General features: G+C 45.1%; 1 protein-coding gene across 1 annotated transcript; it reads left to right on the plus strand.

Annotated features, from left to right (window-relative positions):
- Nucleotides 1-26824: 26824 nt before the first annotated feature.
- KCNQ2 (potassium voltage-gated channel subfamily Q member 2) lies at nt 26825-101185 on the plus strand. Its single transcript, XM_026652751.2, has 18 exons — nt 26825-26874; nt 35766-35856; nt 37953-38079; nt 41743-41918; nt 44074-44199; nt 49991-50101; nt 52244-52339; nt 54912-55006; nt 61864-61893; nt 68180-68248; nt 71130-71159; nt 76727-76780; nt 84796-85019; nt 85895-86003; nt 88438-88569; nt 91736-91843; nt 99091-99214; nt 100105-101185. The coding sequence occupies exons 1-18, from the start codon at nt 26825-26827 to the stop codon at nt 100840-100842; spliced, it is 2490 nt and encodes an 829-aa protein (XP_026508536.1). The 3' UTR covers nt 100843-101185.
- The last annotated feature ends 18407 nt before the right edge of the window (nt 101186-119592 follow it).

A 119592-nucleotide genomic window follows, 5' to 3' on the forward strand; every position in this document is an offset into this window, starting at 1 on the left:
CGCATCCCGATATTTGACCTGGGTGATCTGATCACCCTATCTGCTGGTGCCTCTCTCTGTATTCTTTGTGAGTGGCTTAGAGAACATTCATGCAATTTCGCTGGTGTGAGACTCCACATGCTCATGGCTGTGATTGTACCTCCTGTGGGGGAGGGATAGCTCAGTGGTTTGAGCATTGGCCTACTAAACCCACGGTTGTGAGTTCAATCCTTGAGAGGACCGTTTAGGGCGCTGGGGTAAAAAAAATAGTTGGGGATTGGTCCTGTTTTGAGCGGGCTGTTAGACTCAATGACTTCCTGAGGTCCCTTCTAACCCTGATATTCGATGATCCTATGGAGGGCATTGGTTGCTTGTCACTGGCATAGCTTTGTGAGAGACAGCCCAGGCTGGAGAGTTAAGGGGGCAGAGTAGTTCCAGGTTTTACCCCAGGGATTCCATCACAGTTAATTTCTCCAAACTGTATATCTCTTGGGCAATGTGACCACTTCCTGGAAGAAATTAATATTATTTTTGATGATTTGTTAGGCCAATGACCTTGTGGTGCCCTATGACAGATATGTCACATGCCAGTTTTCTTTTCTGTAATCAGGTACGTGTCTGTGATAAATGAGTGCACCAAATTTTGAGGTTCCAGCTCTAAAGGGCACTTACTATATGAGAGTAGCTCAACAGGGTAGGTTGCACAATTGAGATCAAATAGCTCTTGAAAAATCTGGCCAAAAGTTCTAGCCTGCACAAACCCTATGCTGTTAAAAGTGCTAGTTCAACACTCTGGCAGTGTGTGTATGTTTGTGGATTGATTCCACGCTCTAGTGTCCCAGCAGAAACTCCGATTTCTGTTGGGCTGGTCCAACGCAGAATAACATACTCCAGTAATGAAATGTCCACTGACCGTATCTGGCTTTAGCAGTGAACCTGTGCATGTGGCGAGATTGGTCTGGTCTCTGCAATTCAAATGAATGCAATGTGTGCACATAAACTTGTTGTGGGTTTGTACAGAGGCTGTGACAATGGGCTCCTAGGAGCTACTTCGATACGAATAATAAATAGTAATAATAATAATTAATGAAAATACCTGAAGGTAGGCTCAGAAGAAGAAAGGTTTTTTTAATCAGTGGGATTCATTTTATATATTGCTCTTGCCAGTTTAGAAATGTGAGCATGATATTAATGGTTCAGCAATTAATAAAGGGAAGGGTAAGAGAAGTGAAACAAAACCACCAGTTCTGTTTTGTGCTGCTGTTTTATGGTGGATTCTGCAGGTAGGTGTGCTTTTGAATTTGCCCAACCAAAGTACACAGTGAGATTAGTAGTGCAATTGATGTCTGACACCCTGATCCAGCCAAACCGTACACATGTTGCAGTTACAGAACCGGTGCTAAGTAATGAGGACCAAAGTGTCACAGTATAAAAGCTAGGGCAGTTGGAGGGATCAGGCTGATGTAGCTGTTGAGCTGGTAGGTCATTGTTTTGCTTCCCTTTCATAAATCCTTCTTGTTTCGATGTGCCTGACACCACTGGAACTGCCATAGTCTGTCTAGCCAAATCCTCCTAACTAGACCTTCGCTCACACCTCAGCATGTTGATTTGAGACTCCTGAGTCATCTCGTTAGGCAGAGCGCTATTTATTTCAGTGTTTATATTACATTTCAGAAGAGTGGGTGTACCTCTTCCGCTCCCAGACCCTGCCCTGTCTCTTTATATGTACTCTGGGCTTGAGTAAGCAGCCCAGAGAGCCTGAAAACTGGTGTAAGCCGCAGGAATCTCCGGACTGCTTAGGCAAAGGGTGGCATGACTAGGGGAATAGGAGCTTGTCTGTGACATCCGTACACTTCAGTGATCCCTGGCAGCTAGAACAGCCCTGGGTGATGTGTGTGTTCTGGGCAACTGGTGTAAGTTAGAGCAGACCTCAGTCTACTCTGATTCACAGCCAGGAACAGGGGGAGTGCAAAGGGGGATGAGATCCACTTTTTCACCCCTCCTGAGATGCACCAAGTGCAGCTAGGAATCTGAGCTTCTGTGTATATTATTTCCTCCAGTCTTATGGCATCATCATGGCCCCGGGTTTCAAAGACCGGGGCACAGAATATGCACATGCACAGTTAATTGTATCCTTAAAACCAGGATGTATGTACACAAATTGGGTAGTTCTGGGCACAGATTCCCATCTCGGTGTGCAACTGCCTGATCCATAACCTCGACCCTGGGTTTTGTAGGAGCAGGTAACTGTGCATAAGGCCCGCGTACAAAAACTTGACAATGGTCAGGCAGCTGGTGTCCTGGGACCGCTGCTTATCACGCTGACCAGTATCACTTCACTGGTATCTTTTGCTTCCCCATCACTTTATTGAATCCATCTGTTGAGACGTCTCTCATCTTAAACTTAGACTTCAGGCTTTTCAGGGCAGGTTTTGTATCATCGTTCTGTTTGTACAGCACCTAGAAGTTAAATAAAGCAAATGCCTTGGAGGGGATACCCCTTATTCACGCTGAATAGCCCTTCCCACTGAAATTAATTGGGCTGCTCATAGATTAAGAACTAGATTTTTAAAGGTATATAGGGAAATAGGTCCCCCACTGAAATCAAAATGGGATTTTAAAAATCTGTCCCCAAGGAGCTAAGTGTGAGTAAGGACGGCAAAATCTGGCTCTGTCTTAGGAGATCTCTCTGTCTCTCTACCAGGACTTTGTGTGGCTACCTATCGCCGTAGTATCTGAGTGCCTTACTTATAAAAGTGATAGCAACAGTGAAAGTCGGTAGTGGGGTTCATGGCATTTCTGAAACGTCTCCCTTTTTGGGATAAAAACTCTACTTTTGTTTTATTAATAAATTATAACAGGTTTAAACATTTATACATAAATGTGCATAATTTTATGAATTTACTCTCATTTTTAAGGGTGGGTTTTTTCAGGGTTTGTGGCTGTTGACATTTTTTTTTAGTTGGTTGGATTTTTTTGCCTAGGAGGTGGTGAGGTACTTGAGATATTTTTGAGCACATCTCTCTCTCTCCCTTGGCATAATTAGTGAGGCCAACCTGTAAATAAGGACAGACATCTCAGGTTTCAGAGGCGTAGACAATACATGAGCCATCTGCTCAAAATAGGACTTCCCAGTGTATTTGGGGCACTTTCCCCTGGGTCCATTTCTCATTCTGGTCCATTTCAGTCTCTCTCATGTGTTTGGCCAGGCAGAGTGCTGACTAGGTGCACAACAGTTCCGAATTTGGAAGAGCAAGAAATGGTCTTGTCCATGTAGGATGACCAGACAGGAAGTTTGAAAAATCGGGACAGGGGGTGGGGGGTAATAGGCACCTATATAAGACACAGCCCCAAATATCGGGACTGTCCCTATAAAATTGGGACATCTGGTCACCCTACGTCCATGCAGTGGATCCCCAAATACCTGCAACGTATCCAGCTTCCATAAGGAAGTGAGGTCTTTTTCTAGCTAATGGCAGTGAGTGTTCAACCTAAAGCTGCATTCACACCCAATTAGGCATTTCATTCTGAGCCAGCGGGGAGAGTCCTCATGTTATTATGTCTTAAAACTAAATTGCTAGTGCTTCATGCGGGCTGCACAGCGGAAGCCTGGGGGACTGGGGATTTTAATATGTATTCTGTGCAAAACAAACTTTGTTAATGTGACCTTATGGCTGAGGAGTCAGACACACAAATTCAAAGTTGTGCTTCCCCCAGCAACTAGGATCTCACTCTCTTTTGCACATGTCCACTATCTTATATTAGGGACTGTTGTGTAAAACGTGTGTCTCTGTATATGCAATGCAGTCAGGGTATGGTTACTATGACAATCGGACAGATATCAATATCGTTGTTCTGGCTCTTAAGAGGTGCTCAGTTACTCTGGGGAGGAGTACAATATAAAAACCTAGATAAATACATAGTATTTTCTGACCTCTTTGCATTTAAATTTTCCATCAGAAATTGCATCCCCAAAGGTCTTTGCACTGGATTTCCTTGGTTTCCCCTTTTATAATGAATAAAAAGAAGAACTGTAAGCAATGGCACACTGACCACTCATATTTCGGGGGAGAGAAGGATAGCTCAGTGGTTTGAGCATTGGCCTGCTAAACCCACCATTGTGAGTTCAATCCTCAAGGGGGGCATTTAGAGAACTGGGGCAAAAATCTGTCTGGGGATGGGTCCTGCTTTAAGCAGCGGGTTGGACTAGATGACCTCCTGAGGTCTCTTCTAACCCTGATATGCTGTCAGAGTCAATAGGTGGTGTGAAATGCAGACAATCACATATCCAAATAAATACACTTTTAAGTGAACAGTTTTACTGGCCTTGGGTCATTGCAAAGTTTGACTGTTAGTTGATCTGAACAAAACGCAAATGGAGAGGTAGGGTTGGGAGCTGGAACACATCCTCTTGCAGTACAATCCATGGGAGGAGGTTAAGGGGTAAAAACCTCATGAAGAGCCTTTTGTGGATCCTCGGTTATTCCAGTGTGGGGGGACTGAGTTTGTCCTCAGGGAATGAGCTGCAGGGCTCATCCCCTGGAGGATCCCCAAGGAGCTTCTGTAGGAAGTCAGGGCTTCCTGGCCTCCCACGTTGACTTTATGCCCCAGCTGGCCTTCCCCCAGGATTCAATTAAGCTGTACTGTTAGAGACTCCTCAGGCTGTCTTACATTTTCTGGGTAAGCTTTGTGGGGCTGGCTGGGGGACAATGTTTCCCTGACCCCAACCCCACTCAGTGTGGGGCTGCATCTCCCCCCATCAAGAGGGTTTCACAGGTCCTAAAAAGGGGACGGACGGACAGTGCTTTGAAGGCACCTGAGCACCCCTCCCATTTACACTTTTGGGGGGAATCAGTACCCAAAGAGTTCCCCTGTGTATGGGCATGATCTGGCCCTCGATTCTGATCTCAGGCTTACTGGTATAAATCCAGAGCCACCCCAAGGGCTGGAGTGGAATGGTCTGGATTGAGACCAGTCTCTTAACTCACAGTCTTGCCCATCACCCTTTAAAAACAGAGGTTCACTCCATGGATATAAACTGGACACTAGGAAGTTTAGACTTGAAATTAGACGAAGGTTTCTAACCATTAGAGGAGTGAAGTTCTGGAACAGCCTTCCAAGGGGAGTAGTGGGGGCAAAAGACACATCTGGCTTCAAGACTAAGCTTGATAAGTTTATGGAGGGGATGGGATAGCCTAATTTTGGCAATTAATTGATCTTTGATTATTAGCAGGTAAATATGCCCAATGGTCTGTGATGGGATGTTAGATGAGGTGGGATCTGAGTTACTACAGAGAATTCTTTCCTCGGTGCTGGCTGGTGAGTCTTGCCCACACGCTCAGAGTTTAGCTGATCGCCATATTTGGGGTTGGGAAGGAATTTTCCTCCAGGGCAGATTGGCAGAGGCCCTGGAGGTTTTTTGCCTTCCTCTGCAACGTGGGGCACGGGTCACTTGCTGGAGGATTCTCTGTACCTTGAGGTCTTTAAACCACGATTTGAGGACTTCAATAGCTCAGACATAGGTTAGGGGTTTGTTACAGGAGTGGGTGGGTGAGATTCTGTGGCCTGCGTTGTGCAGGAGGTCAGACTAGATGATCATAATGGTCCCTTCTGACCTTAAAGTCTATGAATCTATGAGTCTATGATACTGGGACCTCTTCCCCTGGGTTCTTTTCTCAGGAGATTGGGTTCACATTGCTGTGGAGGGGCTGACAGCGAGGTAGCAAATTAGCACCATCCGGAAAATCACTGACACTGAGGTTTTTTTTAGCTGTGAGGTGCTAAGTCATGAAAATGCAACCTGACGAGGAAAAATAGCTCTCGTTATCTTTCTGCTGAATGTTGTAGCTTGTGACTGCTTTGAAGGGAAGCCATCTCAGCCTCCCTCCAGCAGCGTCATGGAAACAGGAACAGCAATGCTTTTGGAGGGACCAGTCCACGTGATACAGATAGAGACACCACAGGGATCTGTTCCTGAGGAGCACACGGGGAGGGGGGTCTGCTGCCTTTCCCAGGTGTTGGAAGCTGCCTTCCGTAGGATATTGGGAGAGGCTGGGACAGAGCCCGGGAGGGTTGGTGTACAGGCACCACATTGTGGTATATGCGGATGTGGTGTGTGTGGGTGTGTGTGGAGGGGGGGAAACTTCTCAGTGTGCAACCTGAGGAGTTTGATGCACCAGGAGGCAGAGCTGCAGGTGGGACCCTGTGCTCTCTGCATGGAAAAATTAACCCTTTGTTTATTCATTCTGAGTAGTTCACAACAGACCACAAAAAATCAAAGGGCCCAATCATGAAATCACTTGCTCATGTTTCCATTAAGTGCGGGTAGGATCGGGCCCAGTGCTAACAGCTGGGTTTTTTAATGATACTCCGCCATTCGTTAGCTTGACTCTTAACATATTGCAGTTTGTTAATGGAGGGAAGGGCAGGAGAGTTCCAGAAACCAGCATTCTTTGCACAGTGGAAAAGAGATATGATTTGACGTCTCCTCTTGCCTGCCCCTCTAGGACACTCGGGCTGCATTCCCCTAATGAGCTAAGAGTCACAGTTGCAGAAGGCTGATGTTTCACAAGTTATGATGAGTGATACAGAATGAGCTAATGAACCTTAGCCTGCGAACTCCTGTGTCCTAAGCCTGAGCCAGAGAGAGTTTAACACGTAGGTGCCTGGAATATGATTTTCCACCCCGTTTTCCAGGCTGGGGAGCTGTGGTGGTCCTCACTCACTCTTGGATCAGTGTGGGATGTGGCCGCTATCTCCGACTTCAGAGCCTCTTGCTGGCTGCCTGCCTCTGACTTCACTAGGCCAATTTCTAAGTGCACCTTGGTGAGATAATGTCTTGAATATGAACAGCTGGTCCTGCCCTGCTCACCAACCCTTCCCCCTTCAAGCCCCCCCCAGGTTCCCAGTTGGGAAGTGGCAAACTCTTGCGCAGAAATCGCTCAGTTGCCTTCATGTGACTTGTGTGAAGTGACACGTTTAAGAGACATGACAGTAGCTCTTTACCAGGCTGCCCCAGTGCGGGGGGGATAATGCCTAAGGAGTAATTTATTCAATGAATTTTGCCACTTTGCAAACTCTCTGCAGCGAGAATGCAGTTTTCTCAGCTTTACCCATAGTTCCATTCAATCTGGCCAATACCCAGATGCCTCCTGATCTGCTTGCCGTAGCTGGAGCTTTGATTCGGGCCAGGGAGAACAGGCTGTTCTTTAACGTACCCTGGAGAAATTCATTACGCGAATGGAATGACATTTCCCCTCCAAATCCAAAGAGGCCTATTGGCAGGACCCAAATCCCAGTGGGGCGTACGCAAACAACAGCAGCTGGAGAGGAGCCTGCCCCCTGCAATGCGTTAACCAGCATCTCATGAGCAGCGGGCCCCTCTGCAAGCCTCCATGTGGAGCTGGATCTTGGGAAGGCGAAAGACAGTGAGTCAGCAGAAAGCTGGCGGCCCAGGGAGAAGCCGAGCCAGCTTGAACCTGGCTGGGTGGTTCAGTGATTTCTCATTTGCTGAAGGCCTTGCAGAAATTAAATGAAGTTTAATTGAAGCTGCATTTTCCCCACTCTGCTATTTCTCGCTGATGTGGAGGGAAAAGGATTAACGTAATGGGATACAGAGGAAATGAAACTGCACAGCCCCTCTCATTAGAGCAATGGAAACAGAATTTGCTCCTCAAGGGAGTGCAGGGTTACCCCTTATTTATGGGAAATATACCATGGGCAACGATTTTAAGGCTACTCTCAATAGCTGCTTATCAGTCTGGGAAAAGGCAGGCTGATGATTCCATCAGTCAGAACAATGCACAGCTGTTCTTCGTTCATTGCTTTTTTAGCACTATTGTCATCCTTAATTTATAGCACATACAGATTCCAAGTGAAGATCAAAACAACTCCCCGCTAGAAGGAAAAGGAATGAGAGAGAGAGAGATTATAAAACATCGGTTTGATATTTGTCATGCTTGGGGACAGAATTCCCAGACAGGCTGAGCATATCTAGGAGTCTGCTGTTGAGTCGCCAAGGAGACCTCTCTAAGATGCTACAAAGTGAAGGTGACTCACCCGGCTTAGTTGGGAGCAAAGAATCAGGATGTCTCAGCAGAGGACTGTGCTACAAATACTGAAGTGTGCATTTGATTTTCGAATGGGCTTCTTACATTTTGGGTAAATGAGATGTGCAAAGTATGATCCATTGCCAGCAAATCAATAGCAAAGAGAAGGCCACCTGTCTGGAAACATGGGCACATCTTGATCCAGGTGCCAGTGTCGGATGTGAGCATGTGCTCCTGTCTCATGACAGCGGGTGGCAGTCGGTGCGCCTGCCTCGCAGACATTTGTGCGCTATGGTTTCAGACCCTGGCAAAGGGATAGTGACAGATGTTGGCGCATGTCGGTGTCTACACATGCCATGCTTTAGGTAGCTATTTCAGTGTGACCTGTCTGGGTCTGTTACTCTGCAGCTGGGAGCGAATCTCCCAGGCCAGGTAGACAGACTCATGCTGGCAGGGCTGAAGTGAGCTCACTACGAATGGCAATGTGGATGTTCCAGCTCAGACAGAAGCTCGGACTTTCCAGCCCACCTGACCCCAGAGGCTTCAGAACTGACATTTTCCAAGCGCTAGCTCAGGCTTCACTAGCACTAGGTTCAGAAGCTATTGTATCTAAGCATTCCTTCCTGATAGCATCCTAAAATTCACTCATGACTCCTTTTTACTTCACTGTCCCTGAATGATAATGCCTTAAATATCTCATGGAAAATAAATGATGGACCCAGGATGGGTCTCCTGGACTCAGAGCAAGGCAGCATATCACTGGGGGTGATCAGCATGGCGTTTTAACAGAGTCTATGCAGGCTGTCTGAGCCGTTTCTGTGACTGAAGGTGCCTGGACCTGTAGCTCAAGAAGCAGATCTCCTTGGCAACCATTGCTATGGTGAAACATTCTGAATTGGAATTTGTGAAGGTAATTAGGCAGCAGAGTGTTTGATGTTGTAAATTTTAAGATGCCAGATTTATAGAGAGAAATTCCCACCATTGTGCTCTGGGAATGCTAGGTGCCCAACATTTCCTGTTATTAACTGGGCGGTGTTGTCTGTGTTCTCCAGACAGTGCCAGTGACAAATCCAGACTAGAATATTGTCCAGGGGCGGTTGGTTTGTGTTTCTGTACTTTTGTTTTCTCCTACACAATAAGGAAAATATGGACTTCCCGTCTAAAATGGTTGTTATTTTAGAGTTAGAAAGTACAAAGGAAAGGGATCTTGTATGCAGGTGAAGACTAGAGGTGATTTAGTAAAAGATTGGATGTGTAGACGTTTTCACAAATAAAAGTGCCAAGTTCAGTTTGCTATAATTCATGGGGTCATATTTTTATTATTTGTGAGAAATCAGAGTGCAGCTGTGTAGTTGCAGAAGTGCATGGATTTTAGCAGGAATAATCCAGACAAGAGTTGCATTATTCACTGTTCTCCTGCTTAATAAATTTAACTCCGCCAATCTGGAAGCAGAGACAATAACACATGTCCTAGGCAAATTAATGCAATTAACGAATAGCCAACACTCAAACTATGAACAGCTTGTAAACAACCCCTAATCTGAAAGTTAGCTATGCAACTATTCTGGCAGTTTCTCTCAGATTTTTCACATTCAAAGGAATTGGGCATGAGAACTGTTCACTAATCAGAAAAGGATTACGCATCTGTAACAAACTTTGGTAGCCAACAGTTTGACCAGCTCTACGTAAGATCCACTCAACACCTGAGTTAAGGAGGAAAGATCAGGTTTAAGCAATAATAATGTTACCCTTTAAAAAAATCCTTTTCATTGAGGCAAAACTACAATAAAACTCTAACATTCTACATTGTGTATTACTTAGTCAGGATCAGGTTAATATTAAAAGAACCTGGCTAAAGATTCTGGCTAGCTGGCTGGAGAGCCCTTCTCACTGGGTATGCTAGAAAGGGTGACCAAATTTCATAGAATCATCAAACTGGAAGGGACCTCGAGAGGTCATCTAGTCCAGTTCCCTGCACTCATGGCAGGACTAACTATTATCTAGACCATCCCTGACAGGTGTTTGTTTAACCCGCTCTTTAAAATCTCCAGTGATGGAGATTCCACAACTTCCCTAGGCAATTTATTCCAGTGCCTAAATACTCTGACAGCTAGAATTCTCCCCCCTAATATCCGATTTAAACCGCCCTTGCTGCAATTTAAGCCCATTGCTTCTTGTCTATCCTCAGAGGTTAAGGAGACCAATTTTTTATCCTTCCTCCTTGTAACAACCTTTTAGGTACTTGAAAACAGTTATCATGTCCCCTCTTCTCCCGACTAAACAAACCTAATTTTTTCAATCTTCCCTCATAGGTCCTGTTTTCTAGCTATTTAATAATAAACCTGTCCTCTTTTTGGTGCTTCTTTTGTGTATGTACTTGGTATGACAGCTTGTCCATTTCCAGCACAGTCCATACTTGACTGTACCATGATTCCGTAGGAGGAGGGGCCACACTTTTTCAATAATGTGCTAGACAGAGTCTAGCTGCTAACAACAGAAAATAAATTCATTTGTCGTTCTGTTTAAAATGTAGATCTTTTACTGGAGCATTACGTCAGCAGTTCAGCAGACCTCTAAGAAGCTGGCATTTTGTCATAAGATGAATCTCTTTAATAATTTCCTTCAGAAATTGTCTAATTCCCGGACACAACGTGTGGAAATACGGTCTCCTTTTTTCCAGAACCCCTCCTTAGTTGCAAAAATACGAGGGAGCTAAAGTTACCCTTGTTGCCAAACCTTGTCCTGCCATTTTAAAGGGAAAGAATGTTTCCTAAGTAACAAAATGGATAGCTTTCAAGAGACACTTGCAGCTCCTCTATATCTTCATTTGTATGACTTTAACAAGTGGAAATTAGATCATTTTTCTTTACTTTTATTGCTCTCCATGTACTATGTTCCTACCATTCTTGGGCCTGGGGATTATAACAAGACCTTGGATCTGATCCTTACTCCTGAGAGTAGTCTTCCTTCTCATAAGCAGGCCCATTGACTTATTTTGAAGAGCCTCGTCATGTGGGACTGTTTGTGTAAGGATGACACGTGTGCCAGGATTTGCTGGATCAGACCCATGTTCAGGACAGATATGTGCTCATTGGCACTAAAGGAGGGCACATTTAGGGTGAAATTCCACCCTTGGATGCATTCACATGGTTCCCATTGAGGTCAACAGCAGCTACCTGTGAACACTGCATGCAGGTATTGGCTGTTAGGTTGGATAGTGGAGAGGTTTTTCCTCACAGAGGCTCTCTCATAAAGAGGGAATAGGTCAGGCAGTGCATAGGAAGGACTAACACAGAGATCAGGAATGAGCCCAGCGTTTTAATGCTCTGGATGACGTAGTGGGTTATACAGGGTTAAATAGAGCCGAGAAGCAGCAGATACATCTGCCACATGGGCTAGGAAAGGTCTCCAGGCCCCCATCCCATTTCACCAGCTGAAACCATCATCAGAGGAGGATGATAAATAATCAGGCTGGTTTATTTTCTCATCTCCTTATTTTAATAATTTTCTGAGCTTGTGTCTTCTTTTCGACACCCTCGTCTTGCTTCTGCAACTTTACAGTTAATGGGGCGTTTCCGGTCGCACTATAATAAAAACAGAACGCTAAAAATAGCGGAAGAGCCTAGTTCACACCATTAACCACGTCTCAGCTTTCCTGAACAATTGTGCATGTAATTTGCTCGCCCAAGATTTCCAGCCCTTGAGCCTTGGGCTGGGTGCACATGTGACACGGAGCTGTGGCGAGAGCTAGCACAAGACCTAGGCATCCGTTAAAATCTACTAAATATGGGTCTAAGTGGCGTGTAGGCCTCATTCTGGCTCTCCGCACTTTAATGAATTGGACCCTGGGGAATACAGGGGGTGTTCCCTCCCTAGTCCACTGATGTTGGAGAGGAGATAGGCCCATGGTAGTAAGCGGTGTCCTGTGTGCCAGGGAGCTCCTGAAGGCATCCCACCAGAATGCCCCCCAAGCATGCCCTAGAACTGAGCGGCTCTGCAGTACCATTCACGATGGGCCGTCACTAAATGGCACCGTACAACTGAGCCCTGGAGTAATTTAGAAAAAACAACAACTGACTATAACTCAGAAGGCTTTAAAAATGGGCATGTCCTAGTTACTAAATACAGGAGATCCCTGCATTCTGAGGATCCCCGGTTTGCAAGAGCAGAGGAACCCTCCGGCCTGCTCTCTAACTCCTAATTCAGTGTAAGTCATACATCCAGGGCCTGGCTACACTTGCAGATGTAGAGCGCAGTAGGGAAAGGGGTGTAGTCTGTCCACACCGACAGCTGGAAGCGCACTGGCGTGGCCACATTAGCAGCTCTTGCAACGCCACAGAGAGCAGTGCATTGTGGTAGCTATCCCAGTGTTCAAGTGGCTGCAACGTGCTTTTCAAATGCGGGGTGGGGGTGGGGTGGAGTGTGACAGGGAGTATGTTGTGTGTATGTGGGGGGAGAGAGAGTGGGTTTTTGGGGTGCTGAGAGTGTGTCAGCACGCTGTCTTGTAAGTTCAGACCCCACTTTCCCCCGCCTCTCTCACACACTCACAGCAAGCAGCATTCCACACTAATGGTTGCTTTGTCCTGGAGCAGATAAGCAGCCGGCTGTCAGAAACGGAGCTTTGAAAGGGCATATCCGCATTCCTACAGCCGATTCCAAAACAATGATAAGAGTGGCCACTTGACTTCAGGGGATTATGGGAGTTTCTGGAGGCCGATCAGAGCGCAGTAATGCAACACAACGTTCACACTGACACTGGGGCGTTTCAGCCGAGGCGCAGCAAGCATTATGCTTCTCGTGGAGGTGAATTCCCAGGAGCGCTCCAGCTGCAGAGTCCAGGCGCTCTAACCCTTGCCAGTGTGGACGGGTCGGGAGTTAGGGCGCCTGGGGCTGCTTTAATGCGCTCTAACTCACAAGTGTAGCCAAGCCCCTAGCTACTGACTGCCTTAAACCGCTCAGCCAGGCATAGTCTCCTCTCTTCCTCACTCTCCAGTCAGGTGATGCATGATGCAGGCTGATTCTCCAGTTAGCACCCAGCCCAACCCCTCCTCTCACCTGCTTGCTGTGTTTGAGTTATGCCAGGGAAGAAGTCTGAGATAATAGCAGTGATTAATCCCCGGCTGACACTGGGGATGAATTCACACTGCTTTGCAAAGAAAGGGCGCTGCCTTGCTATGGTGGAGCTGACTTTGTTCTCTCTGCACCGGTGCAGATTTATTGGAGCTTTGGTCAGAAGGTCCGTGGTGAGCCAGGTGGCTGTGTGCTGCGAGCAAGATGCGGGAGGGGTTTGTGCTTGATGATCAGGACTGGGAGCCAGGAACTGCTCACTTCTACTCCCAGCTCTGATTCTGACTCCTCCGGCCTCACACATCTCACTTTAGGGCCAGATTTTCAAAGTGGCTTCTAATTTTAGACGCCGTAATCTTACATTTAAACATCTAGCACCTGATGGGCAGAGGTGCTGAGCGCCCACAACTCGAAGGGAAAGCAGTGGGCGCTGTAACTACTCAGACCCTCAAAGACAGGCCCTACGAACATGGAGACATCCAAACTAAGAGGCCATTTTTGCGTGTGTGACCGGAATCTTCCTTCCTCACATGCGCTGCGTGTACACAGGGCATAATAATAATAAATACCGCTCCCTTGTCTCTCTCAGAGGACTGTTCCCTGGTGTAATTTGCGTTTGTAAAGTGCCGGGAAGAGTAAAAGTCCTGTATAACTGCAATATTATTCCAGTTAAAAAAAACAAACCTGCTGAGGCTTCACTGCCTCCTTCAAGGGGGGACGAAGAAGCAGTTTTATCGCCTGCCCAAATATCATCCATCCAAAATAAAGGGGAGGACAGCAGTAAAGAACATCTGCATTCCTTGAAGAACTAAAACATTGGTAATGCAGGAGGAGTTGAACACAACTGCACAGCCACTTATGTTTATACTGTACTCCTCAGCTTTCTGCCCCCCCTCCAACCCCCAACTTCCAGGAGCATTACTCACCGCTGCAGGTATTTTTCTGGGGCCAGAGGTCTTGCCCTGTTGTTCAGAGCTCTTTCGGGATCCCAGTTCACTTTGCAGCCCTTCTTTATTGCTGCCCCTAGCTGCTCAGCCTGTCTGCGTTTCTAATGCACTCATCCCTTTGGGGAATTGATGGGAAATGTTCTGGTCCTAGTTTTGCTCATAGAATGCACTAAGGGCTGGATGCCACCACCCACATTCACGAGAAGTAGCGCGTCTGCCAATGTGAGTAAGGGCTGCAGGGTCTGGTCCGGAACAAACAGGCAGCTAGAACCGCGACTTCAGTACTTTCACTTTTATTCTTATCAGACTCATCCCTGCAAAATTCCCATTGGCCTCAATTCATTCACAAACGTCAACTAAGAGCTCTCTAATCCAGGGCCCTTTTTACTAGTTCCAATCATTTCTACAAGCTGTGAGCATTAGCATTTTAATAGTTTGAACTGGCCTTGCAGCAAGGCCTAGGGAATAAATACCATGTCACTGCGTTCTGGTACCAGTCGGTTCGGTTCTCCTCTTGTATCAGTGCATCTCTGTTGACTCCAGTGGAGCTGCTCCTGATTTATGCTGGGATGATTGAGAGGAGAATCAGACTCATTCGCTCTGGTCTTGTGGGTTTTAATGTTGTCGCACCCCTAGCGGAAATGTGACTCCCCTCTCCGCAGCCCCATCCATTATTCTTTATATCGTGTACATTCCTCCTCGCGCCCATCTCCTGGTTCTCCAGCCTCTGGAGAGCAAATGAGAAAAATGCCAGGAATCAGAGCTACTGGCTCTTGGCCCAGAGTTTCTTTTCATCACTAAGTGAGACAGTAGAAAATACAATTAAACAGATGAAGGAATTACCAAGTATAAGGCACATTAGATGCCTGAAAATATCCCCCTCCTGCCCCGAACTCAGTTAATTAAATAAATTAGCTAAAGAGCAAATGAAATTAATTGTGGTTATGAAGTGTCCCTCCCCCCAGATCTGCGCTGCTCATTAGCCTCTGGCTCAGAGACACCAATTTCTTATTTTCTTGCATTATCCAGGCAGTGTGAGGAACAAGACAGCTGGCAAATGACTCGAACAAACCGAGGCAGATATTCCACAATAAAAATGGTTGTTCTTATGTGTATGGCAGTGCCTAAAAGCCCCAATGGAGCTCGAGACCCCATTGCGCTAGGAGCTGTACACACCCGTTGTTACAGACAATCCCTGCCCTGCAGAGCTTACAATCTAATTAGACAAGTCAGGCAAAATGCAAGCAGGGAGAGAGAATCACAGGGAGATGAAGTGACTTGCCCAAGGCACGAATAGAACCCAGGTCTCCTGACTCCCAGCATTGCAGGCAACTGCTATAATTTGCTGCTAGTCACAGTGCTGGGGCCTGAACCTCACTTGTTCCTTAAGAAGGGAATGCCTTTAAGTTACAATGGAGCACAGGCTTCTTTGAACTGATGAAACCTCCTATGAACCATCAAAATGATCACTCAGGGACCTTAAATAATTATTTCTTAGTGTTAGTTGTTCATTTAATAATAGTATCTAGCTCTTGTACATCTCTTTTTATCAGGAGATCTCAAAGCACTTGTCAAAAGAGGTCAGTGTCATTATCTCCATCTTACAGGTGGGGAAACTGAGGCACTGAGCCAGGACAGAACTTGCCCAAGGTCATGCAGGAGGCCAGAGGCAAAGCTGGGAACAGACCCTAGGTTTCCTGAGTCCTAGTCTATTGCTCTATCTATTAGGCCACACTGCCTCCTCATTTAAGAACATAAGAGCGGCCATACTGGGTCAGACCAAAGCTCCATCCTCTCATGGAGTGCACCTGGACCCTCAGTTCTGTGGCTGCTGACTTGATGATTTTTCTTGAATAAAGCATTAACTAGGGGCAGGCCAGGACCAGGGACCTATAGGCTGAAATTTCCAAAGCCAACTTTGCGATACTACTTGCATTCACTTCAGAAGGAATGGCATGGCTATGTCCCTAGGGTTGCCAACTCTGACTGAAGCTATTCCGGGAGATTCCCCCCCCCCCCCCAACCTGATGTAATGTCATTTTCTTAAAATATCCTATTAAAATCTCCCGGGTTGCTTCCAATACTCACCGGGAGATCGATGCCGATTCCGGGAGACTCCAGGCCGATCCTGGAGGGTTGGCAACCCTAACTATCCCCGGCGTAAGCTTTCAGAGTCTGGTGCTTGTTTCCAAGGCATTTTAATCGGTGTTGCTCTCACACACACAGCCAAGCAGAACACAGCGGAGCCTAGGTGGGCTGAGAGGTAGAGATCTTGCCCTTCATATGGCGTAAACCACAGGCGCAAACTGAATCTCACATTCTGGGGCAGGACGGCTACAAATCCGGTATGCAGTAAGGTCCAATAAATGTTCATTTTGAGACAGTCCTCCTGCCTGCACTTAGGCTGCATCCTTTAGAGAGTCCCTATTTTTGTATATTTCATTTCCCCCCAAGGAATGTTTAGACCAGATGCAACATCTGGCTCTTCACCGAAATCTTGCTTTTCACCCAGTTTTACAGCTGAGTTAACGCAGGTCAAATGACTTGCCTGAAGTCACTCAGAGAAGCACGACCTCAGCAGGAGGAGAAGAATGCAGGAGGATTCTTGATGCTTCACATGCTCGAGCCATTAGATCACACGGCATTTTTCTCAACTTTCTTCTGCGTTACGGTGTATTTCTGATGAGAAATCAGAGACCAAGGCAGAGCAGGGACTGACATCTGAGGAGCAAAGGGGTTTGGTTTGTTTATGCAAGAAGAGAACTCTGATGCGGGGACTGATAGTTTCTCAGAAGGGGTGGGGGAAGAGGAGACACCCTTTTCGGAGTGCGCTGTAGAATCAAAGGTTGCACTCATATTTCAGGGTGAATAACATTTGTAGAGTATTGCCTGGGGTTTGAGCCTTGTAACTCATATTCAATTCAAAGGATGGGCTCTGAATAAACGCCCACACAGCCTGCTTTGAAATGGGTTAAATGCCAAACAACGGGTGCTAAACATAAATGGACTTAATGCGCACTTCCCTTCATAAGGTGCTGTAATTGACCGATTCTCTCATACATACAGGTTGGTCAAGTGCATAGAGTTTATAAAAAGATCTCTCAGCCCAGCAGTGTACTCCGGAGCTGCATTGTAGCACAGCACAGACCCTCTTGGCAGCTGCACCTGTCTTGATTAATACTGAGGGTTTTCCTCCAGACATCTGGCTCTTCTGTGGCTGTCTGCACAGTGCAAAGTGAATATGTGGATGAGCGTTACCAAATAATTGGGAGTTCTCAGACTTTTGTACTGGTGACTCCCTTCACACAGCAAGCCTCTGAGTGTGACCCCCCTTATACATTAAAAACACTTTAAAATATATTTAACACCATTATAAATGCTGGAGGCAAAGCGGGGTTTGGGGTGGAGGCTGACAGCTCGCGACCCCCCATGTAATAACCTCGTGACCCCCTGAGGGGTCCCGACCCCCAGTTTGAGAACCCCTGGATTAGGACAAAGAGAAACAACTAGGCTGGAGCTTTGCCTGCATTGATTTTTATTAATAAGGTTTTTTTTCCATGATCAGCTGCCCCATGTAAGTCAAATGATTAGCGCCAGGTAAACTTTTCTTAACACTTCAGTTCTCGGATTGAACTCTTTCCTCCACCCCGCACTTGTGGATCTTCCACAAATAGATCTTGCTTTTCATTTTTCTTTTCTTTCTTTGTATTTATTTTACAAGGCTCCAGTCCAGCAAAACACCTAACCCCGGGCATTCCAGGTAGGCGTAGGCCTAATGCTTTGCTGGGCTTGGGTCCAGATCCGCTGTGCAAAAAAAAAAAAAAATTCAGCCTAGGAGTGGCTCATGGACTGAGCCACTAATATACAACGTCTGAATAGTTGCCGTTCAAGTTTTGAGCTGTATGACTGGGAAATCCAGTCATGTGGCATTGTTCCTGTACTTTGGTTGGGTGGCTATAATTTATAAACAGGAGGAAAAGGCCTAGTAAACTCTGGTCATAGTAAGCTGACCAAACCCCCGGTGCGCACACAGCTAGGTTGATGGAAGAATTCTTCCATCACCTAGCTACTGCTGCTCGGGGAAGTGGGATTACCTAAATCTATGGAAATTTCCCTTCTGTCGATGCAGAAAGTGTCTACACTACGGCGCTGCGGCAGTGTGACTGTAGTGTAGACATGCTTGCTGTAGGTCTTGGGATTGAGAAGGGGAAATTAATTCTCTAAGGGGCAGGGAAATTTCCTGCCCTTTTTCCTTAAAAAAAAAGCATTACTGGTTAAATACATGGGACTCAGATTTTAAAATGTCAAATTCTTTCCTCTCTGAGAAGGAGAGAGTGAGATGAGCTCTTGATAGTAGTGGTCTTTTCCAGCAGAATTTACATTCAGTTTATTCTTCTTTCATCCATACCAAGGTTATTGTGTTTGTGTGTGTACAACTACAGACCCTCTTTCTGAAGGTTGTGGCCACTTGTTTTTATGCCCCATTTGATCGGTTTCCTCAGTGCCAGTCTAAGACAACTACGTGGGTCACTGAGCTGCAGATACCTGCACAAAAACGAAAATGAGCTTCACCCTGAGAATTGGTGCAGCCGAAACCTCATTCACACAAATGGTCGTGGGAAGTAAATAGGGAGAGGTGTCTAGATAGACACGAGGGGAGACAGAGGTGTGCGCAAACACAGTGCTGTGTTTAAAGAGTCACTCTTCCACCAGTATCCTTATGTTCACAAAAAGCCCCAGAGAACCAAATAGTCTTTAAAATTACTTCCTAAAAAGCCTCAGTCTACTCAGAATGACCCCTTCCTCCCCTCCCTCGCAGCTCAAAAGAAATGCCGAGCGATTCCATCTAACCTTTCCAGCACGTCTTTCTGTGTCTTTGGGCTGGTCCACACTAACCCCCCAGTTCGAACTAAGATACGCAACTTCAGCTACGTGAATAACGTAGCTGAAGTCGAAGTACCTTAGTTCGAACTACAAGGTACTTACCGCGGGTCCACACGCGGCAGGCAGGCTCCCCTGTCGACTCCGCGTATCCTCTCGCGGAGCAGGAGTACCGGGGTCGACGGTGAGCACTTCCGGGATCGATTTATCGTGTCTAGACAAGACGCGATAAATCGATCCCAGAAGATCGATTGCTTACCGCCGAACCCGGAGGTAAGTATAGACGTACCCTTTAGCAAAGGGCCTGATTAAGTTGTCTTCTTGCATGTTGACTTGTTATAGGGAGACTAATGATACGTTGTCTGTTTTCAAACCCCAGTGCCCTGATGAGGCTCCCGTAGTAGCCTCATGTAGTATGACGGAAATAGATGACGGGTTAATTTCAGGGTGTTATCGTTCATCTCGACTTGTCTCTGAAAATTAGGACATGCTCTATGGGGCAAATCCTACCCATGTTCTCTCTGGATCTGCGGACAGCACTGACTGCAGTCTGGTTCCACTGTTGCAACATGATTCCATTGTGTCCAAGGGGAATGGTTGCTGCCACCCCCCAGCAGTATCCAGAGGACCAGCCATAGGGTGGCCATATTGCTTGCGCTGTGCAGGGGTTCCCCTCTGCAGCTTGGAGATCCAGCCCAACCTACCCCTTACGGACTTCTCCAGAGCACAGCCCAGATGTTCAGGCTGCGGCCAGAAGTTGTCCCTTTTGGAGGGTTCTGTAGATGTTACACTTCCCACTTTATGCTGCTGTCATTCATAATACTCAGGGCTTTGCATTTACAGAACACCTTTTATCTGAGGCTTTCTGCTGACAGGATATTAAATATGCTCAGATGGAACAGAAAATGCGAACATTAATCCAAGCAGGCTTCTGCTCACCGATTTAGCTATTTAAAAGTTTATAAACCATGAAAATCATTCTTGGGTCTTGCCAGCTCTTCTTGCCACAGAAGCTGTATTTATATGGGGCTTCGGGAACTTTCACCAGGACTAAACTCACTCTAAGTGCATTAGTTCAACATGGTAACTGTACTTGTCCAAACAAGCAAGTCTGTTCCCTGCCACTTCTTCGGCCATTGACACAGGTGGTTCTTATTACTAATTAGAAGACTGCAGGTTGGAAAGGAGGAAGATCTGGGTCCTTTTGGAGGGTGAAAGGGAAGGCAAGAAAGATCTGAGTCTTAATGGATGGAGAGAGAAGGAGGCCACAACCATGCTGGGTGTTTGGAAAAGGGGATGGATCCTTTTTTGGCCTGGTGCAAAGCTGGAGAAGTTGGCTTTGTTTGGGAACAGATAAAGGTATAAGGTATTTTTTATTAGTTTCATCCATAATCCTCTTGCTTTCCTTCCATCCATTACTAGTGATGAATGGATCTCATAAGGTTGGGCACTGGGTTTGGGTTTGGAGTCATAGAAGGGACGACTGAGATCATCTAGCCCAACCTCTTGCCCAGCACAGGCATCAGAACGTTCCCCAGTGATTTCTTCATCAGCTCCAGCGACCTGTGGTTGAGCTAGAGAGAAGCTTTTAGAAAGACGTCCAAAGCTCCCAGAAATTCAGGTGCTTCCTGAATTTTCAAACATGGGAGCCTAAAATCTGGCACTTAAATTCATGTTTGTGCATGTAAATTAAGTGGCCAGATTTGAAGGGATGCTGAGATTACTCATGTGAATTTGGATTACTCCTCTGGCTAAAGAATTGCAGGAAATGGGTGAAAAACTTGACCTCATTGCGTAAAACCATACTATCTTCAGGGTTCTCATCACAGCATTTTTAAGCACTACCGATGATTAAAATGTAGCTGTAAATACCTCTGGTACTTGATGGCTTTCAGGGTAAGTTTTACAGGCTCTGGTCACCTTAAATGTAAAATGCCATTTCACCTTGGTTTACTGTCATGGGTGCATTTGCATAGCCTTCAGTTTACACTAAGTCTTGAATTCCTTTAAAGTCAGCAGTTTCCAGAGATCACAGCACAGAATTACTGGAATGACTGGCACATTGCCAGTAATCATTTTGGTTTTATTGTAGTGCAACAGTTAGTGTTTAGTTTATTTCCCAAAAGACCATTGTCAAGTCCTTTAAAAAATATTTTGAAATTTATTTTTATTCTCTATTGTGTGGCTCTAAAATACCATAAAACAAAATGCTTTTTCCCTTCCAATTTCCCCCTTTCCTGTTGTTTAAGTCAGTGGTTCTCAAGCAGGGGTACATGTACCCTTGGGGGTATGCAGAGGTCTTCCAGGGGGTACATCAACTCAGCTAGATATTTGCCTAGTTTTACAACAGGCTACATAAAAAGCACTAGGGAAGTCAGTACAAACTAAAATGTCATACAATGACTTGTTTATACTGCTCTATATACTATACACTGAAATGTAAGTACAATATTTATATTCCAATTGATTTATTTTATAACTATATGGTAAAAATGATATGGTGGCTGCATCACCAGAGGGAGCACAGGTGCATGCACTGCATTTCTGTAGGACCTATGTAAACAGCGGTTATTTATAAAAAATTAGTTCAGCAACAAATTGATGGACTTTTTATTGTTGTGAAAAAGAGGTGTTTAGATTCAGAGGAGTCACACGTACATACCTCTTTAAAGGCAGGTCAGTTTTTTAGCTTGACAGTGATTCATTAATATAGCCTTGGAAAAATCTTTTCACTCATCTCATGGGGCAAGTAGCTTTATTGTATTTATTTTTTTCCAGAGAGGATACGTTAAATACAACGTACGTTTCATTATCATTTATCATCATGAATCAGAGTGGCAAGCAGATTTTGTGCCAGGGCTGGTCAATTGTCAGTTTGCAAGGTTGTTTTAACATGGCATCTGGATCTCTCTTGGACAGACATGCATTGATTTCAATAGACTTTGGAGTTATTATTATTAGTTATTTCTATGACAGGAACACCTAGAGGACCCATCTAAGTTGGTGCTTCATGGTGCCTGGCACTGTACAACTGCAGCAGAAGCATTTACAGTCTGAGCAGAGAAGACAGACAAAGGGTAGGAGGACAGAGCAAGGCCCAGAGAAGTGAAGCAGTTTGCTCAGTGTTACACAGAAGAGCCAGCAATGGAACCCAGATCTCCTTACTTCCAGGCCAGTGCTCTAACCCGCTGGTCCATGCTTGCCTTAAAAATAGGTTCAAAACCATGACCCCATATCTGAGTACCCCTGCTCTTCAGAAAGTTTCACCAGATCTGAGCTTTGCATCCTACCAGCAGCTTTATTTCTACAAGTAGTAATAATTAATAATAATAATAATAATAAATAATAAATACCTCTCTCTTATATAGCCCAGTTGATAAATATTCAGCTCTGCACATGAGAGCCAGCCAATACTGCTACCTCCATTGATAACATCCTGCAGGGCCTCGCAACCCCTGTTCTGGAGCAGGCTACTGTCTTCGCCGTGGTTGTAACCAGAACTGGCACCTTTAATGAGGCCCCCGCCAATGAATTTCACATGAACATTCCTTATTGCATGTTAACGTTACCCAGAGTCAGGGCTGCAGAGATAATTGGCTCTGATTCAATGTATTGCTTTAAAAATTAGATTTCATTCCAACCTCCACACCCTTTGCTGGTTCATTTCCCTTTCCCCAGCTATCCATTTCTGTCCTTAGCCCTTTCCTGTATTGTTATGGTGGATTAGGCAAAATTAAACTAGGCTCAAAAATTCTGGTTCTCCAGATTTTCCATCTGTGTGAGTGGCGTGGGAACAGACCCCATCTTAATGCTTAGAAATGGAGTCCTCCTAAGAGCTGTTTCTCCCCTCTACCATATTGGGGAGGCACTTTCTATTCTCCGTCTGGTGAAATCAGCATCATTCCATGGCGGTTAAGTTATACTAGGCTGGTTGCCTGTTAAATCCAGTAAGGATTCTATTATTATTAATTGTGCAGTGATAATGCTTAGAAGCCCTAGACTAGGATGGTACTTTGAGGGCTATTTTATATTACAGCATTGCTTTTGGAGAGTCAGGCCACCCGTTCGTTGCCATTCTCTTAGGCAGACAGTGCTGTGTTTTGGTGCTTATTAATACTGTATTGAATGTAGCTGTAGCTGTGAGTGGCCAGAGCCTCTACAAATCAGATCCCAAGCCCCTCAAGCTGGGCCCCCGGAAAATGGAGGCACCCGTGAAAAGTTTGACTTGAGTGGCTTGCTCAGCATATCAGGGAGGAACTCTGTAGCAGAGACAGGGGTAGAATCCAGTCCTCCGGGGTGGCAATCGGTTTGCCTTAACCATGCGACCGTCCTTTCTCTTCCTGCATTCCCCTGCCTTCCCACTACAAAACTTCGATAGCAAATAAGAGAGGGGTCCTACAGACAACACTCTCCTTCACTACACAGCCCTGAGCCATCCCCAGAGCAGGGCCAGCCTGTGCACTGAATGAGGCAGGGGTCCTGTGGGAAAAAAAGGAGATTATGGAATTGAAGGGTGGATAGTAAAGAGGGTTGAATTAAGGCTGCACAGGCATTCTAGCATTTCCTACCCCTACAGGGCGTAGTCGTCGTTCCACTCACCACTCTCTCCCTAGGGGTTGCAAATAACCCTCCTTCCCGCAGCCCTACGGTTTGCAGAGGGTCTGCATTGCCCCTTTCAGGCTGCCCTTGTGCTGCTCACCAGTTTCTGGTTGTAGCCCCTCTTCCGCCAGCTCTTTATGGTCCCATCGGAGAGACACTCTCCCTGAGAGAAAGGCGGCCTCTTTTGTATCCCAGCAGGCCTGTCTCTCAGTCATCATGCTCTCAGAATCCCTTAAAAGACCCTTTAATGGAGGAGATGGTGGCACTTTGCCTTTAAAGGGCCAGCTCTTTCTGTTACAGCCAAAGAAGAAAGAAAGAAAGAAAGAAAGAAAGAAAGCCATTTCCTTGATGGCACAACTATTCAGCCTTGCTGCTAACAATTGTACCAATCACGAGGTACCATGTCTTGCTCTGGTTCCCGGTGGACCCTGTATTTCTGGGGTTTATGGTTTCTTGTCCACGCGAGGGGATTTTGCTTGTGGAACTTCAGCGATGAATAGAACCGATGGAGCTGAGAGCAGGAAGTAGCACCTTCCCAGTAGCCTGGCCATCAGACTGCCAGTGTCTTTCCCGCAGCCTCCCACACAGTGCAGAGACGTGGCGACGCTGTAATTAATGTTGGACCTGGCAGTGTCATTGGCATCAGTTCTTAATTGGGCTCCATGGCAACCAGAGCCCAGGGGAACGCTTACCAGCAAGCACCTGTGTCTATAGCTCGCATCAATTATAACACTAAGGAGACTGTTCACTGGCAGTGAGCAGAGTAATCACATGTCACTGCTCCCATCTCACTCTCGTCTTCGGATGTCAGAGACGCAGCTGGCAGCTGGGGACCGGTGGGAAAGGCAGCAGTTCTGCATACGGGAAAATTGCCTTTTGTCTTGTAAAGGAATGCATGCTGCATTCTAGACCCAGGCATCCAAAGGGAAAGATGGGCCTGAGACATCTCCACTCTGGGGCCGGATGCACAGGGGCTGGGCTGGTTTGCAGCACCCCATGGGTGGAGAAAAGAAAAAAAAAAAGCATCAAACTCCCATGGAGGGAAGGTCTCAGGAGGCCTCAGTGAAGGGGATGAAAGAAACTACTTGCTCCCTCCCCTCCCTCTTCCTCCTGCTCCTCTCATGCCGTGCCTCACTTCTACCCTAATCATGCTCTGCTGCAGTTCCTCACACTCATGCCATGCTCAGCACCTCTTCAAGAGGCTGAGTGGCGGGGGAGGGGATGGAGGAAAAGGAGCCTTCTTTACCCAGCATCGCCTTCTGCACCAGCCTCACCCAGCCCCAGCACCCTTCAGTACCAGTGTCCCACGGCAGCAGCCCTCACCCAGCCTGCTGCACCATCAGCAGCACTCAGCAACCCCCCATACTGCAGGGCACCTCATTTGCACACCCACTTTGCATGCGCAAAGGAAAGATCACTAGTCATTTCTGTACACGGGGTCTGTGTCTTCCCTGTGCCTCCTGCCCAGTAATTGCACACACACAATTATATTTTCAACTCAGGCCCTCGGTACTTGTACAGATACTGTACAGTTCTTTCTTTTTTCCATGCCTAGTAGGGAACAATGGCAAATGACAAATATAACTTACAAAATGCTATTTCAATGGGCCACAGCATGCTTTTCTCCCTGGGGCTTGTCGTTAAACAGCTGCCATGTTCCTAGGTCCATCAGAGGTGGCTGCCTTAGGTGGGCGAAATGGTTTGCGTGTGTGTTCGTATCAGCACTTATTGCTGAGACGTTTAAGAGCCTGTTATCGATAAAACTATCAAAAATGTAACCCGCCTCCTTGTTCACTAACCAGACCCTGTAAGTTAGTTCTGTCTTTCTTTCTTTCTCACTCCAAAGTAGGTCTTCGCAGCAAAATCTAGGCCAGGCCATGAATAGGGTTGGCTGACCCAGACTTGGTAATGCTTGGTTGGCTTCTCTGATACAATCTGTCACTTCAAGGGGGTCGATCCATGTAAATGGGATGAATAGCTGTAAATCTCCCGGCAGACTCCAAATCTTCTGAAATAGCTCGAGTATTGCAGGAAGCGATTACCTGCTGAGGAATTACTCGGGCTCTGCCCTTGGATCGGCTCCATGGCAAGTTTAGGGGGGGGGGGAAACGATCGTGGAGTTTATCTGGCATGGGAGGATTGGACAGCTCTTCCCCGTAGCCTGACCGTGCATCTACTCCTTAATCAACCTCTAAAGAATCAGTGCTGGGCAACTCTCTTTGACAATGCTTCTGCCAGCGCTGAGACGGCTCCCTCTGCTGTGCTCCTGACCTCAGCTGGTTGGGGATAGAAGAAGCCAAGAAAAGGCATCAGACCTGGGTCTCCAGAAGGGCTGCAGGCCGGGGTCGATTCTATGGGAGCTCCGTTTAGGGGCCCATACATCTTCATTAAAAGCACTTCTCAGGACATGGTTAGGACTTAGGGATGAAAAGACCTCCTGGGGCCTGAGGAGTTTCACTTGTTGCAAGCCCCCAAGCTTCATAGCCAAGGTCAGATGTGACGTGCATCAGGATACGGAATGTCACTTGGAGTGTGTTCATCTCACCTGCTTTTTTAAAGCCAGGTGTTGGGTCATGGTCCTCTGGACGCTCCCTCCTCACTTGGGCAATGCATTCCTGTGTACGCTCGGAGCTTTGTTTGCTTGTCCAGTGAAGTGTCATTTGCCCAGGCTGCTTACGGAGGGGTGGGGAAATCTGACTGATTTCCTACCCTTATTTGGAGCAGGGCCAGGGGCCAACACCGGTGGTTAACAGCTAAGGAAGGGATATCAGAGTGACAGCTCTGGCTCCATGTGGTTCATAACGGAAGCCGTAGTCAGTGCCAACGAGCACCATCTGTTGGATACTTTACAAAGACTTACAATGAATAGTGAGTTTCGGTAGGACTTTTTTTTTTTTTTTTGAGACAAATGAGCCTGCCGGTGTCTCTTGTACCCGGAGTTTCATGGGGCTGCTTGTTTCCAGTGCCCTTAATGGAACTGGTACAGTGACTGGAATTAGATTGCTGCAAAAGTTAAAATCCAACTGACTCGCCCAGGGTCCTAAGTCCCTCTCCAGTTCAGTGCGTGCTTGTTACGCGTCACCCCTTCACTCTGCCGGTTTGCCCCATCTTTGGGCACGGGGAATGCACTGGGGTTACGCGAATTGTGTTCCTGAAAACCAAAGTGAAGTTGGGGTGTCCAATTCAGGCCTATCTTGCCAATGTCCCTTTAACTCAGAAACTGTCCTGCGGCGCTGTCCCTCATACGGTACCCTGTGTTGCTTCCCAGCTCTGCAGTATTTCTACTTTAAGCTTTGGGTGAAGATGAAATCCGCCACCAGCAACTACCGGCCCCTGGCTCCTGACTCTGAACGGTAATACAGCCTTTCCTCTGAGCGTTGTCCTTAGCATTGAAGTCCTGGCCTGTTTGTATGTTTGCACCTTCATTTCTCCTCCACTGAGCTCTTCTTTCTATCTAGCAGCTAGTCTCAAAGGGAGAGAATGGAGCACCCATACAAAGCCTTTCATACCCCTTAAGCCCCACTTAAGGCATGAAGCAGGGCTTTGAGCATCCCTGGATAGGCAGGGATGTACAGGTCAGTTGGGGTGGACCCTGGGCAGGTCAGGGGATATTCCAGTGGCCCCAATACATTACGTAGGGGTTAGTGGAGAGGCAGTAGCCACGGAGGGGCTGTCCTGTACTCCGATTCCTTTCCTGTGAGTTGGAGATGTGCCAGTCGCATATCCCTACTCCTGCGGAGTTCCTTGCACGAACCGGGGATAACCTGGCTTTGTGCAGTCAGGAAACAATTTTACTCTAGGAGCATTTGTGCAGCCGGGTGAGTCACTTGAGGCCAGAGCAGTTCATCTCAACAACGGTGAGCTGATCCAGGAATCAATATCCACTGCGGAAGAGAAAACATCTTAGGGACACACTGGGCCCGATCCTGCTAAATCAGAGTGGGAGCATTTTACACCCACTTTGCACACCTGTCACTGATGGCACACCTGGCAAGGCACGGGAGACTAACCAGAAGCTGCTTGAGTTTGGCAACCTGGGGACTGGAGCCTTGTTTCCAAATGCTGAGACTCTGAGATCCAAAGTGTCAAACTTCTTTGGCACGTGAGTAGCACCACATCTATTGATTGCAATTCGGAGCTGCGGCTACTTGAGGATTGCTGCTCCTCTCAGCTTCCCTCCTGCTGACGCATCATGCAGCCACAGGCCACTTGCTCTTTGTCTCTCAGCCCATTGTGGTTCCCTTCCCACACTCCCTTATAGGCTGCGTTGCTCCGTTATTTCTGCTTTGTCATGGGGCTGTCTCAGCAAGGGGGGGGAAATCAAGAGCAAGTGGACTCAGGTGGCTGCCTGCTAGACTGGCTATGGAGAGACTGGGTTGTGGAGCTGAGTGCTGTACCAGGTACCGTTCAGCACGCTGGAGGGGTGGCTAACTCATATATGGTCCCCCAGTAAAACTGTGGCGACCTCTGCTGCAAATCAGTGGCCTCTTCTGTGGAGGATGCACTGTAAAATACAGAGGGGCAAAGGATTCTGGATTGGGTTTGGCAGCTGTAGCGAAGGACAGCAGCAAGTCCCTCCGGGGAGCAGGTCTCTCTCCACAGCGATGTCCTACCCTGGGCTCACCAGTGGCTGGAACGTTTCATGTGCGGCTAAAGGGCATCTGTACGCTCCTACTGGACGGGGAAAGCATAGCGCCTAGTGCTCCTTCCATTGTCCCCATTCCTCGGTGGGTATCTTCCGGACTGATTCTTACACCATTTGTGTTTGTAGCGGCAGTGGCTAAACACCTCGTGCTCCTGTCCTGGCCATGTGGAGTGTGTTCAGTGGAGATGACAGGTTTGATTGTCGATCCCACTGGGCCTGTTGGGCGGAACTCTAGCCAACCTTCCCATGCAAGCCTGCTCTACAGCTCCATTTAGGAAAGGGACCAGCCGGCTACCTTAGAGCAATGCAGCTTGCTCAGCGGGGTGAGGGTCCTAAGCCTCATCTCCACCCCAGCTCCTGCCCAAAATATGCTGATCCAGAAGAGGAGAGAGAGATGGGAATTGGGCAGGAGACAGTGGGGGGAAGGAGCTCTCAGACAGGTCCCCCGGACACCCAATCAGAGCCTCCCACCCTCTCTCCACTGTAGAAAGAGAGGGATGGCCTCAGTGCACAGCTGCCTACCTGCCTGGGTTGATTCACTGTGGAGATGAATCCTGTGACCGGACCCCATCAACTTCCCATGAGGCTCGTATGTTATTGGCCAAGAACACTGCTTTCTTGGTGCCTGGAGGACTCCCTTCTGTGCTGTAGCCGTGGGTAGCCCAAAGGATGAGTCACAATGGTTAGTTAGGGTTAAAGAGGCTACCCGGGAAGAGAGACACGGGGGCTGGCTCGTCCTCATACAGACACCCTGAGTTCTGCAGCCCAGGCCTTTGGATAGTCTGGTGAACATGCATGTCTATAAGAAGCTCTCATCTTCCTGTCTGATTTATTTGATTGGTTATCTGCATCTGCCTCCATCGCGGGGAGCCCATGCTTGGCTGTGCCCATCTGCCAGAGCTAGCAGCAAAGATAAGCGGAGTTCCTAGAAATATAAGGTGTGGGTTTGGATCTTCCCCCGCTCCAGAGGCCGGTCCCTGTGTCGACAGGATTGTTTGATGTTTCCAGCGAATGGTTTTAGTTCTTTAGCTCAAGTGACGGAGGCTCATGCTTTTGGCCCTAAAGGTTCTTGCCTTAAACGCCACTCTCCACCCAAGCAGAGGTTGTGGTTAAGCACGCCCTTGCTGCTCAGAGCACTAGGACTAGAGGCTGGGGCTTCCTTCCTGATCTGCCGCACCATCTCCCAGCTGTACTTAGTGGCATGGTGCTTTTGCGATGGGGACAGGCGCTAAGATGGAACCTTCATTAATTTCACTTGTGACTGAGCTCAGCATTCCCAAAGATACATAAACTAGGAGGAAATACTTGGGATCAGACCCTGAGAGGGGCTGCAAACCTGAAGCTCCCACTGAGTGATATGGAAGTCACAGGTGTGTTAGATTCATAGATTCATAGATTCTAGGACTGGAAGGGACCTCGAGAGGTCATCGAGTCCAGTCCCCTGCCCGCATGGCAGGACCAAATACTGTCTAGACCATCCCTGATAGACATGATAGCTGTGGTTGTCTAGAGCCACTGTTTAGACAGGCCACTGGGGGCCATATGGGAGATGTACAAAAGCTCTAGCCTATAAGGATAGAATGGCTATTCAGTTACTCACCCTCATTGTCCTCAGCCTTTGTGCGCTGAACGTGATGTCAGAAAAAGGATTCCACAGTGAACAAGCATATATTGGATCCTGTCCGTGTTTTCACAGTCACTGCATGACATCTGCTGGGGTAGGGCCGGTGTTCACAAAAATGCAGCATTATTGAGGTTTCTCTGGACGTCTGTCACCCTACAGGAGGCAGCAAGTTTTCATCGTATACCAGGGTTCAAATAAATACCGTAATTCCACCCCACCTGGACTTTTTGCTGTCCTGTTTATGGCCAGTGTGAGGCTAGAGATCTGTGGCATTGTCTGAGTTCTGTGGAACAAAACACAGTTTATTTGTAGCAGAAGCTAACGCTAACCCCCAAACGAACATAATCTTAGAAATAGTCAAAATTCAATTTGCAACGGCATCAAGCGGAGCCAGCGGGATGAATTATTGAATGTTTTTACAAAGTGCAGGCTTGTAGTTTATCTCCGAGCTGGCGTCCTTTAGTGTATTTTAAATATATTGTTAGTAAATTAATTTCACTCATCTTGTTTGAGCCAGTTCTTGTTGCTGCTGACTGACTGATACCTGCTTGGTTCGGGATTTGATGCCAGATATCTTCTTAACAAGGCGTCCCAGGCTTCCAAATAGCCTGAGATTTCATTATGTCCTCAGGCAATAGAGTCAGGGTCATTCTCTTTCTGTCTTTTAATTGGTTTTAGTGCATCTAGTACTTGAAAAAAGTACAAAACAGAAAGCCTTGGAGACTGAAGTCCTGCCTTTAGCCACGGATCCGTGGGTGACAAAATTGCTGGAACCAGGGCCCTGTTAGTCCCTGGCTTTTCTCTGCTGAGAGTGCGCGTGAGGATGCCAATCTTAAGAGTAGATTTTGGATTTGTAGGTGTTTGACCACTAGGGATTAGACGGAGACCACCTTGTTTCCCCTAGGCCACCAAAGAGCCACTGGATGATAATACTACTCACTTGATAATACTTCTCGCTGCTGTGGGCTGGATCTAAACTGGAGGCTGAGTGGTAAAATGCTCCTTATCTCAGTACCACCCATCTCAGAGAATCCAGGTGCGGCAGGATTTTCAGAAGTGCTTAATTGCATTAAGAACACGAGTCCCAGTGAAAGCCAATGGGATGACTGTCGACTTCAGGTAGTCACTTGGCCCCCGTCACCAGAGCCCCTCACAGTCTTTAATGTATTGATGCACATGATGCCCCTGGGATGCAGAGCAATGCGATTGCCCCCATTTTCCAGATGGGGAACTGAGGCACAGAAAGGCTAAGGGACTTAGTCAAGGTCACACAGGAAGTCTGTGGCAGAGCAGGGACTAAAACCCAGGTCTCTCAAGACATAGGCTAGTGCCCCAACTACTGGGCCATCCATACTCTCTTAAATCATTTAGGTGCTTTTGAAAACCTCACCCATAATTTTCATGGAACGCAACAGAGATGGTGGATGAAGCGGTGCACAGGGCTGGTCCACTGAGCCTCTGAACGGAGAGATCTGCACCCACATTCTGAACACGTTTAAAAAGCAAGTAGGCCAGTGAAGTCAAGGAGGTTACCCCAGGGATGAGTTTACTGGTGTTCTTGTCCCTGCCTCTAGTGGTTGGCGCTCCGCTATTCAGTTATGCACAGCCAGCGTGCTTTACTCAGGGGAGGCGTAGGACTGGGTTAAACAGGTTGTGTTCTAGGTCAGGACTGAGAGTTTTGGTCAGCACTGTGGAGAAAGCTAATACAACCTGCTGGTAATATGCCTTGCTAAAGCCAGTGCAGTCAGCCCCTCACTTTCACAGTGCAAATGAAAACATAGCAGCCGTCTTCTCCAGCTAAGACGTCATCAGCTGTGATCCTCCATTTGGCCTATTGATCTTTGCATTCTCCAGGAGGGATGACGAAGATCCTCCGTTCATTTGCAGCGCGTGTGAGATGGGGAGGAGGACTCATGAGACTGCTTTATTGACAGCACCATATCTGCAGCTTCTTAACCTCATCCCTTGAACATTCCACAATCCCGCTAGATCTCTCTGACTAGGCTAATTGAGTATCAAAAGCCCAAATCCAGATCTCATTGAAGTAAATGGGAGTTTTGCCCTGGGTTTTAGCATTTGTAGGCTTTGCCCAAAGTGCTATTTTTACACTTGTTAATTAATTAATCATGTTTATTATGGTAGTGGCTAAGGGCCAACCAAGAATGGCACCAGATTAGGTACTGTACAAATACAGAGTAGTCGTCCTTAGTTTTTGTGGATAAACCTAGATATTCAATTAATGTTATAGGGGAAAATGGTGTCTAGTAGTTACAGACTTGGATTTTGATGCAGGACTCCTGGGTAGTATCACTAGTGATGTTGATATGTGACAATCATACAACTCAGTAGTTCTCAAACTTTTGTTCTGGTGACCCCTTTCACATAGCAAGCCTCTGAGTGCAACCCCCCCATATAAATTAAAAATACATTTTTATATATTTAACCCCATTATAAATGTTGGATGCAAAGCAGGGTTTGGGGTGAAGGCTGACAGCTCGCAACCCCCCATGTAATAACCTTGCGACCCCCTGAGGGGTCCTGACCCCCTGTTTGAGAACTGCTGATATAACTCCTTTGTGCCTCAGTTTACCCCATGAACACTGGCAATAACACTACCCTTCTCTCACACGGAGGATTAATTCATGAATGTTTGTAAAATGTGTTAAGCTCTTTCAGAGAAAGATGCTGTACTCTACTGAGTCATATTCTTATTAACTATTCCTCACCATTTTAAAAAAACCCTCTTGACATTATTTTGAATGGTGTATTTTCACCCTAGTTTTTCACTTCTAGTTTCTATATAAAAAGGCACCAGGGGGTATCTTTTCTGATAAATTATTTTTATTGTCACCTTATATTCCCCCCACTCAGCTTGTCTGTTTCTTCCACATGTTGAATCCAGTCTGTCATTTAGACTGTGAGCTGGCCAGGGTAAGGTCTGTCTTCCTTGAAACATGTCTGTACAGCACCTTCACTTAGCACAATGGGGCATTGCTCTGAGATTGGCGTTCCTAGGCGCTGTTGCAATACACATAAATCACAATAATATCAGTAGTTTCTGTAGATAGCTAATATATATTATACATTATCCAGTTATAGTACAGTGCCTACAGGCCAAATAGAATTTGCAAACAAAAAAAGGACAGTGACCTAAAAAAGACCTCCTGTGCCCTGATGAGGAGTTAGCCTATTGATAGCTCTGTTGGAATTAGCTGCTGCCGTAAGATGCAGAATATTTCTACCTGCTCTGTTGTGGCTGGTGATTTGCATGCGGCATGTTTGCCATCCTTTAGGGATTGCATAGAGGAGAGAATGGCCGTAGGGAAAGTCAAAAGGGCCGGGCATATGGGAATTGGATTATGGTGAAATGATCTCTTCAAAAGGCTGGCGGGTATTTGTAATTTCTACATTAGTGCTGACTTACCAACATGTATGGGCCGTACAAAGCATGAGGTTGCCATTAAACGTCTTCGAATTATTAGTGGCTTGCTAATGTTTTAGCCTGAAAGTGGAGTGTGTGTTTTGCCCCATAGTCTCCCAGTACCTTTGGCCTTTTAATTCTCCCATCCTTTTAGTTTCCCTGGGGTTTGTGGGGCTGTATCAGTGGGGTTAATGAATTGTGACACCTCTAGGGTAAGGTTTCTCCATCATTAGCCTAGTACTTTTCTCCTCGCCCTTCTCCCCGAGGCATGGCACCAAGCCTGCTGCCAGACAGCGAGATTAATTCTTCATTTTCACAGAGAGAAAGTTCACTCCCCAGTGTAAAGCAAACAGGACAGAGACGTGCGCTAAAGTAAGATTCAGCGTTAAATATTCAGTGCGAGATGCAAGGATTTAGCCACATGGTTCCCTTTAATGTTACTGGAAGGCTGCGAAGAAGGAGAGGCATCTATTTTGGCAAAGAGGAAGGCTGGATCTTTTTCCACCATAGGAACACAGGAACTGCCATCCCATATCAGAGCAGTGAACATGGAATCCAATATTCAGCCTTAATAATAGAATCATAGAATCATAGAATATCAGGGTTGGAAGGGACCTCAGGAGGTCATCTAGTCCAACCCCCTGCTCAAAGCAGGACCAATTCCCAACTAAATCATCCCAGCCAGGGCTTTGTCAAGCCGGGCCTTAAAAACCTCCAAGGAAGGAGACTCCACCACCTCCCTAGGGAACGCATTCCAGTGCTTCACCACCCTCCTAGTGAAATAGTGTTTCCTAATATCCAACCTAGACCTCCCCCACTGCAACTTGAGACCATTGCTCCTTGTTCTGTCATCTGCCACCATTGAGAACAGCCGAGTTCCATCCTCTTTGGAACCCCCCTTCAAGTAGTTGAAGGCTGCTATCAAATCCCCCCTCATTCTTCTCTTCTGGAGACTAAACAATCCCAGTTCCCTCAGCCTCTCCTCATAAGTCAGGCGCTCAGATACTATTAGCAGTAGAGAACCCTAAGACAGATAGATAGAATAGTCTGTCTCTGATGGTGGCCAAGACCAGATGTTTCAGAATCCAGAGTAATGGACCAACTATAAGATAACTTGTCCTAGGGAAATTTCTTTGTGACTCTCATCACTTACTGATTTGCTTATGCCCTGATCCGTGAGGATTGATATCCCTTATATTTTTTATCCTAATTTAAATGTATGCTCCCATTTTTCCATGTACAAATCTAATGTTTATTTGAATCCTGTAAAGCTGCTGGCCTCGGTAATATCATGTGGCAGTGAATTCCACAGGTTAAATTTGCATCATACTAATAATAATCTCTATCAATTTTAAATTTGTTGCAATTCAGTTTAATTGCATATCCACTTCTACTGGTGACCTGGAAAAGGGTAAATAGGAACACCGGATTTACCTTCTCTAGAGTGTTTATATCATATACCTTTATCATGTCATCCCTCATTAGCCTCCTCTCTAAACTAAGCAGCCCTAATCTTTTCCAGTCACTGGAAATCTTTTCATGCCGTTTCTGCTGTACCTATTTTGGAATGGGGTGCCCCTGAACACAGTATTCTCGCTGAGGGTGTACGATTGAATTATGTAATGGCATCATAATATTTTCAGTAGTATTTTGTGCATTCTAACATTTGTTTGCTTTTGGCTGCTGTTCAAACATGGGGGAAAAGGTTTGAATTCAGTTCAAGGGATAAGTGCAAATTTTGACTGTTCATTCTCCAGTCCCACCCAAACCTGTTCTCCCCATGCTGTAAATACTGAGCTACTCAGGGATAGGTTGAGGTCCATAGTCTGCTCTCATTGAGGCGGGTGTGACTCTGGAGTTACTCCGTTCACTTCAGTGGGATGAAACTGGGTCTATACTGGCATACCTGAGAACAGTATTGAATTTTAAGAGCCAAATTTGCCCTTCTGCACAGGCCTATTTGGCCTGAAAAAATTAATCAGAGGTTAATCAGAGGTCATTTTTTTGTTTGTTTCCTAAACTGTGACATGGCAGAGATTTTGAATTGATTTGTGAGTACTATAATAACGGAGAAATTGTGCAGGAGTACATAATGACTATGGGAATATATATGGAAATATATTTGCCTGGCATCTACAGTGGTGATATGCACTCATTTCACAGTTAGTTTCCATGCAGTTGCTATCAAAACTTGCAACAATTTCATTTGGTCAAGTAAAGTGAAGTAATTGGGAAATGACCCAGTGCATACACTTTTCTAATAGCTGTTAAATGAGAACTCTGATCATATTTTGTGGAGCCACATTCTGCTCAGTTTGCACGCTTGCAACAAACTACGGGATTTCATCAGTGACTTATCGATTTTAGAATACCTGGGGAGCACAGGTCAAATATTCCACTGACGATCTGTTAGAGACCACTTTTATAAAGAGTGACAGTGCTGTTAAAATAGCATTGTGTGGAATGTTTCAAAATGTGATATAGGTTAAATAGCTCGATGAACTACTCTGAAGATTGGCATTATTTTTTCTCTCCTTTTCTTTGTGTCATCCAGGTTTCTCCTAGTTTTCTCCTGCCTGGTACTATCCGTCTTTTCAACCATCGATGAGTATCAGGACAGCTCTGAAGGGGCCCTCTACATACTGGTAAGTTGGGAGTTGCAAACATAAGACAGAGCATGAGCAAGAAACAAACAATATTGGGCTTTTCAAACATGGCAAGCATTTGAGCTGCGGTGTTCAGGATGGATGGGGCAGAGGCTATGTCTGAGAACTGGCTGAGACATCACTGGGGCATGGAAAGATTCAGCCTTCTAAGTGAGGGATAAGTATTTTCTCTCTATGCAAACATTTGTCTGGATTTGACATGCCTTCCAACCCAAAGCCATGTAAATCTTTAAAAGCAAACACCTAAGAGTAAGAACCCTTGGAAGGAATGGGGAGTGTTTGTATTAACCTGTAAAAATCCTGAAGATCCAGCAATAACCACTTTCTCTTAAGGTGAAAGACAAATATGACTCAAAATCTAAGCTGGTGTATTAGCTTCTGGTGCCACCTGGTTCATTTTGAATCATCTTTAATTTTTCTTGTCTCTGTGTTAGGTCTGGGTAACAATAGCACGGCATTTAGCCAGCACTCACAGGGCCGAAATCAATTATTAGTTACACTGAGTGTAAATCCGAAGTGATCTGGATTTGCCCCAGTGTATACAAGGAAAGAATGTGGCTCACAGTCTCAAGGATGACTTAAAAAACCCGAACTGGTGCATGTTCAATTTGTGAGCGTGTGTGTTTCTCTGCGATTGCAAAATCCTGCAGCATGGTGGGCCCGCATTTAGAAGCTGGTTTGATGCCCGTTTAAAAGTGTGGCCCTAAATGGCTAAGCTGACATTGTACCACAGCAGAATAAGCCTAGGTGGTAGCCTCTGTTCCCCATGCTATACAGTTCTGCATTTATCTGAGCTGACATAAAGCCGAATGGTTTTACTACTTAAACAGCTTGGCATGCCTTACACTGACAATTTGGCTTCCGGTAACGTGCTGAGTGATAGCTAGCAGAATTCCTGTCGGCACAGATGCTTACTTCATAGGGCACCCAGAATTCATCGCATCTCCCTGTCTTTGCCTTTCCCTTCCTCCACTCCCACTCCGCACATCAACCAGATACCAGAAGTTAGTGAAAGCTTAATGAGAGCCCTGTACGACTCAGCATCAGCCCACGTGAGGTGAACACCGTGAGTGAAGAAATCAGAGAGAATGTAACATACTGACAGGGAGCGGAGCTTTGCAGCACGGTGGGCTCATTTCCTCGGTATCTCTGTTTGTGGGGAGAAAAGCAACTGCGTGTCGGTACAAACGGCAGGTCAATAGTGAAGTGTCTCAGCTGGCGAGGCAGAAGGCTGTTGGAACAGGGTAGGAACTCAGTCAAGACGGGTGTGGATTTTTAGGTAGTTTGGGTTAACCCATTAGAGTTCAGAAACCGATATAAATATATTTAGACACAGAAGAACACAGGCCCAGACTTTCCAAGGGGCTTAGGACGAGACTTGCTCAGCACTGACAGTTGGGCCAGATTTTCAGAAGATCTCAGCTCCCACTTAGACACCGAACTAAGGACGTAAGGTGCTCACCTTCCAGCTGCTCCCATTGTGACCCTTGTCCCCAGATTTTTCAGAATTGCTCACTGCCCAATGGATTGAGCTCTTAAGAATCCAGCTGATAATTCTCTTTCCTCCACCACCTCCCTCGGGTCCTGAAGTCCATCAATAGGGACAAAAATAGGAAACCGCCAGTTCTGTGACAGAGCTAAACTTTTGTCTCCCTACAGAGCCAAAACTGTCTTGCCAAGAGAAAGATCAACTTTGAAATGAGGGAGAAGGTTTCAAAATAGGGATGGACCTGAACCACAGCGTCCCGTGCTAAATAACAACCCCTCCCCCCAAATTTTGGAGGAATTTGAAAGCTGAATCTGGATCTTGACCTGACTCTAGCAATTAGTCTCTATCTTTATCGTGCATCACAATCTCATCTCTTTGGAACTGTTAGAACTCAAGATCCAGATCCCAGTTTTGTGGCTTGATTCCATTTTTTGGTCAGAGTCACAATTCTCCTCTGAAAGGACTGTAACAGTGAGGAACAAAATGAGCTTTATTAGTAGACGCTGTTTCAGCCCTCTGCATTGAATCTGCAACACTTTCTTCCCTGCGCCTTCTTCTTGGCCTAATTGCATTGTCTCCCCTGCAGGAAATAGTCACCATCGTGGTGTTTGGTGTGGAATACTTTGTGAGAATCTGGGCTGCCGGTTGCTGCTGTCGATACCGGGGCTGGAGGGGAAGGTTAAAATTTGCCCGCAAACCCTTCTGCGTCATTGGTAAGAACTGCCGCCCAGCAGCTACTGCTGAGAGTGCACGACGAATGGGATAAGGGCCACGTGGGTCATGCTCAGGATGACCGCTGAATTTGCTGTTCTTTGGGAGAACGTATAAATGTTATCAGAACAGGCAACTGACTTTTCAGCCAGGCATGTGAGCTCTGCCAGTCCCTCCGCCAGGGTCAAGGGGAGCTGTCTGGTTTGCTTAGTGGGCCCAAGGCCTCCCTGGGAGGAATGTATAGTATTGGTGTACAGGTCCTACAGGGAGCTAGGGGACAGTGAGTCCACCATGGAGTATTCGGGCTTATTGTATGTCTGGGCCTGATTCTGAGCTACTGCATTCCCATGCTTGGAGCAGGGATGGAAGAGGGGACAAAGGTGGTTGCAACCCACCTTTGAGTTCTTCATGTTCTGGACCTGTGCAGGGCCCTGCCCAGTCCCGGATAAAGTTAGAGCAGCCTCAGAATGGCATAAAGTGCACTTTGATGTGGCTGCCGCTCCCATGCCCAGATAAAGCAGGGGAGAGTTGAGTGCAAGGCCAATCACCCAGCCTCATAAAAAACAAACAAACCAACCAAGCCCAAACTCCATGGTTATAGAAACAAAACCAGGCTGCCATTCCAGTAACGGTGGCTGCTCAGCAGAGAATGCTGCTGACCCCTCATGTCCTCTGTAGTAAGATGCTATACAGGATGAAAGAGGCAGTGGATGCAAAGCTTAGGGAAGAGGAGGCTGGATTCAGGCCCAAATGATCCTGGGTAGATCAGATATCCACATTAAGGGCCATCATAGAGCAATGCTTAGAACGTATTATCAATGCCATTGACTTTCAAAAGGCATTTGACAGCCTGCATAGGCAGACGTTGTGCAATGTTCTTCAGTCTTACAGAATTCCAGCTGAAGTCATCAACATCATCAATACAAAGAGCACTGGAAAGGTGGACGACCAGATAACCGTGGTTCAGTGTGGATGCTGGCGTGAAACAGGGCTGCCTTCGATCTCCGCTGTTGTTTGGCATTGCCTTTAAATAAATGGACATATCCTATCTCCTAGAACTGGAAGGGACCTTGAAAGGTCATTGAGTCCAACCCCCTGCCTTCACTAGCAGGACCAAGTACTGATTTTGCCCCAGATCCCTAAGTGGCCCCCTCAAGGATTGAACTCATAACCCTGAGTTTAGCAGGCCAATGCTCAAACCACTGAGCTATCCCTCCCCCTCAGCCTTGGACTAGATAATGAAGAATTGTATAAGCAGCACAAACACTGACATAGCACGGGTAGATGGCAAACACCTAGACGATCTCGGCTTTGCTGTTGATGTCACGCGCTTGAGCAATACCCCCCAAAAGCTACAGAGATAGAATCCTTAGCAAAAACAGCAGGCCAAGCCGGGCTCAAAATCAGTTACACCAAAACAAATATCTTTGAAACCCAGACGTCAAGCAGTAACATCGTATCCGAGGGCAAAAAGATCCAGGAAGTAGAACAGCTCAGTTATCTGGGCAGCACCATACTAGCCAACGGAAACCTCAAGAAAGAAGTGACATCAAGGATAAGAAAGGCATCCACAGCATTTACATAACTCAGCAGTGTATGGAAATCAAACCTAGACAGCACCAAAACAAAAGGGAGGATTTTCCACTCCAACGTAAGCTCAGAGCCAACATACGGCCCTGAGAGCTGAAGATTTATTAAAATGTTAGCTAGAAACCTAGATCCCTTTGAAAACAAGTGCCTAGGAAAGATTCAGGGCATAGGATGCAGAGACTTCACCACCCACAAAGAGATCCGAGAACTCACCAACCTGCAGCTGGTCTCCACTAGACTTAGAAGGAAGCATTGGCCATATCTGGGGCATGTACTCCGGACGCACAGACTCCTCCATGAAGCTGTCAAGTGAAAACCAACTGGTGTGAGGAAACAGGGAGCCCGAGAGAAATCTTAGCAGGGAGGGCAGAACATCTGATCTCAATACGCTGGAGCAGATGGAAGCAGCAGCTAAAGACAGAGGGGGATGGAAGAGATTGGTTTCTTCCCTCTGTGCCAACATGGGTGTGAGAAGGATGCAATAATATAAGTGTAGTTCAGAATCAGGCCCTTTGTGTCTCCTCTGAGAGAAGAAGTGGTCTAACGGCACGGGCATGGGAGCCAGGGTCTGGGGTTCTGTCTCTGTCTCTGCCACTGGTTCACTGACAAGACACTCTGTGTCTCCATTTGCCTTTCCATAAGACTGATATTACAGTAATTATCTGCCTCACAAGGGAGTTATAAACCTTAATTAATTATTGGCTGTAAAGTTCTTTGAGATCCTGTGGTGGAAGGGGCTGTCTGTGTGCAAAGCAGTTCTTTTGAACAGGGTGAGGAGGGGTCAGAGGTGGGCAGGGAGAGAAGGGATGCATTTGTTCTCAGTGCTTTCTAGAGATGGGCTCAAGCTGCCACATTTGGATCTGGATCCTGATTTGACCATCACAGAGCTGGGGATGTTTGTATGCAGGGTTTTGGTTTAGCCCATTATAAAACCAGGGGCATCTACAAAATTCATGTAGCGATCTGAATGATGGTTTTCAGAGCCCTGAAAGCCCTGGGGTATTGAGACCTAGGCTTTTGCTTTGAGCAAAGGTGGGTGCTTTTAGTACTCTCCCACCCACCCACCTTTCCTCCATCACTGACAGAAACAGGCCTTCCTAAAACAGCCCTTTAGGTTTTCCTGAATGCGACGGGCAGTGGGAACTCCCATGTCAAGGTAGACCTTAGAAACGGCAGTACACTGCTCTGCCTGGCTAAAGAAAATCGTGCACCTCTGCTGATGCACGTTGGAGAGGCTTATTCCAGGCTAGAAATGCTGCATTGTGCATCAAGCCAGAATTCAGTCTTTGGAGTCTTGGCAACCTCTCTCCCGGTGGAGGAGGTGTGAGGAGAAGAGGAATGTGAATTTCATTAAACCGTGCAGTGAATCACACAGCGTGGGTTAATATTAGTTGTACGTGGCCATGTACTTCCTCCATAAGATGTGACAGACACATCGCTCATTTTTATAACAGACACACACGCGCACCTGCCCCTATTCCCAATGGGCTTCCTAGCGGTTGATACGTGTCGGAATCTTTGAGGTGGTATGTTCTCTTTTCTCCAGCTCTGCAGAGTTGGGAGCTCAGATCCCATGGAGATGGGGGCAGTGTAATGCCCTGAATACCGGGATAGGAAAGACGTGGAAGAGGGAGAGGTGTTCAGGAGGCCAGCTGGGGGACGCGGCTGCCCAGCACTGAGCAGTGAAGTGGGGTATCTGAGACTCGGGGGCCTGGGTGGATAAAAGATGCTGTTGTAGGGTTTAGCCTGAGGAAGAAGCATCCATCACTCAACTGGCATGGTCAGTCAGTAGCAGAGTCACCACTGACCCTGGCTGATGGCACCAAAACTGTTTTATTTCTTTCCACCAAACTGACTCCAGCTAATAAGGGAAGGTGAGAACAGAGGTGATGTGTGAGGGGTCCTTTCCGGACCAAAGGCGAGGGCTCACCCTAGAGTAGTGCCAGCCTGATGTCTCATCACCCACAGAGGTAGGAAAGATGGAGGAGTCAGTTCGTAAAAGCCCATCCGGGGGAGGTGATGGTTGGTGTGTGAAGGCCATGAAATCCTTCCTCTTATGCCCTGCTTCCTTGCAGACATCATGGTGCTGATTGCCTCCATCGCCGTTCTGGCAGCGGGATCCCAAGGGAATGTCTTTGCCACCTCGGCTCTCAGGAGTTTGCGGTTCCTGCAGATATTGCGCATGATACGAATGGACCGTAGAGGCGGCACCTGGAAGCTGCTGGGGTCTGTGGTCTATGCCCACAGCAAGGTGAGTGAGACCTGGACAACTGGACCGATCAGCTCATTACACGTTTCCCCCCACAATGAACACTACTTTGGTTCCCCCCCCAACTCCTAAAATTTTGATGCCTGTGTGATTATCATTTGTGGGAAGTACCTTGAAGGTGGCTCCAGTGGCTATTTTCAGAAACAATGTGGGTTAGTAATTAGCCTGCACAAACCCACAGCCATGAAGGAGCTGGGAGGCTGGTTAAACTGCATCTGGCAGCAGCCAATATATATGTGATTAAATGCTGATGATGTTTCGAATGCTTTATATAAAGCATGTATTTCAGAGAGGCTGCATGTCTGAAAATTACCCCTTGGGGTCATCCATTTGCAGATACCACCATCTCGACCATGTCCTCCTCCTAATCGTTAATGAATGTTTTAACTAGTCCCAGGCCCAGAATTGATCCCTAGTGTATTCAATGATTCACCTTTCAGCAGTTTGAGGAGCATTCATTCACAACAGCATTTTGTTTCCTATCACTTAATCTATGACAATATTTTGTCCCTTATCTTGAGGTTTATTTGTTGTTTTTCTTTAAAAGCCTTAGCAAATTTATCAAAAGCTTAGTAAAAAATCCCAGAAAACTAGTGTCTGCCAGGTTTCCTTCAGCTGCTCTTGTATTAGCTTTGTCCAAGAATGTGACAGTTTAAAGATGCATAATTTACCTCTGCCATACTTTCCTATGTAGTTAATGCGACCTTTCTTCTGCAGTTTGCTGAAATGTGGATATAGTGGGTCTCAACAAACTAATAAGGACTCTTAAAGAATCATTTTGTGGTTCTGAGGCTGGGGAAATGGGAAAGCATGAATCATCCTATTGCATCTGCAGTTTAATGTGATGAAGAGATACCTCAATATTTGATTTAGCAACTTTGGCTATTGAAACCTTTTCCTTAGGTGTGGATCAAGTATATTATCATTCTGATATTGTATTACTTCAGTGGAAAAATAAGAGAGGGAAATGAGGTGGTATCCTCTGATTCTGCACCATTAGATGCTTTGCCGTCAGGTGAAATATTAAACCTAGAGCTGTGCAAAGTGTTTCCAAGGAAACCAGATACAATATAATACCTAGCAGTTTCCTGATGTGTTACAAACTTCCTCCAGGTTCCATTAGAAGATTTAAAGCCAATCTGTGCAATTTTTGGTGAATGAAGCTTGATGTTTCCCAGTGCATTTGCTTCACTTGGGTGTGAACCTTTACACAAAACTCCAGGGTTAGTAACCCCACCCAAATCCAAACCAAAGAAAACGTGCACACGAAGCTATGTGAACTAAAGCCAAGACCATACAAATCAAAATTGCCATTGTTTATGCAGCTTTCGTTAGACCCAGCTCTCTTGTGTCAGACACTGATGGTTATCCAAGTAGTGGTGTTTTTCCTAAACAAGTAGGAAATAATGAAAGTTCCAATAAGGTTATGTGGCTACTGCTGCTCAACTTAAAATGTCTGCTCCAGCTGCCTAGCAGGCATGATCTTACCAGTTCAGTATATAATTCACTAGTATAAAGTTTCTAGCAAAGGGAAGCCCAGGCTAAAATCCTGGGGTCCAAACACCCCTGAAATTTGGGGATAAGATCCAGATTCATATTCAAACTTTGTAGGTGGTCTCCATCATGAGACCGACGTGCTTAGACCACTGGACTGGGACCCAGGAGATCTAGGTTCAGTTCTCAACTCTAACACAGACTCTCCACGTGACCTCGGGCAAGTCTCTCTGGCCCAGATCCTCAAAGGTACTTAGAAATCAATTGGAGTTAGGCACCTAAATACCTTTGGGATCTGTCTCTCTGTCTCAGTTCCTCATCTTTGAAATGGGGATAATAATACTTCCTGTCTCCCACCTTGTCTTATCTATTCAGATGGTCAGTGCTTCAGGGCAGGGACTATCTCTACTTTTTGTGTATATACTACTCCTAGCACAATGGGGCCCTGCCCATTTGGAGTGTCTGAACACTGCTGTAATACTACTACTAATAATAATCTTGAAACCAAACCCCAGAGCTGAACACCCACAAACTTTGGGAAAGTTGAGATTTGAACCCCAGCTCTGCATTCGGGGATACCCCGCGTATGAAATGCATCGTATGAAAACACATTATTCTATTCTGTTCCTTAACTATCTTGCAGGAGCTGATTACTGCCTGGTATATTGGCTTCCTGTGCCTCATTCTGGCCTCTTTCCTGGTGTACTTGGCCGAGAAAGGAGAAAATGAGCACTTTGATACATACGCAGATGCACTCTGGTGGGGCCTGGTGAGTAATTTCCACAAAACAGCAGCTGCCGGCTATTAAAATGAAATGGCCGTTAACCCTCCCATCCTCTATCACTTATGTGAGGAGTTGACTGATGTGTGTTTAGCTAGCATTATTATTAAACGGTTTCCGGCTACTCAGTTAAGTACTTTTTACAAATATTCCCCTTAGAGAATGCTACACTATTTCATTCCTTGAGTTAGCCAGATCATGGACAGCTACAGGAGAGGCACCCTCTGCTCCCAGGACTAGGGAAGGACAGTCTGGCCATTGCAACTTTGGCACCAGCTGGCCAAAAAGTGACTGTTTTAATGAGGTTCTGAAGGGAGCTGTGTTCAGCTCTGCAGGCGGGAGGTGAACCATGGTAGGTTGAAGCTTGGGCTATAGGAAGTGCCACTCAGCAGCTCCCCCCACGTGAGCACCTCGGAGATGTCACCATGTAGGTGTGTGTCTGGAGAGAGCTGGGTTGATCTTGGACATCAGTCATGTAGGGTTCAAGGAAGCTTAGCACCATGAGCATTGGTCTTCTGCAATGAGAGCAGTTCAGCAGAACCTAATTAATTCATGCTAATGACTGGGGGACTCCGCTTGGGGATGGAATTTGGCCAATGGAAAGATTCCCATTGGCTTCAATGGGCTTTGGAGTAGACTCCTAGTGAATAAGCAACAAACCATGTGGACCAGAGTGAGCTCTGCGCTTATGCAGGCACATAAGGTGGAGGAGGAGTTCACTGGCCTTCCAATTTAAGCCTCATACAAGTTGGACCCAACCGTAGTCTTTAAACGCTGGGAGTTCAAGAGCTGTCTGAGGCACGTTCTGCTGTTGTTAGTCCGCTGGCGTCCAAACAGTGCTAGATATTGACCATAGACAAAGAATGGGATTTTCAAAGGTGCCTAAGGGCAGGTCTACACTTACGGTGGTGTGTAGTGTACAGACACTGCATGCCCAACTAGCATGGGTATAAATGGCCGGGTAGATGGTGAGGCACTTCTTAGGCGAGTCGAGTGCCCTATGTGCCTGAACCCTCGGGTATATACCCTACATGGCTCTCTGCAGGCCTAGGCAGTGCTCGCCCCATCTAAACTGCTATTTTTAGCATTGTAGCATCCCGCTGCCTCCTGGCCCCTTTCCCCATCTCAGTGAAAGACTCTGGAAGCAGAGACAGGCTCCCCTCTGCCGGAGCCTTTCACTGCTGCGTATTGCAACACACCGCAGACAGTGGGGACGCATCTTGCTTTTCACTGCAGCGCATAGGCGCTGGAAATAGGGGTGCTGAGGGTGCTGCCTCACCCCCTCGTTTGAAGGGGTTTCCATCATATACAGGGGTTTACAGTTTGGTTCAATGGCTCTCGGCACCCCCACGATACACATTGTTCCAGCCCCCGTGCTGCAGCATGTAGCCACATGTACCCTACAAGTGTAGACAAGGTCTAAGTAACTTAGCCACACAAGTCGCATTGGGCTTCAGCATTTTGGAGAATCCCACCCAAGCTCCAGCGCTGAACAGTTGACTGCTTAAGACAATAGGGTTCTTCCAAAGGGCTGGCGGGAAGGGATAAAGCACACAATCAACCGAAATATTTACTTAGCAAGTACTAAATAGCCTCAATCCTTAAATGTGCTTCAGCCCAAGTCGGTGTTAGTTGGCGAACATCTCCTAGGCTTCCTGGAGGAAATGCTCCTCATACCAGTCTTTTCAAAGGAGTCCGGACCATGGCTTTCAAGGTTGGAACAGCACTTGTGCTCTGTGGGGTCACTAGGAATATCAGAGGCACAATGCTTCCAGGACCTCCCACTGGGATATTACAACTCAATATCACCTCCTACCATGGACTTAGTTGCACCAGAACAGTTGAGCCATATCTAACAGAGATACTGAATTACTAAATGCATTTTGATCATGTATTTTGACAAGTGCTATTTGCTTTTAATTATTCATAATAATACATCATAATATGCTGTTAAATGCACTGGAGCATATTTTGTAAAAAGTAATGAGCTCTTAGTAATAGAATGCTTTCAGTCGTGAAGTCACTGTGCTATTAAATCTTTGCTGACAAGTGCAGAGAGGACACTGCTGTTGTTTAGTTTTTCTTTGTGTGTGTGAGTGTGTGAATTATTGGATTAGCAGATTAACAAAGGGAGAATTAACGAGGTTCTAATCTACTTTGTCTATTGTTCTCCTGCTCCAACACTTCTGGAAGCCAGTCTCGGCTTCAAGACAAAGCTTGTTAAAACCTACAGATGGGCCCCCAACCAAAATCCGAGATCTTAACAGCTCCAAGCTTTGGGAGGAATCAGCTGATTCAACAATGGGAAGACTGTTGTTAGTAAATTGCTCATCAAGGTTTTCAAGCACATTGGTTACAGTTAGGAAAACAAAGCGTGGTTTGAAGTAACTAGAAAACAAACAATGAGAAAAATCAAAGCCAAGTTTACTACCCTTCTCTCCCCTCCAAGACAACTAGACTTGGAGCTATTCTTTTTATCTGTCAAACGGAGCTGCTCAAATATGGGGAAAATATTGCAAACACTTCATTGAATATTTTTCCCATAGGTTTTTTTTCATTGATATTCAAAATTGCAATGAAAATTTCCATTGAAAATTTGGAACAGTTGTACTATCAAATAACCACTCGTACAGCTTCTGGTATTCCTCTGAGAGCCTTATCGAGCCATCACTCCCAACCCTGCTTCAATATTTCACTTTGTGTGAGGTCTAAATAAAGATTTAACTCCCTGATTGCTGGAAGTCAGGGAGCAGACGGCCACAGGGGATTTGAAATTCAGGGGTGATCTGCTAGCCTCATAGAAATCAATAGGAGTTTTGTCATTGACGTCGGTGGGGTCAGGATTTCACCAAAGTTCCAAATTTTGCAAATTAGACCTGTCTCTGGGGAAGAACAAATCTGACCTTCCACTGTTCTGGTCACTGACCGTGGTCCTGAAATACTGATTAGTGGCCCTGGAACTGACAGTGAATGGTACAGGGCAGAAGAACTACCTAAGACGAGTTTGTATCTAAGTTCAATCCTTCCTTACAGGATTGTATTTGTTTTTATGTCTGTAGCAACACTTTCTTTAATGGAGGAGTGATTGATCACATATTCCTTAGACTGTGAGTTCTTTCTTCAGGGCAGGGGGCTGTCTCTTTGTTGTATATTTATACAGTGCCTAGCACAATGGGATCTGACCTGTAGGCACTACTTCAGTACAAATAAATAACAACAAAGAGGTAGGTCTGAATTCAAACGCCAAATGCAAGCACCCCCCATATTTTGGGAATATTTGGCTCCTTTTCTGGATCTGCACTTAGTGGCTCCGGCCTAGATAACTCCCTCCTGAAATCTGTGTAGTAACAGCTCAGTGAATATAGAATAAAACTGTTTCCAAGATGTGTTTCAATATAGAACAATCATTAAGATGCTTTTTGCTAAATATTTTGTCTAAATGGCATCTAATGGAAAGCGTTTATAGTGCTTATGTCTATAAAATGCTTCAGGGAAAGCCACTGATTATATTTTTCTTCATATAAAAATGAGTTTGTTTTAAGTTAATGTGCAGTAGGTTTAATTAACCCCATAGGTGCAGGGCTGGGGTGCAGTTTGAACCTTCCGAGGCAGCTGTACCCGAAGCAGTTGAAGAGGAGGGGCAGTTTCAATTCTGGAGAGGAATACATAGTGCTGCTTACAGAGGCTGCCTGGAAGATGTTCTGATTTCACCGCATCCCTGCCTGCTTCACCCCATCCTGACTTGCTCCACCCACTTTGTGGGCTGTGCTGGACCACCTGGGGAAGCAGGGTTGTAGCCCGCTGTGACCCTGCTCTGGGTGGACTTTCCATTGCTGGAGGCTACAAGCCTAAGTTTCTCCATCCTTTGCCAGCAGAATGTTGGCAGTAAAGCTATACCGGTCTCTTCTCCTGCATTCTGGAGTTCAAGGGTATCTTTGCAAATCTCCCACAACACACATACATGCCAATATCCCAACCCCTGCTTGGAACATTATAGCAATATAATCAGTAATATATTCACAGTCGTGAATCAGGCTGTATTAAGCAGCAGTAATTCATACCTTCAGGGTACTGTGCTGTTTTGAAATTGGAAGGGAAGCCAGTTAATAGGCACTTTTGGAAAGATTAGGAATAAACAGTTTCAGACCTTTATGCCTGGAAATAACTGTGCCTCATTTGAAAGATCCACAGCTGAAATGCTTGATGTGAGTTTGGGGAATACTGGGTTATTGTTCTCAGTCCTGAAGGAGCCATTCCATCTCCTACATGGATGCTTTGGACTAAAGCGCAGACGCCTTCTCCCCAGAAGGCAGTGATGAGTATACGCCTGTTTAATGAGAAAAGCTGCCCATTCTGAGGGACGGAAGTAAAAGCTCATATCCCTCCGCACAGCATGCAGGAAGGATGGCCTGGTGGTTTTCGCACTGGACTGGCAATCAGAGGCTCCGGGTTCAGTGCCTAGCTCTGCCATAGATTCCCTGGGTGAACGTAGGCAAGATAAGCTGGTAGAAAGGGGCCCTAGGACTGGTGTAAACTCTGCAGCACCTCTGTGGAACCCCTCCCTCCTACCGCAGAGGTGGTCTGGGACGAGCTGGGATGGTCCAGAGAATGAAGGGAGAGAGCGGGATGGGAGGAGGCATGGCTGGGGTGATCGTGTGCCTGGGAGATGTGTGCCCGGCCAATGGCAGTAGGGCAGCCCCATAGTAGGAGAGATACAAGCTGCGTCCTGGTAGTGGCACCAAGGAAGGGTTAAATCTCAGCTTCCCCCACTGTGAAATGGGGATAGCAATAGATGGGGTGCCTGAGGATACATCCACAGATCTTTGGGAGGACCCGAGATACTCGGGTGATGGGGATGCTGAGGCAGATGGCTAGAACACCTCTGAAGTTGCCTTGGCAAGACGCGGTTCCCCCCTGTAGGCGGAGTGTCTGTGGCAGTACGTTGTTGATTGTAGCGGGCTGTTTCTGTGGCTGCTGCTGGGAGCAGCCGTTGGGCTAAGGGCAGATACGTAGGCACAAGAAAGAAAGAATTTGTGACACGGCTGTGAGTGAATCGTAGAAATGCCGGGCTGGAAGGGAACCTCGAGGGGCCCTGGGGTCCAGCACACACACTGAGGCAGGGTTACACATACCTAGATCATCCCTGACAGATATTTGTCTACCCTGTTCTTAACCACTCCAGGGGTGGGGATTCTGCCACCAGCCAGGTAACCGAACCCAGAGCTTATAGTTAGAAAGTTTTTCCTAATACCTAACCTAAGTCTCCCTGGCTGTAAAGCTGATTACTTCTTGTCCTACCCTGGACGGACCTGGAGAACGATTGATCACTGTCCTTTTTTACATATTTGAAGACTTCTGTCCCCACTGAGCCTTCTGTTCTCTAGACCAAACAGACCCAATTCTTTCAACCAGTTTTTCAAGTCTGTAAACCAGTTGCCATTGTGCACAGATATAGCGAGCAGAGGAACTTTGCACTGCCTCTGTAAGTACTCCGCAATGTGGCTCCATCGCTCTAGAGAACATAAAAGATCCTGTAATCTTCTCTATGGGGCTCCCACACCTCTCTGTACATATGTATTTCTGTAGAAATCGCCACAGTGATGAATAGGCCAGTGAAGTACCCTGCAGGATAGAATCCTGGGAGCTGGCATAAGAATAACCAGGGAAGGGGGAGATTATGCAGAAGAGAGAATTGCATTCAGCTGTTGTTTCAGTTTTCAATACGGGGCCAGCCAAAAGGCACTGGCGTGAACAGGCTTTGACTCTCTCTTTTCCTCAGATTACACTCACCACCATCGGCTATGGGGACAAGTATCCACAGACCTGGAATGGGCGTCTCCTGGCTGCAACTTTCACCCTCATCGGGGTCTCCTTTTTTGCCCTCCCTGCTGTAAGTAAGCACCCAAACATTACCGTGAAAGCAGAACACAATCTTTTCTCTAGACAGTCCCACTTACATTCACTGAGGCTGCCATCTTGCTTGTACGGCTCTCTCTAATTTTTTTGATGATGATGTTGTTAACTTGGCAGTCATTTAATTACTTATTGCAGCAAAAGGATTTCAGCTCAATGGCCAAAACCCAGTACTGCCAGCACCCAGTGTTCAAAATTCATGAGTCATGCCCCAGAAGGTCCTGAGGCTGCCCTATGGAGTCATGAGATTGGTGGGGAGGGGAGGACACATTTTGGGATTTATTTGGATTTGCTTTCTGTTTTTTTAACTTTTAGGGCTTACATTTTTGAGCTTTTCTCTGCAATCATGAGGGTGACAAACTTATTTTTGTTTTAAATAAAATCACATAATCACATGAATCCAGGAGCTGGGGTTTTAAGGAAAAACATCAACTATCGCGAGACTTGTGATAAAATCATGAGGGTTGGCAACACTGACTAAGAGGGGCAGGACCCTGAGATGCCCAGGGACTGCAGTGAGCATTGTGTCTGCCTGGTGCCTCTCAGGATTTAGTCTTTTTAACTAAAAGATTAGAACATCTCTGTCTTTTGCATAGATAAGATACATAGGGCCCGATTCTGAGCTGGTGTAAATCAGTGTAGCCACATTGGTTTAGCAGCAAAGGATCTGTTCCAAGGCTTATGCATGAAAGGAGTTTTTTAATTAATCCTTATTTATGAGAGAGAAACACAAAGGGTTTGACTGAGCAACCCTTTCCCATTGGTGAGCACTTTCCCATTAGTTACACTGAAGCCCTTCAGATTACCTTTCAAGTGCCCAGCACCCATAACTGGAGCCAGACTTTCCAAAAACTCTCAGCTCCCACAAACTGAACGTTTTTTTAAAAAATGTGCCAAGCTCTCCTGAAAACCTGGTCCCAGTTGTGGGGGCTGCACGTTTTTGAAAGTTTGGTCCTGTGTTTTGGTTTTTTGTTTCCTGCCACGAACATGGCATTTCAAGGAACATGAAAACAACCACATAATACTGAAGACTATTTGGGCTTACATCTCTGTGGACTGGAACTGATCAGAAAAAAACAGCCAAGTAACAATAGCGTAATATGTTCCATGCAACTCTGCATTCTGGCTACGCATACTCCTTTGAATCAACATAGAGGACAACACGAGAGAGCTACAGTTGTATATTCATACTGCAGGCACTCACTGGCTTCCTTAGATATGAATAAATAAGGGGCATGATGGGAATTATAGGACAGGATAAAAATTCTGGCTTGTGTGCTGCAAAATAAACACCATTAAATTAGGCTTGAATAAAGACTGGGAGTGGATGGGTCATTACACAAAGTAAAAACTATTTCCCCATGCTAATTTTCCCCTACTATTACTCACATCTTCTTGTCAACTGCTGGAAATAGGTCATCCTGATTATCACTACAAAAGGTTTTTTTCTCCTACTGATAATAGCCCACCTTAATTGATTAATCTCCTTATAGGTGGTATGGCAACACTCATTTTTTCGCTGTTCTCTGTATATATATATCTTCCTACTGTATTTTCCACTGCATGCATCCGATGAAGTGGGTTTTAGCCCACGAAAGCTTATGCCCAAATAAATTTGTTAGTCTCTAAGGTGCCACACGTACTCCTCGTTCTTTTTACAAATATTTGGGCAACTGAAACCATTGGCTTTGTTTTTGTCCCCAAATGGTCACAATCCAGTGATAGTGCCATTTCTCGCTCCTGGGCCACTGGAGAGATTTTATTAAGCTATCACAATCATTTTTGCAAAAGTTTGGGCGTTCATTGCAGAAAATTGCTTTTTTTCTTGATGGAACTGCAGCACTGGGTGAACAGCTTACACTTTATTGCAACACCTGAGAGAAGCAAAACATTTACCCCCAGACTCCATATCGCTCAGTCGTAGCATTTTACAGTGGGTGGAAATTATTAGCTTAGGGAGAGGGGAAGTACAAGATGATCTCAATGGGACAGAAAATGAGAAGAGAACAAATCAGAGGAGAAAGCGAGCTGTCAGGGTAGGACTATCACAAACACAACCTTTTAGAGCAAGGCTAACGCATAGATTACTCCAAATGGTCTCGTTCTTTCTTTCTTCCAGGGCATTTTAGGTTCTGGCTTTGCCCTGAAGGTTCAAGAACAGCATCGGCAAAAGCACTTTGAGAAGCGACGAAACCCTGCAGCGGGCCTGATTCAGGTTAGCAAGCAGTGCCCCAATCCTGACGACAGAGATGCGCTGCGTGAACTCCCCTGATGCCAGCAGCTGCTCTGTCTCAGCAGAGATGACTGTCCAGGGTGGATGGGTTTTTTGTCTGTTACATTTCGGTATCGGTAACAATACCTGGCTAGGAATGAACTGACAAAGGAGCCTGTCTATCTGGACCGTTCTAGCAGAATTGCTTCTGATTAATTGTCTTTCATTAAGGGAGATCTTTTTACACACATAGAATTGAGAGGATTCCTGGGCTGCCGCACAAGGCATAGTGCGGGCAGGTGCTGTGCGTGTTCTCTCCACCTAGCTCTGTCACTGCATCTCCACCTGCCCTCCTGGAGTCTGGAAATCGCGCCCCGGGGGAAGTGAATATGTGTCTGCTATGGGCTAAGCTGAGACTGGCTCGTTCATTCCACTCCTGGCCTCACCCACAGTTGACTCGACCGGCCAGGTCCTCGGTCCCTGCTCTGGCAGCTTTCCACAGCCTCAGACAGAAACCTCCCCTAATGGGACAGCCGAAGATTCCTGCTGGCAAAGAGGCTCCACATCACCTACACGTAGGGGGTGGAGAGGGGCCGTGCCATGGCTGGGGTGAAGTGACCAGAGCTCTGCCTGGTCTTCAGCTGGTGCAGTGGTCCCTATGGGGCCATTTTGGCCCCCCAGCCAGTCCAGAATTGTGGAACAGAAAGGTGGCATAAAGCCACCTCTTCTTCACCACCCTCAACTCAGCTGATGGTCTAGCCCCGCGTCTTCAGTGTAGAAAGACCAGTGTAAAAAAAAAAAGTCGCTTTGCCTCCTCCAGGTACGGATGCTGTTTCTAGGTAGAGTATTTGAAAGTCATCCTAGTGCAAAGTAGAGTTTCAGGTACACTTCCCTCTCCTTATAAGGTCTTCTTCATTGTGGGCCTTGCCTAATTCCCATCAAAATCGATGGGAGTCTTCCCATGGACTTCCTTGAGCTGTGGAAAAACCCTAACCCCTTGTAACCAGCCTCCTAGGAATGGACACATAGGGTCCATCTACACTGCGAAAATAGACCCGCAGCAGCGAGTCTCTGAGCTCGGATAAACTGAGGGGCTCTCAGGGCTCGGGCTGCAGGGCTCAAAATAGCAGTGTAGACGTTGTGGCTTGGGCTGGAGCCTGGGCTCTGAAACCCGGCAACCCTGAGCTCAAACGTCTACACTGCTATTGTTAGCCCTGTTGTGCAAACCTTGTGAGCTCAAATCAGTTGACCTGGGCTCTGTGCCTCGCTGGTGCCGGGGGAGGGGGAGCTTTGCAGTGTAGACGTTCCCTTTATTCTTGCGCTGAAGAATACCGCTAAGGCATGAAACAGTGCAAGTGACACGTTTTAAGAACATTACAGGTGGGAAATGAACCCAAGGGACCAACATCTGGGACTCAAGCAAGGAACCTTTATATTAAACTGTCTCAGACGAATCATTTCCGATTCATTATTCTTTGAGACTCTCTGGAGGAGGAGGGAAGGTGGCATTTTGAGGCAGCTCAAAAGGTGCTAGACAGCAGCCCTGAAAATAAATGCAAGGAAATCATCCACAGGATGACAGCAGATGCTGTCAGCCAGTCTGGGGGGGAGAAAAGACAAAATTCAAGCTGATTTAGTTAATACACGATGCAGACAATTCATTAATTCAGCCTGTTTTCCCCAAATTGGTTTTATGCAAAGAGAAAATGTCTATGAATGTGATGCTGCAGTTGGAAGCATTTTTTGATGGAAACAGATGTCTGTGCATAAGGCACTATTGTAATCTAAGTAATAGTCTGCTGTTGCAGCAGTAAAGCCATGGACTGTCAGGTCTTCCAGTCTACAGAGACCCTGTTCTTTATAAATAAAACCCAGCAGAGCAGGAACCCAATGAGAGCTGCTGAATCAAGGCAGAGGGTCTGATTCAGATCTCAGTCAGACTCTCATAAATCAGGTGTAGCAGCACTGTTGGAGTCGATGGAGATGCACCAATTTAAGATCAGAATCAGACTCAAAGAGTGGATCTGTGTCAGACTGACTCGGTGGGTTTAGGAAGCAGAAAGGCTCTTCAGCAACTAGACTGAGCTACTTGTGAGCCATGTAATCCTTTGACTTGAAAACTTTGATGTGTGTCCCAGCTGAATGGGTATTGACTATCAGGATGGTGTTCTCTGAGAGTCTTGAAGGATCAGATTTCCAGAGATGCTCACCTTGACTCAGAACCGGTGCTTACAACCCCAGCTAAGACTTGTTTGTTTTATTTTGTTTTTAACGCAACCAGCCACAAAGCGAGGGCAGCATTTTCAGAGGCGGGTGCCATGAGCCAGGGATACAGCTACAATTTTAAACTGTTTACTGAGCAGCAGTACTAATCATTACTGTATATTTTCATAGGCTCGTTGTCTGGTCATCTCTTTTAAAAATACTGGTCTGAATCAACAGAAGAACCCTTCCATTAGCAGCTGGCTAGCACGCTGGTCCTCTGATGAATCTGCTGATCATATTTCTCTTGCTGTGGATTGGAGGGTTGGGATGGGAAGGACACTCACATGTACAGCTCCCTTCTCCTCCACAGGCTGCTTGGAGGTTCTATGCCACCAACCTCTCTCGAACGGACCTGCACTCTACCTGGCAGTACTATGAACGGACAGTCACCGTTCCCATGTACAGGTACCTGCTTTAAACCCCTTCTTACAGGTTCCTGTTTCATGATGCCAATGACTCCATCCAGCCCATTAGTTTTTTATATTAATTAAATACATTTTTTAAATTTGATTTGAAAAGCTTGCAAGAGCTGGTGTAATTTTAAGTTTCTTTTTGGCTTTTTTTTTGGTATTTCTTTTTTGCTTTATTTTAATGTCCATGATATTAATTTTCTTTTTTGTGTGTGTTGTTGTTTTCACCTTTATTTTTCTGTATCCATTGGTAGTTGCATTGTGTTGTGACAATTGCTACGGCAGTGTGAAGACTTCCTCCAGAGCAGCCTTGGAAAGTAGGTAAATGCGTCCTTTGCCTTGCCATGCAGATCTTAGTTCTGAGTTGCGTTGTCATGTCGTTGTAACCCGATTCTAATGGTTCTTCTGCCTTTCAGCAAACTTCTGCTCCCATCCCTTGCCTGGTCCTGACATTCTGCCCCAGGGCAGCACTTTGTTTACTGCTTCCTTGAGTCGTGATTGGCATTCACAGGATCTGGCAGCTTCCTCTGATTCCACCTAGGCTGGTGGGGTAAAGAGAGGATGAGGCCCTGGGGCAGCCACGTTGATTTTTATTGTAATGGTTCTCAGTCAGAAATGAAACAGAGCACACGTCTCTCTCCAGGGGGGTTGAATGAGGCAAAGCCTCCCCTTCTGTGTCTCTTCAACTATCGAGACCGGATAATTGCTTGCAATAGGAGGGAAATCCTAAATGGCAGCCCAAGGTAGATGTTGATGAAAAGAATAGTCACTGCAGCCTTCCCTGCAAGTGGACACTTTCTGACAGTCCTGGCCTCAGGGACACACGGCTCCCAGCCTGAAATCCAGGCTTGCCTTTGTGATGTCGGATAACAGTGTCTCTCAGACGGATCAGTAGGCAGGACTGCCCCAGCCCCAGTGAGTTCTCCTGCATCTTCAGGAGGAGAGCAGCAGAAAAGTTTGTTTCCAGACAACTGGTTTGGATGCCCAGGCATCTTCCATAGCTTTTACGCCAGGGGGGTATACAGCTTATTTAAGCCCTGAGGCTTGACCCATCCTATCAGAGGCCTGCGGATAAGTTTGACCTCCCAGCTTTGCCGGTGTCAGACCTATAGGAGAAACTGCTTGTGTATGTCACAGCTCTGCCTGCAGCCTGAACTGCCCCTGCAGCTCACCCTGGGGAGGGGGGCAATCTAGGGCTGCCAAGAGCCCAGCATCTTGTGTGACTCACACATACACCTGGCAGTGCCATTGTGCTGTCACACAGCCCATCTGGGTCCCCGTACACATCAGGCAGGGCTGCAGATGCTTCTCCTGGCAGTTGGGAGGGGCTGTGGTGCCTGATATCTCTGCTGCCCCTGCTGAATCCAGGAGGAGGAGGTGGCAATCGGCAGGGACTGAAGGGGAGGGGCTCAAGGAGGGTCACCATGCTCTCCCAGCCAGCCCCCACCTACCCCCCTCACTCTCCAGGCAACTCCCAGCCTCCATCTGTCCCAGTCAGCCCCCCAGCTGCTCCTCATACAGCTCTCAGCCCTCACCTCTAATCCAGGCCCGAACCCCACACAGCGCCCAGCCCACTTCACCCACCAGCCAGTCCCCACACAGCCCTCTCCCCTACCCCCCCACTCACCCTCCAAACAGCCTCCATCCTTCTCCTCACAATCCCCAGATGCTGTCACTTCCCATACAGCTCTCAGCACCTACCCACCAGCCATCCTCTATGCAGCCCCTGGCTGATACACTGATCCTCAATCCCCAGAAAGCCAGCAGCACCCCTGCCCCACAGCCAGGCAGCACGTGGGCCAGATCCCTCTCCCCGCAACTCATGTCCCAAAGGGGGAAAATTCAGATTTCCAGGTGCACTGCCCCTCCCTCCCACCACGAGCAGCTCCACACAACTGGGAAAGACTGAAGAACTGCAAGAAATAAATCTGATTTGCTTGGCTACAGGGCAGCCACCACATTTGAACGGCATCCGTGTCAGTTTGGCATGGTTTAAATGGAATGACCTCTTGCTAATACTAAGGCAGCACTGGAAGCTTAAATGACCCCAGTTAGAGTGGGGATAGCTGGAGAGTGGCATTCCCTTCAGGGTGGGACTTGCAGATGCACTGAAATTCCCTAGGAAAATCCTAGGAAATCCCCAGGATGAGGCATGATGCCCTGAAGAGAAGCTCACAAAAATAAGGATCCTTTTCAGCAGTCCCTCTCTGTCCTCTGCATGTGGCGAAACAGACTGTGCTCCCCTGCCCCCACAGGCAGGCTCCACAATATGGCAATGCCAAGATGCGGGAGCAGTTACGGATTTCCCTTGATGCCAAAAATAGAAATGAGTGTCATTTTACACATCCAAGGCTTAACGTGCAATGCATCGCCAGGCAGCATTGTTCATCCCTGTCATTTTAATGTGCTTACCTGGAGCTACACAGGACAGTCTGTGATTCTGAATGAATCAACCGGGTTAGTTCCACAGTAGGAATTGATTGATGGTGCCAGCCGTTGTCTTGTCATTCTCATTGTCGGGCATTGAGACAGCCCACGGATTTCTTATTTACCCCACTAGAGAATAGCATGGTACAGTATTGGAACGGTAGGTCTGTTACCCCAGGGAGGAACTGTCAGACAATAGAGCTGCCTATTAGAATCATATAATGGAATCATAGAATACCAGGGTTGGAAGGGACCTCAGGAGGTCATCTAGTCCAACCCCCTGCTCAAAGCAGGACCAACCCCAACTAAATCATCCCAGCCAGGGCTTTGTCAAGCCTGACCTTAAAAACCTCTAAGGAAGGAGATTCCACCACCTCCCTAGGTAACCCATTCCAGTGCTTCACCACCCTCCTAGGGAAAACGTTTTTCCTAATATCCAACCTAAACCTCCCCCACTGCAACCTGAGACCATTACTCCTTGTTCTGTCATCTGCTACCACTGAGAACAGTCTAGATCCATCCTCTTTGGAATCCTCTTTCAGGTAGTTGAATGCTTCACCACCCTCCTCGTGAAAAAGTTTTTCCTAATATCCAACCTAAACCTTCCCCTCTGCAACTTGAGACCATTGCTCCTTGTTCTGTCATCTGGTACCACTGAGAACAGTCTAGATCCATCCTCTTTGGAACCCCCTTTCAGGTAGTTGAAAGCAGCTATCAAATCCCCCCTCATTCTTCTCTTCTGCAGACTAAACAATCCCAGTTCCCTCAGCCTCTCCTCATAACTCATGTGCTCCAGACCCCTAATCATTTTTGTTGCCCTCCGCTGGACGCTTTCCAATTTTTCCACATCCTTCTTGTAGTGTGGGGCCCAAAACTGGACACAGTACTCCAGGTGAGGCCTCACCAATGTCAAATAGAGGGGAATGATCACGTCCCTCGATCTGCTGGCAATGCCCCACTTATACAGCCCAAAATGCCGCTAGCCTTCTTCTCAACAAGGGCACACTGTTGACTAATATCCAACTTCTCGTCTAGGTCCTTTTCTGCAGAAAAATCTGTTTCTGTTCTGTTTCTGTTCTCCCTGATTATTGGTACGTGTTGGAATCCTAGCAGCCAATCCGAATACGTTTCCTAGGGTGGGTGGGCCTATCAGAAACCCTGCAGCCAGTCTGTTAATACATTTTCAAACTCCACTGGAACTCACATTACTATTATGGTCAGCAAGTTTTGAACCGGATTCATTCCCTATGTTTATTTCTTTCAGCTGAAGACATTTATGAAACACCTTCAGTGTTTTATTTAAAAAACCTGTTTCCCAATAGCATTGCACTCATTCATTGAGTCTCCCCCTCCCTTCTCCTTGCCTTTAATTGAGGTTAAATAATTCCTGCCGAAGTCAGCTCTCAGCGAGAGTGAGAGCATTGGATCTGATCCAAAGTCCGTTGTGGTCCGTGGCAGCACAGCCATTGATTTCGGTGGGCTGTGGATCAGGCCTGGAGACTGTTTGAAAGAATAAGCCTATGGACAGGTTGCATCACGTGGACCAAAAGCTGAAATTCAGGTGGAACGCTAATCTGGTCAGTTAAATGAAGACCTTTTGGATGCATGGAATTGAAATTTAGCCTATGAAAGAGTAGAGCCATCTTAAATAAAAACCCCTCAAGGATGAGAGTTACTCATGGCGGGTGGGGGTGGGGGGTTGATGCAAGTCAATTAAGCACCGTTTGAGGGACAACTGCATGAGCTGTGGTCCCTGGAGGAGGTGTCACCACTAGTCCTGCACAGGCTGGCCCATAGGGTGGAGCTGGAGGTGACTAAGGGTTGGGGACATTTGAATACGTGGGTTCACTGGCCATCACACCCCTCACAAATGACGGCCATTATTGTATCCCTAGGGCTGAAGTCCAATGCATTTTCCCTGGGTTGGGAAGGGTAGATTTTGTCTCCAATTCACTTTCCTTTCCCACCGAATTTCACCTGCATAAACCCTGATTATTGTGCTATGTGCAGGTACAGTGAATGTCACCCAAAAGGTCAAAAGAAAACCATGTCCCACCAATATGTTACATATGGCCTAAGCCACATAGTTTGGAGCCAGATCTGAATGTGGAACAAGATCTGATGAACTTCCCCAAATGGCAGGTCTGCATGTCTAGGGATTTGGTTTGCACCTTGTTAATGCTTAACAGGTTTCTATTGTACTACAGTTTCTAAATGTAGCAATACTGTCATTACTATGAAGTCTCATATAACACCATATCCAGGGGAGTATGTATGATCGGGAGGTTATAGATATGGAACTGGGAGCCAGGACAACAGAGTTCTGGTGTCAGCGCTATCACTGGCTTGTGGTATGATCTTGGAAAAGTCACTTACTGTAACCTCTTCATAACAAAATCTCCCTGACTGTAAATGGGGATAATAAACCTGGCTTCAGATGGGCGTCAGCAATATTAATAAACGTTTGTAAACCATCGAAGATCCTCTTATTACAGTTGCTAAATTGACACAGGCAAAGGTGTGCCATTTAACCAGAATTACCATGATATAAATGAACCACCGAAGTGCTGCTGCATAATGTGCCCGACACGCTGGAGGAAACACAGTGCCAGCAATGCTTCATTTGTGCCAGGGTTGAGCCCCAGCATCTCTAGGCTGGGCAGTTCAGAGCCCCCCGGCACCTCTCGGCTGGGCAGTTCAGAGCCCCCCGGCACCTCTCGGCTGGGCAGTTCAGAGCCCCGGCACCTCTCGGCTGGGCAGTTCAGAGCCCCGGCACCTCTTGCCACGTCAGTTATTAAAGTGAACAAAATTGCTTGAGCCCTGGCACCTCTTTCATTACAAATTGAGCACTGAGTGCCGGTGTCACTCATCCGATGTGGTACATCCTCCTGGCTGCTGCACAGAAACATCAGTAGCCTTCCACAGGGAATGATTTAATGGATGGGGTTCGCTCTGTAATATATCACCTCCCATGTCAATATCCCTTGAAATCCGTCAGGCTAAGCTCAATACAGATCGTTTCCCGCCCCCCTTAAAAAAAGGGAGAGGGGGTTAACTTTATATTCTGGCTGTAGCTTTCATCACACACAGAGGCACAGTGTCCATTCTGCCCTCTTCTACCCACTTCCCTAAGGAATTCATATGTTATTTCAAACTGGCGAATGAAATAAGCAATATAAGTCACTGATGGCATGTCCCATGGCCTGAAATGACACAGGATAGTCCTGCCGTGGGTTACCTCTGCTGTAATCTAGCAGATGAATAAGTCTGTTTTGAAAGTGGTTATGGGGAAGTGGGTATTTCCTCCGCGTGATAAGTAAGTTGTGGTGACTGGTACCTTGGCACAAAGCAGGTAGGTTGGCATGGACTCATCTTTTGCTCACATTGTACTGCTTATTTCTCATGAAGTAGCTGTCAGCAGGAACCCTGTGACACGGGCTTACATGTCTTCTCGATGTTGCTCCCACAAAGAATGGATTGTTTCATACTGGAAAATTATTACATACGCCTTGGGGGAACATCAGATTTCTCCGGAACCTCATTGCATTGACCTACTGCAGTAGAGTTAGGCCCACTTCTTTTGGGAGGATATTTTATTCTCTTAGAAAATCTAAAATTGAACCCTTACACTCAAAGTATGTCAGTACCAAAGTTCACATAAATAAAATGTGTGAAACATATGGATACATGCCGATATTGAATCTGCATCGAAAAGCACATTGTAATGGGCATTTATGCATGTACATACTTATACACCCAGACGTCAGAAACTTTTGTGTAAATTTGTAACCAGATTTGTTTAAAAGGACTGTGTCCATCACCACCAGTTATAACGATACCCAGCTCTCGACTACATTATTATCCCTGATGGGAATGCTCTCCCTGTGTATAAATCAATGGCCGCTAGAGATATGCTTGTGGTATGGAATTAGTGTAGGTCCTCTGAACCTCATTCTTGGACACATTGAACCCAGGAGCTATGCTTCTGGAGAGGTCCCTCATTAGTCAGCATTTCAGAGTGAGGAGATCATGTGATTCCAGGAAGAGGCCCCAGCTTTTTGCTGACAGAACCTCCGAGTGTAACGATTCCCCCAGGGAATGTCTGCAAAAGGTTGGAGGTTTCTACATTTTTGCCTCAATCTCTTTTGCCCACCTTTGCTTTCTGAGCAAACCCTAGACTAGCCGTTATTGAAGGCGATGCAGATATGCAGCAATTTGTAGTCCTACTGAGGTTGGGAATGCCGGAGCCAATTCAGGTTTGCCAGCCACCTGTAAGCCTGGTTCACAGTACACCTGCTCATTGAAATACCGGTAGCTCACATGCTAATTTTCTTTCTTCTGTTTCTTTTCTCCCTCCCTCCCCCCCTTTTGCTGTTTTTCTTTCTCTGACCCCTTTTGTTTTCTTTGGTGAACACACTTGAAAAGCTCGCAAACGCAAACGTATGGTGCCTCCAGGTATGAAGCGCATGTGAATCTGAAACCGTGTGTTATGTCACTCCTTCCTCGTCTGGGACCGTAACATGCTAAGCCTGTAATACAACCAAAACCCCGTGTTGTTGGTTTTTTTTTAAAAAGCTCCAAAATCAACCTCCCCACTCAATTCCATGCATCTTCATCAACAGTCTAGCTGATGGTTTGCACAAGCGTTGGGGAACTGTACATCTAAGTGGCAATGTCAGGAAGGAGAACAGGAGGTTTCTCAATGAGCTTGGTTTTCTTAGCTCAAGTTATGAGCATCTTCAGATTCATAGGACAGTTAACAAGAAAACTCCCTGTTCTTTTCTGCCCTTTTCCCATCCTTTTTTTCTTACTTCCATCTCTCAACTTTTCCTCTCCTTCACCCCTTTTTTCTCCTCTCCAACCCTCTCTTATCCCAATCCACTCTTTGTTGTAGCAGCTGTGGCCACTAGCTACCAATGAAGATATGTTAAATCGAAATGACCGTTTTTACCTTACCTGACAGCCCATGCTGGCTTTTGAAGGGGCAGTTTAACCTCAACAAGGTTTATGAGCGTTGTTGGCAATTCAGTAGGTGGCGCTTTTCCCTCTGAGTCAGAGCTAGAACTGAGCGAACTGTTTGCAATAAATAATTCATTCAGTGAGTCTAACCTTTTGGGGTCGTTCAGGTTGAAAGGATCTATATATGATACATGTAAAAGATTTATTATGAATAGATATTTTCTCAGTGGCTACTAAAAGTGGATTTTCAAATCACAGGGATATGTTATACATGAAGGAAATCCCAAAGGAAAGTAAATATTTATTTTAAGAAGGAGAACAGTGATCACCTATTTGCTGCTTTGCATTTCAAAATTGCAGGCCTGATTCTGTTCTCTGTTACGACAGTGTAAATCCACATCAACTCCAGTGATGTCAATCTGATTGAAGGCCTGTTTTTCCAAACCCAGCCTCAGTTTTTGCAGTTGCACGTTTTACAGCCACAGTGAACTGCAGTCACGTTTTTGTCCCTGCAGTGAATTTACAGGAAAAAAGCAACAATGAACTGCAGGTACAGAGTTGTGGATATACTTCACTGCGGCAAAGAATGGAAGCTCGGTTTGAAAATCAGGCCTTTACGCTGGTATAATGGAGATAAAAAACTGGCCTCTTGTTTGCAGTCCATAAAATAAAGGTATTTACAAACTTCCCGAAGTTGGAAAATTTATGAAGAGTTGTTCAGGTCAGAGCCACAAAGTCATACTTCAGAAAATAGTTTATTTTACAGGACACATACTTCACCTCAATTTTTATATTTTAGCCATTTGTGTACAGACTTACTACTCTACAATTACAAAGCAACTGCATGGTTAGTTCTGGCCTGAATGCCACCTAGGCTATTGACTTCATTGGAATAAGGATCAGGCCCCAGTAGCTACAGTACATAACAATTTTGCAGAAACGAAGTGGAATTTAGCTAAGAAAACCCTATGCAAGTTAGTGGGCCCAAACTTCCGCCAGCCTCAAATTGGCCTTCAACTTTGCATGTGCACTTTTGCCTACCCTGACAACAGTGCCCAGAGTACCCATATTTAAGTGCAGAATGAGTCTATGCATTTTTGCAAGCAGAATCAGTTGCATAAGCAAACATGGGCATGCAAAAATCAGGGACTGCAGCTGAAAATTCATATGCATTCAAAATTCATATGCATACAATGCCAGATCCTCAGCTGGTGTAAATCAGCATAGCTCCATTGACGCCAACAAAGATCTGGCCTATAGGGCCCAGTTCTGCAAGCCTTACTAACATGAGTAATTCCAGTGAAGTCAATGGGACTGCTTGTGTGAGTAAAAGCTATAAGACGGGGTTCCTCATTATCAATTTTGTGTATATCATTCTCTGTCCCATAAAGACAAAACTACAATGCAAAGGAGGGTTCATTGTAAGTGTGGTTCCTCTCAGAGACAGGACTTGCAGCATCTTGGGCCTCTCAGAGTACCATGCTGTCCACCCAGCTCTGACATCCACTTCTTCTCATTGCTCTGTTGCTCAGTCTTTTTCACTCCCTGGGGCTGCATTATGAAATAATGACTATCGGTTCTGTGTGTGTGTGTGTGTGTGTGTGTGTGCGCGCACACTCCCTTGTCCAGCTGTTTTCCCCGTGTTGTGTTTTGCGATGGTATCGTATTTTTTTTGTGGCGGGCTTTGAGGCATGAGAACCCTACGGCCTTGGCTCTGTTATGCTTGAATATTTGTGCTCCCAGCAACAGTAATTTTGTGCTCCCTTTTGCGGTGGCAGGGAATGCCTGATGCTAGTGTTGTGTTTCTTGTGATGTATCAACAAGAGCAGGGCGGTCAATTTAATGAGAGAGATGAGACGATTCACTCTGGAGCCACAAGTACAAACCAATGGAGCCTGTGCAGGAAGTAGGAATTCTAACCACTGCTGTGTTGGGTAGCATGAGCTATGTGTAGTAGTGTACCTTGGTGTGTGCATCCTCTTGCCTGGCCGGTCTTTAAACATGCACCCTTCAAGCAAGTGAAACGAATGTTGGGACGAGAGAGAGAAAATGTCAAACACCACAATCTCAGGTTCTTTTCCACGTCCTAGCACAAAGCACAACAACACCCTACTTCACACCCAATTCTCTTCCACCTGAGCACATTCAGGGGACTGCTATACTGCAGCTGGGAGCGTGCCTCCCAACCTGGGTGGACAGACCCACTCTAGCTCAGCTTGAGCTGTGCACTAAAAATAGACTTTGTAGCTCTGGCAGTAGCATGGCCTAGCAGCCCGAGTACAGGCCCGCCTGACCCTCTGGGTCCATACTTGGGTGGCTAGCCTGGGCCATCGCCAAGGCCACAACGGCCACGCTGCTATTTTTAGCATTCTAGTTTGAGCAGAGCTAGTGCGTCTGTCTAGCCGAGCTGGGAGGCATACTCCCACCTGCTGTGTAGACATTCCCTTAGAGACTCAAAGATGTCAAGATCCAACAGTTTGTTATGAAACTCAGCGAAACCAATATTATTTGTTGTTAGCTGAGCCCTCCATTTCCCCTCATATGGGGCTTATGAAGCCATAAAAGCTGCAGTGTCCTTCACTGGGAGAGCAGCTCAGTAACTGGTTCCTGAACGGATATGATAGCTAGAGAGGAGGCCGAGCGGCAGTTCTCACATCTAGGTTTTGGGTTCAGCAGGTTTGCTCCTGGCTCCAGTGATGATCACCAGAAGACTAGTCAACCTTCCTTCTTTTGCTCCCCAAAGCACACAGACTCCACCATTAAAATGTAGCATCTGTATTTGGGAACTTGCTTTCGTTCCTTTGGCTTCAATGCTGCATTCAACTGCTGGCGTTTGGAAGCCACACGGTTGAAGCTGTTCTGTGGAGAGGCAGCCATTTTCAGAGTCATGTGAGCCTAATGCGTTTGTTCCAGTGGTCGGGGCAAGTGACTGAGAGCCAACAGGAAGATCTTGGAACCTGGCTCTGATTGAGTTACTGACTTGCCGGGTCACATTGGACAGGCCATTTGAACTCCTAGTTTGCTCACCCTAGTGCAGAAAAGCAGGGCCATCACCAGATGTTTTACTTGAGATGAAGAAAGTAATCCACAAAAAGGAATTAGGTGCACAACTTCCAGTAAAAATCAACGGCATTTTGTGCTTGATTTTGTGCACACATCTGCTCAGATAACGCCCTGCAAGGAATCTACAAAAGCAACCAGTGACCCTGAATGGACATAATGATGAAGTGCTTCATGCATCACTCCACTGCACTGAGATCAGGTTCTCCCTGATAGGATCATTAACTCATCAGGATTACTGGCTTCAATATGTGCTATCCTTTAGGTGGAAACAAAACTGGCTGAGAGATGTAAGAGGAATGTGGCTGTGTTGCTCTGTAAAGGAAGCCAGGCCAAATATTGAGGCCCTATTTTTAGGTCAACCTCTTTAGAAACTTGGTGATCACTTCCATTCTGTGCACACAAAAACCCAACTGTTACATTCACTGAATAGATCATTGTGCTTTTAAATGTGAGTTTTGTACATGCAGCACACATGCTCTTATAATCATTTGTGTTCAGTCAAGCAAGACCACTGAAAATGTTGCCCTTTTGATTTAAACCTGCTGAAGAACACTGTCCATAATTATGCCCTGCTTTGTTCCAAGATTGACTGAGCAGGTGCATAAGAAACGTGGACCAGTGTCTATGACCAGTGTGATAGCTCATCTGGGAAGGACAGGTGCATCCAAGCCACGGGGAACATCTAAATGCTGTAATGCTTCTTGCCTTGTAATGACTAGATATCAGTCCCGCGATTGCTGACAGCTAATGCAGAATCTCCTTTACCTGAAGTGTAGAGCCCAGTTTTAGATCTGAACCGCTGGGTCATATCTCAGCAAAGAGATCCTGCCCATGCAAGAGACACCTCACGGTTCTTGCTCTTTTCGCCAGGAGTCTGGATGCGTCACAGAAGTGATCACCTGAGAGAAGATGGTGGGGGAAGATGCAGCTTGTTTTGATGCTCTGTCCTCCTTAGTTGCTAACTGTGCACTGATATTCCGACGTTAGGAACTGCCCTCCCCTACATGCTGTGAGTGGCACATTTGTAAGCAACCCAGCCAGCTGCCATGTAGGAGGTGCTGGATATGTTGAGGAGGAGGCAGCAGTCCAGAGTGGGTGACTCTTCTTTGAATGAGCATAAATTCCTTGATGTGCTGCCTGAGGATGCCAAGAGCTGCATAAGGGTCTGGCTAGCTAGGGCTTGTCTACACTACCACCTAAGCCAAGGTAACTTACATCGTTCAAGGGTGTGACGCTCTCCTGCCAACATACCTTCCGCCTCTTGTTGAGGTGCAGTAATTATGTCGACAGGAGAGCGCTCACCCAGCGACATAGGGCGTCTTCACCAGACGCGCTTTGTCAGCGCAGCTGCACCATTATAGAGTGATAGTGAAGACAAGCTCTTACACCCATTCCAGGCTTAGCTAGCTAGTATCTGGGCCCATTTATTTTGGGCAAGAGTATAAATATTTTGAGACTTGTCACAGGCAGGACGGAGGGTTATCTGTGCTGATTTCATGCCCTCCGGGAAGACATGCTGGAAGGAGCAGTTTCAGATATTGACAAGGACACATCAGGGTTGTGCAAAGAAAGTCTCAACAAGCATCTGGATTTGTCCCATCAGCCCCTGACCCTGAGCACAGAGTCCCTGAGCAGACCCTTGAGTGGATGCTGCTCTTTCCAGCCAAGCGTATCTTTTACGGAGACGAATCCCATCTCCCGGCATTTCCAGTCTGCTTCTCTCGCAGTTGAGAACTCGACTGTGAATATCAATATAAAATATTTATAGAGCCATCCTCAGATCCCTAAAGGTTTCATGAACTCACAGTAGCACTCTTTCTGCCCTTTACATAAACGTATCTCCTATGCTTCTGCCAGCTGACATAAAGGTGGCCAGCACAGTTAATACTTGCCGTGCCATTGCAACTCAGTAGGTTTGATGTTGTTAGAAAGATGAAGCCAGAGAGGCAGAATTTTTCATGAACCAATGGATGATCAGGGTGGTTGGGTCAGTCTCTTTTTCTGTAAGTTTCAGATCACAGATGAGGAGGAAACCTCAGTTCTACCCTAAAATACAAGGCGTATCATACATTTAGTTTGTCTTCACCAGGACTGGACATATGAAGTATGAATCAAACATTCAACCAAATTCAAAGCTGGACTGAGCATTTGTTTAAAGTTCTCAAAACTGCTGCCAGTTTCCTTGGATACTCGCAGCCTCTGGAAGTCTGTCTCCCCTCACACTGTAAGGTTCTGCCTCTTCCTCCAGGATACCCCCAATTTCTGGAGTTCTGCCCCCTGGCAACAGGATCATACTACAGTGTACTTTGAGTTCTGCCAGTCCATGTCTCTGGGGCCTGCACGGCACCTCTAACAAAGTAGGACCAACTGCTAAACAACATGCTGTAAACACCTGCCTTGCCAAGCGCAACAGTACTGTATAGGAACACTGGCCACTGCTCAACTTCGGAGAGTTTAGAGATACAAGAACGCAGACGAAATTTCTCTCTCTTTCTCTCACTGTCTTGCTATCTCTCTCTCCTGCACCTACCTTTGGGCACTTTGAAAAGTGGCCTTAGAGGTCCAATCCCTGTTCATTCTCCCCAAGCCGCCCAGTGTTTGCAAACCCCGACACGAAGCTCAGGTTGGTTGAAAGTAGGTGGGTGGGGAAGTTCCCGCCACAGGAAGTTGCGATGTTGTCTCTGCCTGAATGTCATTGTCTCTCATTTTCTCACTTTAGACTCATTCCGCCTCTGAACCAGCTGGAACTCCTCAGGAACCTGAAGAGCAAATCGGGACTGACTTTCAGGTTAGCAACAGAGCTGGGAGAGCTCAGAAAACACCCAGCTGGCAAACCAATTTCCTTCCTTCCTTCCTTCCTTCCTTCCTTCCTTCCTTCTTTCCTTCCTTCCTTCCATGGTATGTGCACAGCCCTGGAGAATTCTGTGTACCCGGATGCTGCCATATAATGGGTTATGTGGTGCTTTGGCTCCCATCCCTCTCCCCAGGTGATGCTTGTAAATTCCTTGCTAGATCCTTTCCTACATCATCTTCTATTAAACATTCTCTGGGTGTTCAGCTGACAACAGAAAGGAATATGTCACGAGGTAAAGCCTGGAGTTGATGCCTGGAGTTGATGTAGATAAGAGATACAGGGCCTGATTCTCTTCTCACATACACCAGGATAACTCCATGACTTGGGGGTCGTTACACCCGATTTTCACTGGTGTGAGAGGAGTGTCAAGCCCAGCCTGGGGTCAGAGTCCTTACTTAGCATGCTGTTCTTTCTGCAGCCCACTAAATCCCCCACCTCCGCTGCTCCCCCAGAACCGATAAGGTTGAATTAGTAACCCAGAAATGGAAGGGACGTTCACTGGGGTCCGTCTTCCCCCAGCCACAAAGCTTGGATGCTATTTGCAGATTTCTTTTTCTTTCCTTAACGAGCCAGGTGAAAAACACTAGCCCATGGATATTAATCAGTGTAAATCAGAAGCATCCAACTCATTTTTGATAGGCCCTCTCTGATAAATTAGAAATGACCACACCTGGAAGGACTGTCCCGCTGCAATTTATATCTTCAGAGTGAGTTTTGGGGGGGTCCCCTTGTAATTCTTTTTTTAAACTAACAAGGCTCCCTACCCCAGTGGACTGTAAACCCCTACGGAGGAGGAATCCCTGGAAGGTGCAGTACTGCACTTAATAATAGTGGTTCCCGCTTTGGCTACCTGGCCAGACCGAGCAAAGTGCTGAAGGGGGTTGGGGCTTTTCAAGACCTCTGGAGTTATCTCATGTTTCAGAAAATTTGCTAAAGCATCAGGAGCTTAACACGCCTGACTAAAGGACTTTACAATTTGTATATTTAATCCCAGGATTGGGCATGGCTCCTGGCTTGTTTGTAAATGGCATCTGTGTTATGTTCCCCCAGGCCTTGTATCATGGCTGCTCTCCTTCTGCGCAGGGGAATTTAGATAGGACTCTTTTCAGAGCTCATCAATACCACTTTTTAACTACCTAAAATGGTCTCTGCTGAGTAGCGCCAGGCCCAGGAGATCTGCATTTGTATTTCCACTAGAGTTTTAGGAAATCTGTCCCTGGATTTGCATCTGAACTTCCCCAGAGAACTCTGGTGTTCTGGCTCAGGCAAATCCCTACTCACTGGGGGATGTCGTGTCGCTCCCTCTCTCCCAAGGACTAAGTGAACTGCCTCTGCAGCATTCTCAATCCCTGCCAGCATGGAGAATGGGAGATGGGGACCAGAAATCAAATGAAGCTCTCCTGGGTGGAAATGCAAAGAACAGCCACTAGGCCACCAGGCCATTTTTCGTTATTTTTTTGTTGGGAGAGAGAAGTTCCTGAATCGCATATGAACCCTGGGTGAGTTTTGCAGCCTGGCCTTAACTTGGCCTCTGGTTTTGTGCCTGAAATTGTAGAGATGCCATTTAGTTCAATTTGTCCTCTATGCCCTTGATTTACTAGGGCAATCGGGTATTTAGACATCTAAATGACATGCAGCAACTGCATCCCCAAATTGCCAGAGTTTGAAAACATGGCTCCTCTCTCTCTCTCTCTCTCTCTCTCTCTTAACGAGCAGTTGCCAAAGATAATTTTTCATGTGGAGCCTTTAGCCACAGCTGAGGCTCCTGCAGGAGCTGGAAAAAGAGTGATGTGCCCCTTCCAGCCAACCCCGCCCCCCAAACTTCTGCACTACTGACCCACTGCATGGGGCAGATGCATCGATGAAACAACATCTCCTAGAGTTAGTGTAACAGGCCCGCATGAGCCAGGGTGTCCTGCAGAACAGACTTGCCTTAATTTTACAGAAAAATAAATTAACACAACTCAAAATGGCCACCTGGACATTAAAGATCATAACATAAAAAAACCAGCCCTTTGCTGAGCCAGGCAAAATGGTGTTAGAACGAGGTCCCTGATAGGCCAGGTTTCTTAAGTTTAAGAGAGGGAGAGCCTGCCTTCCCTGTCACAGCTTCACCCAGAACTGGTCCTTGAAAGAAGCAGCCAATTCTTTTTATCTTTCTTGCTGAGCCCTGATTGGCTTCTGCCTGCTCCCAGCCCTTCTAGCTGCAGGAAGACCAAGTCTCATTGGTTCCACCGGCAGCTGATCCTGGGAGATCTCTGTAGATAATTCCTGGAGGTCCAAACTCACTTTTCGTCATTTCCAAAAGGACCACTTTGTAGAGAGGGGTGTGCAAAGGTTGTGCGGGGCCTCTGGTAGGGGCAGCAAATGCCGGCTACACCCCATCACAGTCAGTTCTATGCCTAAGAGCTGAAAGGAAAGTTTATGAAAGGTCTGTGAAAGTCCTGGGGAGTTGTTCAGAAACAAACTCAGGGGGCCAAATTTTCAAAGGAGCATGACCATTCACTGCCCCGCATTTGCTCATGCGAGTGGTGTAACCGCGGGGCTCCATAGTAAACTCTGTGCACAAAGAGGTGGGTTTTGTGACTTTTCGACCCTGTACGTCTTGTGTGTCTCCTCCCAAGGTGGTGTGAGTCTGCGGCTATCTTCTCTCCAGTCTGGAAGCCCCAGGAGTAAGTGCTCCATGCCCTTCCTTCTATCCACCTCACTTAGTTGTACTGTTTGGTACTGTCCTTTCGTTATGTTTTAACAGTGAATGCAGCAGCATCCTTCCCACCTGACACCACTGATAATGTACTATTGCTTCTGTTTAAAGGAAGGAGCAGCAGCCTGAGCCATCACCCAGGTCTGTATCACTGCCACATACCATTTCCATGCTTTCCATGTACGTGAGAGTGCGCGCACTATGTATGCCTGTACCAACAAGGAGCTGAGCGCCATTAAAACCAGCATAGCGGGTTGTACGTGCTTGTTCTGTGCTGTGGGACATGTCTCTGTGTGTCATCCATATATGTAATGCTGGGCCTTAAATCAGATTTTCCTTCTTTGCATTATACCTTGACTATATTTTGTAGCTATATGGATAGTGTTTATGGGGGTTGTGCTGGCAGCAGATGAAGTTTGAGGTGTGTCAAATTTGCCCTCAGAAATGTATTGTCACAGGCTGATGTCTTCTGAGTTTTTGGCAAATGAGTGTCCAGGATACATGGGAAAAGGGGACTGTTTCATGCCTCTCTTTCCTCCGCCTGTTTCCAGAATCCGGGAGCTGAAATAACAACGCAGACCCAATTTTAACACTTCATGTTCTGTTCCCCTGCCACCGCATGTCCCATGACTGAACCCAACCCTGGCTCTGCCTTTCTTTCAGTCCCTGTACCAAAAAACCAAAGCATGTTCAGCCAAACACCCTCAGAACTCTCCCAGGCCATGGAGTTAGGAGAAATGTAGCATTGCCTATGTCCACTGGCCCTCCATGCCGTGCAATCGCTTTGTACATCAACAGCTCCAAATACCTCCCAGCACTCCCCTGCTACCCCTTCTTGCCAGAACCCATTGTGCAATAACTGATTATACTCTATGGACTCAATCCCATAGTCTTTACTCACTGACTTCAGGTGGAGTTTTGCATGAATAAAGAAAGCTTCAAGATTTGGCCCAATATAATTAAAGAGCACGGGCATAATATTTTATACCTGTTTCAAACCATCACTGCAAGATACAGAGGATGCCATTAGCATGATTGGCAGCAGGTACTGGAACTGAGGAATCACCTAAAGTAAGGTACGCCTCATTGGATCACAGATCTCTCTGCCTTAGAGCTCACTGAATAATGTATGCGACCGATGTTTTTGCATGCTAGCGGTCAACTAGAGCTGCTGGAAAGTTGTAGCTTAAACAGATTTTCCAGTGAAAAACGGGCGAGGGGGAAATGCTGATGACAATTTTGGAGACAAATGCTCCTCACTTTCCATCCAGCTCAGCCTAGTTAATTGCATTTTCGTATCCTACCAGTTCTACTTGGAAGTATTTTCAGGTTGAATTTCAAACGGAATGTTTTTAACCCTCCACCCCACCCAACTTAGTTTGTGACCTAAATATGTTAAGAAGGAAATACTGTGGGATCTAAACACTTCTTGCAGGTCATGAACATTATAAATATAGCAAGACAGTTGTTAGACACCCAGAACTGTCTAAGGATGGTGTTCCTGTATTGGCTGTAAAAGTCTGCTGCACCTTTCAATCTAAGGGGCTAGAAACAAGTTAACTTTTCCCTGGCACAAAATCCAGTAAAGGATATTTAAGTAGATAAGGTGCCAGCTAAGAGGATTAAGTGCCCAGCTTTACTGTTATTTCCACTTTATCTCCTTCCTGTCACTCATCTGAGCTTTTCTGTGCATGTAGGATCTCCAAAGTGCGCCATCCACAAGCTGCCAAATAAATCTAATCACCAACGTCACGTTTTCACAGTTCAGACCTTACTTCCTCCTGCTTCGAGGCCTAACCTTGTGCAGTGAGAAGGAATGTAACCTCCCGTCCTCCAGTCCACTTCAAATATCATCAGCAGCGGCGGCTCCAGGCACCAGTGCTCCAAGCGCGTGCCTGGGGCGGCAAGTCAGGCAGCCTTCAGCGGCATGCCTGCGGGAGGTCCGCCGGTCCCGCGGATTCGGCGGCAATTTGGTGGCGGGTACGCCGAATCCGCGGGACCGGGGACCTCCCGCAGGCAAGCTCCCGAAAGTGGCCTGCCTGCCGTGCTTGGGGCGGCAAAAAAGCTAGAGCCGCCCCTGATCATCAGCAATGAAAACAACACAGGAGTGCTTTCCTGGAAGAGACCAAGCATGAAATCTTGGCCCCAGTGCCAATGAGTCGAGTGGAGCCAGGATGTCAGCCCAAGAATCTGGCTAATCTGGTATCCTGTCTCTGCCAGTGGCATATGCTGTATGCTTCAGAGGAAAAATTAAAATCCCCAGACTGCACCTAATTGGGCCATGTGGAAGAATCTCTACTTGGTCTCAGCCAAGGTTCTGTTCAGACCCTGAAGTCTGAGGATTGATAGCCCTTTGTGATTTTATATTAGCCTGTGTAACTGTAACTGCAGATGCTATCCTCAATCAGAGAAGCATTTTTCTTTTAATCTCACTAACATCCTGCAGCAATAAGCTCCACAGGTTAATACACGTGTTAAAATAAAATTTTTAGTGGTTTTAATTTTTTCCCTTTTAATTGTATCCAGCATCCTTTTGTTTTTATGTTAGGGGAGAGGGTAAATCGGAGTGGCATGACTGGCCTTTTCTTTCCTATTCATTATTCTCTATAACTTCCTCACCTGTCTCCTTTCCAAACTAAGTTTTCTTAGTCCTTATAATAGTCCCCTCATGCTTCTAATCACTTTTGTTGCTCTTCTAGGACAGTGGCTACAGGATGTGCTGTTGGCTTTTATAATAGCATTAAAATATTTTCCATATCGTTCTCAACAGCCTCCTTAGCGCAGCCAAACCTTTCCCCCAATATTTTGCTGGAGCTATAATCCTCCCTTCCACCCCATTACTCTGACACTGCTGCAGAACTGATGAAGGCACTTGCCAAAGATCAGCACATCTTCCCGTGTGAGGGCTGAAATTGCCAGCCTTCTCAGTGCCCATAAAGAAACTCGTTCCACTCAGATAGACGTCCGGACCCTTTCAGAACAGACCCCAATACTCTTACATTGAGTAGCACCAGAAGGTCTCATAGAAGCCAGTATATACTCTGCAGGACCACATCCCTAACTTCATATGCAGTGCCCTGAAGCCCACAGGGGTTCAATTATTAATTTATTATTTGTATTATGGTATAAGGGCTCCAATCATGCATCAAAGCCCCAGTATGCTAGGGGCTGTACAGAACTGACAGTCAATGCCCCTTTACACATAACGCCATTACACTATTTGGGGTTATCCTATTACTGTATAGCACTCTAGTATCTTTTTTTTAATTACCAAGGGAGGTAGTTTATTTTGCCTTGGATTTGAATTAGGCATCGCAGCTTGGAGATGGGTTTTGTCTTTGCCATTTCTCTGTTTTGTTTTACACTCAAACTTGTCTGCATTCATCCCGTGACCAAGCTCTGTGAAGTTGTTTGCTGATCAGCTATTAAGAAACATAAGCTCATGTCTCTGTGACCTGCAGTGCAGGTTGTGATGGACACAAACCATGTTGGTATTTGGCTACATTTTTTTTTTAACTCCTCATAAAGTCTGCTGTGTTGCAAAGTGCTTTGGGTGCTGTCTGTCCATCTGCATCGCAATTGGCTTATGACAGGGGTGGGGAAGCAGCGCTCTGCACGTCCTGATGGGTCACCTATACAGGGTAGCTAGCTATGATCACTTCCTCTAAAATGGAGGAGATGAAAGTATGTCTGGCCGGCTGGCTGCCCTGTCTGATAGCCTCAGGGGAAGCAGAAGGGATGTGGTGTGACTTTTCTCACTACTCCTACTAATCAAGGCTTACCATTCAGATAGGGTAATAGGATGTGATTATTTATGTACTAACCAGGCTGAAAATTCAGTGTGGCAAGTTGTCTCTGCTTATTTTGTCTTCTGACCAAAGTATTAAGGGGCACATGTCTGGCTTAGCTAGGGCTGTGGAGATTTCTATGTGAAATATATGTCAGATGTTCTTTAAAAATGGTTTGTTGAACATCTATAGGCATCTGTGATGAGATTTATGCCCTTCCTTTTGTATTTTTCAGGACAGGATCAGGCAAACTGAAAAAATATATCAGAGTGCAAAGAAACAGGAGAATTCTAGGGAACTGTAGAGTTAGAAGAAGCAGATTACATGCTCCAGCATGAGTTAGGGTCACCTGAGATTGTGTAAATAACCCTAGCAACCAGTTTAAAAGGTCATCTTCAAGCTGTAGACTGTGGTTCCCCATCTCACTTCCATTGAAATCAGAGGGATTTTTACCATTAACTTGAATGGGTGCAGGATTGGGTCCCTCTGCAATATATTTATTTTAAAAAATATGTGTGTGTGTGTATGTCTATATATAATATTAGACTGATATTGTTATTAAAACTGGTGTCAGATATTCATGCTGTGACTGTGTGTAATCTGGGAATAATCAGTTGCCATCCTGGGGACTGATTATTTGAAAATAAGGGACTGCTACTTTCTTTAGAGACTGAAAAGGAGATTAAGAAACCAAGTAACCAGTTTGTCTCTCCAAATCTGTGCATGCTGAATATTCTCTGTCTATGATGTTATCTACAGAGCCCAGCGGTATGGCTATCCAGGCAGCTAACCTGTCACTTGGGCTCTATGTGGGTGCAGGGTCTGTCTGCACTGAACTTGTTGCAGAGGCCTTCGGAGTCCTAAAGAAAGAGAGGGTGGATTCCATTTGAACTTGCCCTGGCTGCTACAGAGCAGAAAGAATTTTGCAAATTCCTTCTGTTACTAAACACGAGCTCCTCAGGCTGCCAAGTTCAAATTTAAGAAAATGGGGGGAAAGCCAAATAGGGTTCCCCCCCTTCTGAAATTTAAATATATTTGCAAAGTCGTCTAGTAATACTTGAGCACAGCTGTCTGAAGCATTTTCAGGTTATGTCAGTGGGCTACCCCGTAACCTTTTTGCAGAGAGAAGACAGCTCCGTATCAAGGGAACCCTATCTTGGTGAATGGCTAACAGTATGCGAGTCCCTGAGCACAGAAAAGAGGGTGATTCGGCTCAGATTCATGGGAACTTTATTGATTCATTAACAAGCCCATAACTGCCTCCCCCCCCCCCCCACACACACACTTTTTTGGTCCTGATTTGCAAGTGACACGAAAAATGGATTTTGTGAATTTTGAAATTCCAGTTCCTTAGCGTGGGGGGATTTGCCACATTCCACTGGTGTGGGTTTTTAACACCTAATTTCACATAGCACTGTGGCAAGCAGAGAAGGAGCAAATCATTAATAACTAATACTTGGAAGAAGAGAAATAAACCCTTTGAATGGCTTTGGAGGAAACAGTTTTTATCCTAGGACATTAACGTGGACTCCACATGCTCAGAGAACTGAAAAATCAGCGATTAAATTTATTTACAAGAAATTAAGGAGGGACTACTTTTTTTCCAAGCAGGTGGTAGGATCTACCTGCCGGACTCATTTTTTCAGTAAAGTCAACAGTTGGTGAAGTAATGCAACCAACTGAGTGCAGAAGGGGTCATTCCTAATAGCGGGTCATTCCTAATTTACTACAGAGCAATTCCTTTCATGAATCTCACTGCAACAAATAAACCCCCTTTTTTTATTAAATGGTCAGATATTAATATCCCGTCACAAACGCAGCCATCAAAACAGCCTGTCTTTTAAACCTAGAAACGATAATCAAAGTTTCCTGTTTGGCATTTGCTTCCGGGTCTAATCTTTACTCTCCCCTCATTTCCAGTAAAAGCAAACCATGCAGAGAGTCACTATGTGGATGCTGCTCAGGAAACTCTAGGTACCACGGGAAATGCGTCGCACGGAACTAATCTAAAGCTGCACGGCTCATTCTCTCTCTACCCTGCTACCACCCGTTCTGATCACTTCCCTGCTTAATAGAGGTACTAGATGAGTAAAACAAATTGAAGAGCCTCCCCATGTCCTTCTCCGAAATCAGAGGCTTTCTTGTTTTCCAATAATGCGGTGCACAAGAATCAACAGAAGCTGGGGAAATGTGTAATGCTGACACTGGATATGGGCTAGCAAGCCAGAGACTGGTAGCGATGAAGGAGGCCAAGAACTGAGCTTAAAACAATGATGGAAAATAGAACATAAAAAAAAAACAACCTTTCATCATCTCTCTACCCTACCCTAAGCTACAGGGAACCCTTGCACAGTTAATTGTATATTATAAAACAATACAAATTTAGTAACAGAAAAATCACCTGCTCTCCACCTCCACTAAACATTGTTCCTTTGGCTCTCTGAATCCCTATGAATGGGCCTTTCCCAATCTTGTGGCATTTGGAAGCATGGCTTGCCTATCTAGCACCTCTACTACGCAGCTAGAGAAGGACTAATCTTCAACCTATTGTAATCGACATAGGGGATATATTGTCTCTCCTATTGTGGGCATATCTCCTATTTGCATTAAAAGTGATCCTGCATAAAGGTCGAGTGGGGAATAAATAGATAGACTTTAGAGTCTGATACATGCAGTGTCTTTTATCAAGTTGACAACTTGACTGCAAACCATCTTCAAAGACTTCTCCCAAACTTGTGTTCCTTGACACACTTGTCTGAGGATCATAAGGAATTTCCAGTGTCCTTTTTCTTTTCTTGACATATAAATATGTCCATTATTCTCCTGCTCACATTAGATTCAACTGCCCCCCTTCCCCAACACTGAATTTATAGGCAGCCAACAAGCGCCTTGTGGTTGAACAACTAATCCCCAGCATTTGCATGCTTTGAATAGTGACAGTGAACTCCCATTTATTTCTTGCAATGAGTGCAGGATCACCAGCACAGGGGCAGCAGGGAGCTGAGTGATGCAGCATGATTGTGACATGGGATTTATGCATGCTCTTTTTGGAATCCATTTTAATCCTCAAAATCACGAGTCCTTGTCTCTTTGTTAGAAAGCAGCTAAAGTAGAGTTTTAAAGAAATCTCTCTGGTTTTCTCAATGAATTATTCCGCCCTGTATATTTTTTTCCTTTATTGCTATTGTTTTTTTATATATATAAATATATATACCTGCCATGAATGGATAGCTTCTAGTTTATCTGGGAATATTTTTATATACCAAAAGTTCAGAATCAGAGGTAAATCCGATGTCTGAATGGGTGACAAAGGGGAAGGTTCACAGAAACCAGTTCTCCATAGTGAGATACTTCTGTAGCTAAACGAATAGCCAGAATCTTCATATGGTCTCCCGCTGTATATTCTGGCCATGCTATGGCCCCCCTGGAGTTTATATTAGGAATGTCTGACTTAAATATCATTGGCGCATGGTGAGTTACATAGAGATTACTTAAATAGCTCACAAAAAGTCTGCTTCAAATTAGAGATATTATTAATATATTTCTTCATTCAGAACATTTAAATTTTATCTTATCTTCAATGTTCCCATCTACCAGTGCAGACTTTTCTATCCTTGGAGGTGTATGCTTCTAGCTGGTGAAAGCGCCTCCCTCCTGCGCATTGATGGTGTCAGCTGTTTAATTTTAGGGCTCTTTTTGGCACATATTAATAATATTAATAACAACTTCTTTCTCGCCTGTCATTAGACAATACCACCTCCTGGAAAACTGGAAACTCTGATCTTCACTTGTTTGTCTTCTGACATTGGTGTCAGTGGCCAAGTGAATTTGTATGACTTCCTAGCGATGGATACTTTCTTATATGCAAAGGCAGTATAAATCACTGTTCACCCTTGCTTTCTTTAGAAGAAATCTAACTCCTTCCTTCCCACTCGGCTTTTTCTTTTATTTCCCCCTTCTTGACTTCTGCTGGAGGAGGAAAGGAACCAATTCATTAACCGAGGATCTTTCCAAATCTATACAAGATCTCAAGAGGAAGTCTCCAAGAATTGGGGACTTAGAGCCATAAAGGAATCTTGGTCTTTGGTATAGCTAGATCTTTTTTTATTATTTGCATCAATCATTGATGCCATATTTTGTTTTGTAGAAGGGGAAGACGTATTTGGAGTCTACCCTGACAGAGTGGAGCAAGAAAGATGTTCTTACCAATCATAGGAGGAAATGATGTGTGGACTGATAATGGACAAGGGGTGTTTGCAGAACAATGGGGTAGCATGGGGGGATGCCTGAAATGGAATGTAGGATTTTTCTATACAGTAGTTTAGGTGATTCTGGTTGGATAAAGAATAGGTGAGATTTGCTGATGTGCTCTGCAGGCTTAGCACTGTTCCAGCAATGCAAAACAGGCACAAACCTGGCTTAACTGGCGAAGAGCAGATGGTGTCAGGACTTTCTAGAAGATTCTCAGTCATGCAATAGTGCATTCTAGAATGTTCTCCCATAATACTAGTTCTAGCTGCCAAAAAAAACACAGGGGACAAAAGCTGTGTGCTAGAAACTGCCGAGGTGGAGAACAGCGGAAAAAGTCAGCAGTATTTTAAAAATACCTAACCACAGGGTTAAATAGGTTTCCTGATTCACTACAAGAGCCAGATGCATTTCTAGAGTGTTTCTTCTCTGGCTTCCCTGCTCTGTCTGGTCTCAAGGGCGTAGGTAGCATTGTAGTGACTCTCAGTGGGATTTTAGCTCCTAAGTGCCTAAATCCCTTTTGAAAATGAGATCTAGGCTCCTAAATCAGTGAGGCCTTCTGGCACTGAGCGCAGCAATGCCTAAATACTTTCAAATATTTGGGCCTCAGGCACCATTGCAGCTCAAGCATTTTCAGTTATTTCAAACTCAGCGCTGTAGATATGAAGATAGTCACCCCGGTATGAGCATTGCTGCCCGCTCAGGTTATAGCAGGGGAAAGGGTGATTTCCTACCACATTCTACTTCGAATTTTTACTCTGTGAGCCCTGCTTTCTCCTCTGTTCCCTGGGCTATATTCACCCCTGCTTTAACTCTGTGGAAGCCAGTGGAGATACTCCAGGCATGAATTTTTGTCCTCTTTTGAATTCTAAGCCAGCCAGGGCAAGCATTGTGTACCCACATCTTCTTTCCTTGATCTTTTCAGCAGTTGGCTTCCACCCGTTATTCACACCAGAAACCTGGTGGTCAACCATGGCTATTATTTCAATCTCAGCAGTTCTGCCTACCTTTAACAAACTGGTCTGACAGGCCGTGAACTCGGCACAAACTGTGGATTGAACAACAGCCCCATTTCCAGCAGGACATAATCTTCCTCGCTCTCTCTCTCCCTCCCTCTCCTGGATATACTGTTCAGTAGAACAAATATTATTGCCAGCTGTGTTCGTATATAAATGACTATTTAGTCCAGGATGGTATTGGAGAGGCAAGGCAGGTGAGCTTTCTTTTATTGGACCAACTTCTTGTTTCTCTAACCAACCAGAATTTAGTCCAATAAAAGATATCACCTCACCCATCTTGTCTCTCTAATATCCTGGGACCAACATGGCTACAACAACACTGCATACTGGATGGTATTGATCAGTTTGGCTAGTATTTTGCTATATGCAGGCAAAAGGAGAAAATGAAGCAGCTGGACGAGTGTAATTTCAAATACTTGACAAAAACCAGTAGGTAGTCATTTTTATTGATCCAAAATTACTGTGAATCAGGAATGAGTAAGGGAATGCAAAAACAGAACATCAGGAGATTGCTAAGGCTATGAAATGAACCCACAAAACCCAGGAGATTTCCAACAAGAACTTAAACCATCAATATCCATAAACACATTGTGTGTCAACCAGCTGTTCTGTGTTGTGTATGTACACAGAGGGTTAGTTCTTAACCACTTTTCTGGTGAATGTTGTAACCATCACATGCCAGACGGTCCCAATCCAAAGCCCGCTGAAGTCAGTGGGAGTCTTTCCATTAACTTCACTGGAATTTGGATTGGGCCCCTAAGTGCGCTAGTGAAGTATGAACTTCCATTTATTGGAGTAGATGTTTGCTAGGAACCTGCCTTAGAAAGTAAAAGCACATTTCAGTAGCAGAAAAAAGGTAAATTATACATTTCCACCCTTCACTGGATTCAGGTTAAACGCTGAGCAAATTCTCATTTAAGTCCGTGCAGTAATGCTGTAGGATTCTTTTTTTAATAATAAAAAAAATGGGTTTTAAACAAATAATAACCAAGAGTAGCTACCTCATTTTGATACAGGAACCAACCAGACCATCTGATTTTATTATTAATTCCCATAGATTTTGGTACAGGTTACAAAACCTTGTGATTCGCTTTATCCTCCCTTCCCCTTAGAACAGGCAGAACGAATGTCCCATTCTCCCTCAGTTCATGCAAGTGTCAGAGATACAAGCCTCCTTTCTTGCAGTTGTGTGTGTCAGGATAACATTCCCTCCCCCTTCCACTCAACGCACATACTGTACTACCAAATAATGTCCATCTACCATCTGCGTGGTTGGCATCTAAGTATCACTTCTCTGACACACTGCACCTCACCTTGCATGACGTTCTGCTTGGATGAGGACATGATCTTAGATTAGCTGAAAGCATTTGCTTTTCTTTTGCATTCTTCCCTCCCCAGCTCCGGCCGCCTCTCAACTGCATTTTCCACTGCAGGGCCTGTGTCTGCATGCAGATTCTAGTCAGCTTTTACATTGAAAAAATTGCATGGCAGAAGGAAAATTGTAATGGATTACCAATGTTGTCTTTATTGTTAATGTTTGTTTGTTTGTTCGTTTGTTTAAAACAAAGGAATGTTGGAGGCATTCCAAATGTCGAGAGTTTGAGTACTCAGGGATCAGACCTGAATGGATTTAAATGTTCCTCAGATTCATAAGTGATATTTTTAATGAGTAACATATTGCACCTTGTGATGTCCTAATATGAAATTCCTCTCTCTCATGCTCTGTAGGAAATTCAGTACTTTTTGATTTGCCATCCTTAGTTCATGGAATCTTTTGCAACATATTTACTTGGGAAATGGGATTGGGGCAACCAGAATAAGGGCCCAGTTTTATTCAGTGATGGATAATTAAGTCCCAGGCAGACTGCGAAGAGCTATAAAAGGATCTCACAAAACAGGGCGACTGGGCAACAAAATGGCAGATGAAATTCAATGTTGATAAATGCAAAGTAATGCACATTGGAAAACATAATCCCAACTTTACATATAAAGTGATGGGGTCTAAATTAACTGTTACCACACAAGAAAGAGATCTTGGAATCATTGTGGATAGTTCTCTGAAAACATCCACTCAATGTGCAGCGGCAGTCAAAAAAGCAAACAGAATGTTGGGCATCATTAAGAAAAGGATAGAAATAAGACGGAAAATATCATATTGCCTCTATATAAATACATGATACGCACACATCTTGAATATTGCATGCAGATGTGGTTGTGCCATCTCAAAAAAGATACATTGGAATTGGAAAAGGTTCAGAAAAGGGCAACAAAAATGATTAGGGGTATGGAACAGCTTCCCTCTGAGGAGAAATTAATAAGACTGGGAATTTTCAGCTTGGAAAAGAGATGACTAAGGGGGGACATGATAGAGGTCTATAAAATCATGACTGGTGTGGAGAAAGTAAATAAGGAAATGTTATTTACTCCTTCTCATAACACAAGAACTAGGGGTCACCAAATGAAATTAATAGGCAGCAGGTTTAAAACAAACAAAGGAAAGTATCTTTTCACACAACACACAGTCAAACTGTGGAACTCCTTGCCAGAGGATGTTGTGAAGGCTAAGTCTATAACAGGGTTCAAAAAAGAACCGGATAAGTTCATGGAGGATAGGTCCATCAATGGCTATTAACCAGCATGGGCAGGGATGGTTTCCCTAGCCTCTGTTTGCCAGAAGCTGGGAATGGGCTACAGGGGATGGATCACTTGATGATTACCTGTTCTGTTCATTCCCTCTGAGGCACCTGCCATTGGTCACTGTCGGAAGATAGGATATTGGGCTAGATGGACCTTTGATCTGACCCAGTATGGCCGTTCTTAGGGATAAACAATCTTTACATGCTGAGCATGCACAATTCTCAAGAAAACCAATTCAGGCATGCAGCACTTCTCAGGATGAAGCGCTAAGAGATAGGATTGAATTCTGGATTTTAGCTTTTGGCAGACTTTGGCAGATAAAATATTTAAACAGACCTTGTCGAATAAAGAAATTCGAACTGTACATGCAACACAAATGAGCCTTACAAATGAATAGGCTACAAGAACACCCTTCATTTAGGATCAGATTTAAAAAGTAGCCTCATTGTGTCTCTAATTTAGGGCACCTGTGTTTGCTCTTAGAATTAGAGTTCTAGTTAAGCATTTGGATCAGTCTGTACAATGAGGTTTCACAATATAAAGCGACTATGTAAAAATAGTACAACGGATCTGCTCCCTGCGTGTCTGGTTCCTTTAGTGACAAAACCAAATGCTCACTCCTGGCAGCGCAGCGCAGCCGATAAAGCTGTCTCACATATCCACAGCTATATTGTAACTGCAGAATCTTTATTATTAACGATGAAATAAGAGGCAGCTTATTTCTTAGATCTGAGGTGGCGGCACTGACAGCTAGAAAAAATAAATCTTTGCTACTTTAACTAAGCAAGTTTGACCTAGAAGTCATTGAGATAGGATAAGTTCCCACAATACCCTTCTCTCTGAGTCACTTTCCTAAGCATAATCAGCGCCTTGATTCAATCAGTTCATGTGCACCTCTGCTGCTGAATTTGTAAGATGTTCCAGTGCAGAATGTTAACTGTTATTGTGGTAGAAACCACTTGGAAATTACGTCTGAACTTTACTCAGGCTTGAATTTATATGCATATAAAATATTGGATAAATGAGGAAGTGCTTTGTAGTAGTTATCTATTCTCAATAAATATCTTCTGTTAATAATCAGTTGGTATTTGGCAAATATTAGGTCTACACAAAACTAAAAATATTTTCAGTTTTGTTCCTGGGAATGTTGCAATTATCAAGTTTTGCCCCTTTCATAAAGTTTCACAAAATCATTTTTTGCAAGTTTCATGTGAAAATTCATCATCTTCATTTGAAATTTCAGAATTCAGAAATTTGAAAATAGAGAGGTTTGGCTCCACAATAAGACTGTTTATCAACGGGGATCATCTTTACTCCAAAAACAGGATGGTTTTCAAGCAAAAAACAGAATATTTTGCAATAAAATTGGATCATTTTAAAGAAATTGCAATTAAATGCAAACATCTCAGATTTTGAAGTATTCCAATTTCGCTGCAAGTATTTGAGCAGCCCTAGTAAATATGCAAGTGCTTTTTAACCTCAAATCCTTATTAGGTTTTTAATTCACAACTGTGTTGTTAACATTCATTACGTGTACAGAAAAAGATTTTTATTTTAACCTGAGGATAGAAAAGGGGTTGAGAACTTTTTCAGTCGGTAGAAAAGATGGCGTGATCGGAAGGGGAAAAGAGACAGGTGACTGGCCTGAAAAGGCATAAATAGCTTTTTAACTTTACTTTGAAACATTTTTGGTAAACTTTTGTTAATATTTTCTTATCGAAAAAGGATTTTTGATGGAAACTGTGGAAAAAAGCATCATAACTCATGCTAGGAACCAATAAATGATGTAAGGAACCATCGACATCATTGTTTCATGCCATTCTGTTCAGCAAGCCCTCTAATAATAGGAGGGGTTTCTGTTTAAACTTCCATTCTTTTTTCCTAATTAACGATCCCTCGCATTTCATTCACGATGATGGAAACCATTCTGAAATGCTCTAAAAAAATAAAAACTGGACACATCTCACTGCTGCTTTGTAATGCCGTGGGTTTCTAAGGACTGAAGGGGAAGGGACGTGCGGTTTCCAGAGTGACTCCCCCCGCTGTCTCCTTTTTGTCTTTGTTTCAATTTGTTCCCATGAATAGTCAGAAGGTCAGCTTGAAAGACCGTGTCTTCTCCAGTCCCCGAGGGTCTGGAACTAAAGGGAAAAGCTCTCCACAGGCTCAGAGCCTCCGGAGATCCCCCAGCGCTGATCAGAGCATTGAAGATAGCCCGAGCAAAGTGCCCAAAAGCTGGAGCTTTGGAGACCGGAGCCGAGCCCGGCAAGCATTCCGGATCAAGGGAGCTGCGTCTCGACAGAACTCTGAAGGTGAGAGCTTCTGAGGGCAGCCATTTTGCCTTGTCCCCATGGACTGCCATCCTGTTGGTTTCCTCCCAAGCTAAGTGGGGTCAGGCTGGGTCAGCGCTTGGATGGAAGATCTGCATGGTGCTGCCACAACAGGAATTTTGCTGGCAGGTGTGAATCCAGCAGATAGTCAATAAGGATGTCTCCATTACTTGGTACAGTATAAGGCATTCAGCTTCACATAGGAAATATTGGGGTTTTGATCCTTAAATTATTTACCTTCTGATTTAGATATTTAAGCTTCTCAGAATAATTTGATCAAGAGTTGTCTTTGGATATTCTGTGCATATCTCTTTGTCTCCAACCATCTATGTGCCCACCACGAAAGGGATCAGATACTGATTACCCAGTAACAGGGGAAGTTGGAGAATCTATATCCAGTGATTCTTATTCTATACCCAGTGATTCTTACTCTTACTTGAAGATTTTGATAATAGGCAGTTCATTTAAACAGAATCCTTACTGGCTCAGCTGGTTTGGAGGAGGTGAAGGGGATTTGAACCATCTAGACTTACTGATCTGTTTCGTTCTCTCCCTTATTAGCACGTCATAAGGTATTGTTTTATCCATATGAAGATGCTAGGGTGGGAGAGGAAAGAGGAGAGCTCCATTCAGTTATGTGATGCCCTTAAAGACAGATAGGGACTGAAACTGGTGGTATCAGATGTCATCATAGCCTAGCTCAGAGGGAGAGAAAGCTTTTGTTAAGATGCAAAGGTAACATGCCATTTATGTCTTCCATGTGCTCACTTCTGGAGTCTGACGCTCCCATTCCTCCTGCTGCAATGATGCTCTAATTAGCTGTGGATTCTCTTTTTCTTTCTTTCTTTTAAACCCAGAAGCAAGCCTCCCTGGAGAAGACATTCCCGATGATAACAAAAGCTGCAACTGCGAGTTTGTGACGGAAGATTTAACGCCAGGACTTAAAGTCAGCATCAGGGCAGTGTGGTAAGAAAGGAAAAGGAGGAGGGGGAGGAAGGAGGATGGAGAGACCTCCCTACTTGGGGAAATGTTAAAGGAAAATAAATAATAAGGGTATTTGTAAACCAAGCAGCATTGAATAATGCACAAATCCCATTGCTGCTGGCTGGATCCCCCCCAGGTGCTCTGTTTTCCTTTGTATAAAGCTAAGCGGGGAAAACAGTTTTTGCTTGGAGGAGGAGTAAAGGGAAAAATGGGGAAACGCCCTAACAGTGTTACATCCAAATCATATCGCTCGCTTCGTGGTTAAATGCTGACATTTACAAAACCGGATGGAGAGAGGACACACAAGTCTGACGGACCGAAGGGCGCTGGGACTATGATGTCCTTTTTAGCTGCCAGAAGTATGGACACAAAATGCTTATTTAAATTCCCACTTCTTCCCCACTTACATTGGTGGGTCCAGCTGGCCTACCCCTCTCTATAAGCCACACACTTTGGATTTGGATCCTAGGCTGAACATCCCCAAAATCTGGCAGTGTCTAGCACTGGTATTCCTCCTCCTCATAGAGCTGGAGGATTCAGATACAGCTCTGGATCCAGAGCCAAACTTATTGTTTGGGGCATGGGTGCTAGAACCAGTGTTCATCTCCACTCCTCTCCTGTGTTGTTCAGTCAAGATGTCTATCCGGTGACCTAAGCCCTAGCAAATAGAATTGCTACCTAGAGGATCCAGGTCTTATTCTTAGACCCAGCCTCCTCTTGTTGCAAGGACTGTGGGAGTAGCTTTAGAACAGCGGCTTGGGGGCACCTCGAGAGTGGCAAGGTTCAAGAAGTGAAAACATTGGAATTCACCCACCATGTTGCAAATGGGCCATTGTAACAAATCCATAGGTGCACAGATCTAGACATAAGAGTCATCATCTACAACGCACACGTGCAGATCTGGGGAGGGGACACAGGCCCCTGGGCTTCAAAACCATGGGCTCCTCTGACTCACTTAAATGATAATCTCTATTAGCTATAGTAATAACAATATTAAGATTTATAGCCTCTAGTCGTCTGGCACCTAGAGATCAGTGGAGTAGGCATGCACACTCAGACAAGATCACCCAGTATAATACATGCCCTCCAGCTCAGGAAGTTTTTTTCTGAGCCACTGGGAACCACTGGAGCTCATGTCCTAACCATCTGGCACCCTTTGTCACTATATCATGTCTTTACAGGAGGCTTCCATCAGAGGCTGAGGAAAGCAATCCAGGTCAGGAGGGGATAGCCATTCCCTTCCTTTCCCAGAGGCCCCTGCCACTCCCACCCCACACAGGCCCAGGTTGCTCCATTACTTTCAGCCATTTACTGATAGAAACCTAGTAGCTGTCTGTCCCACTCCTCTCCATTGCCTTAAAGGAGGAGCCATTTTCCCTCAGAATTTTCTGGGAGGGGTTGAAAAATCAGTCTCTCCTCAGAAAATGGCTAAAGGTAAGCGGAGAAAGAGAAGCACAGGGCTTGTTGTTAGGAGAGGAAAGTTCTGTGGCTAAGGGGTGGCCTATTATATTCTTATTCGGCTCATATCTGAGATCCAGACAGTATTCAGATAATGGGAACCCCCACCTAACGTGCACCATGCAAATACCAAGGGCTTTGCCCTTCTGTACTGCTTGGATTATGAGTGGGCCCTTTGCTGTGTTGGGGAGTTGGGCTTCAATCCTCGGTGAGGCAGGGATATATAGATGCCGTTTCCCCCCCCCACTAAATGCATTGCTGCCCAGCATGAGGATTGAAGAATAAGCAGGAAAAAATACACACCCACCAGAGAATATTGTCCAATTATTAACTTTTGGGGGGGCTGGATCTGTGCTTCCTGCTGGCATCAGCATGAAAGGCATAAGGAGGATATTAAAGCAAGCACAGAGCCTCAAGAAAATGCTGGCCCTTTCCCCATCCTAGATACCTTAACCCACAGATAGCATTGACACCTTTGAGGCATTGGGGATTGCCATTGGCACACCTCTGGGCTGGGAGGGTTGACTGCTACTATGGGGCTTCTGCAGCTTTAAATTGCTGTGGCATCCTAGGAGAGGCACTGAATCAGCACCTTCTCTGTGTGCCCCGATCGAACCCTATCCCTGGTCAGCTGGGTTGGTCCAATCTGCCCCCAAGATCTCCAGTGGGGCAAGCTGGGGGTTGTGGATGCTGCGCATTACTGAGGCTCCTCCCCTACCTGGAAGACTTTCCACCAAGTTGGCTAGTGAGACCAGCAGCCCTGGAAGTGTACGAAGCCCTACATCTTGAGCTTTGGTTCTCTCTGCTTTATCTAAAGTAGCCTCAGACTGTGTTAGCTTTTCAAACGTCTTGTTCCGCTCTGACTCCCAAGTAGCTCTCTGCAGCATTGGCATGCCTATCACTCTACGGCACACGGCTCCAGCATGGGGATCCACTTTTTCCTTTCTCTCTCCCCTAGCATCATGAAATTCCTTGTTTCCAAACGGAAGTTCAAGGAGAGCCTTCGGCCTTACGATGTGATGGATGTCATCGAGCAGTATTCAGCCGGTCACTTGGACATGCTCTCCCGGATTAAAAATCTCCAGTCCAGGCAAGAGACTCCACTGTTGGTTGTGATAGCACCCCAGTGGTGGATGATAGGAGTGAGAGGGTTAAGATAAAGTCCTTTCTTTAAACAGCCACATCCTATTTTTCTTTCTAAGAAAAAGCCTAATGGAAAACAATGGATTTCTGAATAACGTCTGGTTGTGAGGTGGCCACAAGGGGTGAATTTTTGGCACAGAGTGCCGGGAGGGCAGATTAGTTTTACAGTGCCTGTTATTTCTAGTGTCCAGTCTAGGGGAGGGAGCTGTGCATTCTGGGTAAGGGTGCTAGACAGGCTCCAGAAACAGCCTCAGGCTCTGTTATAAAACAGAAGCAAACCCTGTTCCATCTCCTTGTGCCAGTTAACCTGTGTTACCTCCCATACCATGGCACCACCAGAGAATCCTTACTGAAGGATCCTGCCCTCCCTCCTTCCCCATCCCACTCCACACACACAAGCTGGTTGTTCACATTTCAGCCTCCCACAGAGAATATGTGAAGAACTTCCCTCACTGTGGCCCAGCATGTGGTCAAAGAGCAGACCGGGGTGTACGTAAATCTTTCAGAAGCATTTTGGAACATACGTCTCAGTGCTTTGTTGTTGGATACTTACGATTTGACATCGCCATTCGCGGGGCTGTGTGGCATATCGGGTGTCCTTTCCAGCAGTGAAATAAAATAAAGGAGCTACCTTGAAAGTACCATTTTTGGCCCTCTTGTTAAGAATAAAGGAGCTCTTAGAAAAATGGCCCCAGTATGAGAGGCTCTTGTAATTATTTTACAGCTTTTGCCCTGGGAAGTGGGAGGAGTCTGACCTCTGTTTGGATTGGGTGGGAATGCGGGAAGAATGTCTTAAAAATATGGGAGTTTAACGTATCAGCCCAGCTGGGTAGCCTCAGTGAAACAGGAACTAAACTGCATCCGCTGTATAACTGTCCGAGGGTACTGAGTTGGTTTTGTAGACGAGGGAGTGCATAAAGGGGATGCACTAACACCGGACAGGATCGAGCTCCTTGTGTTTAAACTGTATGGAAGAGGAAGCATTAGGAAGAGTATAAAAGGAGGGAGAGAGAGAGAGATACTTTAAACTCCACCCTTCCTCTCCAACGCCCAAATTATTTTACCTCAGAAAAAGTTTGAATTCAAACCTATGAACTGTGGATGAGAGAAAAGCCATTGACAGTAAGAACTCTACCCTCTCTCCTTACAAATAACCCTCAATTGTGTCAATTAAGTAAACCTGCCCTTTGCGGCCTACAATGTGTAGGTACATGTAACTCAAGGCATGACTTTGCACCTTAAATTACTTTCAGTCAAAGTGAATGTCACTTATATGCCTAACTAACTGCTTGTGCCTATGTATCAGGCAGAGACAACCAAGTAATGTCATGTAAATATTTGCCTCTGCAAACTTATAGATGAAAAATGGGTGCTCAAGTGGATGCTACTCTACAGCCTAAAAGGGTCTTTCTCCAACCCCCATTGAAGCCAATGGAAATTTTTCCATTGACTTCAAAAGGAGTTAGATTGGGTCCTTTGCACGGATAAGGCATATGACAGGAAACAGTGAACATTGTCTTTGGTTCTTTAGTTTCAAAATCTAAATGATGGAGCCACAATTGGAGATAAATCAATGTCTGTTACCTCATATCCCCCATAAAAATACTTGTGTTGCCAGAATACTGTGTGTTACCTATATTCCCAGTTAATTCTTGATTCGTCATGTCATTGTGAGAGTCATTCGCAGAGCAGGACTGAGCTTTCTATCACAAACCCACTGTGTCTAGCAAAGCACTTAAGCCCAGGTTTAGCTGTAAGAGTATGAAATCACTTGAGTAAAATCTCTCCTTTTGAGATTTCCAGCCGAGGTGTGCACAGTAAAGTAGTCTGTCTAGGTTAGGGATGATCTAGATGGGCACCCATACTTTTGGGGGTCTTCAGCTGAACCTTGTCCCTGGCAAGGTTCTCCAGTCCTGCCTCCATTTTTCTTGTTCTGAGATTGTGTGTTCCAAAAAGAAAGTTGTTCGGCTGGTTGATTTTTGGGTGGAACAGGGAGTGGCTGTTTTGAAAGACAAGGCCAAATGCTCCTCTTGGTTGCATCCCTGCAGTGGGATGCAGTAATCATTGGGGTAGATTGTGATGTAGATTATACTTCCTTCTATCCTGGGAAGGAAGGAAGGAGTAAAACTTTCTCCTAGAGCCCCATGTAGGCTACCTGGACCTTCATCTCATGCACGCAGGACATTGTGCTCTCACCTACTCCCCCATCCCCAGAACAGGTTGGTGGAGAATGAGCAGGACATGGATGGGGAAGAGGCCGAGACTTGGGTGCGCCCCACAACATGCTGATCAGCACAGTGGAGCTGGTATGGGGGGCAGGGAAATGGGACAATGCAATTTGCCACTGGTGTAGAGCTATGATAGATTAATACTCTCTGCAACAATGAGGGACCAAGGCAATACGTTGTCTCTCTGAGAGAGAGAGAGCGTTTGTGATGATGTTTAACATTACCCCTCTGTGGCCAGTGTTTTGTTGGGTTAAAGCTTTATTCAGGCAAACTCGTGGGGGTCTTTACATGCACTTTTCTCTTTAATCATTCATAACTCTCTGTCACTGCTCTTGTGACGTGTCTGTAATTGGTTCTTTTTGGTATTCTGTCCCTGGCTCACCTCCCTTTCCAACACCTTTCCAACCATGGATGCATTTCATTCACTGAGTGTACAATTCCGCAGTGTACCTCATTTACACGTTGCTGAGGATGTTTTATCTATCACTGTAATAGAAAGGAGAATATATATTGTCTTATATCTGACATTTCCAATGGGACATTGCCACATATATGCAAATATATTCCAATGTGTACAGTATGTTGCCTATTATATGCAGAGTGACTCCCATTTTAAGCAGCAGTGACGTTCTTTTGATGCCCAGTTCCATGAATCTTATGTTTGGCCAGATAAGATTTGGCATTAACCACGAACGATCAGGCAATATAATGCTGCATTCTGTTTCGAGCAGAATATATTTTCCAGTTCTCTCTCTCTCTCTCTGTCTTTTATTTTTTATTTTTTTAGTTGTTCCTTATGTTTCCGCAACTTTCCAACCAAGTTTTTTCTACGTGTTGCTTCATTATGCATTTTGCTGGTGTCTTTTTTCTTATTTACTTTGCCAGGATAGATATGATTGTGGGTCCCCCGCCCCCTTCAACTCCCCGGCATAAGAAGTATCCAACCAAAGGACCCATGCTCTCTTCTAAAGAGTCACCCCAATACTCGCCTAGGTTAGGATTAACCAAAATGGCGCTTTCTCTGGATTTTTCATTTGCTTAATGTCAAACCCCTTTCATGCCAGGTATATGACGGCATGTATCACTTAATAAGGCAGCTCGCTGACACATATAACTCAAAATCCCTTGGATGTACTTTTGGTGATGGGTTTTCACACTAAGACAAGTCTAAGGAAAAAAAATTATACAACCATTGATTTCTTCTGTGAGCATTATTCAGTCTTCCTCAAGTAGTTGTTTGGGATGGTAAAATCATAATTTGTCGTGATATTGCAGCCAATTATAAAAGACTACAAAAATACCTTCAAAAGCAACAAGATTTGTTATTTTCATCTAGAAGAAGAGGTAAATTAAGATTAACTAAAGAATGGAAAACTTCTCACTCTGTGTGTGTATCTACCCACCTATATTCACTGAAATGAACATATTCCATGTTTTTTTCAGTGGGCAACATTAGAATCAAATGTGTTTCATATTTATAGGGAAGGAAGTGAATAAAGGCACTGAACCATTTTCACCTCTGGTCGAACTCTATTGACCAGAGTAAATGTATAGTATCACTAAAAATGTTACATACGCTGGGCCGAGTGTTCAAAAGAATCCTTAATTATGTGTACAAAAATAAACTATCTGTCAAATCCTTGCCTCATTTAAATCAATGGGAATTTTACTGTTGACATTACTGAGGATTCACTCTGGGTAAAATATTCAGAAGCACCAAGTGATTTTGAAAATTTTACTCCTGTATGTCTTATCAGTGAAATAAACAACAGTGTGTTCTCAGTTACATGCACATTTTCAGTTGGAGGGAGGTCTCGCCTATGTGTCTGTGAGCTTTCACCAACAAAATGTGTTGCAGGCACAAACACGAGTAGTTACCCCAACGAGATAGTTCAAAGTAACTACTCAGATTTACACTCACAGGTGAACTGTGGGTTTAAGAATGGGGACAAACATTTTGACCAAAATATTCCCCATTTATCTAGAGTATCACACCTGAATACATATGTATATATTTGGTAGAAAGCCATATTCTGTGCACAGGTAGAAGGTGATTTCAAACACAATTATGTTATTCCTTCAAAATATTTTTCCAAATATGCTTGCCCTCACTTAGAACTAAGTACATAGATACATGACAGATCTGTAGTTTTCCATATAAGCTGTTTTGAGTTATCTGTGCCTGAGAAATGTGTGTGAATTTTTTTTCAAACCTATTTATTCACACTCTGCTAACTCAAGGATGGAAAAAACCCAGTTGGATTGCACCTTGCAGAAACCTCCCACTTTGAACTTAAGTCTAGCTTGAGAAATTTCAACCCAAAAGGTAACAGTTGTTTCTGAAAGTTCAGGACCTGAAAACGGGTTTTAAATATGAAATTGTTTCCTCAGCCATAACAATATTTTGAAATGCACTTTAAAAAAAGATTGTATATAGTTGTAGCTACGTATTATGTACAATGTACAAAACATCTTGGCTAGAGTGGAGGTTAATACACTAAAATTACTGCCTTGCAGATTGAAAAAATGACCAACAATGGGAGAGGATGCCCAAAATGCCAAACTGAGGGTATTTATATTATCCTTTCCAGGTCACTCATTCAACCCAAGGCATAATATTATCTCCCATATGTTAAAAATTCTATTTTGTATTAGCCTAATACTGCTCCTTCACAAGCATATAACTCCCGCAATCAAAAACAGGATGTTTGTATGCATAACACTATTATACCCCTTGGGAAATATTTTTTTTATAACTTGCTTCCATTTTTAGCTTGCAGGGAACTTTGACCCTCCCTCAGTTGACTGCAGAGCTAAAATTAACAGTCACTGTTTGGGGTGAATTTTTTTCCTGCTATATAAACAATTTCTGACCCTTAGTACCAGAAAATAATTCCATTCTTACCTCCAGCATTATTGAGCTTTACCCTCTGGGGCTCCTAGGGGTATTTTGTATTTATTGCCCCATTTTCATTTAATTTTCCCCATCGTTTTTGTTTACTAGGGTGCAGCTGACAACCTTAGAAAGCAGCAGAGGAGTCCCAAATGGACCCTAGGACCAAGAATCATAGACTATCAGGGTTGGAAGGGACCTCAGGAGGTCATCTAGTCCAACCCCCTGCCCAAAGCAGGACCAATCCCCAACTAAATCATCCCAGCCAGGACTTTGTCAAGCCTGATGTTAAAAACCTCTAAGGAAGGAGATTCCACCACCTCCCTAGGTAACCCATTCCAGTGCTTCACCACCCTCCTAGTGAAAAAGAGTTCAATCCTGAAGGGTACTGGGCACTCTGGCCCCAATCCAGCATAACTCTTAAGCACGGGCTTAACTTTAAGGACATGAATAGCCCCATTTATGTGAATGGGGACTGCTCAGATGCTTAAAGTTAAGCGCCTGCTTGAGTGCTTTGATGGATCGGGGCCAGAGCTTTCAGCACCCTGCAGGATTCAAGCCCCAAATCCAGACAGTCTTATTCAGGCAAAACTACAGCAACCATTATAGCTGAGTAAGAGCTCCCAGATTTGGCCCAAAGTGGGTGATAAGATAATCACCCCAGCTCTGAGGTGGTTTTGCCCTAAATGTGCCACAGCAGCAGAGCTTCCCTGCATCGAGCTTCTTCTATTTTACATCACATGTCCTCATTTCAGCCAACTGGCCAGACAATTACCAAAACATGAAATAAAATAAAAACCACCTGTTGGTCAGCTAGACGAACAGTGGTTCCAAACTATTGGAAGTCACATGAACTCTCTCAACCGATTGGATTGGATTTGGCAGCCCAAGGGTGTGTAAGTACCACATTCTGCCTTCAGATACAGGTATATAGCTCACAGTGAAGACAATGGACTGCTAGCATGTATCGGAGGGCAGAATTTAGCCTATAGTATATAGCACATACTGTATGCTCATGAACTTCGAATGCTCAGCTGATTCAAGATACAATTACTTTAAAATCCAGGTAGCCCCAGCTATATTTTTGAGCAGCATAGACATGAGTAGTTGGTATTATTAGATTAAATATGTCTTGTACAAATACTGTTAACCAATCAGAAGTTAAGTAGCCAGTCATGTGACATGGATGAAGGGGGTTTGGTGTCTGTGCCTGGATTGTGTAAAAAAAAAAAAAAGAGAAACTGAATAAATATTTCCAAACTTTTCATTTTTTCCTCATTTGAGCCGTTTGACCTTTGATGTCTGCTTCTGGCCGGAGGGTGGCATTCGACACACCTCTTTGCATGAACTGTAAGCATGAAGCATGAGAAAAACTGCACCATGGCTGATGCAAGAATTTTACATTTTTCTGTATCATTCAAAAGAAGGAAAGATATTATTTAAAATTTAATAATAAATAATAAAATAATAATAATAAATAAAGCTTTTTCAAACTAAAGGTGCAGCAGGACCAGGCAAACCTAGCAGGTGATACAGTAGGTCACATAGCATCAGCAATCTTTTGATCCTCTTTTGTCACAAATCTAAAGCAAGGGACAGATTTTTCAAAGGCTGATGCCTAAGACAAATCCCCAGGAATTTGTGAGTGCACCCACTTGGGACCAGATAGTGTCTTTATTGCACAAGCCTTTTCCCTGGGGCTAGTGCAGAAGCATACTGCTCCAGGGGAACTCCCAGGAGACATTGTGCACCTTAGGGAAAGCCTGAGGCCTCCTGAATTCCCCCCTCTCCTCCCAGCAGCAGTGAGAATGCTCACCCTGCACTGCCCCTTAGGAAAGTGTAACATGTTCTCGACCTGCTCTGCTCCTCTTCCTGCCCTGTGTGGGGTGCCCCAGGGATGCTGGCAACGGAGACTTTTCTGCACTCACATGACCACAGGGACTGCAGTTGTGCCTGATTCCTGCACAGGGATGTAAGAGAGGGAAAGGTGCCCCCTTAAGCACACACCCATGCTCACACACACACACACACACACACACACACGGCCCTTTGCTTGCAATCCAGCATTTGCCCAGACATCTGGATTGCTAGGTACATAATTACCGGACTTGGGTGCTGAAATGCTCATTTACTGGAAGTGGGGTGCACAAAGGGTTGGCGCACAACACTTTGGGGCACAACTCTGGCACCTGCCTTTAAGAATTGATGCCTTTGATTTCATTTTATGGCAGGTTTAAAAGAAGACCTAGCGTGCTGGTTTATCGTTGAAACTTTGTGCACATCTAGTTTCCCATGGAGTTGAACTGAAAAAAAAAAAGCAGCAATACAAAATGATGAAAAAGGGGCTTAGTGGTACATAAGTGAAGGGATTTTCAAAAGTGCCTTAAGCATTGGGGACTAACTCCCACTGAAGGTCAGTGGGAATTGGCTGCCTAATTTCCTTATGTGCCCCTTTAGAAATCCTATCCTAACACTAACTTTCATTGCTAGAAATCTGGGTGAGAAAGCATTACACAGAAATTACTATGGTCAGGCTCAGTTACATCCCAGTAAAAACACCATGCAACGGGGAGAGTTAACAATCTGTGCCCTGCAAGAGCCTACGGGTATGTCTACTCTACCTGCCGGATCGGCGGGCAGCGATCAATCCAGCAGGGATCGATTTATTGTGTCTAGTCTAAACGCGATAAATCGACCCCCGAGCGTTCTCCCGTCGACTCCTGTACTCCAGCGCCACGAGAGGTGCAGGCGGAGTCGCCGGGGGAGTGGCAGCAGTCGATTCACCGCGGTGAAGACACTTCGGTAAATAGATCTAAGTATGTCGACTAGAGCTACGTTATTCACGTAGCTGAAGTTGTGTAACTTAGATCGATCCTCCCAGCCCCCCGTGTAGACCAGGGCTAAGACTAGACTAGTAAAGGGTGCTGTAGGCCAAGGATGTGTACATGTAAGCAGAGGTGTATTTGGGAAATGTACACAGCAGCCAGCCTGCAAAATACCTGTTAATAACCAATGCTGAAAGTCCCTGATGGCCATTAGTAACCAAATTCACCAGATGAAGCCAAACAACGTTTCTAAAATGGAAACGAAACACGAGGGCTATGAAATAATTCTCTTTTCATCTCTTTCAGAAATATTCAGATGTAAGGGCCACTTAAAAAAAAAAGTGGAGGCTCACTTGTATGCACAAACAATGCACGTACAAAAATACCACTGGGGAGGACAAATATTTGTGCACACCAGCTGGGAAATTGTGCATTCATTTGCTTGTGTGTTAAGCCCTTTTTTTGTAAGCCAGTGTAGGCAAATGCTGGTTTTGGAGGAAGTTGCAGGAAGGCTTTCCATTGCTCAGGCTTTCCCCTCACTCCCTCCTTTGAACAGTTGGATAACTTAAGTCACTTGCATCGAAGTCAATAGGAGTCTTACATTGTCATCTGTGAATTCTGGATCAGGGTTATAAGAGCAAAAGAGTATTTCTAGGGTTAGCGCATGCTCTGAGGCACCCCAGTGGGGCTGCCTTAATTTCCTCCATACTACAAATTGTTCTCTCTCATTTCCTTAGTTGGCAATTATTATTGAAGGACATTTTGGTTTTGGTTTCAAATAGAATAATAAAGCTCTTCCAGTACAATGACTACATCAGGATGTTACACCAGGACAAGAAAGCAACCTCTTTCCTTGACCTCTCCAAATAATCAGGAGTGATTAGACTTTTAGCTTCTTTAAACACATGCCCCGACTATTGTTTTACTGGGTCTCCATGTTTATACATGCAGGGAAGGAGATCAGAGTGTGACTTTACTACATCATGGCCTCTGATTCCAAATCAAGGTAGCCCCAGTTTTCCTGTTAAATGTCTCTTTGCTTACATGGTTACAACATTTTTGTAGGATTTTACCATGTTGATAATTACATGCTTCTGCTGAACATTTGGTAGTCTTCATAAATGTAAATAACGTGCCCTTTGCATACAACACAGAAATAAGGCATATATGTTACTCACCCTTGTAATTATAGCACATGGTACTCACCATGTAAGTAAATGGTCAGACATTACTTTATAGATGAAGCAGTAGTACCGAAAATTTCTGCCTAAATAAAGGATTACCTAAGTCAGTTCACCTGGATCAAATATTTTTTGCTTATATATATTTGCTACCTTGGCTATGAGGTGCTCATCTTCCCTATCTCCCTGAGCCAGATCCTCACCTAGTGTAAACTGCTGTCTCTCTAATATAGTCCAGGGAGCTGTGCTACTACATATCAACTGATGATCTCACCCTCTATTTTAAAAAAAGAAAGTATAAGAAGCTAGCCTCCCCCCCCACACACACAAAAGCAAAGCCAACTAGACTGCTCTGTTGTTGGAAATGGCCTTGTGTCTCATCCCTTTCCTTGTGTTTTGTTTGTTAATTTTCCTTTGTCTGTCTGCGTTCAGCCCATTCTTTGTCTCATACTGGTGCATGGATCCATTGCCCACACTGCAGAACTGCATAAGAAGCATTTTTTATTCCTGCTCAAGACAACTAACTTGGTTTCAACCAGATTAATTAATCTGTTTTTTGTCACCTACACTTCTGGCACATTATGCATGAGTAAAGTTTGCCAGGATTATGTTTAGGGAGATGGCTATATATCGGGTTAAGATTAAGAATATGTCCCGGCTTGGAGATGTCTTATTGGTTTTTATTAGATCAGGACATGCCCGTGTTTAATTACCTATAGAGCAAATTTAGGTTTGATGCATTAAATATAATTAGCTTGTGACTTCCTATATGGACTCCTCTGCCTTCCATGTGGAGCCTTAAATTCTTAGACAGGGGAAAAGGGATTACAAATAAGGTATGTAACCATTCCAGTGCTGAATTATAGACTCTTATCTCGATGGACATGAATATGTAGGAGAGAGGCAGAAGATTCGGCTGTAAAGATGTGGAAAAACATGAATCTCATCTAGATAAAGCAGGCAGACAACTTTATTCACAACAAAATTATGAACAGTAACAAATACAATGCTAATTAATTTGGTAGAAGCCCTGCTTAGAGTGAAATTCTTCCCTGTGGGCAAATTTACTGAACATAACGTGCCAGATTATATCTATAGAAACAGAATCGATAGATTTCAAACTCTGCTAATACTACTGTGAAAATATAGCGACTTGTTTACATCGAAGATAACACTTAGCTGCCTCTCCCTGGTTGTGTGAGTAATTTTGAGTGCTCGTTGGGAGAGAGGTTGTTGCTTTGTCCACAAAGAGTCAGCAGCTAGCAGAGTCCTGTTTCCTTGATGTATCTGACTAACTCAACGGCCTTTTCTGGGTGGGGGGGTTGTTTCTGTTCCTGGTAGAGTGGACCAGATTGTTGGACGAGGGACATCAATGACCGACAAGGATCGAACCAAAGGGTCAGCAGAGGGGGAGCTTCCAGAAGACCCAAGCATGATGGGCAGGCTTGGAAAAGTTGAAAAGCAGGTATGAGGGGGATGTTTCTTATAAGGGAAAAGTTCATGTTGTGTGTTGAGATTTTAAAAGTAGTTAAGATTAAGAATAGATGAAAGATTTTTCAAAGGTGCCTAAATAACTTAGCAGCTTAAACCCTATTTGTAAAAGTGATCTTTAGGTACTTAAAGCCCAGAGACTCAAAGGTATGTCAGTACCTAACTCCCCTGGGAGTTAGGCACCAAAATACTTTTGAGGATCTGAGCCTTAAGGGCCTAAGATACATTGAAAGTCATAGGTCCTTAGGAGCCCAAATCTCAAAGTCCCTTTTGAAAACAGATCATTGGTTCCAAAGTGACCTCGGGGCCTTTGAAGTGTTCCCTTTCTAACCGAAACAACTTCAAGTGAGGCCGTGGGTGTGATTTTAATTGCCACAGGATCCAGGCTTCGTTCAAGGTGAAATTCACTCCAGAGCACAAGGCTCACACAAAGTCCCCATACACACACTGTAAGGGCTTGACCCAATGAAGTGCTGAGTACCTCTGGCCTGGTGCTGAGTGTTCTCCAGTCCCATTGAAATCTGTCACATTTCACAAGCATTTATGCTTGCTTAAAGAAAACACAAAGGGCGTTGCAGAAACAAATCAACGCACCAAATGACGATTTTTGGGTACAACAACTTAAAAATATTTTTAAAAATCCATCTTCCATAAAAGCAGAGAGGCCCTTGCCAAAGTTCAGACTGGATTTGGATCCCAGCTCTCTCTCAAAGTTCAAGGAAGTCCGATTTGTGCCAGTGTAGGAAGGGGTTATCTATGAAATTCAGATCCCCATTCGAGCATGGACAGGAGTGGAGCTCTTTGTATAGAGGGTATTGGTCCACAGACATCACTCAGCACAGGGAACTGTGTGGCATTTTGCAGGTTCTGTCCATGGAGAAGAAGCTGGACTTTCTGGTGAACATTTACATGCAGCGGATGGGTATCGCACCAACGGAAGCAGAAGCCTATTTTGGGTCCAAAGAACCAGACCCGGCGCCACCCTACCACAGTCCAGAAGACAGCCGGGAGCACATGGACAAAAATGGCTGCATCATCAAGATCATCAGGTCCACCAGTTCAATGGGACAAAAGAATTTCTCTGCACCACCAGCCCCAACAATGCCAACCAACACGTGTCCCCCTTCAACGTCCTGGCAGCACCAGCCATACCAGCGGCATAGCCACGGATCCTCCCCAGTTGGAGATCCTGGCTCTTTGGTAAGAATCCCGCCCCCACCTTCACATGAGCGCTCCTTGTCCGCTTACAGTAGCGGGAATAGGGCCAGTGCCGAGCACCTGAGGAATGAAGACATTACAGCTAAACACCACGACAGCGCCTTGAGAGACAGTGACACGTCCATTTCCATCCCGTCGGTGGATCACGAGGAACTGGAACGCTCCTTTAGTGGATTTAGCATTTCCCAGTCCAAAGAAAATTTGGACGTCCTTAACAACGGTTGCTATGCAGCAGTGGCCCCCTGTGCCAAAATCAGACCCTACATTGCAGAAGGAGAGTCAGACACTGATTCTGACCTCTGCACACCTTGTGGCCCGCCTCCCAGATCAGCCACAGGTGAAGGACCTTTCAGTGACATGGGCTGGTCAGCCCCTAGACAGTGAAGCATTTTGACATCTATTGAGCCAAGTCAGAGCACTGGCCAGCCGCCCACTCATGCCATCCCCACCTTGAACTTCTGGAGGAGATCTACAGCTAAGGTTTTATGAATCCAGAACATACTTAGCTTGTGGATATTTTCTTACAGCTTACTCTGGGGACAGACGCTGAGCCAGCATTCAGTAGAAAGGGGCCACTGTGGTGAATAATTCGGAGCCTTGAAGTGTCTGGATTTCTTTCATACTATCTTTCTAAGATAATTAGGTGAAACGATGTCACAGTACAGGGTAGGCAACCACATTTCTTGGTAATCCTTTAGGGTACAGGGCACAAATATCACCTGCAAGGTTTTTTTGGGGGGAGGAGTGGGGGGATTAAGTGGTGACTGACCGTATCTTTTACATGGTAATTACCATACCATGACACTGGGTAATTACACAGTCAAATACTTTGGAGTTGCACCGCAAATACATGATTATTTCTGTCTTGTAAAACATTCCAGGTTACACGATGATTACTTTTGAATTTATGGAACGTGATCCTCCATTAACCATTCGGGAATGTAGTGTAATTACTGTATAATACATGGAAGCCCAGTTGGCTCTTGACAAATTGGGGTGTTTACATTCACGTTACGGTATTGCCCTAAGACAGACGTATGCTGTCAGGATGAGTCGAGGTAGAATGTTAGCGGGCACCATTTGGAACCAGAATGATTTTCAAATTAAATTTGTCATGGGGCTTAGGTGGAGGAGGAAGGTCAAAGACACAAAATGTGTCTTTGAAGGCAAAGAGGAACACCACATAGGACTGGGGAGAAGGCATTTTACATTTAAACCATGTATTATATTTAATAGTGTACCCGCCAAAATGTACAGAACGGGAAGCCATAATTCCACCTACGGGGTTGTAGTAACTTGAAGTTGCTCTCGTAATTTTTGATATTGCCAGCAGCACTGTGGTGAACTTACAGCCACAAGAGACAGAGCTACGGGGAGAGGGACGTTACTCGAGATCACGGCAAGGAACGAGAGCACCAGCAGCGGCTGGGCCCTGGAACTCAAAATATTGCCCATTTTGTACACTGTTCACATTATGCCTGGATGCTTTTGCATGCACCAGACTCCCAGCAAAGTTCCTTCCTCCTTTCCTCCGCTATCCCATCCCGGATCACAAAGCTATGACTTCTCCATTGCTTTGTTTAGATCCTTCATGCTGAGTCCTGAGGTGCTTCCTTGTTTCCTCCTGGTTTTTTTAATACACCTGTGATCTGTATTTATCCATAAATGCGGGCAGCGGACGTTTTTCTATTTTTTCCTCTTTCTCTCCCTCTTGAAAAGCCAGATCATGGCATCGTTACTGGTGCATGAAGCTGGGGGGAAACTGATGATGCAGAAGGTTTCTTTCAGGACCAAAACAAAGTCACAAAGTGGTCCTGTCCTGTCACAGAGCTTGCAGGGATCGCTCAAAGGGATGGGTCATAGGAAATCTGCTGGTGCATTATGGGATCCGCAGCCAGGGCTGCTACACAACAGCCATTGCCATGTCCACCGAATCCACCCATTTAACTAGAGCCCTACACCTTGCGTGTTTTCTGAAGGGGAAAAACTGCAGTGGAGTCAGGACTGTGCCAGCTATTTGTGTCCCTCTCTCCCCCCCGCCAATGTCAATGGCCAGTTTTCATGATATTTCAAATATACGGCATGCCCCCATTTCCCTTAAGCCTTGCTGCACCTAATACAGGTACAATCCCTCCATTTTGCAAGGTTGACCTGCTGGTGCTGAAAGGAGAAACCTGGTGTATTTGTTCCTTCTGGTCATTAGGAGAAGCAGCCTGGGAAGCTAAGGAGGGAAAAGACAAATTTAGGCATAACGCACTATATTTCAGTGGTATCAGTGTGTGTGTGTGTGGGGGGGGTGGGTGTTTGCACACAATCTGGCAGCCATAAAACACCACCTAGAGGGAAACATACAGCTCTTGTCCAGGAACTCAGTGTGATTCCATGAGAGTCTCTATAACGTGAAGTCTTTCAAACGAGATTTGAGGACTTCGGTAACTCAGTCAGAGGTTACCTATTGCAGGAGTGGGAAGGGGAGGTTTTATGGCCTGCAGTGTGCAGGAGGTCAGACAAGACGATCATGATGGTCTTTTCTGGCCTTAAAGTCTCTGAGTCTGTGAGATTCACCCACCAGGGCAGGAAATCCCCTACTGAAGAGGTGGGTCTTTACGGCTTCTGGAGGGAAAATAAAATAATTCTTGTATACATCTAATCAGGGGCAATATGCAGCACTTGCCTGGGCGTGGTGGGGGGAAATGATGTATAATCTTCAGCTCCAATTAGCCTCAGTATATGAGTGAGAGGGAGATAACCTGCTCTTTTTAGGGGGTCCTGTGCATCTATGTCTCCAAGGATAGAGAGGAGGGACCTTTGCAGGTCCAGAGCTTCCTCCCCATTCCTGCCATATTCTGCAATTCTTTCTTCCCCAGTCAAGCTGCCTGGAGCCTTCTTTTGCCTCTAGAATTCGAATCCTGAGTAGCTCCTGTGATGTATCTAACTAAAAGTAATTATTGTCTGAGACACCTAACCTCAGTAAGAGTGTTTGCTTTGAATTTGGAACTATCGTACATTAAAATCCATATTTATAAAGGGCAGTTTATTCCCACGCTCTCTCTAAACTCACCTGGCCTGACTTTCATAAGATGTGGCCCACAGGCTACATTTACGTGGAAAATTGCTGCAAATGAATGTGTAAATCTGGCTTTTGCACATGCAGCTGTATTTAAACGTGCAAAAAAAGGTGTAGATAGGTGAGCACAAAAATGTTGGCAAACTCCAATGGGGCCCACAGAGATGCATTTTCTAATGGACCACTAGAAATGCACCCATGATATTTGCAGGTGATTCCATTTACTTATGCAAAAATCTGCATTTGCATAGCTGACTGCTCAGCTGTAAACAATTACCCAATTCGAGGAACACATGTGCTTTTGCACATGCAAGTAAACCTAGAGTACGTCTACACAGCAAAGAAAAACTCGCAGCTCAGTTTCAGTGGATTTCCTCCATATTTACACTGGTGTAACTCAGAACAGAATTTGGACCTAACTGATGGTTTTTTTGCTCATCCACTTACATAGTTTTTCTCATTGCAAATTCCAGTCTAATCCTCCCCATGACTCCTCACATGATCCTTCTATCTCCATTCCTTCCCCCACTCCCATTGCATATGCAGTTGCTGGAGAGTCAGTAATGCAACATTTTCTCAGTTTGATGGTTGAGAAACATTAATTTTTTGGAGAGAAGGTTTGATTTTTGGCTCATAAATATCCTCCAATGAGAAATGCAAAGTAAACCTTCTCCCCTCTGCCTCACTGCTGCTTAGCCTGTGTGTAGCATCTGTTGCACCTCTGTGTTTCTAGCTATATAATCTCTGTACACTCAAACACAGAAACTAGTTTTAGGATATGCTAAGTTGTGAACAAACCCAAGAAAAGCTAGGAAATTCAAAGTTAATGACACTGTTCCAGACAAGCTGTGAGCCAAATTTTCAATGGCCCTTCTTACCTGCACCTGTGGTATTGGCAACCGTGTCTGTTTGGGCATACAGAAGCTGTGTGTGTGTCCACATGCATGCAGAAGAAGAAGAAATGTCCTTAAAACAAAACCCAGGATCTGAACCCCAGGAAACTTTGGAAGTTTTCAAAATCTGGTCCCAGATCTTGCTTTGAATGTTGCAAATGTCCCCCATCTTTGTAATGGGCCAGCTCAAAAACTGGGTATGAAACCATACTGAATTTGGAGGTGTTCAAAGTCCACGTTAGAATGCAAATTTTGCAATTTGTGCACATCTGACAAAGAACTGAGGTTGCAGACATCACAAGTTCAGTCCAGAGAAGGCCTTTGGAGACTATGGCCCTGCGATGTCAGAGCGGAGGCACCAGCCCAAAGTTGAATTTCCCAAAATTTGGGAAAGGACTTTAACATTATTTAAATGTAGATTTTGTATGTGAATGTCCTTGCTGGCTTATTTTCTTAACATTAATTTCTAAACAAACAAAAAATGTCAAGGAAATTAATGAAAAACATATTGTTTGACCCAGAGAGCCATTGTAGGTACTTAGGCAAATCATGTAATGAATCAGATATGTAAAAAATATTTTTAAAGCAGCTTCATGGATTCAGGTATCTTCAGCAGGGTCATTTCTATTTGCAGGGTAAATAGGGATATTTATACATTTTAAAAATGATTTTTACCCTATCAGTCAATTAGAAATAAAAAAAAAATACATTAAAATATTTAAATAGCATTGAAATTTCTGGCATAATTGGAACAAATGGGGAAATCTAAAGTCAGGGCTGAAACATCAGCTTTACATCCTGCTGGAATGACTCGGTGGCAGCTATGGTCTTGTCTACAGGAAGAATTTGCTCTGATTTTAGCCATGCTTCAAGCAAAGGGAAGCTGTGCCAGTGCAAATCATGGCTCTTCATGTCTACACTTCAGGTTCAGTGGTTGGGATCAGGGTAAATTCCCAGTGCAGTCAAGACTGGTGAGCCATAGTCTGCTCTGAGATGTATACCAGGCAAAGTCAGTGACAAATAAACACACGCTTCAAAGATAGAATTTGTCCCTACAATTTTGAATGACTTGGCTTTCAGTTTGATCAGAAACCTAATGTCATTAAAACAAGATCTGGGCACCGCATTTCAAGAAAGATGTGGAGAAATTGGAGAGGGTCCAGAGAAGAGCAACAAGAATGATTAAAGGTCTTGAGAACGTGACCTATGAAGGAAGGCTGAAAGAATTGGGTTTGTTTAGTTTGGAAAAGAGAAGACTGAGAGGGGACATGATAGCAGTTTTCAGGTATCTAAAAGGGTGTCATAAGGAGGAGGGAGAAAACTTGTTCACCTTAGCCTCTAAGAATAGAACAAGAAGCAATGGGCTTAAACTGCAGCAAGGGAGGTCTAGGTTGGACATTAGGAAAAGTTCCTAACTGTCAGGGTGGTTAAACACTGGAATAAATTGCCTAGGGAGGTTGTGGAATCTCCATCTCTGGAGATATTTAAGAGTAGGTTAGATAAATGTCTATCAGGGATGGTCTAGACAGTATTTGGTCCTGCCATGCGGGCAGGGGACTGGACTCGATGACCTCTTGAGGTCCCTTCCAGTCCTAGAATCTATGAATCTATAAAACTTTTAACTTGAGTGTGTTGTTGTGTTTAGTTGGAAATTTGATGGGAAAAGGTCAACAGAATTTCTTAAGAGTCATAGGTTACAAAGTAGCAGCCGTGTTAGTCTGTATCCGCAAAAAGAACAGGAGTACTTGTGGCACCTTAGAGACTAACAAATTTATTTCAGCATAAGCTTTCGTGGGCTACAGCTTCACTCTGTGCATCTGAAGAAGTGAGCTGTAGCTCACAAAAGCTTATGCTGAAATAAATTTGTTAGTCTCTAAGGTGCCACAAGTACTCCTGTTCTTTTTAAGAGTCATAATACTTAAACTATTTAAATATGCTAATTAAAATGTAAGAAGTGTAATATTTATCCAAGAGAGAAGAGAGTTGTTCCACAGCTTTCTTACATCCCTGAATGAAGATATTTGAATTATTTGTGGTGTTTACACTCCCTACTCCATGATCCCTGTGTTTTCAGCTGTCCAAACAACGTTAGTGTTCTTCCTGAACCAAGCAGAGATGGTGCTGTTCAGAAATGTCAGTTATTCCCGACACCCCACAAAGAGGTTGAGTGCCCTGCCCTGCAGAGATACTGTTGTCCCAGGGAAGACCATAACAAAGGACAGAAAGGGACCTCCAGGGTAATGGAGCCCAGTCCCCATCACTGCAGACAACCACATAATATAATCCCTTTCATAAACGCATCAAGCTCCAGTTTAGAACCAATTAGGCTTCTTGCCCCCACTACTTCCTGGTGATCAGAGACAAGGTCTAGGAGTAGAAGCAGGTCATAGACTCATAGAATATCAGGGTTGGAAGGGACCTCAGGAGGTCATCTAGTCCAACACCCCGCTCAAAGCAGGACCAATCCCCAACTAAATCATCCCAGCCAGGGCTTCGTCAAGCCGGGCCTTAAAAACCTCATCAGACGGAGCTCCAGGGATCTATTATATGAAAGAGCGAGTGGTGAGGTGGGGATCCCTACCTCAGAGAGTTTGTCCCTCTCTAGATACCATTATACCCAATCCTACCAGCAGTGACTTTTGTCCCAGGTTCGTCAAGGTATTTCTTGAGGGGAAAAAATAGTTTTTCTTTGGAATTTACCAAACGTCAGGCACATCCAAAAAAAGTTATTGGGGTAGAATGCACACATTCCCCCTCATGCTCCAACCCGTTCTCCGTCAACCACTCCATTCAAACACTGGCGATTGGGGTTGTTGTACTTATGAAGCATGTGGCAGCCCAAAGACTGCTCCAGTTGAGCACGGAAATGACGTGTGGGACTGTATAATGTGCCTAGCAGTCCAGGAATGCTCCTACTGCATATTTAAAATATTAGCAATGTACTGTACAATGTAAAGTCAAGCCCTTATGTGTATATACAGAGAGTTAGTACAGTGGCATCATCTTACTCTAGTGAGATCATGGTTTGACAGGTGCCATATATAGAGCCTACATGCTAATAATACAACTACTGTTTAATTCTATTCTTAACAAAGGCCTGGAACAGACCCTTAAGGCACATTATGCTCAGTAACTGCGAAACCCCAGATTTGTACATATAATTCTCATTTGTCAGCTATAAAATAAATGTTCTCAAAAAAAAAAACCTACCTAAGGGTTTGCAAAAACAGTGCCAGGCTTCTATGCTCTGCAAGCTGGTGATTTATCCAATTTCTGCAGTCTCATGCAGTTTTGAGAGTTGGATTTTCCCTCTCCCCTTTCCCTTATAGGCCGAAGCATGCTTTATATAGGAACCGCTCAATTCAGTGCCCTTGGAGCAAGGCGTGTAAACTGTGGGCCCTGCACAGTTGGAGTTATTGTACCCTAAATGGGACATTCATTCTTAGGAAAAAGCAGGTGCTATTTGCAAAGAAGGGCAGCTTTAGTTTTCAGACGGGACTTCCCTTTGGGCAAAGTCCTATAAAATGTAACAAAGAATTCTGTCCTTCCTTTAGGTTTCTTTGTTTTGTTTTTAAACTATCCTATAAAGTTCCCTAGCAAGGATATAAATTCTCTGCTACGTTCTGGCAAAGGTCTAAAACGCTATAGCTAGGCTAGCTTGCTCTATTAAACCCTGTAGGACTTCTGCATAAGTGTTCCCATCAGCCTTCCTTGCGGAGTTGCCCAAGGAATGTATTGAGTGAGCACATCTCCTCCGAGTGTGCTGGCCACACTACCCGCTCCATCCAGCATCTCCCACTTTTAAGCACAACCTCAGTCCCTCTGCAATCCTCCCCGAATTGACTTTCCACTGCACCTGGGTTGAAGTGGCAGCCAGTTAAAGCCAGAGCCATATTACTCTCCCTTTGCCTTCTCTCTCGGGTCAATAGCTTTCATTTTATACACTTCATTTAACAAAAGTGAAACACGGAAATCAGATACAAAACCTCTTACACAAGGCAGAGACATAACGATAATGTTCAAATGGAAACCAACTCCTCTACATCTTGGTCCCGTTCTTGTGGGGGTAAATTTATTACTCAATGGTGAGAAAGGAGAACTTTTGCCTTTACAGCCAACCTTCCTGACTTCTCCACTTCATATCACAACCTGAACATTATTTAAAATGTCAGGGTGTGGGTTGGTGATTGTTTTTTTTTTTTTACAAGAATTAATATAAATACATAGGAATCTTTAGTGTATCTAGTGTTTGATTCTCCACTGGCATTATATTGCTTGCCTTATATTATGTTTAGAGGGAAAGGACGTATGCAATATTTTGATACAATAGTAACCAAGCTCAGATTTTAGATATCAGCCAGAGTTACTTGCAGCCCCCCTCCTATCAGATGAACCAAGGAGGGGCAGAGAGTTCATTTTCAACATATGAATGTGCTTTCTAGCCTATGTCACATACCGTACTCTCGATTTTGCCTGCTAGTGCATGCTGTCTGAGATGAGTAGAAATTGATACCCTTATATCTGTATCTGAAATAGAATTTAAAAAGTAATTGCAAAACATTTCTTTTAAAAACCAAACATGCTGTCAGTTATACATTATATAGGGTGTCAAAAGTTCATTAACAACCCAATGGGTTTTTTTAGGTAACACTAATATACCAAGTGTCTTTGATACTGTGAATAATTTATTTATGTCTGGTATGACATGCATAAATTCTGGTTCTACTACATGTGACTCTGAGGTGTGCATACATGTGTCATGTGCAGCCACTGGCGAAGAGGTCTGTAGAAATATGCGTATGGAAAAAAGAATGGTGGTTGGCTGTGCATGAAATCTTGTGGATTTCACGCGGGCAGAGATAACAGGAGCATGCTAGAGAGGGAGTAGGGGAATACCCCCTCTGGAGGGCTGTGGAAAGCATTGAGGAGGAGGGATACTGGGGTACATATGTTAAAGAGCTAAGGCCTCCACTTTAGTGGACGCAACTTGAAACCACTGAACTGGCACCTGCATATTTTTTGCCTGTCCAATTCACTGCGGGAGGAGATGAGCGCACCCTAATGTCACCACTATCTCATTGGGTAATGGGGACCACAGGTATTTATACCCTTGTGCCTGCAGTTCAATTGTGGGCGCAAAAAGGAGAGTACAAACTTTTTGAATGAAAATTGGGCCAGTGGGAAGAGAAGCCACCCTTGAAAAGTTGGTTCTACCGTGCAGTTGATCCTTTTTCTACCCGGTCTTGCAAGGTGCGGAACGCCCTCAACGCCCACTAAATGTCTTGATGCTATTTCCCACAGAGCATCACAGTACCCCTTCCAGAGAGTGTCCTTAAAATTTTACCATGCTCCTTAATTCTCAGTCCCTGCTGCATTATTTCTTTGCTAGTGTGATTCTAGTCCCTGTTTGTGCCCACCGGGTCCCTTGCTGTCAGTGTTCCTAGTCCAGAGCATGTACAAAGGAAGCTACTGCCTTAGCAGAGCTGCAACCCTATTCTTGAGTTTTGTCACGTGACTACACCCCACCGTAACCCCTACAATCTCGTACATATCAGTTCGTGGATCGGCGTTTGCTTTTCGTCAGCTATGGCTTTTTCACCCCATGGAGCCATCTGTGGGTCCAAAATGTCCCTCGTTTGTTGAGATTGAGCCATTTTGCCCATCTCTTCAGCACCCAACATGCTGCTGGTATCACGTCAATAGCAGATCATGATAAAACAATGTGAGAACTGGTCTCCTGAGCTCAGAGAACGAGCATGTGGCCCCTAGCAATGTGGCTGCTTCTGCTCCCCGAGTGCAAGTGGAGGCTTTTTAGTGCACCCAGAATTGCTCCATCTCCCAGAAGTTGCATGTCCGTGGCCATGCGCACCAGGAACCAGCTTGATAGTGGAGAGCCAGGCTGGGTGGAGAGCACAAGCTATGCTATTTTCAAAGGAGGCCAGCAAGCATGCTCCTGCTGCACAGGGAAGCATTTTGCCTGCTCCCGAGTCTCCATAGTCAAAGCACCAGATTCATCCTTGCAGTCGCAACTTCTCCCCTCATTCCCGGTGAAACCGGGGCTAGCTGCGACATGATTCAGTGCAAAGCTCAGGCAGAGTTTCGTTCCAAGCTGGGTCTGTTTTTCAGGTGCTGGGGCAGGGCTGATGGTTTCGGATAGAAACCATGCTGATCTCTACAGTTTGGATGGTTCCCATCTGAAACCAGGTGAAAACGTGGTGGTAGCCGTTGAGTTTCACTTGGAAATTCAGGTACATTTGAAATTAAGTTGAAACTTGGGGGACAATCTCCCCTTCTGTCCACCGAACAAGGAGAGGTGGGCAACCAGTCTGAACCCAGCCTGGCTAATTTCTCACTGCTCTAGCATGCAGTGGACACTTTCTATTACAGTATAAGTAGTTTTTTTTACTGTAATGTTTTAAAACTGACAAATACACTGACTAACCCACCCTTTGGTGTGTGTAACGCATCTCCATGTGTGCCTGATCCACATAGGGTACCAATCTGCTATAGCTGCCAGCTGGAAGGCTTTGTCCTTTAGTTCAAGCTGTAGCTCTGGATGTTCCAGTTCAATCCCTGGTGATGATGGTCATTACAACTCCTCCTGGTGTTTGGGCTCTTCTGTGCCAGCCAATGAGCAAGCACTGTCCCCTTCGCTGGCTTAGCATCTGTTCTGGAGATTGAGATCCTCTGTTCTAGGACCGGAATGTGGAATATTCCATGATGGTTACGCTAACTACCTTACCCTCTTCCCCAAGATTTAAGCAGAACATTCTCTGCTGGTTACACAGCTTCCAAAGTCATGCACTGGGTGGACAATCTGAAGTTTTCAGAAATGAAAAGTATAACTGATCATTTACAGTGGGGGTTATGATGTTCCTTGTTTTGATCTATCAGCAGGTTTTTAAATAGTTGCCATTATTGAGGCGTATATAAAATTGTTTGGGAGATGAAATAAATTATTCTTATAAATGTTTCATTCTTTTCCCAGTAATTCAAATATGCGGACTTCACTATACATTACTTTAACAGTAATGCCCCATATACTATACTCTTGTGTCATCAGCAAAGGCATTGTATTTATGAGATTTCTGGTTAGTATCACTTTGGCACAGTAGCTCTCTGAAGCACACAAGAACTGCACATTACATGCCAACTGCTGATAGATATTGTTATATGTAATTAGCCTGTATGTGTTCAATAGACACCAAATATAAAGTGTTACCTGCCTATTTTGTGATGTTACTCAAAGTACCGGGAGGGGGGGGAATCCTCATTTGTTAAGAGAGACACTGCATTTGAATGCTTCTAAACATATTTCACCAGAAAGCAAAAATAAGTGAAACTGTTTCTGGAGTGTTAATTTTTTGAAATACCTAAAATACTGTATTTCTATATATTCTTCATGGTTATTCATCTGAGCTGTAAATACTGTACAGATCAAATGATGTATTAAGTATCTCGGTCATGAACTGCAAGATAAAAGGACAACATAGCTTTGGCTGCAAAAGGTGGTGTGTATGTGTTTGTACACACATGTAGATATATACATGTATCTATATTTATGTGTGCATATACATATACACTGCATGCTTTGAAGCAGAAAAATGCATATAAGATGAAAAGAAAGTATGTTATTTTCTCATCTGAGGATGGAGAGTAACTATGTCAAACCAAAAGGAAAGACTATTTTGATAAAATTTATATCAAAATGGAAAACTATCCTGGTTTGTAACAGGACTGACACAGATTCACATCCCAACTAGGAAGTCTAATTCGAAAGGAATCACATCCCATTTAGAAATTAAAAAACCGCCATAATATATTTGATTTGGTTTTCTTTTTTTTAAAGCAAATCTATTGGATCGACCTGTGCCAATTCTGCATCCAAAACTTGCCACAACCAAGATCAATAGCCAACCTCCCATTGACATCAATGGGAATAGAACATCCCTTAGAGAGTGCCAGTTTCAGACATATCTGTCTACATGGGCAAAACTTCTTGATATGGGCTCAATCTTTACTAAAGCAAAGTGTCAATTTCCGAGATTCATGAGAAAAATGTCTTATGTCCCCATGGATCTCAGCAGTTGACTCCCATTGACTTCAATGGGTCATGAATCTTGCCCTTAACTTCGGTTTCTACATATGAACTTCAGTGCCTAAATTTAAGCACCCATTTTTTAAAACCTTGGTCTAGTAACTGCACAAACGCCACTCAATCTCTGAAGGCTGAGATGAATAAAGCAATGAATATTGAGCAATTAAGGACCTAATTTTCCAGGTTGCTCGGCATCCTGGCCTCCAGTCTGAATCCATAGAAGCCATCATGTCTCAGTACATAGGAAAATCAGCCCCTGTGGTTTTATTAATCTTTTAAAGTGTTGCCAACACTCTTGGCCCTTGTAGTATTTGTCTTTCTTCCAAAGATTTAAAGTAAAAATAAAACACCTAAAGAAGAATCATTAAGATTTCCAACATAAGACATATCTGAATGAATTGTAATTGCATTTCTTCTTTGGCATGAAATCTGTCTCTCAGCAGATGGTTTGCAGCAGACTTAGGTACTACTGAAGTCCCACATAAGTCCTCAACGTAGGGACAGATGACTTTGCTCATGTAAATTGCCATAGTTCCATTGTAAAGCTATGATAGTTTACACCTGCAGAGGATGTGTCCGAATAGGGTTTAACTGGAAGATAGATAGCACATAGACTTTATGCTGGTTCTCTGCAAAGAGATGAATTTCACCTTGCCCCAGGGTTTTGACTGGGTGATAGTGTATTCCCTCTCACGCACGTTTATAAAATTCCACAGACACTCAACTAAGCATTAAAGTTTGGTTGTCCTTTAGAAAGCAAAGACAGCTGCTTTGCTTCCTTTCATTTGCTCTGTTGCCTTGGCTTTTTTGCACTTTTGTTCCAGCTCCAAAGAATATTTCATAATGCCTTTCGTACGTATGTACAATTTTAAACATTTTGTATGTATTGAATGGTAAACACTTCTCTTGTAATATAGCAAATTGACTTTTTTTGTGAATGTGTAATTTCCTCTGTACATTTTGATCATGGATTTTGTGCACTGTACATTTTATAGGGATAGATTCCAAGGGAATGACCTATAGTTTTCTATTAGAATAGCTACGATATAAAATGACACAATCACCGATCATTTTACATTATTACCACTGAAGAGCTATGTAGCACAGACTTTTACATGGAAACATTGAGCATGAAACAATCTGTACCTTCATGTGGATGAGAGACAGCTAAGAAAATGTATGTGTGTGAAATTAAAAAAAACAAACAAAAATAGTTGCAATCTTAAGGGAAACGGAGGAAAGTTTTTTTAAAAAAATTGTCTCAAAGCATCAGAATGGACAACTTGCATCCAGTAAATATGCCAGAGACTTAACCTTTGTGAGATGAAATACACATTTATTTTTCTTTGCACTTCTCCTGCAGTTCACTGTGTTTCTTTTATTTAAAACCGCTATGTGGACAAACGTGTATTATTAACAAGAAACGCAGATGAGAGGCCAGTTACTGGGGTGGTGAGAGACCAAACACCAAGCTAGACAAAGGCTTCTCTTTCTGATGGGCAAAATCAAGCTCAGGAGATTTCCAAGTTCATGGTTTCTTGAACTCTAAAGACATTTCTCCATTGGAGCCCTTTCAAAACAATGATTTGCTTATGTGAGAAGGCACAGAGCATCAGTCATTTCCTGACAGATAAGGGATTTGACTGAGAGACAAAGGAACAATGTATAAGGGCCATATCGCTCTTATAAATAGTGGAGGCGGGTAACATCTGAAAAAGGGTAGGCTCAGAACCAGTCTACAGAACTGGGAAAAAGTCGTATGGCTTAAGAGTTATAATCTTTACCAAGCATAAGCCCTAAACAAAAATATGTCCTGGTTTTCAACATTTCTGTAATGCTGTTGGGTTCTGTCCTAGAGTGACAGTCTTTTCCACAGCCAGATTGGTTGAAATAACACTGATATTTTGCAAAACCAAAAAATCTTTTATATTGAACCTTTTAAAGAGATGTGAGTTAGAACCCAAGGGTTCTCTCCCCTCTGGAAAAGAAAAACAGCAAAATGTGCTAATGAGATGATTTTATACCTCAGGTCCTGGTCTCATAGGGCTTGTCTACACTTACCGGAGGGTCCGGCGGCAGGCAATCGGTTTTCTGGGATCGACTTATCGCGTCTAGTGAAGACGCGATAAAATCGATCCCTGATCGCTCTGCCGTCGACTCCGGAAATCCACCGCGGCAAGAGGCGGCAGCGGAGTCGACGGCAGCGTGGCAGCGGTCGACTTTCCCCCGTCCTCACAGCCAGGTAAGTCGACCTAAAATACGCAACTTCAGCTACGGTATTCACGTAGCTGAAGTTGCGTATCTTAGGTCGGACCCCCGCTGTAGTGTAGACCTAGCCATAGAGACCACCCGCACTGAGAACAACCGGAGGTGCTGGTTGCTGAATGGTTTGGAAAATCTGGCTGGCTTTAATGTCACAAAGTTAAAAACCAGTTCCTGACACAAGTTTGGATCTCAGAGGGCAGCATTTTCAAAACACCTAAGTGACGTAGGACTCTAACTCACATTTTCAGAAGTGACTCAGGCACATAAGAGCATAAGTCTCATTAAAAATCAACAGGATTTAGGTTCCTAAATTACGTGTTTTTGAAAATTATACCCCTCGCCTGAGAAATACTTAGACTCCTAAATTGCTTAACTGACTTTGGAAACATTACCCTAGGGGATAGAAACTGAAGTGTCAATAGTTTTTCTGAAGCACTTTTATTTCAGAGCAGGCACTTAACGCTTGATCTGCAAAAGGACTGAAAAGCATCTTTCAGGCCTTAATAACAGATTCCGGGGCCTGCTCCAGGCAGAATATTTCAGTGTACTGTTTTTAGCAGCTTTTAATTTTAAGACTAAAGACTACCTTGAACAACACAACAGGCTGTCCTCCTCGAGCACCATCCATCACAGGGGCTCGTAGAGCTTTGCACACATGATCTAGTAGATAAATATTATGTCCATTTACATGGCAGCAATGTAATGCCCTGGGTCTATCCCATCCAGAACTTTATAACAACAAAATACACTGTCCCCAGTGAATTCTTTCCAAATTTGGTACTGAGCCCAGTGCATTCTGGGACAGTATTGTGGAAGCATAATCAACACTGTGTGTATACTCAAGTAGTACAGACATGAAATTCAGAGCTCTTAGTTATGTTTCTTACCACAGTGTCTGTAATAGAAAAAACATTGGCATGGGCTAGGGTGACTCAGGACCAGGAGAAAGTGGGTGGGGGCTCCATTGAAGTCAGTGGCAAAGCTGTTGATTACAATGGGGTCAGGAATTCACCCAGTAGGTTCAGAGTACAATACACTATGGGGATTCCAGCTGGTAGAGCTGTATCTAGGGGACTATTATCCACTGGTGCAAGTTAGAGCAGTCTTCAAGCTCTAACTTGCAATGGGGCACAGTGGTAGAAAGTCACCTGGGCTGGCCTCTCCCTTCTGGTCTACTGAGCACTGCTCTGGCATACCTGGAGATCCAATCCTCCGTGCACATAAATACAGACATCCCGGGCAGCTCTGTACACTGGAGATTCAAGCTGCGGTGCCAGAAGCACAGAATTCTACCCAGAAAGCTAAAGAACTGTTATCCAAGTACTGCACATATCAGCAGAAGGCAGCAAAGCATATTCATACTTCCAGGACATGGAGGGGAAGTTACGCTTCAACCAGTTCTACTTACACCCTTCTGCAGGCTATTCCAGGGTAACTTACATTGCAGGACATGAGAATTTATTTTTTAAAAGCCAGTTTCCTGGAAATCACCACACCTGGCAACTTTGCTGAAGCTCGCATGGTCAGAAAGCAAAAGGTGAGACTATGCATGCCTGACTAATGTAAATATTGTAATTTCTTCTCAGTTTCCTCAAGAGTCTCAATGCTCTCCCACAAGAGGACAAGGCAGAAAGACTGACCACTCCCCATCAGTGTGTGGAACTGCACGTAATGCTAACTGAAAATAAGGTGCTGGCTTCTGAGAATAAGATAGTGTTAAGGTGAGATTTTCAAACTAAAAAGCAACAGAGAGTCCTGTAGCACCTTTAAGACTAACAGATGTATTGGAGCATAAGCTTTCAAACTAGTTAAGTCTGCACTTGCGCACACAAAATGCCCAGCTATCTTATGCATGTATTTACTGTGATTGCACACACAAACCAGGTAACTAGGGAAAAATAGGTAACTAGCCACATTTGCAGTTACTCAGTTCCCATACACAGCCACAACAATTCCAAGTGCAAATTAGCTGTGCACAAAATCATTTTCTGAAGGTTCAAATCAGGTTCACAGACCAAAACCTGTTGAAATAACAGACTTTAGCATCTAAGCTCTGATTTGGGAAAACATCTCTCTGTTCAGAGAAGCACAGGCTTAAATCAATGGGATTTAAGCGTGATCTTAAAGCATAGCACGTGCTTAAGTGCTTTCCTGAATTACAGTTTATTCTATGTATAGTTTTGAGATTAGGAATGTGCATATGAATGATAATGCATGAATTTCTCCTAGATATGGTGGAGGTTATTGCCAAAGTCAGAGGCTATTCAAAAGACAATTTAGAGACTTACGCAACCTTGCACAAATAAAAGATTCAGTGAGTCATAGAACATGAAATTACCACACTCCCTGCCATACATGGAAGTCATCCACAAGCTCCTTGAACCACTTGCCCTTGATACAACATTGTTCTTACAGTAAAAAGCAGGGAATGCATACAGAAGATTTTTTAAATATAAGCAACATACTAACTGGGTTATGCTTTAAAACCACTGATTTGGTGCCAAGGAAATTTAAAAAAAAACCGAAACAAAACTTTTTTGGAGCATCTTTTGAAGATCAGGAATTTTTCAGCTTCAATTAAATTAATCCCAGTCCCAGAAGAACCAACAGCAATTCCCCATTGTCTACATCAGTAAATTATACATTCGCTGATTATTTATTTAACAGATCTTTTTAGATGCATTGACACAGTTTACTCCTCCAAGTCTCAGGTAGATAAAATGGGTATCAATTCAAGTAATTAATAGAATCTTTGTCTCCTTGTTGACAATGACACTATCAGAATTAACAAAGAACAGCCGTGTTACCTGTTTGATTCTTTTTGTTAATTTCCTGTTTCATCTATTTAAAATATAAAATAATGACTATACCTATAGTAAAAGCATCACACTTGGGTACAAATATTTTCCCAACACTCCCAGTTTGACAGTGAACCATTGATAATTACTCATGACACCCACCTGACAATACTTTCATTAAGACCACATTCTTCTTCGAGTGATTGCTCATGTCCATTCAACGTAGGTATGTGTGCTCGCCACATGCACCGGTGCCAGAAGTTTTTTCCTCAGCAGTAACCATAAGAGACCGGCTCTGGCGCCCCCTGGAGTGGCGTGCACATGCCACGGTATATAGGGCGCCGCCAGTTCCCGCCACCCTCAGTTCCTTCTTGCCACCAGTGACGGTGCTAAAACTGTTGCTGCTTCAGTTACTGCTGTAGCTGCTCGTTCGTACGAACTAGTAATCTTTTGTAATATACAATATACAGTTTTCTATTAGTGTTTATAAATCTCTTATTTTTGCCAACTGCCTTTCTCCTTTCCTCCCTCACTGGGCATCTATAACGTTGGACTGATAGGTCCTCAGTACGGTGGCACGGGGTTACACCCTTCAGTTGTTTTCTACCCCTCCTCACCCCCCACCCTGTCCCTCTTCAGGGAGCCTTCTCATGAGAGTCTCCTCACGCAGGAGGTAGAGGGGTTACTGCAGCTAGGCACGGTGGAGATTGTTCCTCCAGAGTTCAGGAACAAAGGGTTCTATTCCTGCTACTTTTTAAGACCAAAGGCGGTCTACAACCTATCCTAGACCTGCGAGACCTGAACTGCTTCCTAGCAAAGTTGAAGTTCCGCATGGTCTCCTTGGCCTCCATCATCCCTTCCTTGGATCCGGGAGACTGGTACGCCGCCCTCGATCTGAAACATGCGTACTTTCACATCGCCATCTTAAGGGACACAGAAGCTTCCTCCAGTTTACGGTAAGTCCCAACCACTATCAGTTTGTGGTTCTCCCGTTTGGCCTAGCGACAGCACCGTGGGTATTTACCAAGTGCATGTCGGTGGTGACTGCCTACCTCAGACGTCGAGGTGTCCAGACCTACCCGTACCTCGACGACTCACTAGTCAAGGGCAGAGCCATGTCCCACGTCCAAAGGGATGTCACGATGCTGTTAGCCACCTGCCATCGCCTTGGCCTGTTGGTGAACGACAAAAAATCTGTCTCTCTGCTGAAAGGCACTCTGTCTCTGGGACTTCTGCATCAATCACGGAATCCATTTAGAGGTGTGTCACCTTTCGGGTGCCAGGAACAACTAGCAGATCACCTAAGCAGGGACTTCTCCTCTCACCACGAGTGGGTGCTCCACCTGGAGGTAGCCGGCACGATCTTCCAGATGTGGGGAACTCCCCAAGTGGATTTGTTCACCACCAGGCAGAACAGGAGGTGCCACAGGTTTTGCTCCAGACGGGGCCTGGGCAAGGGCTTCCTCTCCGATGCCTTCCTCCTGCCGTGCGCAGGAAGCCTGATGTACGTGTTCCCTCCAATTCCGCTCATCAGCAAGGTCCGAGCGAAAATCAAGAAGGACAAGTCGCAGGTTATCATGATCGCCCCGGCGTGGCCTTGCCAGCACTGGTTCGAGACACTATCAAGCTTGTCAGCGATCCCTCCCTGGCCGCTGCAGAACCGACCGGACCTGCTGTCACAGGATCATGGCCGACTCTTGCACCCTAACCTCACGTCCCTCCACCTCACGGCGTGGATATTGCATGGCTGAACCCGGAAGAGCGGGCCTGTTTAGACAGGGTCCAGAAGGTCTCCTCAAGAGTAGAAAGCCCTTGACTAGGCAGACCTACCCTGGCAAAGTGGATGAAGTTCTCCTGCGGGGCAGCCGAAAGGGGCATCTCCGCTTCGCATTCTTCAGTGCTGTCGATCTTGGACTACCTGCTTTATTTAAGGAAGCAAGGCCTGGCACACTCCTCTATCAGGGTGCGTCTGGTGGCCATTCTGGCCTTTCATCCGGCAATCCAGGGGCAAAC

This window comes from Terrapene carolina, unplaced genomic scaffold (genome assembly GCF_002925995.2).
Source record: "Terrapene carolina triunguis isolate 2854851 unplaced genomic scaffold, T_m_triunguis-2.0 Scaffold130, whole genome shotgun sequence".
Classification (NCBI taxonomy): domain Eukaryota; kingdom Metazoa; phylum Chordata; order Testudines; family Emydidae; genus Terrapene; species Terrapene triunguis.

Coding starts and splice junctions, on each gene's coding strand:
- KCNQ2 (XM_026652751.2), top strand. CDS start 26,825: ATGAAATCCGCCACCAGCAACTACCGGCCCCTGGCTCCTGACTCTGAA. Junction 86,004..88,437: donor GTCAGCATCAGGGCAGTGTG/GTAAGAAAGGAA, acceptor TCTCTCCCCTAG/CATCATGAAATTCCTTGTTT. Junction 88,570..91,735: donor ATTAAAAATCTCCAGTCCAG/GCAAGAGACTCC, acceptor TTACTTTGCCAG/GATAGATATGATTGTGGGTC.